This window comes from Anguilla anguilla, chromosome 2 (genome assembly GCF_013347855.1).
Source record: "Anguilla anguilla isolate fAngAng1 chromosome 2, fAngAng1.pri, whole genome shotgun sequence".
Taxonomy (NCBI): Eukaryota; Metazoa; Chordata; class Actinopteri; order Anguilliformes; family Anguillidae; genus Anguilla; species Anguilla anguilla.
Genome location: NC_049202.1, coordinates 27986866 through 28110155, shown reverse-complemented (window position 1 = coordinate 28110155; position 123290 = coordinate 27986866). Strand labels below are relative to the sequence as shown.

General features: G+C 39.5%; 2 protein-coding genes across 3 annotated transcripts; one reads left to right on the top strand and one right to left on the bottom strand.

Moving 5' to 3' along the window:
* Window positions 1-16038: 16038 nt before the first annotated feature.
* jupa (junction plakoglobin a) lies at window positions 16039-80452 on the top strand. Of its 2 annotated transcripts, XM_035407196.1 has the most exons (17): window positions 16066-16219; window positions 24377-24413; window positions 40874-40918; window positions 44335-44499; window positions 46222-46460; window positions 49409-49647; window positions 56293-56494; window positions 57454-57598; window positions 58719-58822; window positions 66821-67159; window positions 68343-68498; window positions 68904-69023; window positions 69793-69943; window positions 70272-70393; window positions 70578-70620; window positions 74433-74571; window positions 78165-80452. In XM_035407196.1, the coding sequence occupies exons 3-16, from the start codon at window positions 40906-40908 to the stop codon at window positions 74558-74560; spliced, it is 2166 nt and encodes a 721-aa protein (XP_035263087.1). In that variant the 5' UTR covers window positions 16066-16219; window positions 24377-24413; window positions 40874-40905; the 3' UTR covers window positions 74561-74571; window positions 78165-80452. The 2 variants fall into 2 exon arrangements, with proteins under 2 accessions (XP_035263086.1, XP_035263087.1); XM_035407195.1 differs by lacking the exon at window positions 24377-24413 and having other exon boundaries at window positions 16039-16219.
* Window positions 80453-98892: 18440 nt separating this feature from the next.
* On the bottom strand, window positions 98893-109518 carry sp6 (Sp6 transcription factor). The gene is made up of 2 exons (XM_035407207.1): window positions 109287-109518; window positions 98893-100972 (listed from the first exon to the last, which is right to left on the bottom strand). The coding sequence occupies exon 2, from the start codon at window positions 100744-100746 to the stop codon at window positions 99844-99846; it is 903 nt and encodes a 300-aa protein (XP_035263098.1). The 5' UTR covers window positions 100747-100972; window positions 109287-109518; the 3' UTR covers window positions 98893-99843.
* Between the last annotated feature and the right edge of the window lie 13772 nt (window positions 109519-123290).

Here is a 123290-nt window from a genome sequence, read left to right as displayed (position 1 = left end):
CCTTGAATACAGCCACAGGTGACAATTAACTCCTAATTATGACAATAGGCCAATCAGAAGCTTCTACAAAGTCATTACATCAATTTCTGTAATCTTCCAGACTGTTAAAGAGACAGTCAACTTGGTGTATGTTAACTTTTGACCCACTGGAATTATGTTATAGTGAATTAAAGCTGAAATAAATCTGTTTCTAATCCATTGTTTTAAAATTACCTCTGATGTGAACAAAGTAGATGCCCTAATTGACTTGCCAAAAGAAATGTAATGGTAACATGAAATGTGCGGAGTTGTGAATATCTTTAGCCTAGGTGTATGTAAACTTTTGGCCTCAACTGTACCTCCATTGTAGTCTAATATTATGATTTACTTGTTTTGCATTGTAATTTTTATGTTGGACAGTAATTTTCATTCTGAAGCTCTTAATCCATTGATTCCATCAGATTATTTTACTTTGATATGAATAAACCATGCAAGAGGCATGTAAGTCTTTATATTTGCATTTGAGAATCAATATTCAAGCTACATTGCGTAAACGTAGTCCAAGTTAACTGAATTGACTGAAATGTATTGTCTAATGGAGTGTAACAACAGCCGTCCCTTGAATGTTTCAGGTTGTGTCACAATGTTCTACAAATGAATATCCAGTATATCTAAATCCAGCAACTGTAATTCTTTATTTTCCTTCCTTCATCAACCTCATATTCGGTGTGCACTTCAGATTTCAATGATGTAAATAGTCTGTTCTTGCCTCATTTTGATGCTGCATATTTTCTTGATTTCTTTGTTGTCTTTCAGTTACAAAGTTAAAGGTTATGAGTCAGCAACTGGTGGACCCTGTGCCAAATTTGGTACTGTGCTAATCATATCTTGCAAGCAGTTTTTATGATTAAAAGCTTTCACATGATACTGAATGTTACTATCATGTGAGAGCTTTTAATTAAAAATAAATAAATAAAAAAACTGGAGACTATTGGCTAGCTAGAAATGATTAGCTCAGGTCCACCAGTTGCTGACTCCTCACATTGATTGGAATATTTTAATATCTATGGTATTGCAGTATAGCCAACAGAATTATTATTCAAATACTTGACAATAGAGGGATAATAATAACAAATCTTGATTTATATAGCACTTATCCAAACTGCTTTACAAAGAAAACATTTAAAACAATGAAAAAAGAAAATAAAACATTAAAAATATTTAAGAGCAAATAAGAAACGAAATATTGATGACCATACTAAAATAAAATCAAATACAGTAGATAAACAAGCAATTATTAAATTTTAATTTAAACATAAGTTTTTAACATATTTTTGAAATGCAAAACAGATTCAGTAGATCTACTGATTAATGGGAGGTTGTTCCAAAGGGTGGGTGCTATAACAGCAAATCCATGATCACCCTTTGCGGCACATCTAGAGCAGGAAACTAGGTGACTTTTTTGGAAGATCTAAGTGCCTTTGAGGGGATGTATGGTGTAAGTCATTTTTAAATATAAGGTGGAGCCAGGCCAGGCAATGCTTTAATGGTAATGAGAAGAATTTTAAAATATATTCCAAATCTTACTGGCAGCCAGTGAAAGGAAGCTAATACAGGGGTAATATGAGACCTGCAATGGCTTCGAGTCAGAAGTCTAGTGGCAACATTTAGAACTAATTTGAGTCTCAACAGTACAGAGACACTTAGGCAGGTAAGTAATGAATTGCAATAATCAAGACATGGAAGTATAAAATCATGAATAATTTTCTTTCCTTGAGAGAATAGTAGCTTTGCTGGAAATAACAGATTTGATTTTAGCTAGGTTTCTTAGCTGGAAGAAGCAAGATTCACAAGATTTTTAACATGGAGTGAGAAAAAAAATGGGTATCAAAAATAGCACCGAGATTTTCAGAGGAGGGTTTTATATAACCTGTCGGTGGACCAACATACTTCCAGATATCACTAGTTAGGTTCTTAAGACCAAAGAACAAAATCTCTGGCTTATCTGAGTTTAGCTGGAGGACAGTAAGGGACATCCAGTTCTTGATGGCAGCCAAACAGCCAGACAGAAGAGGCAGGTTATTTAGTTTGGCTTAACTGATATATATGATGTGCTGTTCGCATAACAGTGGTACGGAATGGAGCTGAACTTACATGTCCGAGGGGAGGTATATCATGAAAACAAGATAAGGCCCAGAATCAATTCCTAAAGGACCCTGTATGAAAGAGTTGCTGAGGACGATACACAGCCACCAATACACACAGTACAACTTTTGTTTGATGAGTAGGATTCAAGGGCCCCACTAGAAATATGAACCCAATGCGTATGCTTATCCAATAAAATGAGACTATCAATGGTAATGAATGCATCACTCAAATCAAGTAGAACTAAAATGTGGATATCACCAGCGTCCATGCGCACAAGTCATTAGTAACTCTAAGCAGAGTAGGTTTTAGTTTTGTGCATCTGGCGGAAAACTTATTGGAATTTATCAAAAATGTCATTGAGTACCTCCCAATGAAGCAGCTGAGCTATAACCTTTAAAAAAAGATCTTAGAAGCAAAATCAGTCTATAATTTGAGAGGACCATGAATCAACGCCAGGTTTCGTTAAAAGAGGCTGGACCATGGCTTGCTTTAAATTAAAAAATAAAATAAAATCAGGAACAGGACCAAAGGTAATGGACTTATTAATAATGACAAGTAAGGTGGGGGCTGTTCATTGTGTTGCTGTTATTTTGATGTGCCCTTCAGAAGCCAATCAAATCAATTCATTGCTTTGCATTACAAAAAGGTCCTGAATTTTGCAGGTTGCTCAAGGGTGACAAACTATATGGAGACAATGTGTTTCACATTGATATGAGGTGAACATGTTACAGACTAGACTTCATTCATGTATCTATTGAGAAAAATGCTTTGGCCAATCAACATAATTGTCAGATCAACATGATTGAAGGAAATGGATATCTGCACACTGTATTACAGCTCCCAATACTTTATTGACTAAAAAGCAACGTTTCAATCCAACAGGGTCTTCATTAGGCGAATGACTCACATGACAGGTAGAAGGGTATATATAGGCAGTAAGCCAATGACACCACACTGACATCACTGTCAGCCAATTAAGTAGGCTATAGCACATTGGCCATTCAATAATATAGTAAAAATAGTGCAAATACATACAAACATTTAATAATCCACGATAGAAAAATATACAGAGATACATAAGACCACACCGGGTGCCACTCCTGTCACCTAATGAAATGGCCGGTGAGTGTATATGTACTGTAATAATATAGTTGCAATGAATTGTGGAATATATCAAATAATATATTCGCTATTTATATATTATAAAAAGTATTGCCATATATTTACGAAAAATATATTATTTAGTAATATATTTGCAGTGATATATTTTTAAATACGTATCGATCGGCATACACAGTGCCTTCGGAAAGTATTCAGACCCCTTCACTTCTTACACATTTTGTTATGTTACAGCCTTAGTCTAAAATTAATTTTTATTCTCATCAATCTTCACACAATACCCCATCATGACAAGCTTAAACAGGTTTTTAGGAATTTTAGCAAATTTATTAAAAATAAAAAACTGAAATATTACATTTACATAAGTATTCAGACCCTTTACTCAGTACTTTGTTGAGGTACCTTTGGCAGCAATTACAGCCTCAAATCTTCTTGGGTATGATGCTACAAGCTTGGCACACAAGTATTTGGGGTATTCCTCTCTGCAGATCCTCTCAAGTCAGGTTGGATGGGGAGCATTGCTGCACAGCTATTTTCAGGTCTCTCCAGGGATGTTCGATCGGGTTCAAGTTCGGGCTCCAGATGGGCCACTCAAGGACATTCACATACTTGTCCCGAAGCCACTCTTGCATTGTCTTGGCTGTGTGCCTAGGGTCGTGAGGTCCTGAGTGCTCTGGTGCAGGTTTTCATCAAGGATCTCTCTATACTTTGCTCCATTCATCTTTCCCTTGATCCTGACTAGTCTCCCAGTCCTACTGCTGAAAAACATCCCCACATCATGATGCTGCCACCAGCATGCTTTACCGTAGGGATGGTATTGGCCAGGTGATGAGCATTGCCTGGTTTCCTCCAGATGTGATACTTGGCATTGTGCCCAAAGAATTCAATCTTGGTTTCATCAGACGAGAGAATCCTGTTTCTCATGGTCTGAAAGTCCTCAAGGCCTTTTGGCAAACTCCAAGCGGGCTGTCATGTGCGATTTACGGAGGAGTGGCTTCCATCTGGCCACTCTACCATAAAGGCTTGATTAGTGGAGTGCTGCAGAGATTATTGTCATTCTGGAAGGTTCTCCCATCTCCACAGAGGAACTCTGGAGCTCTGTCAGAGTGACTATTGGGTTTGTGGTCACCTCCCTGACTAAGGCCTTTCTCCCCCGATTGCTCAGTTTGGCCAGGCAGCCAGCTCTAAGAAGAGTCCTGGTGGTTCCAATCTTCTTCCATTTAAGAATAATGGAGGCCACTGTGTTCTTCGGGACCTTCAATGCTGCAGAATTTCTTTTGTACCCTTCCACAGATCTGTACCTTGACACAATCCTGTCTCGGAGGTCTACGGACAATTCCTTCGACTTCATGGCTTGGTTTTTGCTCTGACATGCACTGTCAACTGTAGGACCTTATATAGACAGGTCTGTACCTTTCCAAATCATGTCCAATCAATTGAATTTACCACAGGTGGACTCCAATCAAGTTGTAGAAACTGTTTCAATGGAAACAGGATGCACCTGAGCTCAATTTTGAGTGTCATAGTAAAGGGTTAGAATACTTACAGTATGTAAATGTGATATTTGTATTTTTTATTTTTAATACATTTGTTAAAATTTCTAAAAACCTGTTTTTGCTTTGTCATTATGGGGTATTGTGTGTAGATTGGTTTTAGAACAATTTTAGGCTGTAATGTAACAAAATGTGGAAAAAGTGAAGGGGTCCGAATGCTTCCGAAGTCGGTATGTTTATCACAACAAGCGTCCAGCAAACAAAATCCATAGCAGTTTTAGTCCCAAAAAAAATTTAACTCGGAGAAACATCGAAAGAACGACCATTGCTTACTTAACACTTTTCCTGAGGAATTAGCATTATTCTCCATGGCATGTATGTTTAGAGTCGGGTCTATGTAAGAACAATTCCTATTTCTCATTTCTCGACTCTGTGAACAAGACAAGCCCACCTAGGTTCTCTGACCAGTACCAGCTAAGCAGTACCTCAGTATAGCCAATGGGACCCACAGTGCGCAAGCGATGACTCAACATGGACACCGTAAATTATCCCCAGTACATAGCCAGCCAGATACAATCTATCACAGTGATTACTAATATGTATTTTAGCCTATGAAATTAGGATTCCATGTATAGCCAATTAGGACAAGACAAGCATTGTTTCTGCTGCGTAAACAAACCATAACTTTTTTTTAGTATGTGCACAGAAAACATTATGCATAGGATACGTTCTTGTGACTTAAACAGTTGTTGTTTCACAATGGCAATTTTGTAAAATGAAACCTAAGCCTAAACAAGACTCATGCATTTGGAGGCATCTGGAGAAATCACTAGTTGATGAGTAGAGGGGTGAGGATCTGAAGATTTCAGACAGTCAAAACAGCATTGACTCAACAGCATAAATTAAGGACATAATTATTGAAGGACTTTATCCCATTTTAGATCAATGAGTATCTAAATAATTCTCAAAATGTTTTTATTTAATTCAGTATGCTCATAAATAAGGAGTTAGCCTGATTTTTTAATAAATGGGGCATGTCAAATTGTGGGATATGTTTGACATGATAGGGTTGGGATATTTGACTCAAACCTCAATCAGTCAACTAGATAACTAATGTAATTGCCTTCTACAATTTTTTTAGCTGTACCATGCATAAGCCATTTGTTACATGGCTTATGATGAGAACCGGGAGCCAAAGACAACTTCACTGCTGAGGATGCTGCAGCATCAGAGCCCCTCCCTCCTGATGTTACTTTCTCCAAACTCTCCCCAGCTACTGAATCTTCCACACCTGCTGCAGCCAGAGGTGGCAGAGGGAGCACAAGGAGAGGAAGGGGGAGGGGTATGGGAGGAAGGGGGGGGGGGGGGGGACAGAGATGATTGCAGCATAGTGCTTCCACAAGCACCTCTAAACAAAAGCACCTCTAAAAAAAAGATGTGATGTACACGAGGCAGACATTGAGCCACCACAACCAGTTTTCAAACCTGCCAGAACACCTGGAGTACAGTTATCCACTACATCTTACAGTCCAAGACAGTTGTTCCAGCTCTTCTTTTCAGCCACTGTGCTGCAAATAATTGTTGCACACTCTAATGCAGTGGTAACCAACCCTGTTCCTGGAGATCGACCATCCTGTAGGCTTTCATTTCACCCCTAATTTGGCACACCTGATTCTACTAATTAGCAGCTCAATGAAATCTCCAGCTGTTGAATGAGGTGTGCTTTGTTAGGGTTGGAGTGAAAACCTACAGGATGGTAGATCTCCAGGAACAGGGTTGGTTACCACTGCTCTAATGCCTATAGAGCCAAGTGCCAGGAGGGAAAAGACAAGCCATGGCATGACATTTCAGTACAAGATTTGTACTAGTACTTGGCCCTTGTAATTTATAACAAAGCTTACATTTTTGAAAGATTACTGGATGAAGCCCCAGCTATACAGTCTGCCACTATCCACACAAATCATGTCATGCAGAAAAGTTCTGTTCATCACCTGTGCTCTTCATCTGAGTGATCCCAGGGTGGATGCTGAGAATGCCAAGAAGAAGGGAGCAGCAACCTTTGACCATCTGTGCAAAATAAAACCAGCCATTTTCATCCTTCACAGAACATTCCCATTGATGAGAGAATGGTGGCATCAAAGGCAAGAATGAGCCTTAAGCAATACATGAAAAATAAACAGTCAAAATGAGGATATAAACAGTGTTCTTGCAGACCCATGATGTGCTTATACATTGGACTTATGTATGAAGGAAAGTCCTCTAATGAACAGGGCAAGGGACTTAGCTGTGACTCAGTCATGGCACTTATTGATGAAAAGGTGTTTAGCACTGGCTACAAGCTTTTTGTGGACAGCTTTTACACCAGCCCCATGCTTTTCAGGGACCTATTCCAGAAAAATATCTGCTTGTGGCACTATTCGGCCTAACAGATTTGGTTTCCCCAAAGACAATGGTCAACAGCTTGCCTTGAAATGTTCCCAGGGGTAATATTCATTAAATCAGGGAAAACAAACTGCTATTTATGAAATGGAAGGACATATGGAAAGAGCTAATGTGTTAATCCATCCACAAAATTTATGGAGGAAACATCATCCAGAGGAGGGTGAAGGGTGATGATGGAATTTGGATGTTCCTTTCCTTGTGTCGTTTCCCTGCTCCTAGCTCCACCAGAGGACACAAGAAAAGGAAGCAAGTAAAAGATGCAAGGATGGAGGAATCGAGGAAATATGTATTAGGCAAATGGAACGTCTTTGCTCTTTCAAGCATCTGTTCGAAGCATGTCAATTACAGACATGGAAGATGGGGAGAGATGGATCCATAGGTCAATACGTCACATGTTCTGAAAAAATACTTCTGCAAAGGATCCACTGGGGTTTCCTTGCTCAAGAATCCTTAGGGAATCTCCTAGATCCTTGCTCCTAGCTCCTTGAAGGAGCATTTATCGGGTTGGAATTTCCTTAAAGATAGTGGACCTCGATTGATTTCTGGGTCAGTTAACCACTTAGTGCAATTCCCCTAGTGGTTGGGACACCGGCGTGCCTAGATTGCTCAACTCAGACATTCATTGCTCCTGCAACCAAAGTGTGAATTGAAAACTGGAACTCTGTATTCTAGTTTCATTAGTAGATGATACACAACAACTATGCTGAATACAGAGTTTTGCAGCGCCACCATTGTTGCGCTGGTCATTAATTTAACTGGAACCCCCTCCCTGCAGTCTCATCTGCAACTACACCCCCCACCCATGACATAATGGACAATAGTGTCTATCTGGGTATTCATAGAAATATTCTTTCACGACTAAAACATCATTTTCCATCATAGGAACAAGATAAGCCCAGAATAGCCCAGATATGCCAATACAGCAGTGAAAACACTGCTCATTGAATAACAAAATAAACAAGACAATTTTTTAAAAATTATACCATTCTACAGTCAATACCTGGGACTAAATATTGAATAAATATACAACCTTACCATTGGTTTTACTCATAGAGATGTCCCTTTTGAGACTGAATGGTCATATATTGTCTTGGATGGTCCATTTGTAAAATATACACATCTGTGAGACCTAGGTACCTTCCAAAATAACTGTGCATAATACCACACGTTGTTTACGGTGTTATCCCTTTTTTTTAGTACTGTCTGGCTTAACTGACAATTCATTTATTCAGTAGGTGATAGTATAAGCTTTCTAACCATGTATAACATGTCTAATTTTGCTTTTGGAATGACATAGATCAGCGTAACCAAATGTTTTCTCATCATCGCATTCACTCATGTATTCACTCTATGGTAGCAGTAAAAGACACTACACCCAATGAAACGTTATCAATGATTTTCGTAATTTTTTGGAAAATATTATTATTGAGGGCTTCTGAGCATAGCTAAGCCCTATGTTTGCTGATAGACCTAGCTGGCATCCTTTTCTGGAGGAAGACAAGAGCAGAGAGCTACAGGAGTGATTTACTGTCTCAGTCTATACTGAACACAGATACCATTTGATTATAGCTATGTAAGTATTGCTGCTCAAAATATTTCAGTTATACAGTATATGTTATTTTTGATATTGAGTGTCTTTAAATAGGTTTGTGGTATTTTATAATGAGGATATTTCACACTGTAATATAAGTGTTTGGTAGTAGCTGAGTAACTTTTGTGTTTCATGCGCCAGATGTGACATGAAAGTTGGAACATTGCCAAAACGTGGTGGACGGTTGAATATTGTTTTCCTGTCATCCCATCCCCATACAACAGTGGTAACCAACCCTGTTCCTGGAGATCTACCATCCTGTAGGTTTTCATCCTAACCCTAACAAAGCACACCTTATTCAACAGCTAGATATCTTGTTGAGCTGCTAATTAGTAGAGTCAGGTGTGCCAAATTAAGGTTGAAAAGAAAACCGACAGGATGGTAGATCTCCAAGAACAGGGTTGGTTACCACTGCCATGCAAGAAAACATTACATACTGCAGAGTACAGAAATACATGCAAGAGTTCATTACTATACATTGTACTGTACTGCATTGTATGACAATGTTTTTGCATTATTTTTTAATCTGATATTCAATGTTTCATCTTAAACCTTCATAAGGGGCTCATTTATATGCTTTATAATGGACAAAAGGCATTTTATCCATTTTGGAGAGATTTTGGATATGTTTCTGGACCCCTAGAAATTTTAGACCACTGTACTGATGGAAAGCTTGTAATTCCAAATGATGGGTTTCTTGAGTCAAAACAGCTGATTTGTAGTGAAATAGGTAATTATGCTGTGATTTACAGCAATGCATAATTTATACATTTTGGATAGATTTGGAGACACTGAGTACACTGCTTAGTTTTTGCTTCATAGATCTTTATTAGTTCTACATACCCCCCCTTAGATTTTATGAAATTGGTCAAGTGGTCAAGGAGATTTTGATCCAGGACATGTAGTTTAATCTGTTCTATATATGGGATTTCTCAGTATTTCATTGCAAACTAAAAAAGAACAAATTCATTTGCCTTGACAATTGCCTTTGGTGCACTTTATTTCTTCCTAAATTATGAATATAAACTAATCTAAGTTAGTATTGTAAATGGTACAAATGTCTTGCTTTCATTTTTCAAGTCTCTGTGGTGTTCACATCTGGTGTTATAAAGCTTTGAATAGGGTACCCCCTAAATGGGAAAGGATTGGCCAGATTTGGCATGTGCGCTAAGGGGTTAAGGACCTAGGAGACAATAACAAGGACAAATAAAATAAGTGATTGGAATGAGCCCCTATAACATATTAAAGGTGATGCTGTAACTGATCACAGTCACAGCATCCCCTTTCTTTAGAGGTATTCCGACAAATTACTCAATATAGCTTTTATAATTTTGCAAGAGACCTTACATAACCTTACATATTGCATATTTTTTCCACTCTATATGTAAACTCAGTGGTTTCTCACAAACATTACTGTCTTGTTTCTGTTACTTCTGTTTTTTACCAGTTCAGCCTGTCAGGTGTTTTACCTGTGCATGTGAATCTTCTCAACACAGGTAAGTTTGTTTGTTCACTTGGAATAATGTTGTCTTGCTATGGAGATGGTTCAGATGATGCAGTGCTGACTGGATCTTCTCCATTTGTCTGTTTATACAGTGTCTCTTGCGTTTCCAGAAGACTCTGACGATTCCTCCTCAGGATTTGCCCATCCTCCCTTTTGACATTGTAAGATCTAGGACTTACCTCCTCTAGAATAGTGGCTTTCTTGTTCCAGGTATTAAAATTTGCAATCTTCACAGTATCATGTCTTGAAATTGAACTCTCTCTTACTTTTTTGTCAGTTATTCAAAAAAAAAAATTTCATCATGAATAATTGACTCTTGCAGAACATCAAGTACACATGTTCTGGCTTTTAATTTCAAATCAGGTCAGAAACTATTGTTTTTCTTTGAACAGTGCTCAGTAAACTGCCTGGCAACCTCATCAAGTTTACCTCTCTCATCTGCTTGTGTAAAAACAAATTTATTGAATGCCTCAGTTGCTTGTGGTCCCATGACTGTAAGTAGCAACGCTATCTTCCTTGCATCCTGTTTGCTATCCTGCCCAATGGCCTGCAGATACAGCATAAATCACAGTTTGAAAGCTCTCCATTTCCAATCCACATTGCCATTCAAATTCACAGCATCTGGTGGCTTTACACTATCAAAGTTAATGTTCACAAATACCACTACTGGTACCATGTGATGTTTGGAACAATCAATGAAGAACAACCCAGTTGAAAGTAACGACTATTTATTTTATTATAGGTTTGATATTATAGGTAGGCTTTAATAAAGTTACATCCTAGTTCAACTGAGTGCTATAAAAAGGTCAGTGGAATCTTGTTTATATCTAATTAGATTACTGCCATCTAGTGGAATGACTGATATGATAACTGCATATCACAACTGCATATGACAGGGTCAAATTACATACAAAATGCATCCAGGGTGCAAGGGTCCTTGATGTTGCCAACATGGGTAAAAATGTCTTAAAATAATGTGGTAAAGTGGAAACGGTCATTGTCCATTGTCCAAATCAGAAACCCTGAAAAGACTTTTTAGGTCCATGGTACACTTAAAGGTCTTGACAAGAAGTATATTGGGACCCCTCCCAGCATACAAAAGAGGCTGTTAAGCATTTAGTAGGCTTTTGTCTCTTTCACGATTGTCTTCATGGTTGGTGTGCAGATCAAAACATCGTTTTTCTATATAACTGAGACTTACAGTATTCTGGGAGAGACCTCATTTCGCCACAGAGATGGCCTGCATTTCAATAGGCAAGGCTCAGTTAATCTGTCAGACAACATTCAGAAAGTCCTTGTAGGATATGTAGTGTTTAGATTTTGGCCTTAGAGAGGGAAACAGAGAATAAGAATGTGGCCTGGCCTCCTCGTCACAAGCATCAAAGCAAATGTGATTGGGGCCATTTAAAATCTACTGATATCCTAATCTTGGCAGACAATCTATGGGTCTCACCTCCTCAGAAGAGACAAACCAGATGACACAGGACATCATATCGGGGGTCAGAGACCCTGCATGCCTACATGCCTAACATTTCCATTTCCCATGTGCTCCAAATGCAATCTTTAGATAGGCCAGTCCTTGTCATAAATTAGTCTGACCCCCCCTTCCCTTCTCTACTGCACCTTAACTCGGCATAACCCAATCAGGGCAAAACATCCTCAAGCCATGCTGGGTAAGGTATTTAAGATTGCCACAGGAAAAAGGCTGGTGTGTTCCATTCGGTTTCGGAGCCTGGAAGTAGAAGAGTTTTCCTCTTTTTATTTGGTGGTGGTTCCTTGGGTGTGTTCTTATCTGGTTTTCTTTTCATCCCGTGGCTCTTAAACTGGGAGTGAGTAACAATTTGGCAAGGCCTGGCTTATCCGTCTCTCTTTCTCTCACTCTTTCTTTTCTGGTATTTCTAGATTAATTGTTTAATGTTTTGTATGTCTTCTGTTTTGTAATTTAGAAGTAGTGTGCCTGCATTCAATAAAGAATGTATGATTTCAATTCATTAATCTAATTGATTGCTTCTTATTAAATTCAATTATTTAGTCTTGAAACCTGATATACAGCTTGTTTTGACTTGTTGGTTGATTCCACCAGTTTTCACTAGACTGACCTATCAATTAATTTGGCAATGTAATTGATAATTCTAATTTTAAACATAATTATAAAATAAAATAAAATAAAATATATTTTACATGTAGGTTAAGTGAGGGGTTCTAGCACACAATATCTCTTGTGTTCAGTATTCAGAGTGCTGGAAATTTTAACAAGGACATTGACTGTTGGAACCCCTGGATTCAGAAAATAAACATATTTTTAATTAATCCTTGTTTGTCCGACATCCTCAATGCCTGGCTATATTCTGATACTTGAAATGAAAACATCAATATTGTTAATTTCAATATCTGTGCCGCCACCCCCTTTTGTGAATGCAGTATGCAGACAATAAGCTTAGGCGTAATAAGTTACGGTGTATCCATGCAAGAACCATTTGTCGTGGAGTTAACAGTAACTTGAAAATGATCACAGAACAAAAGGAACCCCATGTGAAACCTTTTTTATATTCTCTGCTCAACTCGCTGACATCTCAAATATTTTTAATTAATGATTATCCAAGACCATAAACTTGATTTTTTATTCTTAGCGGAGACATGGCTAGGTGCAAGTAGTACTGTCTCAATAATAGAGGCTTCATCCACCTTTGCTCAAGCAATTAGAGAGAATTAGGAGGAGGTGGCTTAGCAAATATTTATTCATATGAGTTTAAATGCACACAAATGGAATTTCCTTCTTTTGAATATCTTACTCTGATTCTAAGTGATGATTCTTCTGTGCTGATGGTGACAATATATCGCCCTCCAAGGCAAAACCATATTGCTGAGCCAACTCATAAGCAAGGCCATACTCTAGATCAGGGGTTTCCAAACTCAGTCCTGGGACCCCCCTGTGTATGCTGGTTTTCGTTCCAACCAGTCCCAATCCCAGAATTTTAACAAGCTGATATTTTTTCTTAATTAGGAGCTTTTCATATCTATGAATGCCATATGGAATAAAATCCCCATGTTCATATTGTGCTTATTGTGCTACATTGCAAACAATCACATAAAAGTGGTAACAAAACTTTTGGACCAATTGAAAGAAAATGCATTTAATTTCCTGAAATTTATTAACACACTGAAGGATTGGCTTGTTATCATTAGCTTTGTCTTTGCATTTTTAATTATCTTCCAGATGGTTTTAGTGGCCAGGTTTTCCTGATTAGGCAGAGCAGAGTGTAGTCAGGCTTGCCTAAGCATGTTCTGTATATTGCTGGATAAAATTACAGCACCTATTCTATTAGGATGCAGACCATCCCTGCGGAATAATCTTGGTTTCTCCCAGAAAAGGTCCCAGTTATCAATAAATGATTTTTTTTTTAATGGGGTATTGTACACGGCAGACCTACTAATTGTTTGTCAGTTGGTAGAGGATCTAGAGGGCTAGCTAACATTAATTTAAAAATGTGCCGTTGCATAGTAGCTATAGTAGCCTAGTTAAAAAGCAGCAACCAATAGTACAGACACAGTGGTGAATTTGACTGTTCTTCAAGAAAATCAATATACCTGCCATTATCTTGCGCCGGTTTCTATACAAGCGGTAACATTACCTACTGGACCAAATAGCAATGCAGATTTTGGTGCTTAATTTCAGATCCGTCGGTACTAACATTATACACTCATTCTGTCGTCTTGTTAGCGAGGTAGCTAAGGTTAAATTAGGTCAAAATGCTAAAAGTGAAACTGTCTAAAGTGTAGGTGTATTTTATATGGATTTCAGAAATATACATTTTTATTTTTTATTTTTATTTAACCTTTATTTAGCCAGGTTCGTCTCACTGAGATTAGAAATCTCTTTTTCAAGAGAGACCTGGCCAAGAAAGCAGCAGTCGATTACAGACACAACAAAATTTCAACATTTAACATACTGTAAAAGCAGACAAACAGCAATGTTCAAAGTTTCACAATCTGGTTACACATGAGTAGTCTGTAGTGCAACTAAGGGTCAAAGCAAAATGAGTTTCTTGCAAAGATTATACACATACAAAAGCAATTGTCAAAAAATTTTAGGCAATTTTTAGTTAGCCAACAAATTGGTTTGCCTGTGTCCAAGGGCAGATTTGAACCCGGGCCTGTCACTTGTACAAAAGTCTCATAGGCAAATGTGCTATCCAGTGAGCTACTAGAGAAGTAAAAGTGCAATGTTTTTATTTTTTGTTTTATTATTTTTACTTATTAAAGTGTGCACTTCTATATATGTCCATGTTGCGTGTATATCCAATGTTTTTATTGGCTGATGTACCTAAATGTCTAGTGGGGAGATGTATTCTTTGTGGGCCTGGAGGATTTGTGATGTGTGGATGTGTGAAGTTTTTTGTGAATTCTGTCTGTTGAAATAAGGTCAGAAGGTGCAGAAGTGTATGTTTTCAAGGGCTGAGAATCAGTAGTCATTGTAGTTATTTTTGTAGGGGGACCCTGAAAAGTGCCCAACTCTTGGTGCTGTATTGGTATGGGCCATGCCGCCCCGCAAAGGCGTAACTTGGTGGGATGGCATACCTGCCATCCTAATACGCATTCATTACGAGACATTATTCACAGATTAAGTAAATGGAACAATACTTAATACAGAATTTTTATTTGTTTATTGTGCTGTAACTTGATTTATTTAAAAAAAAATTAACTGGTTAAAGTGTAACTTGATTTAAACTAAAAATTGATATTTTAAAAAGTGAACATAAATATGATCTCTACATTTTTATCAACGGTTTCGACATTTTCCTTTTAATTTCATGATTGCAGGACAAATATGGTAAATGGTAAATGGACTGCATTTATATAGCGCTTTTATCCAAAGCGCTTTACAATTGATGCCTCTCATTCGCCAGAGCAGTTAGGGATTAGGGGTTAGGTGTCTTGCTCAAGGACACTTTGACACGCCCAGGGCGGGGTTTGAACTGGCAACCCTCCGACTGCCAGACAATCGGTCTTACCTCCTGAGCTATGTCGCCCCTTCATAAATAAATCGGCATATTCAATACTTTCATTGGTATTTGAGGCTAAATATTCTAATTATCTTGGTGTATGAAATTTTATTTACCTTTCTCATATTTTCTATATTGGAAAAAGAGAAATATTTTTATATATTTTCAGCTGACTAAAGATTTCTGACAAACTGACTAGCACAAAATCCAGTTTCAGATCTGGCAGACTCTGCCCTGGATGATTTAAGAAGAAAAAAATCATCCCGTGTGTAAAACGTAGCATTTGGTCTAAGACATTGGCAACTGTAAATTCTCCAAATGTCACAGTAATCTCAAAAGCATGTAATGGCGCCCACCCTGGCCACACTGGAATATGAAAGAGAAAAAATGTCGGACCTATTCCTTTTAAAACTAAGATTTCCTGACGAACCCCGTGACTCACTATGACAGAGCAGTTTCATGACGTCATCCGGGTGTGGTCTGTCTCGATAATATCTTATCCAGGTGTCGTATGCAAAATTAACAATTAGCCAGGGGCAGGAAATCTGAAATCAGACAATATGCACGACTGTCATTGCACGTCTACCACACCACAAATAAACTACAGTAGCCAATAATACAACAGTGATCAAGGAAAGTGAAGGAGATTGACACCACGAGAGCCTATCCAATGTTAAAGGAATGTTTTTCCGAGTCGCGATTGGTATATTTTAAGTAGCTGAAGCATGGAAAATACCTTTATTGTCGATTTAACCAATGACAGCTCAGGGACTAGCGCATGGGCGGAGGTTTTAGTGAACAGACTGTCTCATTCCTTGTTCACCACAATCCGGATTTGAGTCAGAAGTATTAGGCAGGGGAAATATTCAAAACAAAAACGAAAAAGTTTTTGGAACATAGCGTGTCCACCTTGCCAAACCGACTGTTCCTCATTTCAAAGGTAACCTATTTGAATCGTGGCATAGGCCTGTATTAGATGGGTGTCAATTTCTGTTTAAGTGAAACTAATGTGTACTTCATTGTGATATGGTGTCTTGCATTGGCGTATTGTGGAACACTGTTAAGCAACTGTGTCGATTATATGATAAATAGCATTTACCGACGTTATTCTTTTATGGATTTAGCCTCGATCTCTTCGCGTCGTTTTGGCTCAACAAGGATAATTGTTTACTATGTTATTTTACACGAGTTATTTTTTGCGAACTTAGGTTTCAAGTCTGGTTTCAGCTGTCTTTGTGGCTTGTGTAGATCATATAATGCCATTCATGTGTTTTTGCTCACTGCAAAATTAAACTGTAGCTACACAGGCTGTGATGTGAAGGGCTGCTTAAGTGAGGGAAACGTGATACATTTGAGGGTATACAATGACATTATACAAGTAATAGGGTCACCTTATGTGTAAAAACATTGTTGCAAAATAAGTCTGGCTTCTCAAAATGACAATGAAATGTCGGTTGGTCGAATGTGGTTACACCAGGTTATAACTGGATTACACAATGAAGTCGGAACTCGGCTTTTCACGTTCTAAAATTAAATGCGGCGTCAAACAACAGTATGGCTACACGGAAGGTGCAGGTTGCCGAATGTAAAATGGACTTCGCGCAATGGAGAACTACGCAACACCCGTCTCATATAGTCTACCATGTGTGACTTTGGTAAACCACTGTTTTGTGCGTGAATTTAGTGGTAACCTGCTACAATACGAGTTCTGCCTTTTAATATTTCCATATGCATTTCTTGCGCGGTCGATTTAGGCTAAGGGCTTCGCATTTTTCATACAATAGTCAGCTTGTCACAGGAGATGCCACACCTCATTATTGAAACTCGAGCACGTCAACTGTAGTCGAGTCAATAGGGCTGGGTTTCGGTTTGTGGATAAGAATAGTAACTGCGGTTGAAATTTTAAATGTATAATTTCGAATTCATACATTTCTAAGATTGCAAAAACAATTGTTGAATCAAAAACCATTCACAGAGGAATTGCTTTCCTTTGCTGACGATTACATCGCTATGAAACGAGTTACAAAGGGCTATGTGGGCGCTTGTCTACTGTAAACAAGTTTATCTGCTCATGCCCACAATCAGGTCTCACTCAAAAATTAGCTATTTGAAACAAGAACCTAATACACCGTGCCTCTCATCATCGTTATGCCTAAAAGTTGTACAAGTTCCAACTTGTCAGCCACTCTATTGATATTGGTATTAGAGAGGTATGTGTATTTAACTTATCTGTGATACACCAGCAAAATTGTCAAATATATTTTCCCCTATTCGTATAGAGTTTTACATTATAGTGGTTTGGGCTTTGTTGTAACTGCTTTGGTGTCTTAATTAAACTGAGTAAACAACTTACTGAATTGAGATTGAAACTGTTTTGCTCCAGGAAGCAAGCCATTTCAGTGTCTTTGTTAATGATAAAATTCAGATCTGTTATATTGGTGAATACGGTCTGGTGAATTATCTTTGAGATTTTTAGCTCTGATGTATTCCCTATTCTCTGTTTAACAAATGTGGCATAGATGTTGACTAAATCTAATGCTTATATTATCCTAGATACCTTAGAATGCATATGATTTCACAATACATTTCTGCCATTGTTCTAGTTCTATTATTGAACACCACCAGAACCTTAAGGGAGATTAAATACCCATCCACAGACTGTTTGTTCTTTAAATGGAATTTTCAAGTTTTGACCTTAGCATTCAGTTTTTGCATTTGAATTCAGCAATTCTGCTTACAATAGGCCTGTGTTAACATACAAGGTTTGCAGATGCATAGGTATTTTCAAAGGATGAAATATTGTGGCATATTTGTTGAACATACTTTATTATATGCACACATGTTTTACAAACATAAAATGTCAGTTCAGAAATGGAGTAATTTACTGTGTAGGGAAAGCCACTGGACTCAAAATGTCACATTGTGCCAGGCACTTGATTGGCACAGGTCATGTTCTGCTAACTGGCAGTCTGAGTCTTAGACATCAAGTCTGGACAACAACCCCCCCCACCCAAGAAAAAAAAGCAAAGCAGGGAAATATGTCAGAGGTGTTGGGTGTTGCTATATTCAGAGGCTACATGCAGCTACACCTACTCCTTTGTTACCCCATGTTTACCAAGTCTGGTAACCTGGTTTGAGCTCCTCTCAGCCCTTAGGCTAAATTAGGGTGTAATCTCTGCTGTGCCTGAAATTATGAGTAGGGACAGGAGTTTACCTAGAGCTAAAAATGATTTTAAATTTTACCACTAAATCCCTTTGGAATCTCTGGCAATGGAATATCACAATCGCCGGACCAATTACACAATTAGTGTTCAGTTGTTACAGACAGTGTAAAGACAGTTAACATAATACAGTGGTTGAAAGGAATGATTGTTACATGTAAGGAATGTCTTACACAAATATCTTTGAGTGACCAGGTGCCTTTAACAATAGTTACAATACATTTAGGAAAAAATGTGACCACTTGTAACATTTACAAACAAATGCCCAGATTTCTAACATCCCCCCCCCTCCCCTGACTTTGGGGGAAAAAAAACAACTTAAAGTTACATATTATAAGTGCTCTTGCCAATTCTGGCTCCCGAAGAAATCCACTTGTACAGATAAAGAGAATATTGCAGGTTTGTTTTTGAGTGTAAACAGGATATTTACATAAAAAACTGAACTGAGTATATTAATTTTTCAGGCTACTAGAGCAGACACAATGCATGAATATTAGCTGAGTAAGCCCCCCTTAAAAGTTTGATTTCTCACTACACAGTGATGTTGACCAAGGTGAATGCTGTCAAAGAAGCTTAGCTGTCAGACTTGCTCCCTTTCAATGTTAAAATGTTTTATTTTGTGCAATATTGTGCCAGAAATGTCATATGATGCACCAGACACGTATTAAGAACAAGGTTAGCCTATATTGTGCATTTTGCATGACAGAAACGTTTTATTTTCTTTCTGATATTAGCGAGGTGGCTAATTTTATGACTAGCTTACTAAGTATTATTATGCTATAAGTAGTTAACATGCGGGCTGCAACCTAGCTATCGTTATTGCAGGATAATTATTATTTCTGAAGTCGCTTGAAATTGAGTTGCGGCTTGTGGTTTTTTTGTGGGATCATTTTAAAATTGCGTAGTTAAATGTGGTCGTTTGTTTGGGAAAATCCTGTCCTGTATACATTTGCAGGAACAATTTCCACACATTCAAGGATCGATCACTGCCCTACAGGTCATTATTATCATCTGCTATAGTATATGGGGTAATTCGCCACCCATGGATTCCCAGGCATGTACTGTACGGGAAATGTTTTGGACTTCTTTTTGGTAGCGTTGGTTGCTCATTCTAGACTATTTCTCTTGTCGGACCTGTTGCATACTTATCTTGTGAATTTTTGTATTTTTTTGCTGTTGTTGCTGGTACAGAGCTGGAGAAGCTCTTGGAATTTGATTGAAACTACATGATCACAGCCTTGTTATTTAAATTATTTGTGGTAATAATACTTTTACTTATAGTATTCTATAATTCAGTCAGTTTTGTGGTTTGAAGAGATTGTTACTTGTACGGAGCTGGAGAAGGTCCTTCTGTTTACTAGGGGTGTAAGAAAATATTGATACAGTTCAGTATCATGATAGTATCATTTATAATATTATATAGATTTTCAAAAACACTATCGCGGTGCACAAAGAAGTGGCAGTGGCACTAGTCCCTTGTTTAAACCTCCAACCACTTGGTGGCAGGTAGCTTACAGTATTGTAACAGAGCTGCATACAGGTCTGTGGCATAGAGCATACAAAGGAACTGGAGAGGGTAGGAGGGGCAGGTGGTGAAGCCTACCAAGTAACGGAAAACAGCTTGAGGGCAAAAGTGCTTGCTGCCCATTGAATTCAATGTAGAAAAAGTGCATTTAACAACCAAAGAAAACCTCATCGGTCCATTTTTTATGATCATAAATTTCATTATGTGCAGCAGTTTCTGAAACAATGGTTGTTTTGGTCCGATAGTCTTGGGAAAATATTTACTAAAATGTGCATATTTTGTTACATAATATTTTTCAATCTGATTTTCATATGAAAAGTAATGGTCGTCAATTGAGTTTCAAAATACCATTGAAGACGTTTTATTTTTCCTTCAGTTTGATATTACCCATTCACTTTAATGGGAGCTCCAATGTTTTACCGTCAACACGCACAGCACAGGCTTACTTTCGGAACTTCACAAGCTTAGGTTAGCTGAAGGTGTGCCTGCCTGTTTAGTTAAATATGCATGTCTATCGTTTGTGGCTGCACCAGAGAGGAAGAGGCGGAGCGAGAGGTAGAACCATAAACATGCATATTTAACTAGACAGGAAAGCACGCCCTCGGCCCTAAGCTGTTAAACCCTGGAAGTAAACTTGTACTGCGCATGTCTTCATTGCAAAACATTGAGCTCCCCATGAAAGTGAATAGGGAATAAAACTTATCCGATGATATTTTGGAACTCGATTAGCAATCGTTACATTTCATATGAAAAGTAGATTGGGTAAAATGTTTAACTTTTGAGGCAAGTGTACAGTAAATAAATAATTAGTATCTCTGCTCCCCATATAAAGTATATGGAGTGTCGAGGCCTAGAAGTAACACTTCCCAGTATGGCCATACATCCCATTGGCCCAAGTTGTTCAGCTGAAATGGTGCAATTAAAAATCTGCTGTGGCGCCGTATTTTGTTGCACATATGTAGTTTCACGAGAGAGAAGGGAGTGAGCTAGCCAGCTGACTAAAATGCCTTCGTGCGCAGCATACAATTGCACAAATTGTGCTGTTTCAGGGATAAACACCTGACCTTCCATAGGTAAGGTCTGTAAGAATAGGCTATTATGATGCATACAATATAGTTTGCAGCTAAAAGAATTGGCTAATATAATATAATGCCAAGCTGAAACCATGCACCAGTATTAATACTGTAGCAAGCTAGCTAGCTAGCTTAGTAAGCAAGCTTCAACAGTTTTAACAGGAAAAGCTGCTAAATACTGATTCAGAACTTTTGATTCCACATTTTTATCAAATGGCCTCAAGTTCATGTTGGCTAATGTTAGCTTACTGCTATTCCTTTTTGCTAACCCTGCTGCTGCGCCATGACCTAGGTACCGTCAAGGTAGCCTATACCTATTGCCATATGTTCAGTCATCCTCCAGAGCGATAGAAAAATCTTGATCTACAAAGCATGTGGATGGGTGAGAAATGACATGTAGGCATTTGTTTATTGGGGGTGGATCAAATAGGTACCCAGAAATTAAATTTGATCAGGCTGGGCTTTTTATGTGGGATGGTGTCCATTTAAGTGACATAGGTAATGACATTTTCCTGATCAACCTACAGCGTGGAATGAGCTATCTGTTTTATACCTTACTTTTTACAAATTTATTTATTTACATTTTAGTTCAAAATTTTTTCTTTGAAACTAGTTTGGTGTACATAGTAATTGAATCTCCAGGGCAAAAGCATGTTTATGTCATAGCACAGATTAATATTACACTCACTGAGTATACTGTTATAGGCTGATTGTCAAAGGAAAAGCTGTCACATTTGATATTTATGATAAGAATCTCAGCCAGAGGCTGCAAGCATGCAAGGACATCATGTTATGCAAGGTTCTTGTTTTTTCTTATTAAAATTCTAAGAAAGAACCACTGTGGTTCCTGAATCCATATGCCCAAATGTCTCTGTTCACTGGAGCACAATCTTCCTCCTAAAGATTAAGGGCCATATTTATTAAGCATGCACCAAATTCGGCATCGCTGCATGTTTTCAATTTAGTGGAGTATTAATTTGACTGTAAATGAGCACAGCCGCATCGAATGCATTAAAATGCACTGGCGGTATTTTAATTATTTAAGATGTGTCTTGCGCATGGCAAGAAAGCAAATTTGTTGTACTGCTCCATCTCTAGTGAACTTGGGTTTTGGACAGGTGTCAGAATCCATGGATGCAATGGATAAGCACTCTCACTTTTAACATGTCTCATTGAGTTACTAATAGAACTCAAGCCTTAAACCCAAAAATTACTTCCGGAACAGATTTTCTACTTGTTTTTTGGAAGTATTTCCTGCAAAGGCTATCACATTGCTTCGTTCCTTTTGGAGGTGGTAGAGGACTGAATTGCACTTGCAAATCTGAAATGGCTACAATATATGCATTGCGAACTACATGAAGTTATTGGTTGTGTTACATTTATCAATGTAGTGCTATTTGTCTTGTTAGCATCTCTAAAAACCCAACAAATCCTTTGTAAATATGGCCCTAAGTGGCAATCAGGTTTGTAGATTTCACATGAAATTCTTCAATTTTACAAAGGTGGTGAACTGGTCACTTGGGCTTGAGGAGGCTGTAGTTTATTGGTTAGTCTGGGGATTAGCCCCTGCTTCCTCAGCAGTTAATAACTCTGATGTGGAGCAGGGGGCCAGAAGAATGGCTAAATTCCTAAATACCCGTATTCTTCAGCTGTTGTTTTGGCTTGGCCCACAGTGACACGTTCATATTGCCTCCCTGCCAAAATGGAAGTAGTGTTATGGGGTAGTGTTGCTGCACTGGACAGGTATCACCTGCACACCCACAGTGCCCCTGGCCTTCTTTTTTCATTCCCCCTACATGCACCCTTCACTGCTGTGTGTGATGTGATCTATCACAGCACAAGCACGCCCTCTGAGCCAGAGCAGATGTCCTTAGATGTAGTGAGTGGGAATTCACCCCATATTGGCCTCAGAAGTGTTTATGCTTCTCAGAACACAATGCAGTTGGGTAATAATTAATCACAATGTTTATTTCACCCAGCAGGCTAGTGCCAATAACAGTGCTCTGTAAATTGCCTCCATAAGACTAGTTATGAAGGCTTGACATATTGTTTTTGTACCACAGCAAATAATTCCAGTAGAGCAGATATTGTTTTGTAATGTATTAATTTTAATTATGAGCTTAGTTAGGAAGTAAATCACAGGAGCAACATTATACCTTAAAGCGCTATGGCACAAGAACCCATGTTATATCCTGAATACTGGGATGGCTAGAAGGTGTTGTTAGGCATGACGTGAAGTAGAGTGCAGGCAGACTCCCTAGCCATGCCAATATTCATGATACACTGTAGGTTTGAGTGGCATTTCTCTTTTTTATAAAAGAGTGTCTACATATATCTATATATCTTATACAATAATTCACCAAAGAATCACGACAAAACAACTTAACAAGTAATGTTTTTAATGTGTGTGGTGTGTCCTTCCGCTGAATGAATTTGGTTACTAAGCACAATAATTCCTTGTTTGCCCCTATTTTAGCTGGCTACATACAAACTAGGTAACATTAGCTCTTTAAGTAATTAATTGAACGCTGGTGAAACTGAAAGACAATAACTAGAAAACTAAGACAAATTTAATGTTAACACTTATATAGCCTCAAAAAATATCCCCTTTCCTTATTGTGTACATTAATTTGGCCACTGCCAGTTAAGCTGTAGTTACTAATGCAAAGTTACCTCATCAAAAGTCATTAATCCAAAGCAGTCAAACAACATTTTACAGAACTGGTCTTACTGTTTTCGTAGGCTAATGGATCTGTTAAGGTTACAATATTTAAAGTGGTCAAACTTGCATTGATATTAAAATGTGCAAACATTCTATTTACCTATGGTTTATTAGGGATTGTAGCATGGCTGGAATCCTCTCTTGGCCAATGAGCATCCAGGAGCAGAACTATCCGTTTTATAGTATGATTCATGTCATTATCTTTAGCTCAGTGTACTGAGCACTTGTGTACTTTTGTGTGCATTTATATTTTCTCTTACTTTCTTTGTTCTCACTCTTCGGCTCTTGGATTTATGTTCATTCGGTCCTGAACAATTAAAAAAAAATTTTTTTTAACCATAACCGATTTACCATTCATCATGCTTTATTCAAATTTCTATGTAGCCACAACTATGCCAAACAAAACACCTCTTACACATCTCCATTTTTGGCCATATCTGCTGATGATTTCACTTGTCTTATTGCTGTATTTCCGTGACTGCATTGAAAATGAATACCCCCTAATTTGACATGCAGCACCACTTAATTAGATTCCTAATGTGTTTGTTTTTCTCAGACTGGGGCTATTTGATTCCTCCTAGGCCAAAGTAAAGGTAATTAAGCTATAATCATATATCATCAGGGAGCTGATCAGGTTGTGAGCTACTTAGTGAAGTACAACATCATTGTGAAAAGCAGAAATTGCAGTTGCTGTCATTTCGTCTCCGAATCAGGAAACCCTTACCTTACTTAGGGGGTTAGTGCACCCTTTTATTTATTTATTTATTTATTTAATTTATTTCACAAGGACCATGTGTAGATTTTAACAAATTTCACAACGTAAAATATGATGCATCACACCAGAGTTAGCTACAGCTGATTTCCATCTACAGTCCCTTGGCAGGTCATAGTACAATACACAACACACAATCAATACAAATTGAGTTGATATAGTGGATAACAGTATCCAGGCTAAAAATAGATTTCAATAAGATATAAAAGTAAAATAGATTTTACAATGGAAAATACTGGAGGAAACCATTATTGTTATAATGGTGGCAGCTTTGCTGTGCCTTTATCCAAGCTTTAGCTTCATGGGAGAGTGCTTTAAAACTGGTGCCTTAAAATTAGTCTTAATGTCACTAGGGAGAGTATTTCATTGAGTAATGGCAGATTAACCAAATGAAGTGTGACCATATTGAGTTATACAATTTACTCTAGATGAGGATCTAGTGTTTCTGCGACTACTGCCTGAGCAAAGTGTAACTACTCTTGAGTGGTGGTGGTGCTGCCAGATTGTGGGGGATTTAAAACAAAACTATACTAACATAAGAATAAAAACAAAGATCATCTAAACTGAATAAATTAAACTTAAAGTATTTTGCAGTGATGACGTTGCATGGATTTTTTTCTCTAGAATGTTTAGTGCTAGTTTATAGAGAGATTGAATAGGTTTTATTGAATTATCTCCAGATTGGACCTACCGTGGTATACAATAACTCAGATGTGTGAAGACCATAGAAAGCATGTACATCTTGGCTGTTTCAGTATTGAAAGAATTACACATGTGCCAAATATTAGGGCAGTGCAGGTTTATTTGCATTCATTCAGTTTTTTAAGAGGACGTTTTTTTCTATCCATCTGGTAGAATATAGCCTACCTCACATAATATACCTTATGAAAGTGCTCAAACTCACAGTTCTATCTCTATAAACACCAATGTTTTTGCGACAATGATTCCTTGTTTTGTAACCTGTAGGGAGGCAAAACAGGCTTGGGGGGTCCTCACCTTCTATGTGTTTTGGAAATCCACAGATGACCTGAGTCAATGTGAAGTCAGTATCCTTATCACATCAAAGGTCCATCGAACAAAATCCTTGAAAAAAACGTAGGTTTTGTCTCAAAAACATGCCAACTCTCAGGAGGAATCATTATTTTCCATTTTGTTGTTGAATACATGCCCACAATATTGTGTACATAAGTAGTGTTACCATCTCTGGTTTGTATATACTCTCTGAAACAAGATCTACGAGATTATCTGATCAAGCAGTCCCTCAGTATATCCACTGGGACCTGCCATACGCAAGCAGCAACTTGACATGAAGAACATCACGTCTTCCAAGCACACATGCAGCCGATAGCAAGCTATTATAGTAATGGCTAAGAAGCCACCTTTTAGCCAATTACATTACATTTCTAAAGGTGTATAGGTTGTTCAGCTTGCATAAAAGGACATGCATCATTTTTCCCTGCATGCACAAACCATAATTTTTTAGTTTGCACACATTTTTGTCGACTCATCAGCATGGCTAAAGAAACTTGTTGTGGTGTGGGTCAGAAAAATAAGAATCATGAAGTGTAGCTTGGATATGTACGAACATGCATGTATTATTGTTTGTAACATTTCAATTATTTACGTTGTGTCATATTTTCGGTAGTGCTATATATTCACATTGCTTGTCAGAGACATCTCTTAGCCTTCGCTAATAATGCTCAGAACGTTTGTATTGGGGGATAGCTAATATCCCCAGTTGTTAGTATGGAATAGAAATGGCATGGGAAATACTGATTCAAATATGTGTGGCGATATGTGCTAGATTATGGTAAGAATTTCCAGTGGAGTGATAATAATAGTAATGTCGTCCCATTCCCATGCAGCAAACGAATACATACGGCAGATTACTGAAAAACATACGTGTGAATTAGTACATGCTTAGGTAGGCTATGTGTACTACAGTGTGTCACAATGGTTTTTCAATGTGATGTCAATGTTTAATCTTAAACCAAAGGAGTAAATTTATATGCTTTATAATGGACAAAAAGAATTCAATTCATTTTTGAATAAGATTTGGATAGGTTTTTTCGACTCATAGAAATTTTAGATCCATATACTGATTTTCACTTGAAAATTATTTGCATGAGTGAGTTGCATGAGTTAAAACATTTGATTTGTAGTGAAGTACATGATTATGCTATGATTTATAGCAATGCACAATTTAGATATTTTGGGTAAATTTGGAGACACTAAGGGACATCAGGGTACACTGATGTCCCTTACTTACTTTTAGCTTCGTAGATCTTTAGTAGTTCTGTAGAGATGTGGAAAAAAGTGACGGTCAGAGGAGTTACCCTTTTCCATATTCTTGACAGGTGAGTGAGTGTATGTATGGCGTACACCAAGAGAATGATACAGACCTGAATGCTTGACCCCTGTAGTGAGGGGGTCAGGTGGCTCTGTTATGCTGTGGGGGGAATTTTCCTGGCATGGTTTGGGTCCACTTGTCCCCTTTGAGGGAAGCGTCACTGCAAATCAATACAAAGTTATTCTGTATTATTTATCCTATGATGAAACATTTTTATCCTCATGGGAGTAGTCTCTTCCAGGATGACAATGCCTTCATCCACCGGAGAGATCTCTCTGAATCGTTAGATGAGTATGAAAATGATGTGAGTCATGCTATGGCCTTTACTGTAACCTGATCTCAACCAATTTTCGGACTGATGTGTTAGGCAGCGCTCTCCACCACCATCATCAAAACACCAAATGAAGGAATGACTTTTTGAAGAATGGTGTTTCATCCATCCATTAGAGTTCCAGAGCATTGAAGGTGTTCAATTGAAGCTTGTGGCGGCCCAACACTTTGTGATTTTTTCCTTTAATTTGTCACCCGTGTGTGTGTGTGTGTGTGTGTGGGTGTGTTTGCATATGTGTGTGTGTGTGTATATATATATATATATATATCATAATTCCGTTTTAACTTGTAGAATTGACTGTAAGCTACACCATTCTGTGAGTATGTATATACAAACACACACACACACACACACACACTCATCTACCACCTATCTAGTTCTGAGTAAGACCCCCTACATCCTGAATTCTTCATGGCACCTTCATTAACAAAGTTCTAGAAACAATCCTTAGGGATTTTAGTCCATGCTGATGTAGTAGCATCACATTCATTCTGTGAACCTTCCATTCTACTTGATCCCAAAGGTGCTCTATTGGATTGAGATCTGGGGACTGTGCAAGCCAAGGGAGTATATTGAAGTCACTTTTGTGTTTGTGGAACCAACTTGATATGATGTGTACTTTGTGGCATGGTACATTAATCTGCTGGAGGCATCCATTTGAATAAGGGTAGACTGTGACCAAAAAGTCTTAGCCCTTTGGACTTGTAGCACAACAAGTAAAAGCCAGTTAATCACTATAATATATCTTACTGATCTCAATAAGCACGATTGACACCTGGTATATTCCAATTAAGCTAATTAATTTACTGCTTAAAATCTGAATTGTGAGATCCCAATATTTCTGAGTGATGCTAGCTGACATCACCAGTGTGATTATTCAGTCTGAAACCTAAGCCTATTTTAAGAATAGTGTATAGCCATTTGAGTAATAATGAGCTGAAAATTTGACTATTAATACACAATTCCACAATTTGACAGTTGACTGCTCAAGTGCCATGCTTATCAGCAGCACTCAGGGAGGCCAATGGAACAAAGGGCGAAGCACTTACATGTTGTATGCTGGCCTTTCAGTCAGTGTGAAATTACACTGTGCTTGCACTGTGGTTGGGAAGTTGCAAAACTGATGAGGGAGTACTACGTTATGGAATGGGAATGTCATCACCCATTGAGGAATGTCACACCAGGATTAGAGCTTGGGCTACAGAGCATTAATTCTGCCTTTTGTTCTCACATGTGAACTAAAGTAAAGCTGGGACATTGGCTTATTTCTGATGGTTGTTCCCCACAGGGCCCCTCTGCCCCACCCATGCTCTTTTTTCTAAACCTGTAGAGTTCTCACAGAGATTTCTTGAGCTTGTCTGTTTTGCTTATCTTTCCTGCCACTAAAACCATCATAATGATCCCTTTAAAAAGAAAAAAGTTCCATTACAACCTATTCCAGACATGAGAGAGAGAGAGAAAGAGAAAGAGAGAGAGAAAGAAAAATTAGAGATGAGTAAATACCACATTTTACACTCCTGAGGGTCAGGGTGAGAGAGCTTTGCTATCAGTGTTTGACTGATAATGTTGAGGTCAGCTCAGTCAGAACTGGAGCACAACCTCCTTTCCATGTTCCTATATGTATGCATATTTGGATTGATTAATGGCAGTGCTCCAGTTTCTTTCTTCTAATGGGGGGATTGACCATTATGTTGGTTGACTGTAAAAGGCAAACTCTACACCCTGAGTTACTCTACGTTCTTCTGTCACCCATTTTACAGTCACAAAATTTGCTGTAGTTCATGTGAGGGCGAAAGCTGTTGTGCACCTTTACCAAAGTTACAGGCCCTGACAGGTTAGAGCTGAGTAGTACAATAAGAGTAGTCATTTGTGGGTGTGGTGTGTGTATGCGATTAGGACAAGTTCTCACGATGTGAAGTTTAGTCAGCTGTGCAAGTGATGTGACAGGATGACTCTATTGAAGGGTGTGTCACAAGGGTGTAGTTAGTCGCCCAACTGACAACACTCGTTCTTGAACTTTCCTACACCTGGCCCCACCTATGAAAATGCCATTTAAACAAATGTGAGATTTCAGGTTAAAGTACAATGGCAATTAACTTATTTTAGTTTTCTGTATGTGCAATGAACATACTACATTTAGAAATCATTATTAGCTGCGACTGCAGCTCTATAGCTCTGTCTGTCGGTCGGTTGGTTGGTTGGTCGGTTGGTCCACAAAAAGTGCCCCACCCTGTAGCAGCCACAGTTTTCGCCCCAGGAGGCTGAAATTTGGCATGGACGTTGGTCATGACCGAAGGTAGAGCTGAGTAACTTTCAAGGCTGATTAACCAAGAGGGGGCATGGCGATGGGTGTGGCCTATCACAAAAAGGCACATAACTCCCAAATGGATTCACAGATTTGCACAATATTTTGTGGAAAGGTTGGTCATGAACCAAAGAAGAGGTCACGTGTTTGTGTGAAGGTCTGTGCGTGGATGCATGCACACATGGATGCATGTGCGTGTGCAGTCGCAGCTATTGCGGATTCACGCTTGTAAATGTGCATGTATAACTGCATTTTTCTCAAGTTATTTTTGTGATTTCTATCCATCCATCCATCCATTGTCTATATCCACTTATTCCAGGTGAGGGTTGTGAGGGGTGCTGGAGCCTATCCCATTGTGCATTGGGTGAGAGGCAGGAACACACCCTGGTCAGGTTGCCAATCCATCACAGGGCACACACACACCATTCACTCACCTTTCACTCACACCTATGTGTGGTCTCCAGTTAGCCTACCTGCATGTCTTTGGACTGTGGGAGGAAACTCACAACTCCCAGGTCAATAGTGGGCCCAATTGAAATGCTTAATGATTAGCATCCCATTTTAATGAAAAAATGGCTGGGGCTTTTGAAAAGAGAACCATTATATACCTCTAAAAGGCAGCTGAGGAATAACTGCATAAGGGAGAGATGTGACATTTCAATCCTTTAGCCACACACTGATTGCCCATTGGGTAATATCTGAGGTTAGAATAAAATAGGGAAATCCCTCTCCGTACACAGCAGTGGGATGTACTGAGGTTTTTTGGAACAATGAATCTAATGCTATATGAGATCTGGTGCACCATTTTGCCTCTCCAAACTACACCCTGTTCAGGTGATGGGAAGCAAATGTGTCTCAACCTACTGTCTATGGAAGGGTGTATACCTTCTGATATCCAGTCTGATACTGTTATTGCAGAGTCCACTGGTATCATTTATACCTAGCCTCATCTTTGATGTCCAAAGGCAAAAAGCCACCCCTGGAGATGGCCTCAATCGGACATATCCCCATCCACATGCAGCTGTTTCAGGTCTTTTCCCCCTCTTTAAGATGTTTGTATTTACTACTGTAAGTGTATTATTTTGACTTTCACTGGAGTATCTAACACTCCAGTATTTTTTGTTATTTATACACTTCACCATCTCCCATAGTTACAAAGGTGACACTCCCAGCAGAGACATAGTTAAACGTCTGTTTTCTGGAACACTGACTCAGTGGTGACTCAGAGCATACCTCTAACTTGTACATGCACATTCAGCTCAGCATCTAATCCAATATCTCTACTGCCTCTGGCACAGATCGCATGATGTGATTGCTTGGTGGGGTGAGGCTACATTTTTCTTCCTCCATTGGTAGGCGATTTTTTTTTTTTTTTTTGTTTTTTTTTTGAAGTTGCATTTATTTCAGTGTGCACGCACAATTTAAATTTACATCAGACAAACGGTTCATTTGCATGTTTTTTCAACTGATCAAGAGGTGATTTTGCACACGTTTTTACACTTACACATATACATCAACCGACACAGCCAGAGGGTCTGAATGTATTTTTGACTCCCTGTTTTCTCATACTCATGGCCGGGGTTCTTGAATGGCATAGTTGCGGGGAGAAAGGCATATGCTTTTCATGCACAGGGAGGGTGTGAATGGAGTTTGTGAATATGGTGATCATCTGTGCTTTTCTTTTCTTGAATCTGCCCCTGTGTGACACTGAGATGGCAGGTATGCCATCCCGCCAAGTTACGGCTTGGTGGGGCGACCTGCCCCCTACCTGTATAGTACCGAGAGTTTGGCACTTTTCAGGGTTCCTTAGAAATAACCACAATCACCATAGACTCTCAGCCCTTAGAAACATTCATTTCTGCACTTTCTGACTCCATTTCAACAGACTGAATTGACAAACAACTTCACACATCCACACAATAAAGCCCTGGACTCTTAATCTTTCTGGTCTGATTACATCATCAGAAATGAACCAGGCCCATAAAGTCTCCCCTTTGGACATTTAGGTACATCAGCCAATAAAAACATAGGATACACACACAAAATGGACATATATACAAGTGAACACATTGAACAGAACAAAACTTTGCTGCCCGGACGTCAGCTTACCTTGTAGCTAACCGAGTAACGCGTTTCCCTTTTTGGATGAGTGACAGATCCAGGTTCAAACCCCCCTTGGACTCAAGCGAAACTCTAACTCATGACACTGGCTTGCTGGCTAACTAAAACTAAAACATTTAACCCATTGCTTTTACATCTGTAAAACCTCATTTATATTTCTGAAATCCAAATAAAATACACCCACACTTTAGGCAGTTCCGCTTTTGGCATTTGGAGTTTAACATTAGCTACCTTGCGATTTTTAAGTGAAAACAGTTCACATTCACCACTGAGCCTGTACTGATAACTACTTTTTAACTAGGCTACTGTAGCTACCCAGCAAAGCCACATTTCTAAATTACTGTTAACTAGCCCTATAGATCCTCTATTAACATACAAATGATTAGTAGGTCTGTCATGTACAACAGCCCATTAAGAACACTTCCACTCAAAAATATGACATGCATTTTCATTTATTTGTCATTCATGATAAAGGAAAAATGGCTGTGTGTTCCTTACAGAATGTAGGCTATGTGTGTTTATATATTTATACATTTATATATATCCAAGTTACTTGAAACAATTTAGGAATAATTGGGTAGCATTGCTTTGGAATACAGCTTGTTTAGTTTGTGTGAGCTAAGCTAGCCAATTTTGTTTCATGTAACTTGGTGCAATTTTGATATCGATACTTTTAATGGCAGGAATGACTTATAGACAGTGCTTTGCAGGCTGTGTGTGAGTAACTTGGCATTTTTGTACGTTGAAAACATATTTTTCATCAGATACTCTTTTTTATGATAAGCTGTTGATACTTTGGTGATGGTGGTGGTGGTTAGGGATGAGGGTGATGCAAGGATGTTACAAATAAAGACCCTATATGCGTTCCTTGTTGAGTCTTTGCACAAAGAACACAACAGGATTTAGTCTTCCTTTGCTTTCTCTCAGTCATACCTTCGCAGCTCTGATTAGTAGGTGGCAATGCTAAAAAGCCAAGGGCATGCAATGGGCCTGCCCACAGAGCCCTTGAGTGTGCTGCCTTACTGTCATGTTTTTGTCTCTCTTTCATTGCATTTCTCTGCTTATCCAAGGGCTGCATTGTGCTGGCAAATTAATAATTTTTCAAACTGTAGTTCTAATTCTTTGTTTTCCCTTTGTTCAACTTTGGAGCTCGCAAATTTTTCTTTAGCGCTGCCAAATATTTCTCTTTGCTGGAAAAACCCTGGTCATGCGGAAAATTTTCCTCAGCAAGAAATTTGTTGGTATACAGAATTATGAAAGCAGGCCACAGTTAGTCCTACATGACTCCTCTTTAATTATGGACATGTCTCCGAGGAAAATCTGACACACTGGACAAAAATAAATATTCAGTAATGTTATAGTGTTTTTTACCCAGCCCTAGTACACATGTTCCAGAGCTCCACTCCCTGCCCCCTACAGCCCCCTCAAAAAACAATGTTTTAACTTCAGCCCTCTTCCCATCCTTTTTGGGAAAAACGCATAACTGGGAGTGATTGTAAATGGTAAATGGACTGCATTTATATAGCGCTTTTATCCAAAGCGCTTTACAATTGATGCCTCTCATTCGCCAGAGCAGTTAGGGGTTTAGGGGTTAGGTGTCTTGCTCAAGGACACTTCGACATGCCCAGGGCAGGGTTTGAACCGGCAACCCTCCGACTGCCAGACAATCGGTCTTACCTCCTGAGCTATGTCGCCCCTATGATTGTGCTGACATGAAGGTCAAATAATAACGTAGTTTCACTCTGCTCTTGTTTGGTCTTGATAAAATGTGTGTGTGGAGGAAGACGATGATGATTGCTTTGCTAGTGCTTTATTAGCTGAGCAGGGGATGTTCTGTGGCCCACGTATGACAGTGCAGCTGAGGGCACATGCTCATCATCCGGCACAGCAGTTCATGGCTGTTGCCACTACTGGGAGTCTCAGAATGACACACACAAATGTGCACAATACACTAATGCTTTGATTAGTCAAGTCACTTAACTGTAATGGCTTGAGCACATAAACATGTTAGTAGACGTGATTGTACATTAAAAATAAAATAATTCCACACGCTGACCAGCACACACCCTTGAGAGAATGTGTCCTGGAACTGGCACAGCAGAGGCTTATGACTGCGTTGTGAATAGCAGGTAACTGGAATCATTACAGGAGACTATGGGTTCAGCTCCACATCAGAACAGTGGACAGGCTGGAAACGCTTCCTCCTGCGCTTTCTAGCCTTGGTTATTTTGGGCAGACTGGCCCGGCCATCATGGAAGCCCACTTACAGCCACAGTGCCCTGGTGACAATCAAAAACTCTGTTTACATGATGCAGCCTTATAAGAAAGTCATAGTGTGAGCGAAGTTTGTGCCAGTGGGCCTGCATGTAGCTATATCGGAGGCTAGTAGGTTTACTTGAATAAATACACTGAATGTAGACTAGGCATCACAGGCATAGGTGTTATAACTTAGGGAGTGTCAGAACCATTGTTACATATTTTTCTCATTTTCAGACACCTATATCTGTGGCAACTTTCAGTGTTAGTTTTAGGGTCTCTATCACCCCTGTAAATAGCTTACTGTATGCTTATAAACACAAGGAACACGTCTCTGTGATGAAACTGCAATGCATGGCTTCTGTGTAGGAGGGCTCTTATCTGCTGGGAGTCACTGGTGTTTGATAGACGGCATGTAGATAAATGTTTGTATTGTACATACTTGTTGCTATTATGCTGGTAGCTATGTGTTGTATATGTAAAGAGATATTTTTGTGTAGTTATACAAGAGAGTGAGACCACGGTCTGGCTGCATTTGTATGTTTGGGTGTTGAAAAGGGTTTCAGAGTGTTTGTGATGGCAGTGTATAAATAAGGAGGGAAATGACCAATTTCGTGGGAGGTTAGGAATTTAAAGCCCGGGTCTGCAATTAGGGAAAGTTTTGGCAGTATAAGTTGAGAATGGCAACTGAGAAAATAACTAAAGGGTAAATTGCATAACCTATGCTTGCATGAAGGTGTTTTCAGGCTAGGTATAGGCTAGATGCTTTGTTTGTTGTTTTCCTTAGAGATCCTCAGTGTTCCCCTCCATTGTATGTAGGCTAGTTGTAGTTTGTTTTGTTGATGTTTTGATAAGCACAAAGTTTCAGTGCAATTCCAGAGTGTTCAGTGGCTCTTATAGTATATCTACTGCTGGTTTGAATCCACAATCCTGAAGTGCAGGGATTCTATATTGGTGCTGTGAAACATATGGAGTACATCTGCTACCACTAATCCATAAAAATAAGGTACTGTGAACATTTGAAGAATATCTCCAAATGGAACCAGCTGTGCATTTATGTATTTACAGTGCCTTCAGAAAGTATTCAGACCCCTTCACTTTTTCCACATTTTGTTACATTACAGCCTTATTCTAAAATTGATTCAATTAATTTTTAGTCTCATCAATCTACACACTGTATGTACAGTATAGTAATCCTTTTAAATCAGTGTGTCAGAAGTGTCCATTGTTTGATGTTATTTGAATTATTTTATTCTGTCATGGCTGCCTGGCATGGGGTAGAGCAGTCAAGCTTTTTAGCAGAGATTGTGATTAAGTATAAAAATAATTAAGGGTAGCTTGTGTAAAAACAGCAATGTCAAGGCAGTTTATAAAATGGCTTGTGTGAGCAATAGAGGATCATGGAGCAGTGGGGAGCCCTCACATAGTACCCGGATGGAGAAGAGAAATGAAGGGAGAGACTGAACCACAGCTATTGGAAAGGGCAGACTGATATAAAGAAAGGAAAGAGAGGAAGGGATGTTTAGAAAAGAAGCATTCATGTATATATCTTGTGTGTGTGCGTGTGTGTGCGTGCACGCATGTGTAAAAAATGTACATTTTGTACACTGTGCCTTGGACGTCAGCAGTGAAAGTCACAAGAGGGAGGAGAGACAGAGAGAGTTGGAGAACAAAGTCAAAAAAAAGACTGAAATGCTGTAACAGAGAAACAACTGCAGAACAAGAACTGCATAAGTGATAATCATTTTAAAAGGAAGGGAGAATGCATACAGGAAGAATGTTAGTGCCCTTTCAGAGGTCAGGTATGCAGTTCCCCAGTTTCCAGTGGTGGCTTTCAGAGGGATTGGGTTAAAGTGCCGCTCCCACACCCTGCCCCGGAGGGACAGCAGCCAGTGTGTGAGAGGAGGGAGGGGAGAGAAAGGGACAGTTAAACACAACAATAGAATGCTTGATAGTGATTTTGTGTGCCACAAAACCATGTTTTTTGAAATGTCTGGAGAATTAATTTGTTGGAAGCAGCGTGGCGCAGATATTTTTATGTGAAAAGTCAGAGAGAGAGAGAGAGAGAGAGAGAGAGAGAGAGAGGGGGGGGGGGGGGAAGGTAGGCGTACTCAAACCTGCTTAGCCTGCTCTGAATTACACATTCAGCAGAAGGGTGGTGTTCAGGGTCAAAGGTCAATGAGGAAGCAGACTCTGCCCCCTTGTGGCTCCACCCCTGCAAGATATGGCTCCTGTGTCCATGAGCATGCATTGTGAACTCAAATAACTTTTAGCTGGTAAGTTAGGTTTATCAAATTTAGTAGGCTTGTTTGCATGGCTGATCTTTTGCCTCAGTAAACATTTGACATATTAGCCACATGGTGGTGCTTTAGTGCACCAATTTTTTACATTCACCCCAAAAGGAAGTTCACGAGGCTGAGATAGCAAAAATATTCATTTTAGTGGAAGAAGTCTCAGGTTTGAGACATGGTATGTAGTTGGGATGGGTACAAGTAATGGATTGATCGATTACTCATCATATATGAATCTCTTCAACTTTTTTATTTTCTCATAAAGGCGATACATGTACAACTATGCATTAGGAACTTATTTCCATTTACTAATAATATAATGTGTAAAAAAAGAGGAAACACATTAAAATAGAGGATATATCATCTAATATAAACAGAATAAAGCAAATATAGCCTATATTTTAAAACACATGGTTTGATTGTGAGACTTTTTGTTGGTAAGCCATATAAGTGGGATAATGTTCCAGGGGCTGAACATTATGCACTTTGAATGGCCTGCACTGAAGAAATAGCCGGAGGCAAATTAACTACCTACGTCAGTTGTAATGAAAACATGCGTTTCAAAATATGCGATTCCATTGCAATGGAAATTTTAATTTAGTATTGCAGCAAATATCCCATACCCTATGCCACTTAGCAAGAACATGTCTTTCCAATATTAAAATTCAGTTTGGTTTGAAGTCAAAACGGTCTCGCATGTTTGTTATCATGGATAGCTAGGCTAGCCAGCTACTGAATTATATTCAAAACAGAGGCTAAACTATAACCATATTCAAGCTGTAACTACTATAGATACACCACGTTTCCAAAAGTATGTTGACATCTGACATCTCCACCTGGATGGCCAGCCACCATCTGAAGCTCAACCTCAACAAAACTGAGCTGCTCTTCTTCCCGTGCAAGACCTCCTTACTTCGTGAGCTCTCAATCACGGTTGATGGCACCACAGTGACTGCCTCTCACTCTGCCAAGAGCTTGGAGGTGGTCCTGGATGACCAACTGGACCTCAAGGAGCACATCAAGGCAACATCACGGTCCTGCAGATTCCTTCTGTACAACATCAGAAGGATTCGACCATACCTGACGACGCACTCCACCCAGCTGCTCGTCCAGGCTACGGTGACCTCTCGCCTTGATTACTGCAACTCTCTCCTTGCAAGCCTGCCAGCTTGTGCCATACAGCCACTACAGATGATTCAGAATGCCGCTGCCCGACTCATCTACAACCTTCCCAAATTCTCCCACGTCACTCCTCTGCTGCGATCACTCCACTGGCTACCGGTCGCCGCCAGGATCCGGTTCAAAGCCCTGACCCTTGCCTACACTGCTGCCAACAGGACAGCCCCCATCTACTTGCAGGACATGACTCGATTCTATGTGCCTGCTCGACCACTCCGCTCTGCGGCAGCAGGGCGCCTTGTAACCCCTCCCACCCGCCCAAAGGTATCACAGAGCTTCTCCACCCTAGCTCCCCAGTGGTGGAACGAACTCCCCGTCTCTCTCCTCCGAACCTCCCCCTCACTACCCATCTTCCGCCGTGGCCTGAAGACTCATCTCTTCAGACTGTACCTAGACTAACCACCACCACACTGTATATTTCACTCTTTAAAACCCCCCCCCCCCTTTTCATGACACTTGTTGCCCCATCCCAGCACTTTTTGGTAATTTGTATTTGTCCTAATACTGTAGCTTATTCTTCTGCCTAGTTGGCTTTGCAGAGGTTAGGTCAGAATAGTGTTCACTGTGTGAACTGTGTTCTTGGCTAGAAATAGCTGTACAAAATAAGTATTATACCTTACTGAACCTGTGTTTAGCAGTTGTCTATGACCATGAAATGGACTTTTTGTACGTCGCTTTGGATAAAAGCGTCTGCCAAATTAATGTAATGTAATGTAACATCTGAACATCACACCCATATGTACTTGTTGAACATCTCATTCCAAAACCATGGGCATTCATTTGCTGTTGTAACAGCCTCCACTCTTCTGGGATGGTTTTCAAATAGATTTTGGAACATGGCTGTGGGGATTCGCTTCCATTCAGCATTAGTGAGGTTGGGCACTGATGTTGGGTGCAAGGCCTGTTTTGCAGTCGACATTCCAATTTATTCCTGTGGTGTTTGAAGGGGTAGAGCTCAGGGCTCTGTGCAGGCCAGTCAAGTTCCCACCAAACTCAGCGAAGCATTTCTTCATAGACCTTGCTTTGTGCACTGGAGCATTGTCATGCTGAAACAGGAAAGGGCCTTCCCCTAATTATTCGAGTTGGCAGTATATATTCTGCCTAACCCAGTTTCAGAACCCATAGCTCCAGAACTGACTCAAAAAACACATTGATATGCAAAATTTACATTTATTAAAGAACACCGTGTACAATCTGTTTTACGCCACGTTTGGCATTGTGCATGGTGATCTTAGGCTTGTGTATGGGTGCTTGACCATGGAAACCCAATTCATGATGCTCTTGACGAACAGTTCTTGTGCTGACGTTGTTTCTGTAGGTTGTTTGGAACTCTGTAGTGTGTGTTGCAACCGAGGACAGATGACTTTCCTCGTGCTACACGCTTCAGCACTTGTCAGTCCCATTCTGTGAGCTAGTGTGGCCTACCACTTCACAGCTGAACTGCTGTTGCTCCTATACATTTTCACTTCACAGTAACAGCATCTACAGTTGACTGGGGGAGCTCTAGCAGGCAGAGATTTGATGAACTGACTTGCTGGAAAGATGGCATCTTATGACAGAGCCGCGTTGAAAGTCACTGAGCTTTTCAGTGCAACCCATTCTTCTGTACAACCCATGTTTGTCAATGGAGATAGCGTGGCTGTGTGCTTGATTTTATGCACCTTTTAGCAATAGGTGTGGCTGAAATAGCTGAAACTACTATTTAGAAGGGGTGTCCACATACTTTTGGAAATGTAGTGTATATAGCTATAACTACAATATCAAGCTATTCTTTATACAGTTATTCATACAGTCATTCATCAAGCTGACACTGTTGCAAGTACGATATTGTAACTGTTGGCTTGCTCAGTAACAAATTTCCACTTTATTTGTCGAGTCAGACAAATTAATATAGAACGGTGATTGAACTTTTGCTGGCACTACTTCATATCCGGGCATATATGGAAAAATAATACACACATCCCAGCCAATCAGAATTGAGTATTCAGCCAAGCTGTTGTATATTGGTTTTGTGGGCGTGCAACATTTGTGAATTGAGAATAAAATTCTTTGGATCATATCTGACACTGTGTTTATTGGCACAATAGGCTAGGCATCAAGGTCCAGATTTACTATGGATTTGCGGCACTTTTATAGCCGCTAACTAGACAAATAGCATTTTTCCATGTTTACTAAGGTGCCACAACATGCTTCACAGTTGGGATGGTGTTCTTCGGATTAAAAGCCTCACCCTTTTCCCTCCATACATAGCACTGATCTTGATGGCCAAACAGTTCAATTTTTGCTTCATTTGGCCAGAGAACATGACCTCCAAAAGGCTAGGTCTTCATCTTAATGATCACCTGCAAAATTCATTCTGGATTTTTAACGATTTTATGAACTGTTAGGCCGTAATGATCAGCGCTATGTATGGAGGAAAAAGGGTGAGACTTTTAGCCTGAAGAACACCAGCCCAGCTGTGAAGCATGGGGGTGGCAGCATCATGTTGTGGGGGTATTTTGCTGGAAAAGGGACTGGTGCATTTCAGAAAATAGATGACATCTTGAGGAAGAAGGATTGTCTAGAATACTGAAGCAACACCTCAAGACATCAGCTAGAAAGTTAAAACTTGGTCTAGTCTTCCAGCAGGACAATGATCCTAAGCATACCTCCAAAGTTAATGGCTTAAAGACAACAAAGTGAAAGTATTGCAGTGGCCATCAAAAAGCCCTGACCTGAACCCCACAGAATATCTGTGGACTGAACTGAAAAAGTGTGTCTGAGCAAGGAGGCCCACAAACCTGACTGAGTTACACCAGTTCTGCCAGGAGGAATGGGCAAAAATTCCGGCAAAGTATTATGAGAAGCTTGTGGAAGGCTACCCCAAGTGTTTGATTCAAGTTAAGCAATTAAAAGTCAATGCCACCAAATACTAACAAAGTGTATGTAAACTTTTGACCCACTGAAAATTTGATATAGTACATAAAAGCTGAAATAAATCTGTCTCTTAGCTATTATTTTGAGATTACCTCTTATGGAAATAAATTAGATACCCTAATTGACTTAACACAGGAAATGTATTGTAACATGAAGTGTGTGGAGTTGTGAAAAATTGAGTTTGAATGTTTTTAGCCTAGGTGTATGTAAACTTTTGGCCTCAACTGTATGTAGTAGTATTTGTTATGTGTTACAGAGATACTTTATCATCATTTGACCTCTCCCCCACTCTCCCCCACTCTGCCTTTATGCCTAGTTATATACCCGCATTATTTTGAGAAGTGGTAAAGAAACCTTTTAAAAATGCCTTTGCTTCACCTTTAATATCAGCAGCTTATTTCCCCCTTGCCCTTGTATTATGCCACTTTGAATGTCCCATCTATTCCAAGGACGAACATTACTCCCAATACAGTGGGATTTGACAGGCTGTTGCTGCCTGTGGAGTATAATTTCTCTATTCTGTTTCTTTTAGGTTGTCTTGACTGGAGGCTTGGGTTGAGACCAATGGCCATGCAGAGTAAGTATTTATTATTGTGCTTATTAGTAGTACTGAAACCTTTTGCCCATATTGTTATAAGATAGGAACATGTTACATGGCCTGAAAAATGTGATTTCAGACTTTTTAAACACCTGTTTGGTTCCTGCACCTAACACATGTGCATTAAATGGGGTCTTTTGTGTTGATGCCTACCATTCCTTGTATGTGTATTATCATACCTAAAATGCTACAGGTGCAGAGCATTTCAATTGGACAGTGAGTGTAATGAGCCCACAGAAGCAGAGGTCACAATTATATATCATGTCATATATCATGTATTCTGAAATATGGGATATAATTTAAAATCATTATTACAGTAATCATATGTTATAATGGCCACTTTATTAGGTACACATGCTTTATGCAAATAGCCTGCTCCTCCAAACAGTGAATCATGTGGGTGCCGCTAAATATTTAGTTAATCACAAAAAAAGGTGAAATTGATCAGCCCTAACACTAACATCAACCTGCTCTCCATCATACTGTATCAGCACAGCTATTTGACAAACCTATAGCCCTGTATATGTCTACTGTACATTAAACAACATGCACTCACCCCTGAGCAGATACCTGAATATTAAAACCTTCTCTCAAATAATATAATTCCTACTCTTAAAGTAGTGCTCTACACTGTTTTGGCAATTTTGGATATTAATGCCAGAGGCAATATACCTACAGATTTAGCACTTTTATAAAACATGCTTCATTTCCAACATGCACAGTTTGTGGATCACTATTTCAACAGAGCTTATTTACAAACTGTGTCGGTACATAGCATACAATTGTGGGAACAACTAGTGGGATTAATTGATAGATCGTTGATTAGAGTGTATATGAATCTAATACTCAACTCATAACTCCAGGTCACATAGTTACTACATCCTTAGGTCATAATCATAATAATACTAGTCCTATGGCTCAGTTGGTAGAGCATTATGCTAACAACGTAAATGTACTAGTGTTCTATCAGGGGACTACATATACTGAAAAATATATGCATTCATATACTGTACGTCACTGTGGATAAAAGTGTCTGCTAAGAAGTAAATACTATATACAGTGATTTAGGGTTTCATTTGATGGATTTGACTCTGCAGTAGAGGTTCTGCCTGCAAGAGGGAAATTCTTGTGGGGTTCTAACAGTAGGGGGCAACAGAGTGTAATTTTTCCTCATGAGGACAGCTTCCATCATTCTGCATTGTACTTGATGTCAGGCCACATTGCATTTCAGGGTCATTCGCTTTCTTTAGTTAAATGCTTACGTCTGTGTGTGATTTGGAGATAACATTCGTATTTGGGAATAGTAAAGCCCTGGCTAATATTGGGCTGGTACCAGCATAGCCGCCATTCAAATATGTTTACGGTTTAGGTTTACGGTAACTCTCTTGTCATTTTATAACAGTTTGCAATGTAAAACCCGTGTAAGACCTTAATGGGAAGGTCAAACTTGTTTTGGTGATTTTTCAGAACATATTTTGACGGTTTATTTTTCATGTCATAAATTCTACTGTTTAATCAAATAACAACATATAATTAGCTAACTTCTCAGCTTTTTCTTTAATATGATTTAAAAAATGAGCTGCATCCCTTTTCCTGTGTAATCACTCTAGGTGCAGAGGGAGGCACGTTCTACCCGCGATGTAATCACAGGCGTTCCATGTACAAATATATAACAAAATTGGCATCTGGGCTCACTTTAACAGGTTATTTAACAAGGAAATGTATAAAATTAGAGTAGATAAAGCAATTATATAGTTTCAAAAATGTACAGACAGTTCAACAATATTACTTTTTTACTTTATTATCATAATTATTATGATAATTTGACTTTGTTTATGAGTATTTGTGCCTGCATTTAACATGTACTCTCCCCTAATCATGATTTAAATGTTCATGTTAATTTGTTATCAAACCAACCGCATGCTAACGAATCTGATTCACTAGGCTACATGTGTTACAGTAGCCCTGTGTAGGTTAACACGTGTAGTGAAAATACCCAAACAGCGTTTTACTCAACAAGTCTATCCCCAATATACCGCGTGGGGATAGACTTGCTGTCTGGTTGCTCATTAATGTCTGAGTAAGCAATACAAGTCAAACCTATGTTTACTTGAAACCAGGAGATAAATGATTGAAATCGTATGTGTTTTGGTTTAATGAGTACAAACATTGAAGAACGAACAAAAATTACTACCTATTCGTAAATGCACTTAAGTGGGTGATACAAACTGTTAAAAAAATCTTTTAAATAACTCAAGCAGAGTTTAATGGAGACACCCCAAACTGGCAGGTCAGTTAGAGGACTGCACCGATATAAATGCATTTTCACGCCTGTGCTTAAAATGTTGGGCATTACACTTGTGCGCCTGTTCTTCCTTAACCTAAATGTATACATAGCATCTAAAAATACAGCAAAAAGCACAAAAGGCACAGTGCAATTTAGCAATTAATCACCCTGTCTGTTTTGAGGTTGCGCACGGTATCAAGGATGATTAAACTAAAAAAACGACTTCACACTTGTCTCACAAAAGAGTTTACTCGGCTATTGTCATCAGCCGTGTTTTGGTCTGTAGCCGTCTTGGCAGGGTTCTGCAATTTCAACCATCAAAGGACTACGGGTGATAACTATAATTCGGTGCGTCAGAGATTTTTTTTGTTAGCCTTATTGTGTTTGTGATATAGCCACGCTGCTCGCTGCTGTGGTCATAGCCTAGGTGCTAGATTTCTACAACAAAGTGCAATATGCCGATACAGATGTTGGGTCACAGCGATATTGATGAAATACTCGGGTCATAGGAGCCCCCTAAAATGTTTCTATAACCCCTGTCCAAATACCCAAGCTTCGCCACTGACTTATAGTGTTTTGAGAGTAGGCAACATATTTTATTAAGTGTCGCATCCCATAACAATACGAGTAAATGCATACAGTATATTCGTTTTACGTATATATATATATATATATATATATAGTATGTACATTAATGGGCCTTTTTAATTTGAGTGAAATCTTATGTACCTTAAGTTTTTTTGAAACCACAGGTAGCCTAATACCTTTAGTCTGTAGTGGAAGTAAAATAGGCACTAAGGTTGCAAAAATATGGCAAAGACGAAGGAGTTAGTCTTAGATGTGTGGGGTCAAGTATTGGCGTTTGTCAACATGAGGACCAGAGTTGTCCCAATAAATGTCAAGCTGTTCTGGAGGCAAAAGAGGGTCCCATCTGTTACTAGATTGGTGTACTGAATAAAGTGGCCTTCGAATGTATAATCTAAATATTCTTGAATACTTAAATTATGAACTACTAATACAACTGGTATGTCAACACACTAGACATCAAATGTTTAACACATCTTATGGGTGGGAATTTTATGACCTAAGCTGCCGTCCCTCTCCCCAGTGAGTGAGACCGAGGGCACCGTGAAGGTGACGGGGTGGCAGCAGACTTACTATGCTGAAGACTCAGGGATCCAATCAGGCGCCACCACTGTGCGGGATGATGATGGGTCCGAGTACAGCAGCAAGAAGTATACTGTCACGACCACAGTCATCGAAAACCCTGCAGGTATTTCACACACCCACTTATATGCACATATGCCAACATGTTTATACACATACAGTACAGTGTCTTCTAAATGTATGCCAATAAGTATGTTAATGTTTGAGTGGAATTTGTCAGTTTTTTTACTTCAGGCATTTGGATTTGAACATAAGACAGTACAGACAATCAGCTTTTATTTTATTGTACATTGCCATTTATATCTTACGTTTTTAAGTTTGTCTGAGTCTTTAGGAACACTTTAAGTGGTCATCCATGACAACCCATTTCACTGGGGAATAAATATGAAGTGAAGAACATGCATGTATTGAAATTGTCACACCCCTACTTGCTATGTGTCCTCTCACCACATCAAACATTATAGAAGAATCAGTGCTGTTACATAGCAAGAGAGGGTGCATAAAGCCCGGGGCGACATAGCTCAGGAGGTAAGAGCGGTTGTCTGGCAGTCGGAGGGTTGCCGGTTTGATCCCCCGCCCCGGGCATGTCGTAGTGTCCCTGAGCAAGACACCTAACCCCTAATTGCTCCCACTGAGTTGATTGGTACCTTGCATGGCAGCCTTTCACCATTGGTGTGTGAATGGGTGAACAAGAGGCATCAGTTGTAAAGCGCTTTGAATAAAAGCGCTATATAAATGCAGTTCATTTACCATTTACCATAAAGTGTTAAATGCTGGGGTTCTAATAATTGTAACATCTTTTTGTAGAATAAAAATATCATGTCAGATTTCTTTCCTCAATTTTCTGGTCAATTTGCAACCTGCCTGTGATAACCACATCAGTTGTGCAAGCAGTGGCAGCTTACAGATCTGCTAATCCTTGCCCTCCTGACATGGATGTTATGGAAAATGTTCACTTTGACCCAAAACCTCAAATTGTGAGCAGAAGAAGTGAACAGTAATGGCATTAGTATTTCATGTCTCATCTTTTCGCACCCTACTGTGGCTCAACAAGGTCTGGCCCATAATCAATCAATACAAAACATTTTGAGATGGCTGCTTTCATTATGCAAATAAAATCTTCTAAGTTATCCAAATATGCACTTCACCTCACTGAACTCCACAGCTGCCTTTACGTCAGGAAGTTGCTGGGATGTCTCTCAGATATGAACCCCCATTGGATAAGCCACACCTAAATATTGTGATGCAAAGATGAATGTAGAGTTGTACAGCTTGCTCATTATACAGACTTCACACTTCTCTTGCTTTATTGCCTTCAGTTTTGGAAGCTTAAGTTCACCCTGGTTGCTTTGATTGCTTCTGTTTGATCACTCTCTCTAAACAACAACACAGACAGAAGCTGCCAACACGAAGGCATGACCCTGTAAAACAGACAGAGAAATAAATCAGTGTGGGCAAAACAGACACCTGCAGGGCAAGCATAGCAGGGGAGACAAGATGGCACTGCCGCTACTGCTGTAGAAGGAGTACCTGCTGTGAGGTTATTATGGCAGGAGAGCATGCAGAAACACTCATCTGCTGCTCCATGAAAAAACCCCAAAGATTTTTCTTCAATAGTTCAATTTAAATTATGTCTGAAGAATGGATTCAGGCTAATTTTCATAAGAATAGCATTTAGTATTAGTATGTTTACTTTTAAACACAAAACATGGAGTTCATGGAAAAACCCTGCATTTGAAATTAATAGTAAAAACTGTCAGTGATGGTTTTATTGTGTCACACCATAGGGTGAACATTCAGACTGAACATTTCAACATTCCATCCACAGATACCACGACACGAGCCCAGAGGGTTCGGGCAGCCATGTTTCCAGAGACGGTGGTCGAGGGGACATCCATCCTGTCTACTCAGACAGATCCGGGGCAGCAGACTAATGTGCAGCGCCTGGCCGAGCCATCCCAGCTGCTGAAAACTGCCATCATCCACCTCATCAACTACCAGGATGATGCTGAGTTGGCCACCCGTGCTGTCCCCGAACTCACCAAGCTACTTAATGATGATGACCAGGTCCGGTGTGCACTCTGGAACACACAGGCACCTGTACAAAGACACACATAAGTCTGTAGATACTTGCACACTGATATGTATGAAACCATCCACATACACACAGACGTACTGTCATACCAACATTTAAACACAAACATTATGTAACAGATGACATGACTTCTCATAGCTTTCTGGAGGCCTGCATACACTGGCATTTCCTCAGATTCCCAGAGACACAGCCTTTCCAAACCCCATAATATGCACTCACTTGCTGATGAGGGCCCACGTTAAATGCAAATCTCAGGAGTTAGAGACTAAACATATGTACATGTAAATTTAGAACTGTCTAGTACAGATTTGATGTGTTTGCTCTTTTTTTAAAACTAGTTTGCCAGGCTTAGCTTTCTAAAGAGCTGTGCACCCCAGTTATTGTACTCTTGTACAGGGCCACAGTAAAACTTTTCCACCAAGCATACATGAAGTGTGCAACAGATTGGCCGTCATTGTGCACTCCTGGAATGCAGTATTCCTGCTCAGATCATAAATTAAAGCAAACCGAGCGAGCCAGTACTAAAGCTGCATTTCATCTTAAAGTACCTCCAGTATACCCAGGCGACTGAATCAAGATGTTTTTCAAAATTAAGTTGCTTATCACATCACATAATTGAAGGAATTCATACTTTCCATACTTCCGAATCAAGAGCAAACCTGTATAAGACTATATGCTGTGCACTGGGGGCAGTAAGCCAAACACAAGTGTCATTGCTAGTTTCAGATCGACACTGCTGTCATTTCCCCATCCAGTGCCCACATTGTTTAAATACCAAATGAACTTGAGTCCATGTGGGCAGGTTGGTCTTAAGATAAGGTGTGGTCAGGCACATTGTTGTCATATCTATTTTAATGCAGCTCAAAGCGTTTATGCTAAGACCAGTAAAAACCTGGTCTTAAGTCATGTCCCAGTTGTTTCATTGTTATTTTAAGGGTGCAATATTAAGATAGTAATGTGCCTACATGCACAATGCACATACTGTACACACAGGGGAAAGCACAAACATGCATAAAAATATCAAGATTACATTCTGAAAGATTACCATTGTGTATCAAAAATACACTATAAAAATACTACAGAAAAATACAGCTTGTTTCAATGGTTAGTCATAATATAGATCCAAATTAGATATCCACAGTAATGACAAATAAATTTGGCAAATTATTTAATCAATCATGGCAATAAACATCAGTATTTAAAAAATTTGAGGTTGAGAATGCATCCTGCCACTCCACATCTCCACTGAGTTCCTCCCAAATGGTCCCACCTACAAATAAACAATCATGTGACTAAACAAGCACTCATCAGACGTACGCAAATGGTAAATGCATTCTCCCCAAATGTATTTAGCCAGTATTATTCAGATTCAGATCTTTTTTTCCCCACACCTCTTTGATACGATTTGCTCAGAAGTCAGCACCAAGTTTCTCAATTAGACATACACTACCGGTCAAAAGTTTTAGAACACCCCCATTTTTCCAGTTTTATTGAAATTTAAGCAGTTGAAGTCCAGTGAATGACCTGAAATGGCACAAAGGTAAGTGGTAAACTGCCAGAAGTTTAGGTTACCAAAAACTCTGGTCATTATATCTAAAATATGATATACATCTATTACATATATATATATCTATTACAAACTATCTAAAATTTTGTTAAATTACTTTTGTGCTACAAAAGCTTAACAAAACATCGCTTGTTGAACTCTTCGGTTGTTAAATATTGGTGCACACATATTTTCTTGAATTGTGCAGCCACATGGTCAGTACTTGATTGGACAAAGGATTGGAGACAATGGCCAAGGATCACGTCCTTTCCCTCAGTGAAGGGGAATGCCACCGTAAATTGTTCTTATCCCGCCAAACTGCAACAAACATATGTCATTTCCTGGCAGATGAGTTGGAGACAAATACCTGCTGTCCCTATGCATTCCCCGATGTTGTGAAAGTCACAGCTGCACTATATGTTTTTTGCGAGTGGGTCGCTCCGACATACCCTAAGTTAAATTGGAAGCATATGCCAGTCTGCCATAAGTTCAACCATACATGCAGTTACCTCAAGTCTAGACCAGTATGCTATCATACGGCTGATAGTACTTAGTTGAGTTATAAAACTAATTGATTGTATTATTTCATTCATATTGAACTACAGTTCAGTGGTCAAGGATCACCGTTTAGGGATCACCCTCAGTTACCCTGTTAGTGGCACAGCACTCTGAATACTGAACCCAGAATAACTGAAGATCACCGTTTATCAACCTCAACACTTAAAATTATTTAGAGGGAAGTCACCCTTGCCACTTCTGAATTCAGATGTCTCTGTTTGACTTTGTTGGTGGATCATTCCATCAGTATGAGAGAGGAAACGCGTACAAAAATATAAGCTTTAATGACAAATAATTCTGAAAATTAAGCAGTTTGGTTGTAATGTGGGATAGGATACTGGCACAGTATAGCACAATAGAACACTGTACATATAATGTAGCATGTAGTGACGAGGCGGACGTTAAAGTATTAGTATTATAGTTCGTAAGTGATACACTATCGCAACAAGGTTGCTGGGTACCGCTACACAGGAACTCACTATGAACTAATACAATTCTATGCATGTAGCCTATGATTAGTAGCTGACAGACAACAATCAGTTACACTCGACTCATAACACAAAGGTCTTTAACCATACAATTAGATTTACAGTCAAAGGATTTTTGATGCGTGTATGGTGTATGTGGGTATCGTCCTCTGTTGAGTTTCGTAGAGTAGGCATATTGTAATCCCAATTAATCCCCACATTAATTCAGTTTTTTTTTAATTAGTATTTTTCCAGGTTGGTTAAGCTGGTGCTGGTGCAGTTTCTCAGTGGGTAGAAGAGCATGTTTACCTACTGATCCTACCTCCCCATCTTGTTCCTTTATATATAGGTTGTGGTAAACAAGGCAGCCATGATTGTGAACCAGCTGACAAGGAAAGATGCTTCCCGGAGGGTGCTGATGCAGTCCCCGCAGATGGTGGCAGCGGTGGTGCGCACTATGCAGAATACCAATGACATGGAGACTGCCCGCTGCACTGCCAGTATCCTGCACAACCTGTCGCACCAGCGGGAGGGCCTGCTGGCCATCTTTAAGTCTGGTGGCATCCCTGCACTGGTCCGCATGCTCAGGTAAGACTCGGGCAATGAGTGCTAGAATAACATATAACATAGTAGCATAAACAAATTCTCTCACTGCTGAACTTTCAGTCCAAGACCTTCAACTGAGCATGTGTATGGAAGTTCCACTACTAATATACAGTTGAGGCCAAAGGTTTACATACTGTACGCCTAGACTAAAGATTTTCAAACTCAGTTTTTCACAGCTATGCACATTACATGTTACCATACATTTCTTTTGGCAAGTCAATTAGAGCATCTACTTTGTTCACATCAGAGGAAATTTTAAAACAATCGATTAAAGACAGATGTGTTTCAGCTTCAATTCACTATATCAGAATTCCAGTGGGTCAAAAGTTTACATACACTTTGTTAGTATTTGGTGGCATTGCTTTTTAATTGCTTAACTTGAATCAAATGATTGGGGTAGCCTTCCACAAGCATCTCACAATACTTTGCCAGAATTTTTGCCCATTCCTCCTGACAGAACTGGTGTAACTCAGTCTGGTTTGTGAGCCTCCTTGCTCGGACATGCTTTTTCAGTTCAGTCCACAAATTTCCTATGGGATTCAGGTCAGGGCTTTGTGACGGCCACTTCAATACTTTCACTTTGTTGTCTTTAAGCCATTTTGTTACAACTTTGAAGGTATGCTTAAGATAATTGTCCTGCTGGAAGACCCAGTTGCGACCAAGTTTTAACTTTCTAGCTGATGTCTTGAGGTGTTGTTTCAGTATTTCTAGATAATCCTCTTTCCTCATGATTCCATCTATTTTCTGAAGTGCACCAGTCCCTTTTCCAGTAAAACACCTCAACAATATGATGCTGCCACTCCCAAGCTCCACAGTTGGGATGGTGTTCTTCACCCTTTTCCTTCCATGCATAGGGCTGATCATTATGTCCAAACAGTTAAATTTTTGTTTCATCTGACCAGAGAACACTCCTCCAAAAGGCTAAGTCTTTATCCTGGTGATCACCTGCAAACTTCATTCTGGCTCTTTAATGATTTTATGAACTATTTTGGCCATAATGATCAGCGCTAAGTATGGAGGAAAAAGGGTGAAGCTTTTAATCCAAAGAACACGATAATGAAAGACTGGCAGACAAAGCTTAAATTCTTCTTTATCACAAGTTTACATACTAAATATGCATATACTGTTTCACATGCAAAAGTCATATATCTACAACCATTTTCCTAAGTTGTTAAGTGGGTTGGCAGGTATGCGACATGCCCCATACCTATACAGCACCGAGAGTTTGGCACTTTTCAGGTTTTCCTACAGAAATAACCACAATGACTACGGACTCTCAGCCGTTAAAACATTAATTTCCGTACCTTCTGACCTCATGGCAACAGAGAGAAGTCATAAACAACTTCACACAATAAAGCCCCAAATTTAGGGGATTAAGCATTTTTCCCTTCTTCTTTTTCCTGCCCTTTTCATCGTCACAAATGTTCCAGGCTCACAAACAGTGCATCTATTTGTCACAACTCTTTGCTGGTTTTGGCGGTCAGATTGTTAGGTCAGCTGCCTAGCTTGATGAAGAGAACAAAGAGGAGTTCTAGCTACGACTAAGCATATCAAAATGCCTTATAAACCTTATAAACACAAAAAGTGAGTCTCTGAAGAGAAAATAGAAAATGGACCAGGAGAAAAGGGTAGCCTAGATGTTGCCAGAGTTGGATGGATTTTTAATAAAGCAATCACCAAACCTTTGACTCAACTGCATCAAAAAGTCTGTCTCACCAAGGGTATATCAAGAACCTTCCTTTCTCAACTGCTGTCATTCAGGCCATGTTTTAAAATTGAGATTGTCAACCCACACCACAGTCTCCTAACATACAAAATGAATGAATGGTCTGGGTTGACTTCTTTTCATTAGAAAACATAATTGGTCTACTTCCTTCATAACTTGGCTATCCGCTAATTGGAAATACACATTGTTATCATCTCTGATTTAATGATGTAATGCTCTGAATTTGTCGGGCACGGCTTCGTTTTTTAAATATTATGACCTTGTTATAATGACAGATAAAAATCCCGCTGATCACGTACAGTGTAGGGATTGCAATGCTGTTTTGACCTACGATAGCAAGAAGAGTGATCCCACTGAACTTAGAGATATTTGTCCAAGAAATAGCAGAAACTTTGCTGGCAGGGAAGATACTAGTGAGATATGTAGGCTAAAGCAAATGGGTCTGTTAAGCCAGTTGACAAAAACTGGAGGTGTAAGACGAGTGGTTTATTAGAATTTACTGCTCTGCTGATGGGCCACTGTACCTTCTTAAGCTGTGTAGCTACTGTTTACTATCCTTTATGTAAATAAAAAAAGCCAATTGCAGTATGATAATTATAACTCAAGAGCATAATAGCTGAGCAAAGCATTATAAAACCACGTCTGTGAGCGATTTCGGTTTTGGGTTGGGTTTGGTTTTCAAATTTGGCAGTACCATTCGGGCTTAGTCGGGACGGGTCTCAAGGTCTTGGGTATGGGCCAGGATCATATCAGTTAGATCAGTAGGTTAATAGTATTACACACTGATCCTGTGAAGTAGTTAGTTACTTGGATCTGACATATTTAAGACTGGGATTGCTGTTCAATATGAGGCTTAGGGAAGACCCACAGGGTCGTGATGCGGTTGCAGAACATTATCTCCAAAGCTATATACAGTACAGACATGGTTTAAAGCTTGAAATAAAGAGCACATTTGTACCAAAATGACCAAATCCCCTGATACTATGGGGGGCTCACTCTGTAAACAAACAGGACATATTTATTCTTAAAAACAGCAAAGAAATCCAAAAATCATTTAGCATTTTCTTTATTTAGTAGTGATTACATGTACTTCTGATTCTTGTATTTTTCCAAAGGTGGGCCTAAGTGCCCCCAAAATATATCAAACGTTCAAATGGTACCAAACATCTCCATATTGGAATGTTGGGCCTCATTTATCAACCTTTCCGTAACACTGTGTGTGAATTTATGTGTGAGTGGAAAATAACCAAAAAATTCTACTGGATTTATCAAACACTCATACACAGCTTTTTCATATCCACGTGCGTATGTTGATAAATACCAATAAATTGCAAATGAAAAGCGCATTCACAGAACTTGTGATTAGCATAAATTGACACCCCTAAAATGCCATGTGAGGAGCTTGGAATTCTATTGTAGGCGATTTATAGAGGTGGCTGAGAAAAAATAAAATTTAAAAAACTTATCTGAAGCAGAGATTGAAGTGCTGTTAATGGAAGTACAAGCCAAATCATATTTTATTCATTAGTGTACGCAGCACAGTGGCAGGGCTGGGAAAGACTAAAGCCTGGCAAGCTACAGTATAGGGGAGAGTCGCCATAAATGTAAGACTTGATAACTTTAACACAGTCAATAACTTAATATACAGTGTGCTTTGTACATATACAGGTTTGTACATGTGCAATTCAGTCCTCTGCTACCTCCCAAAGGGAAAAAGGAACGGAGCAATGTGATAACCTTTGCAGGAATTATTTCCAAAAAATGTGTTTTTGAGCAAGCTAAGTAAAAAACTGTGTGGCATTCTGTCCGCTGGATAAGCGGACTGGTCTCGGTCACACTGGCTGGTGGAGAGAGCACATGCACCTGGGTTGTGCTAACTAATCAGCCCAGATGCTTAAAGGTGTGTTCCTCTCCACAGTTCAGGGCCAAGACCAGGAGCTTACTGAGAGTGTGTTTCTTTATTTAGTTTCTTTGTTTAGTTTTTGTTTACAGTACATGTTTAACAGGGCACAAAGGTAGGAGGAGCTGGAGATGCGGGCCAGCTAGGGGCGGTGCACTGGAAACTGCTTTACGGCCTGTTGGTCGGCCTGAGAAAGGGATTGGTCTTTGTCACGCCGGCTGGTAGAGAAAATCTAATTATAAAAGTACAATATGCAAAACAAGCTTTACAACTGTGTTTTTTTAAATTTAAGTACACAATACAAACAGTTCAGAGCACTCATGAAATTAGTTTGGATCCTAACAAACTGCCATAAGAAAACTTAATAAATTCCAAATTGTTTGCATAAATGCATTTATGAATGATTTCGGGTCAAATTCAGTCAGCTCACATTTGATAAATGAAGCCCATTGTGCGTATCTTTTTTCCCAGCCATATTCTACTTCCAGAAGCTAATCTTATTGAGGGTGGTATCTCTGGAACCGCACAAATATTTTTTATTTATCCATTCTCTCTTTTGGGCTTAGCCCTTTATTTCAGTCAAAGGGTGTCCTTTTGGAGAGCTCTATATACAAAATGTGTTCATAATGGTTACTTATCACACACAATGAATTCACTTGGAAACAATCAAACCATTTGGTTTTACCTTGCTGTGCCTGCTGACCTGTGCTCAGCTTTCAGGCTGTATAATGGCATCCAGAAGTGATCTGTCAATTTTCTTTCCGTTTTTGACCCTGGGCTCTTGTTCCCTGCAGTTGCACTGCTCCATATTTTAAATTAAACATCCAACGCTTACAACAGACATGACAGAGGTCTGAAGTGTCAAATATTTTTGTAGGTACTTGAGAATGTCCAATTCCCACACTGCAGATTTGGGATAGTGTAGACAACTGTGGTTGTGGTTGTCCTCCAAAACACTTTGTGTCACCAGCTGCTTCTTTTCTGTCTGCAGCCTACAGCTAAGATTGCACAGACTGGAGTCAGAGGAAGACCTTCCATATGTAGCTTTAACTCTTTGAGCCACATCTTAATTTTTTAGAGATTAAACAGGTTTATGTAATAGAAGCCCCCCATTTTGTTCACATGACATGTCCCCATCAGGAAATTGAAGGAAGTGAAGCTTTGGCCTGGATATGATATACATTAGTTGGTAAGCACTATTATTTGAGAAAAAAATAATTTTTCTATCACTCAAGTATATCTCCAAATCCAAAAGTCTCAGTTCATATCATCTTGCATTACAAGAATAGGTTGTATAGAGTAACCACATCATAGAGGCATGCCAATAGGACATACAATTGCTTTATCCATCCATCCATTATATGTAGCTGCTTATTCCTGGTCAGGATCGCAGGAGTTGCTGGTTGCTGGATCTCAGCATGCACCCTGGACAGTTTGCCAGTTAATTGCAGGGCACACTCACCATTCACTTACATACTCATACCTAGGAGCAATTTAGACTCTCCAGTTAACCTCACCTGCATGTCTTTGGACTGTGGGAGGAAACCAGAGTACCCAGAGGAAACCCACGTGGACACGGGGAAAACATGCTAAGTGCACACAGAAATGCCCCGGCCGGGCCCCACCCTTACAATTGCTTTATAATGTACAAAAATATAGGGAGATTACCTGGTAGAAATATGCTCCAGGAACAGAAATGGTTAAATAAAACTTATGTTTTGATGGGACTGTAACCAATTAAAATAATAAATAATTGTTAAAAATTAATTCTTATATAAAAAAGTCGCTGCATAAAAAAAAATTAATGATACATTGTGAAAAAGCAAATTCTTTGATGGAGATTAAAGGGAGTGCTTTATGATGCGTCATCCAGGTTCAAGTTAGTTAACATGCAGTCTATGGACGCCCATTTGAACTTTGATCACTAGATAGTGATGAAACGAATACAAAACCAACTGAACCCTCCCTTATCCTGGGTGAGGCAACTGCCAATTGTGCATTACCCTATGGAACTATCAGTTACAGTGAGCACTGGTATGGCCTGGATTCAATCACAGAATTTGTAGCTCATTCCTGCAGCAGAGCGTGATGCCTTAACTGAATGAGTCACCCATCAGCCCTTTCCTTTTCTTTATTAAACCACAAAAGTGTTTATTGTGACTCCAGTAAGCTATTGTGACATCCACAAATAGCAAAAACTGAACTGTCTGAAGCAGGGGTCATCACCGTGTTGGCTTGTGACGGACTTTTTGGTCAAAATGCAATTTTTACCACAGACATACAAAACTTGAAGTGGTCAAGTTTTAATTAATTAATTTATTCGTCTCGGAAAACATTAGATTGTCAATATTTTGACAAGAAAATGATTGCAATGTATATTATCATGGGAAAAAAATAAACTTTTTTTCCCCAATCAATTTTTTTTTTGCCACGGACACAGACAGGTCTTGCCACGGACACGTTTGTCCTTGTACGGACACGTTGATGACCCCTAGTCTGAAAGTAAAGCCAAATAGCCCTTTAAATCAATATGAAATCTGTGAAATATTTACTCTGGCATGATTTGTGAGGATATAAATCTATATATAGCAATTTGGTGAAGAAATTATATGTAGTAACTGTGTTATTACCTTAAACAATTTGGTCTACATTTTTTATTTCAGCAATGTCATATCAATAAAGCATCATTAATAATGCTTAATAATGTCCACTTGACAATATCCATTCTCCTTATCTTGTTGAAAATACATTTATTGTGATTTTCTAATGAATCAAAAATATATGAATGAATTCATCAGTAACCCATTTATAATATGCATAATGCAGCTTACATAAGTCCTCCTAACTGAGACCATCAGCATGACAGATCTAAAGCAGTTTACTGAAATGAAAGCACTATTAATTAAGCTATGCTCCTGCATTGCATGAAGTGAGTGAAGCACTAATTACACAGAAATATTGGCAGAGCAGTATGAATATGTAACCCCATTGTTTCTCTCAGCTCCCCCATGGAGTCAGTGTTGTTCTACGCCATCACTACTCTCCACAACCTGCTGTTACACCAGGAGGGAGCAAAGATGGCAGTGCGACTGGCAGATGGCCTTCAGAGGATGGTGCCCCTGCTGAAGAAAAGCAATCCTAAGTTCCTGGCCATCACCACTGACTGCCTGCAGTTGCTGTCCTATGGCAACCAAGAGAGCAAGGTAGGCATAATTTAATGTGCTGAATTTAATATGGTAATTTCCTGTTAAGTGTGCATGCATAATGATACCTAGTATTATATAAACCTTCCAGTGTAAAATCTAAGTCAGTTAATCTCAAAAACTATGTTTTAAGGGAAATTTTTGTGTACGACAAAAGTATCAAAACACACGAAATTAAATTGATCAGCCCAGATGCCAATTTCAGCCTGCTCTCCATCAACGTGTATCCGCACAGAGCTTCTGGAGTTATGAGTTGAAAATTAGACTATTGTCCTTAAGAGATCCAAGCAGTATGCACTCCACACTGTATGATATACACTCAAATTCAAATATCAATTAATTTCACTGGTTCAAAAAAGTATACTCCATACCAACAGTTTGTGAACAAGCTCTACTGAAAGAGTGATATGATTTGTGGTTCCAAGTACAACACATGGGCATGTTGGAATTGAAGCGTGATTTATTAAAGTGCGAAATCTGTAAGCCTAAATTAACTTGGTCCTGTGTTTTTTCATCTTACCATCTGCAGAGAATCTGGTCATTCAAAGTATATGTGTCACATCAAAACGTCAAATCATTTATAATGGAAATAATCAGCAATTCAGCTGTTTTTCCAACAAAATTTTTTAAATGACTACACTATATGCTTGAACAATTGTCTGCAGGTGCAGGTGTAACTTGGCGGGATGTCTGCAGGTGTAACTTGGCGGGATGGCACACCTGTCATCCCAATACAGGACTGTAGCAGTTGTCAAAGCTCTGTACTGATGCACCTTGATAGGTAGCAGGCTGATGTCAGCATTCTGGCTGATCAATTTAATTTCCAGCCTTTTGAGGCTCTTGGCAAATGTAAACATTTCCCTTAAAACATTGTTTATTGTTATCAATAATGTATTTCTTGCTTTGGAAATAATGAAAAAATGTATAGGGAGGAAAAAAAAGGTCTGTTCCCCCCTCAGCTGATCATCCTTGCCAATGGTGGTCCAGAGGGACTGGTGCACATCATGAGGAACTACAACTATGAGAAGCTTCTCTGGACTACAAGCCGTGTCCTGAAGGTGCTCTCCGTCTGCCCTAGCAACAAGCCTGCAATTGTGGAGGCTGGTAGGTGAAATGGCCGACTCCCAGATCTACAATGTAGTATAATAGTTAGGGATCTATGCTTCTTACTCAGATGTTGCAGGTTTAATATTTATAATAATTAGTCAACATCCAGCTTTACAAATGGATTGTGTAAAATGTAAAATGCAAAATGTAAGCCTTCTGATTTGCTGTGGAAAACTGTCTACTAAATGCCTAAACATGAATCTAGATTGTCATAACTTTGAGCGGTTCAGGTGTCACTCAAAGACTGAAAAGTGTCACCTTAAATAACCACCAGGAATAATGAGTACCACGATGATTTAATGGAAAGTAAACAAACTCATGTTGTGATATGTAATAGAGGCCTGATTTATGTAGCCTGCTTTTCTTGTCGCACCTGCCCACACCCGCCAAGACTTTGTCCCAGGCCCGCGAAAGCCCACATACATATTGTTAGATATGGACAAATAAAACTTGAGATGTGTGCCATGACTGTTGATGACATTTGGTTAATTGATAGGATATGATATCAATGCACTTCACTCGTATTTGTTCCTAATGGCAACTGCCCGCTGATTTTTTTTTTCATTTCAAGCACTTGTTTCTTTGCATTTTCTTATTTTATTTAAATTGTTCCCTACTGCCGCACATAACATATATTAAATTAATGTTTTCTTTTTTTTAAACGCTCTGATTTCTGCCCTTTTGACAGTTTTCTGTGATTTTCAACAACTTTGCCATGACTGCTCTGTGACTTTAGCCAATAATGTCCATGAAAAACACCTAGCCGTACTGATAATATAATAGCGACAAATAACATTTCCTCGATTAATTAAAAAATTTTGTGCGATTCATACATCATGCCTGCATAATACCAGCAGGTTCAGACATGCCCGTCTGTAGCTATGAAAATGCTGCCCACACTACCTACCTCTGCGGCAGGACCTCCGGCCCAAGACCTTTAATATGCAATACAATATATGAGAGATGTTTTGTCCAAAGTAGTCAAACATGGAAAAGCATCTTGATTTTGATGTCGGTTAAATGTGAGGCCATTCTTAACAGCCTTATCCCAGTAAACTTGGCCCTCCTATGGGAGTTTCAAGGTGATTACAAAAACGTGAGCATGCACTTTTCTCAGGTGGAATGCAGGCTCTGGGGAAGCACCTGACTGGATCCAGCCAGCGCCTCATGCAGAACTGCTTGTGGACCCTACGCAACCTATCTGATGCTGCCACCAAGCAGGTGAGTGCCTATGCCTGCACACCATCCCCTGCCAATGAGATTCAAGCAAATGTACACATTTTAAAGCTGTTAAAGACTGAAATATTCAAGACTAGAAAAGCTTGCTTTATCTATCCCCACTGTATAAAAAGCAAAAAATAGCATAGACAAATACATTTTTGAGGTGAAGAGTGTCATCATACATGCAACATTCTAGAAAAAAACTATTAAATAATGTAGTTCCATGTTTTTTTGTAATATTTGGGACTTATATAGCATCTCATGAAAAACCAAGGCCAATTGACAATTTACAAAACCTTGGGTAGTATTGCTTTGGAATACAGCTTCTTTAATTTCTGTGAGGCAAGATAGCCTATATTATTTGTAGTACAGTAACTCGGCGTCATTTTGATATCAATACTTTTAATGGCAGGACTAGATTTAGCCAGTTTGAATGAATGACTTATAGACAGTGCTTTGTATGTGTGAGTAACTTGCCATTTTTGTACGTTGAAAACGTGCTTTTCATGAGGTATCATTTATTTTTGCACTGTGTTTGTAATTAGTAAGTGAAAGTAATAATTAATAAATGAAGGCTATGACAGACATGCATATGTGGCACTTACAGAATGACGACACAAGTCTTCCAGTGCCACCTATTTTAATGAAAAGAAGCAGTTCTTTTTCACTGCAAACAAAACAAAAAACTTTTAGCTGACCACATACGCAGACACTCGCTTTCAGCTCACTTAGCTTGCTAGTATTTCAGTAAAGTTTGGTACCTAGCACGTTACAATACTGTTCTGTATTGCACTCTTTTCCTCTAACAGAAATGATTAATGTCATGAAAAGTAAGAAGCCCCATTTTTACAATGCATAAATAAGCCTTATAGCATGGTTCCTGAAGAACCCCCAGCTAACTAACCATGTGAACAGCAATATAGCCTGTGGCTAGTACACAATGTAGTTATCTAACTAACCAGTGTAGGCAACATTATCTTACAACATTCTCGTGTATAAGCATGCAAAAGTCAATAGGAATTCGTAGGCATAGCAAAACTATTGAAAATCTATACTTCATACGGTCTTACCTGCAAATAAAACATAAAAGCTTTTAGCTGACCACATACGCAGACACTCGCTCTCAGCTCGCTTTCTCAGTCAGTTCAGTTGAGCTCTCAGTCAGTTGCGAGCAAACCTGAACTGGTCATTCACTCAGGCACGTGCACAGATAGACCTCAAGGGGGGCTTGAGCCCCTGCCCTTTTGCCCTTTCACTCGACAAGTGCCCTTTTGGTCGGTGGCATTTATAATTTGTCTTGTATATAAAATACAATTTATAAATACCACCAACATATATATATATATATATATGCACGGGTCCGCAGTTTTAGCGTCATGCGTAAATCGCAACCCCTCAGCTGCAGTACCGGGCGCTGCTATTTTGTCTTGATCGACACAGTTGCCCACTTGTTATGGATGCACACTGCTGTACATCCGTAGATAACAGGTAACAATAATGTGAATTTCCTACTGTGTACTCTTTTACACTAAAAGATGTCATAAAACAACATCGCAGTTGAAACAACAACATTTACGATGCTCAAAATAGAATAAACCGGTTTATATCGGATTTTCCAACTTTAGACTAGGTTAAGTTATCCTATAGGCTACTAGCCCACAAGCAAGCTAGTCTAGCTAATTATGGTTAATGATAATTAATGACAGCCCCTTTGTCAAGGAAGACAACTTACAAATAGGCAATGTTTGAAGCATGTCGCTAAGATTAGTGATGTTGTAAGTGTCCCCTTTTCTTTAGTAATGCCAAGGACAGTAGGCTAGTCCGTTTGTTTAGCCAGTTGTTTCAAATGGGTGGTAGTGGCACGCTGCTAATTTTAAAAATGCAACAAAAACAAACAAAAAAAAATGCAGTAGCCTGCTTTTGCATGTTATTGATTACTCAGAACTTAAAAAGGGAAATAGTATTTGACGTCACCAGTATTATGGGCAAATACACCTAAATGAAAGGCAAAATACACTGGGAAATTGGAGATTTATATTTATAGACGTAACATATTAACAAATTAGTCTGTTTAGTGTGTGTGTGTGTGTGTGTGTGTATGTGTGTGTGCTTGCGCGCCTGTGTGTGTGAGTGAATCGTGCCGTATTAGCATGTTTGTGGTCATGCTGTGTGGTTTATCCTCTCTTGTGATGCACAAAACGTGTTACTAAATCATGCTGCTGTAACTCTACTGTATTTCGCAAATATACTCAGAATAACAAAATGACACAAGACATGAAAATAGATGGAAGTTATGAAATCCTCAAATCAGGCATTTCAGAGTGGCACAGCTTATCTAATCTTATTTAAAGTTACACTTGTAGTTTTTTGCCTTAAAATATTATAAAATTAATTTTGACTGCACAAAGTAATGGCTAAATGATATTTAATCACGTTCTCATGATATCTGTAGGTGGCTTGCAATGCAACGTCTCCGTCACCATTCAATTTTAGCCTAATCTTTTTGTGCTCAGAACAGTCAGAACAGTGCACTTTCATTAGTTATTCAGTGCTTTCATTTTGAAAAAACAGAAGTTTATAAAAATATAAACAAAGACAAAAAAGAACATTGGTATACTTTTTAATATAAGTTGTATTCATAGTGAGCCAAATAGGTAAAACTGCTTCCAGGTCACTATGCATGTCAGTAAATTTTATACTATGCCGCTGTTTTGGTCCGGTTAATGGTGAACATGCAAGTAATTAATTTTGCTCATCTGCTGGTTGCAGTGCAATGCCAAGAAAAGAGAGATTAAGGAAATGTGTTTATAATATTGCATGTGCTTTGTGACAGTGTTTTGTGTTTAGTTATCCCTGTTGAAGACTAAACTGTATGTGATGTCTGTGTGAGATGCTGTTGTAGTGTTATGGGGGATATTATCTGTAGAGCATGAACATGTCTGGATAAGTTTATTGGGTCCAAAAATTGATGACATATTACTTTAAGGAAATATGTTTCAGAAGACCCAAAACAGGGCCCATATTATGAACATAGTTTGTGATTATGAACGTGGTGTCGTGTGGCAATATCAGGATGAAAATAGTGGGGATGGTGCATGGGGGGGTGGAGGTTGCCCTTTTTTTTCAATTGAGCCCCTGCCCCCCAAAATGTCTGTGCACGGCCCTGCGTTCACTGACTGGCTATCGTTCGCAGACTATCAGTTCAGTGATTCGTTCACTGAACGTACTAGGGATGTGACGGTACACTGAACTGATGGTATGGTTCGTATACACGGCTTTGTTCCTCTTGCTGGTAGAGAATGCAAGGAGCGAGGAGCCTCTGGGGAGAAGAGTGGGTACGGTATGGAATAATGGATAATAAATGGATAATAATCGAACATCACTCTGAACATATACCAGTTTCTCTTTCTCTCCCCCCTGTCGACCGCATCGGGTGACACCAACCCTACTGACGCCACTGACTCCGGTCAAGCACTGAACGATTCGGTGAACGAATCTTTTGACCGACTCTTTATAATTAACTGATTCTAATGATTCAGCAAGTATTCCAGCAAAGCTTGCTACCAAGATGTCGTGTGCCTGCGAGTCTCACACTGACTGGCGGCCACTGCCATATACTGGCGTCAGCCGGTATCGCACTAGCTAACAGAGAGACAAAATGAATCTTGCAGTAATATGTGTCTCATGAAAAACACGTTTTCAACATACAAGAATGCCAAGTTGCTCACACACCAGGTAGCTAACGTTAAACACAGTGAAAATACAGAAAGCGGAACTGTCCCAGAAAGATTTTACAGATAAAATGTTGTCTTTTTAGTTAGCCAACAATCCAGTGTAATGAGTTAGAGATTTGCTTCAGTTGGAGGGGGGATTGAACCTTCGTGAAAAAAATTCTTCCTAATGTCTGTATGGAATTGACCGTTTGCTAATTTCCAGTTATGTCCCCTTGTTCTACTAACAGAATCTCTTGTAGTTCACTTTGTTGATCCCTTTTATAAATTTAAAAGCCTCAATCAAATCACCCCTGAGTTTCCTTTTACTAAGCTTTAAGAGGTTAAGCATCTTAAGTCTTTCCTCATAGCTTTTATCTTTTGTGCCAGGAATCAATTTGATTGCTCTTCTTTGAACTTTTTCCAGAGCCTCTATATCTTTCTTGTGGTACGTGTAGTACGGTCCACAGAACTGCACAAAATACTCAAACCCCTTTGCGCAATGCCCCTAGTGGTCGACATGCTTGCGTGCCTAGATTGCTCAACTCAGATATTCATTGCTCCTGCAACCAAACTATGAGTTGTCAGAAACTCTGTTTCTAGTTTCATTAGGAAACGATACACAACAACTATGCTGAATATGGAGTTTTGCAGTGCCACCATTGTCACGCTGGTCATTCATTTAACAAGAAACCCCTCCCTGCAGTCTCATCTGAAACTACACCCCCCACCCATGACACTGGAAACTGGACAATAGCGTCTATCTGGGGATTCATGAAAATATTTTTTCACACACTGAACACTGAAATAAACAAGAGATGTGGAGACACTGAGTCCACTGCTTACTTTTTTATTCATAGATCTTTAGTAGTTTTGCGTATCCACCCTTAGATTTGATGCACTTGTGGTCAAGAAGTCTTTGATCCAGGACATGTATAGTTTAACCTGCTGTATGTTTGCAATCTCTCAGTATTTAATTGAAAAATAGAGAAAATTCTTTTTTGATTTTTTGCCTAGACAATTGCATTTATGGCACTTTATTTCTTCCTAAATTATGAATATAAACTACTTTAAGTTAGTATTGTAAATGGTACAAATGTCTTGCTTCATTTAAGCCATCTTTTAAGTCTCTGTGATGCTCACATCTGGAGTTATAAAGCTTTAAATAGGGTACCTCCTAAATTGGCAAGGATTGGCAATATTTGGCATGTGCGCAAAGGGGTTACACATTAAAAACCATATCCCCACCTTTTTTGCCGCCGGCGACAAGGTAGACCTCAGGGTTTACAAAACTGTCTACGAACTAAAAGAAAGGCTCACATTCTGTCTGATCCCAGGAGTACTGATTTCTTACCTTAATTATATATAAAATATATATATGCAGTGAGCACCATAATTCATTGGACAGTGACACATTTTCGTTATTTTGATTCTGTACTCTAGCACTTTGAGTTTGAAAGGATACAATGTAAATGAGGTTGAAGTAAGTGCAGACTGTCAGCTTTAATTTGAGGGTATTTTCATACATATCGGACGAACCGTTTAGAAATTATAGAACCTTTTGTACATAGTCCCCCCCATTTTCGGGCATCAAAAAATATTGGACAGTTTAACATAATGTAGAATAAAGTAATCATTTTTAATATTTGGTCGCATATCCTTTGCATGCAATGACTGCTTGAAGTCTGCGACGCATAGACATCACCAGACGCTGGGTATCTTCCCTGGTGATGCTCTGCCAGGCCTGTACTGCAGCCATCTTCAGTTCCTGCTTGGTTCGGGGACTTTTTGCCTTCAGTCTCCTCTTCAGCATGTAAAATGCATGTTCAATTGGATTCAGATCCGGTGATTGACTCGGCCAGTCAAGGATTTTCCACTTTTTGGCCGTCAAAATCCCCTTTGTTGCTCTAGCACTATGTTTCGGGTCATTGTCTTGTTGCATGATGAAGTGCTGTCCAATGAGTTTGGATTCATTTGGTTTTATCTGAGCGGATAAAATATTTCTGTAGACTTCAGAATTCATTGTTCTACTTCTGTCTGCAATCACATCATTGATGAAGACAAGTGAGCCCGTTCCACTGGCAGCCATACAGGCCCAAGCCATAACACCCCCTCCACCATGTTTCACGGATGAGGTGGTATGCTTTGGATCATGGGCATTTCCTTTTTTTCTCCACACTTTCCTCTTTCCATCACTCTGGTACATGTTAATCTTTGTCTCATCTGTCCACAAGACTTTGTTCCAGAACTCTTGGGGCTCTTTTAGTTGCTTTTTAGCAAACTGTAATCTCGCCTTTCTGTTCTTCAGGCTTATCAGTGGTTTGCATCTTGTAGTGTACCCTCCGTAGTCCTGCTGGTGTAGTCTTATACGTATGGTAGACTTTGACACATCTACGCCTGCATCCAGGAGAGTGTTTTTGATCTTTTGGACTGTTGTCAGGGGGGTTTTCTTCACCATAGAGAGTATTCTCCGGTCATCCACTACAGTGGTATTCCTCGGTCTACCGGGTCTTTTGACATAATTGAGTTCACCAGTTGTTTTTTTCTTGTTAATGATGAACCAAACAGTTGGCTTGGGCATGCCCAGGGTTCTTGCAATGTTCCTGATTGATTGATTTTAATTTCTGAGCCTTATGACGGCTAGCTTAATTTGCATCGACACTGCTGTCTTCCTCATGTTGTCACACCCCAACAACAATCTCCAAAGGCAATTGCAAAGTCTAGAATCAAGACTAGACATTAACAGCTCTCTTCTGCATTTACTAACGACACAAATGAATACACCTGCCTAACGAAACACATCTGTGAAGCCAATTCAACAAATACTTGTAATACCTTAAAATGGGGGGACCATGTACAAAAGGTGCTGTCATTTCTAATCAGTTCATCCGATATGGATGAAAATACCCTCAAATTAAAGCTGACAGTCTGCACTTCAACCTCATTGTCATTGTATCCTTTCAAACTCAAAGTGCTAGAGTACAGAACCAAAATAACAAAAAATGTCCAATGAATTATGGTTCTCACTGTATATATATATATATATATATATATATATATATATATATACACACACACAGGTATATATATGTATATATTATTAAGGGTTCAGGTCGATCTACAGTACAATTTCTGTAGGGTTATAGGTAAATTAAACCTCTCTCCTAGTGAGCATTATGGTGAAATTAAATATTAAGCGTTTTGAGATCTTTTTGGGAGAGACCGCTTTGGCTATTATATTGGTGAGCTACCTTGAGACCAGATCAGGCAACAGATAACAAATTTACAAAGTCAGCTGGGTTTACATGGAGCCTAATCGGTTTAAAAGCCCAAGCAGAATTAAAATGCTCCATATAAACACCTCAATCAGAATAAACAGGACCAAACCAATTGAAATTTCAGTCGGTTGCAGAGGGGTAGTTTAAACCTTTTCATAAACCGATCAAAAGAGTAAATGGACTGCATTTATATAGCGCTTTTATCCAAAGCGCTTTACAATGGATGCCTCTCATTCGCCAGAGCAGTTAGGGGTTAGGGGTTAGGTGTCTTGCTCAAGGACACTTCGACATGCCCAGGGCGGGGTTTGAACCGGCAACCCTCCGACTGCCAGACAATCGGTCTTACCTCCTGAGCTATGTCGCCCCTGGTACCAGAAAAATGGTACCATGTAAATGATGAAACGGATTATTTTCTGGCTGCGTTCTTTTTGCGCATGCCCACCGTCTTAACGTAAATGCGTCGTGGCGTACGTTTCTCTCCACTGATCAACACATACGCATTCATCACTTTTGCGCATGTCACACAGCTGTTCTGATTAAATGCATCGGTGCATGTAAACACCAGACCGTATTAGATCACATCCTGTGTAAACAGTTGACCCAAAATCTTCAATCGGAATGATTTCAATCAGAATGAAAAAAAGTGTGCATGTAACCGCAGCTAGTGACACCCTGGCCTTCGTTTTATTTTGGTATAACCTGACCAGAATGTCCAGCATAGTGCCTGTTGATGTACTGACAAATTGTTAAGTTACAAAATCTAATGACAGTGTTATTTCCAAATTACTTTCAGAAAAATGGTGATGTTGCAATCACCTTTTTAAAAACCTTTCAAAAAAAACTTTCACATGTCTTTGGGAAAAAAGCATCTTAATAAAACAATGAAATGCTCTATTTTAGAAAATTGTCATTCTCAGTTTTATACCTTCTCGCTGCCTGTGCTCTGCCCCACAACTTCTAACATACTTTTATGTCCTCCCTTTACCACTCTTTGTCTTTCCCTGCCGTAGGATGGCCTGGATGGGCTGCTGCAGATGCTTGTTAGCCAGTTGGGCTCGGATGATGTCAACATGCTGACTTGCGCCACAGGCATCCTGTCCAATCTGACCTGCAACAACAGCCGTAATAAAACCTTGGTGACACAGAGCAATGGGGTTGAGGCACTGATCCATGCTGTTCTGCGGGCCGGTGAGAAGGAGGATGTTGCTGAGCCAGCTGTCTGTGCCCTGCGCCACCTCACTAGCCGTCACCCCGATGCTGAGCTGGCGCAGAATGCTGTGCGCCACCACTATGGCATCCCAGCCATAGTCAAGCTGCTCAACCAACCATACTACTGGCCTGTCATCAAGGTGAGAAAAGGACTACAGGAAGCCAAGAGGCTCTTTGAAAGGCAAATTGCACAAGATGCAAAAAGTAATCCGAAACATTTCTTTCAATACTGTATTAGGAATGTGTAGAAGTAATAATCTGAAATGTCTTTGTTTAAATGATAGAAGTATAAAAAATACATTTTTGGAACTCGAGGCTGCTCTGAATAGGGGGGGTTGTGACATAGTTGGGATTACAGAGACATGGCTTGGGGATGAGGATGGGGATAAATGTAATATAGAAGGGTACAAACTCATTAGGAAGGATAGATCCAGTAAGAGAGGTGGGAGTGTAACTCTCTATGTAAAAGAAAATTTTAATGTGCAGAAAATTCCAGAAATTGACCAGCTTGTGCCTTGTGAGGATATCTGGGTAAAGCTCATAGGGAAACATGGAAAGGGCCTTACAGTAGGAGTGTGTTACCGACCGCCTGCTTCGGACAGTAGTGTGAACTCAACGCTCTTTGGAAAAAAAAGCTTGCCAGAAATTGTGGAACTATTATTATGGGTGACTTCAATTACCCTGCTATTAACTGGGAAATGATGACAGGACAAGGAAAATGTGACAGAATTTGTAGCATAGAGATAATTGAGCCACTAGGGACTAGCAATCATTCTGCAGTTAGATTTGATGTATTATGACAAATTAACGAGGCCTCCTCTATGGCCGGAATTTTTAATTTTAGACAAGCCAATTTCAACAAGATGCGAGAAAATTAAAGTACCACAACTTCCGTTTTCAACAGATGAGGGGCTTAAATGCAAGATTTATTTTTGGTTCAACACAACCCAAGTTAAAAGGAAAACAGTTGCAATAAGGACACGCTGCAGTTTTTTCTCTCATTCAAAAGTTAGTTTTCACAAGATTTTTTTTTTTACAGTTCGAATAGCATTAGAATATTGAACCATCATTTGACAACTCTAAAGACAACATGCTGTGGTTTGCTTCTTGAAACAATATCCAAAATCAGTTAAACTGTGATATACTATGTATGATTAGTTCCAGTAGATACGTCATTACATTTCTATACCATTCTGTAAATGGTGATAAGCACATAAATTTTAAAGAGTGTTTGGTTCCAAGAAGCGTACAAATTAATGCTATGATATGGAACTAAATGTCATTGTTCTGATATCTCCTGGTCCCCCCCACCCCTACCTCCAGGCTACAGTTGGATTGATCCGTAACCTGGCACTGTGCCCAGATAATCAGGGCCCCCTGAGGGATGCAGGCGCCATCCCCCGACTGGTCAATTTGCTGCTGAAAGCCCATCAGGATGCCCAGAGGCACGCGACTTCCAGCACCCAACAGACTTACCAGGTTATTCAACCCTTGTCTCCATAACAAATTAGTGTCAGAGGAATAAGAGTCCAATGAAAAATGTATTACATTCATGAATAAGTACTGCAAAATAACCAGCAGTGCTCTGACACGTAGTCATTTTAGAAGCGATTTTGTGTATAAAACACATAGGTTAGTGGTATTGTTTACATACCATGTAATTTCATGGTATGATGCAAGTCAAAGAGGAATAGTAATGAGGATGGGCATTTTTAGTCCGAAAGTCCTTACATTTCCATTCAGAAACACTTGACTTAAACAATCAAGACTCCAGATGGACTGAAAACCATTGGAAATAAACCCTTCCTAATGCCTCTATAACTCCCATTTCAGTCTCGGCACATGCTCATAACTGGACTATCCTGCTCTGACCCTCTCTCACAGGATGGTGTAAGGATGGAGGAGATAGTGGAGGGCTGCACTGGTGCCCTGCACATCATGGCCCGGGACCCTATTAACAGGAGCGAAATTGCCAACATGCAGACCATCCCTCTCTTTGTGCAGGTAACAACAGCATTGCTGGTTTGCACAGCCATGTCATAATAAGGAAGTGTCAGTTATGTCCTGACTTTTAAATGGAAAGAAACATGAGCAACTTCAGGTGCTTGTGTGTCTGTTTCAGTTTCTGTCTTTAATTATAGTTTTGATGAACAGGGACTCAGTGTTCTTCATTTGAGACACCAAGTGAATCAGGGCTCAGGCCTTATGGGTTGGGAGGGTGGAGGCGGCGAGTGTGTTCAATACAATTTCTTCTAGAAATTTTATTGAAACTGCAAAAATGTGTACAGCACAACCTAAAACTCAAATACATTGGCCTATTCTGTTGATAAAAAGCAACTAATTATAGGCTCTGGCCTCCAGCTTTTAACAATATAAAATTTTTAATGTACGCTTATTGTGTTATTTTCCTGTGACTCTCAATCTGCTTTAGTTGTAGAAAGGCCTTAAAATTTATTTTGTAGCCTTTACTTTAAATGACAATAGTTATTTTGTTGCTAATTTTATTATTTAGTGTGTCGATCACCACTCATTGTATTGACAAACAACTTGAAATCTGTGTGTAAGAACACTCATTGCTGATGTTGATGTATGGCTAGAAGAAAGTTCCACAATGTGATGATATCATATTTTTAAATTATTGTTCATCTGTTGGGACACAGGACAAATTGGTTATAAATCAGGACTCAAATTAATTAGGATTTCTCATCATCCTCATTCTGTGTCTACTAACTCTAGTATCAATAAAGATCTGACTCTACCCCCCTCTTTCCAGCTCCTCTACTCTCCTATTGAGAATGTGAAGCGTGTGTCTGCGGGTGTCCTATGTGAGCTGGCTCTTGACAAGCACTCTGCTGAGTTAATCGACGCTGAGGGTGCCTCTGCACCACTGATGGAGCTACTGCACTCTAGCAACGAAGGCATTGGTGAGGAGACATGAACAAGAGGAATGGAAGAAAGAGAGGGGAGGGGTAATAGGATAAGATTAGAGGGAATGAGGGACAAATGAAGGTGGAAAAAGGTAGAAGGGAAACTGAATGAGAGTGACTTACTGGATAGTAGCAGTTCAAATGGTAAATAGGCTAAGAGTAGAATACATGAGTGAATAATTATAGAGGAGTGAGTGAGGGTGACAAAAGAGTATGGGAGTGTGAGGTTCAGCAGACTGGTGATTTAGTGATTTAGACCATTCCCCTTACTGCACAAGCTTTATTTTCTGAATAAAAGACTGGAAGTATCTTTTCTCCCCCACAGCTACGTATGCTGCGGCTGTCCTGTTCCGCATCTCTGAGGATAAAAATTCAGACTACAGGAAGCGTGTGTCAGTAGAGCTGACACATTCCCTCTTCAAGCATGACCCAGTTGCCTGGGAGTTGGTGAGCGTTCTTTAATGTCCCCTTTGAAGATTTACTTCTGCACTGTACTTATGATCATCCTTTGCATGACTGATATTCTCACAGTATATACAAGGATTCCAACAATATTTTTTATAAATTTTGTCATGAACCGTGGTCTTGTAGAGCTATAGGAGGTTCACTTTTGCTGAATTGCTTTCTCCAGGCCCACAACACCATATCCATGGAGCCTGAATACCTGCAGGATGGTACGTATCACCCCAGTGATCTCTACAAATGCATCTTCCAAAGCACAGAGGCACATAACGCCATGCTTTATTTTGCTGAATTTTCTTACTCCACTATTGTGGCAAACACGCCTGCCACAGGCCACCGAAGTGGCTTTTCTTGGGGCCCCCCAGCACAGAGACACAGGGAGATGATGTTAAAACAGTCCACATTTATTCCACGAGGGTTTGGCAAGATGGTAACGCCAAATGAGCAGATGTAAAAACCCTGTCATGACAGAGAGCTCCTGATGTGGGTGGGGATGGCAGATTTAACCTGTGTGCAGTGATTACCTCACTACGCACAGGTGCAGCCACTCCTGTTCCTGGGTCCAATTAGCCTGGCCAATTATCTAATTCTTAACCAATTATCCAATTGGCCAGGTCTAATTAGCTTGACCCAGGGCAGGTGTGGCTGCTTAAACCAGCCATCCCCACACCACAACTATGTTTATACCAGTGGAATTATTCCGTTTCTTCACTGGCAAACTGTGCTTGTAGAAACCTGAGCACTGAAATGCACTGATGAATGGCAGAGCAAACATGTGGGCTAATGTACTCATCTAGATAACTGGACCATGAAAAGACCAATGAACAATTCTAGCACAGGGCTGCTCTATTGCTGGAAATTTACCATCCTGTAGGTTTTGACTCCAGTCCTAACAAAGCACACCTCATTCAACAGCTAGAGATCTAATTAGTAGAATCAGCTGTGCCAAATGAGAGTTGAAATGAAAACCTACAGGATAGTAGATCTCCAGGAAGAGGGTTGGGTAGCCCTGCTCTAGCACATCATTAATATATCCTTTAACAGAGTGTAATGCAGCTCAGAATATTGAGATATTCTGTTATCAAGAAATGTGGAGAAGAAAGTCAGGAGACATATAGGGTGAGGAATGCTTCTCCATTATCTGGGTAAAGTGCACTGTCATTGCATTTTCATCAGGCAGTATTTATCGAATGACAGCAAGGAATGTGTAAGGGCACTCAAATCATCAAATTAGCATTTTACCAATATCATGTGAACTTCTATCTCATAATGGCCACACATGTACACATATTCACACAGGGGGGGGGGGGGCTGGTTGTGGGGGCTTTTGTATAATGGCTTTGGACCATATCCATAGAACTGATTGACACCTGTCACCTGTACTCTGAACAACTTACACTGTCCTCACTGGGACAGGATTTGATTTCTTGATGCTTAAGTGTATCAGTTTCCTATGATCATATGTGTCATTTCCAATGCTATTAACTGCTCAGCAGTTGGTCTGCATCTGTGTTTCTCCCCCTCTCTCTCATTCCCTTCACTGTTTTCCCTTTTCTTTGTGCCTGCTTGTGCACAATGTTCTGTCTTTCACTGTCCATACTTCACAGCTACAAATACATATTGAACAGTTCTGTTTCCCTCAATCTATTCTTGGCTCGAAATTGAATCGAATAAAGAAAAATGTAAGCATGATTTTATAGGTGCAATAGGCAATTTAAAACCCCAAATACGGTTGATGGAAAACTGCAATCCCAACCCAAAGCATGACATCGCCTCACTAGTTGCTTTTGTTGGGAAATCTTTGTCCCTGTGAGTGGCCGCCAGGCTCTCACAACCTTTGTGTCTGTGCGCGGTGCTTGTTTAGCGCTGAACGTAGTTTTATGGGAAGCTGGCTACTGTAGCATCCAAAATGTCAAGCGATTTGTCTTACATTGGACAACTAATTAATACTATATTTATACAGCAACTTTCCAATATATTATTGCAAAGCAACGGCACAACACAACAGCTAGGCTAGCTATCACTGCTTAGGCTAATGTTGCAGAATGGGTTGGAAAATTCAACATCCACTACTATGCTAGCTAGCTTATTTTCTCCATTCTGCACAACACAACTGCTATTTCAAGTCTGAGTAGGGCTACACTAGAACTAGCTAGCATCAGCAAACAGCTATGTTTACATACATGTACTATGCAGCTCTAAAGTAATAATTTAGGAAAATACAGCAAATGTGCAAATTACGTTAGCCTGTCAGGGGTCTATCTGACTAATGGGATCATAGTGGGGTTGCCACCTGTCCAGGGTTTTCCAGGATCTTTCTGGATTTTGATCATCTGTTCTAGGAAAAATGAATTCCAAAAAGTTCCAAATGGAAAAAGGAATCCGAGCATTTTCAGGCATCTTTGCATCTTTGGCATTGTTCCAAATAGAATTTTACCCAATCATTTCTAGATAAAGAATGCATTCCATTGGTTTAGATCAGTGGTTCTCAACCTTGGTCCACTGTGTATGCTGGTTTTCGTTCCAACCACAACTGCAATCTCAGAATTTTAACAAGCTGTTCATTTTTCTTAATTAGGTGTTTTTCATGTTAAGAGGAATTATTTACCCTCTTAAGCCACATTATGTCAGAAATTGCTATGCATGGCATGAATAATGAAATCCCATTGTGTTATTGTGTTGCTTTTTAAGTGATTGCAAACAACCACTTAAAAAGAGGTAACATTTTTAACGGATCAAATGAACAAGGGGAATTAATAGGCTCCAATTAGGTTGCTGAACACACGTGCTTAAGTGCATAATATTTCCCTTAAACTAATCACAATACAGGTTTGACTCCTTATCATTTTCTTTGTTTTTTGAATTCTTCGTTATCTATCAAATGATTAGATTTAGTGGCCAGGTGTCCACACTTTCCCCAATTAGGGACCTAATGATTTGCCTCAGTCTTTATTTTGATTAGTTAAAAAGTTTTTTTAACTTCTTTACGTAATCGTCAACAATATAGCACAATATGAATATGGGACTTTAATTCTTTATGGCATTCATAGCTATTTCTGACACAAGGTGGCATAAGTGGGCAAATAATCCCTCTGACATGAGAAGCACCTGATTAAGGAAAAATAATAGCTTGTTACAATTCCGGGATTGCAATTGTGGTTGGAATGAAAACCAGCATACAAAGTGGGCCCCCAGGACCGAGGTTGACAACCACTGGTTTAGATGATATCTTTTTACATTGTCATTTTGTCACTGTTTGATAAACGCAGCAAAACTTTTATTAGAAGTCCAAGCAATGAAGCTGCTGGAACCCTGTTGTTTTTGTTGTTAAAAAATAAAAACATTTTTCATTGTGTGCATATTTTGCCACCTCTCTCCCAAAAAGCGAACAAGCTTAATTTAAATGCCTATACCTCTTCAACAGTTGAAATCAGGCTGAAATTTTATATGCTGTATCTCTGTGAAAGCCCTATTTTTCTATTGAACAAAAGATCACTTGAAAAACATGGTCACCATCAGTCAATCGGTCATCAACAGCCATTTAACAGGCTGAACATCATGAAACTTGGTGAGAAACTTGACCTCTTGACTTCGTAAAAAAGAAGTCAGCCATTTCTTCACTGCAACCAGCTGTGCAGTTTCCTATGAGAGAAAGTTTGGTGTGCTATTGGCTCAGGATTTTTGTTGGAGGTGGTAAACCCAATATCTGATGTCACAGACAGACATAGGCACAAAATGTCATGGACCATAAGAAATTTGAAATTTGTCAAATTCAGTCAAGTATTTTGAGAAAAAACAACACTTCTACTCTGCATCTCTCTGCAAGCTCTGTGGATGTCTTATTTTTTAAATAAAAAAAATAAATTATTTTAAAAATTGCATATGTTAAAAAGTTAGATAGTACTTAGTACTACTAAAAAGTAGTACAAGGATCATGGGTGAGGTAAGTAATTCAGAATTGCATTGCTGTGAGATACAATAACATTTCCTGTATTTGACCACTGTCTGTTTCTGCCCGTCACAGATCTTGATGTTGCCTATCCTCCCTATGGCTATGCGGAGGGTATGCCCATGAATGGTGGTCCAATGGAGGCAGATATGCATGAAGACTACCCTGAAATGGGTTATGACCAGCGTAGACAGCATTACTAGCAAAACAAATGGTCAGTATTGTAAGCACACACAGGCATAGGGCGAATTCTTGCAGTAAAACTCACACACACATACATATAGGAAAACTCTCTTAGAAAGATCTCTTTCTTACAGATTTCTTGATGACTTTTGGCTGGCAGTAACATATATCTTAAGTTATTTAAATTAGTTAAAAACAACAATGCACAAGGTGCATAAGTCTTTCAGAATGTCAGCTTATATATAGGGCCACCAGTCCTACATATAAGCTGACACTCTGTTACATGTGCAAACAGAAATTACCTGGTACACTGCGACTGATTTAGACTGATAGACTAACAATTTAAAAAACATCAATTAACCTTTAAGGAGTAATTTTGGTAATTGAAAGCAATGGAGTTCTAGAAGACTGACAACCTACTTCAAAGCATTATCATCTCAGATCAACCCAGAGGGGTGGGATCATCTATCAGTAGGGGTAAAGACATCTTTAAGCAGTGACTGGATATCGTTCAGGATTTAGTAGATGCATTTATAATGCAAATATTTCGCTGTAAAATGTAGAGCATCCCAATTACATGAATTTATAAAAAAGCATGTAATAGACATCAGGGCAATTCCACCAGCTAGACAGCTTTAACAGATGTATGTGCTGCAGATCGCTATTTTACATAAAATCTAAATGAAAAACTGATCAAGACAACTTACAGAATATCTGGTCATGGTCAAATCAACAGATAAGACCAATAATTATGTTTTACATTTTTCATGTGTTCTTCAGGGAACAAATGTACCTTGCTGCTGTAAATTACTCCTTACAGATTTTAAATGAATAGTGCGTATTGGCTCAGCAGATGCCAACAGAAAAGCCAATGAATTGTACATTCAAAGAAGTTGCGGACAAACCCCAAATGTATTACATGTCTGATTAAATTTCAAAAGAAACCACATTTCTGTCAGTCAGCTTTCAAGTTTCTGACTTGACATGACTACCTTCCCATTAAACGCAATTCCAGGTTTCACCAAGGTGTAGCTCTGAGCTTGGCAATGAAAATGATTTGGATTAGAATAAAATAGGACTGCAATAGGAATTACTACTAAAATAGGAATGCAATGTTACTGGCTAAATTCTGGAATAAAGCTGAGGAAATAGTTCTTACTTAAAAAGACAAAATGATACAAAATGATGAACCAATGCTGTCCATCCAGACAGATGTAACTTCATATGTACATGTTTCTCATGTCAATCAATGACAAAATAGACAATTAAACAATTAAATATAGTCAATTGAAGTACAAAGGTTAGAACCTTGAATTTTCCTTTTAACTGTGAACAACTTTCACAATTTTTCACTTTTAGTTTATTTATCTTTTAAAAAAAAATATGACTACTTATTTTGTTATTACTAATATTAGATATTGAGTTATTTCTGTAAAAGTTGAATGTTACATCACTACCTTCAAGGATTTCCCACCACTTCCAACAAAAAAAATAGCAACAGGAAGCAGTTGGGTAGTTAGAGCCCTGTAATTTTAAATGTTATCATACAGTATGCTGTGAGGTTGGACACTGCATGCATAGCATGTCATTCTGATTGTTTTTTTAGTTGAACAGAGATTATGCTATAGTTTATAATCTGCCTATAATCTGCTTCTTAATTGTGGAAAATGTGGAGACCTGGCCCCTAAAACTAGGCCAACCATTTGGTAGATAAAGAAGTATTTTTAATTTCCCAGTACCTTTCAGAATAGTCTGCCATATCGTACTTAACAGAAGAGAAATGCTTTTCTTCTGAGGTAACTGGATTATGAGCCAAATAGATTCAGGAAAAACTAACTTACTTGAGCACTTGGATAGGAAATATCAGCTTTAGTGAGCCATATAAATGAAAATTGTGGCAAATGTGTAAAGTAACATTTAGATAAGAAGGTCCAACTCTCTTGATGCACTATATTAGTTTTATTCTTCTCTTATCAAACAGTCAAAAATTGGATTTGTTCTTTGTGTAACTTAAAAAAACAGCTTTCAGCCAACATAACCAAACAAATACGCGGATGAAGCATTGTCTTGCTATTTAGCTATATTCCTATTGACATAGGTAAAGATAATATTTGTCAGCTAACATTACTTAGTAGCATCAAATTTCAGTATGTGTTCAAAGTATAGCCAAACTGCAGTGTCGACCACTAGCTAAACTATGATCGTAGCAGAGTTTGCAATGCAAACATAATTTAAACATTAATCTATCATTATGGAGGTCTTATTGTCTCAAAAGTAAATAAATGTAGCTGATCAAAAATTAATACAACGGATCCACAAATAAGTGTAGTTGATGAACAAATAAATGCAGCTGATCCACAAATAAATGTAGCTGATCCACAAATAAATGTAACTGATCTACGAATAAATGTAGCCGATCCACAAATAAATATAGCCAATTCACAGATAAATGCAGCTGATTCACAGTAGTGCATTGCCTGTTGCTTGCTTTATTTGTGTATTTTTGAGACAATCCTCACTGCACGATTTGCAAAAAATATATATATTTTTTTTTCCCTCCCACTGAGTCTAGTCCAGCCAATCAGAGTTGTGGACATCCTTTCGCTAACACCCACATTACTCCGACCAGTCACAGCACATATACACTTCAGGATTGTGTTGTGTTGCACCAAGACAACCACTCGGTTGGGAAGATTGCTGTAATGGCTCTCTTTGATCAACGAATGAAGACTTCAAACCTTGAACCAAACCCCATATATCACACATTCTCTGACGCACTGTAAAATCTTTAGGCGATGTTCTCAATTTACATGTCTGTGTTTGATAAACAAAATATTGGGAGAAATATAAAACTATGGACATCTCAATTCCTATTTACCCCTATCATGTGCACAAAATGGAGTGATTGAATGCTCTTTGTTCATTTGCCTTATCGGAGACTGCTACTACTTCCAGTTCAGTGAGGGGACAAATTAAGAAAAAATAGTGGCTTGATAAAATTCTGGGATTGCAATTTCTGTTGCAATGAGAACCTGCATGCACAGTGGTCCCTCAGGACCCAGTTTCAGAACTGCTGAATTAGCATAGACACAAACCCACTTCTGCACTCCTTCCAGTCACTTATTTTATCCATTCTCGTTTCTTCGGTCCTCGTGACCCAGAAATCAATGTAAGTGAATGCAGCCCATAGACTTAAATGTATTTTATGAGTCAAAAATGACATACTTGCTTGTTGTGAGGTCTGATATCTTTGATAAGCATGCAATATTGAACATTTTGTTTGAACAGTTAAATGGAGTTAAACTTGAACTTCTTGAACCCTTAAATTATTAACATCCCCTCTGCAACACTTTGAAATTCTGCTGCATGTCCATGCGTAAGGTGTCAATTGTAAACATCTCTGTTTGACATTGTCTGTGCTTAATTAGTGTAAATTAGTATATCAAGATGGATACTTGGGGTTTTTGCAATCTGGGTAATTGTTTGTGGCTTGTGTGGCAAGAAAGGTATCGACCTCTAGTTGGTGGGGGGCTCGGTTACATGCAAGAAAGCAAGCAGAAACAAACTTGTGGCCAAAATTGGTGGTAAGTTGGGAATTACATTTTGATGAATATTCTTTTACAGTTGGAAAGAATGAAGAGGGAGAGAGCTGGTGGAAGGCTTAAGAGAAGACATGGATCACATCATGTAAAAAAAATAAGTTAGGTAGAGGGGATGGGGACTGTTAAACAATTGACAAATACATATATACAAGTACTTATTTTTTTCAACCATGTTTCCTTATAAAAAACATTGAAATAAAAAAGCTTTACCTTTTTAATATGCTTTGTTTTACAAATACTTTATTCCTTAACTACTTTTTTAACTTGCTTCATTTTTAGTTTTTTTAGTGCCCTTAAAAAATGTTTAAAATATTGTTAAAAAAATGTAAGAAAAAAACTTTATTTTTTATATAATGTGTGATATTTCATATTTCAGAGTGGGTTTTGTTCATTTTCATTACAGGAAATTTTTGCTAGCAGTAAAAGGTGGTGGTGCAAAAAGGGCATGAGGTGTGGTTACAATCACAGATCCACTGCCCTCTCTATGTGGGCAGCACTGTCCAGTTAATGCAGAGTGGGTGTGAATTCCCCCAATAGACCTGGGCCTGTATTCACAAAACATCTTTAGAATAAAAGTAACTCCTAACTTGCCAATTTAGGAGAAACTAAAAAATAATTGCCATGCCAGTCCTAACTTAGGACTCCTAAGCTTTTGATCTAAGAGTAATGCACAGAGCGTTTTAGCACTGAACCAGCACCCAAAATCGAAAAATTAGGGGTAGTCCAGAGGACTCCTAAATCACTAAGACCAAAACAGTCCTAAAAATGGCTGCTGTGGGCAATCCACCCCGTTATGGGGTCAGTGTTTTATAAATATTTAATTACATTGAACGTTTATAAAGGTATCTACTGAATTGGGAGTGTATTCTGATTATAGTCGAGTGGACAGAAATGGAAAAGCCACATTAATATGGTAGAATATATGTTCCGGTGCTTCTTTCTTTGCTTTTTAAGTGACCCTGACTCTAAATTTTCCTTTAATAATATCCTTCCTTTCATGAACAACTTGGGCAAGAAGTAAATGCTATTCTTGTATCCAGTTCGGTTTTCGCTTTCATTTGTAGGTAGGGCAGTGTAGCATCACACTTGTTGCTGTCAGCCATGGTTATTCTAGCACACTAATTAGCAGGTTGTTTAAATGCATATCCGCAAATTATTTTACAAGCTGCCAGACATGTAAGAGACTGACAATTAGCCGAATGTATATTTGACTAGTCAGTATATTTTTGATTTCATGTTAAATCAGAAACACTTGGCCTACGTTTATATTTAAAAATCCATTTTAATATGGCAATATGATTTGTACCTCCCGCTACAGAATATATTTAATGTATTTGCCGACACAGACACATCCAGTTTCATGAAAGAACTTGCTATGCCTTTATCAACCAATCTACGTGGGCATAGCAAGTTCTTTCATGAAACTGGATGTCACCAATAGCATGGTCAACCCTGCCCTTTCTCTTAGTTTAGGAGTTTCCCCCTTTCCTTTGAAAAAGTTGGTCTCAGCAGCTTTGTGAATTCATCTTAGCTTGGAACTTTAAGTGCCACTTAGGAGAACTCTAGGAGAAGATGTTTTGTGAATACATCCCCTGGTCTCCGGAATCGCCCTCTAAACCCAGCCCTTCAATCTCATAGTTTGGTTTAATTGCACAAACCTGGCTGATATTGTTTGCATTCTTGAAAAACCAAAAAACGGTTTAGCTCGCTGACTCAGATAAGTCAACCCCTGGTGAACACACTGGACAAATGTAACCAATCTCACTACTCTTTGTGCTGTGATGTATGCAATCCTGGTTTAGAATGTTTGAATATTCATAACTATTGTTTTAACGAAAATGATGATGATGATGCATATTGTTATAAAATTGTGTTTTTGAGCATTAAGGGGATATGTCTTTTTAGGGGACAGGTTTGGGGGATCTATGCCAAAGAGATTTATTTTGTGACAATAATCATGTAGCTTTTTGCTTTTATTTTTTGTTTAATTGGTGGAAGTTTGGAAAACAATGACACTAAAGTTCTTAATGTTTGCTTTTGGTCTCCCTCACTGGCAGTGTCATTTTTAACTGTTGTCTAGGCTATATGCTTCACTGCCTCTATACTTGCAATACAATCATTTTTGCATAATTCACACAAATCACACAATTCTGATTTTCAACAATGTGCAATCCTAGACCTGTTGTTCATTGGCCCACATCAATGATTAACATATCTCCAATCAATTCTATAACATTAAATTTGTGTTTTTACAGAGAATTTTTAGTTTGTAACTTTTTTCAAAAATTAATAAAAATTATATTAACTACACAAGATGCTTGTGTTTTATTTTTTAAAAGCAGGTTATTGGAATGTACTAAATACTACAGCACCAAGGGACTGAAAGGTAGATTGCATTTCTGTTGTTTCTTTTATGTTTATGTAATTTATATTTCTTTTACTATGAGCCAAGTGTGAATTGTTTCAAAAGTCTAGCGCTGTACCAGTTTTTTTGAGAGAAAAACAGACTTGTTTCTTTAGCATGTATCCTTTTTAAATTCAATTCAATTTTATTTGTATTGCGCTTTTTACAGAGAACTGTCACAAAGACACTTTACAGAGTAACAAGGCAAGAGACTTAACCCCCAAAATAGAAAGTACATAAGGTAAAAAAAAAACTCCCAGTGGGGAGAAAACTGTCAAATGGCAGCGAGAAAAAACTCCCCAATGGAAAGAAAGCTCGAGAGGAACCCAGCTACAGAGGGGTTGCCATCCTCCACTGGCCAGCCTGGTGTAAAGTAGCAGACAGCAAATAAAATGGGTTGATCAGGTTACAAGATGAATAATAGAATCATTAAATGTTCATTTTTCCTCTCTTCTTTCTCTTCTGCTAAATACACGGAATGTACTGTGTCACTGATTAGACTGCTTCTACAATAGCATACAGCCTTGAAAATAATGTATGCTTTTGCAGGGAATCTCACTTCTGAGTTCCACAGTTTGAGGAGGCTATGAAAACAAAGTTGTTGCCATATGTAAGAAGAAATTATATATCCAATAACTTAGGCATACTATGCAGGATTTTTTATTTGAAAATATTATAAAATAAATATACTAAGGCATATGTATGATGCACTGGCAATCTCACTCTTTACACACTTTAGCCAAATTCGTGCTGCTTTTCCCTGTATTTGTTATTCTAAAATGTATTCCAGACGTTTCTGGGCAAGGTGCTCTTTTCTATGTGGCGAGGGGCCGGTGTGGCTACAAAGGCTGTGGTTTGGGATCAGTTTCCAACAAAGTGGTTGTTGCTAGTCAGCTACTGCACCGGCTGATGCAAATAAGTTTGACTGTTAGACCTGTAAGTAATGTTAGTTTTAGCTAGTTAGTCTACCTTATGCTGCGAGATGCCTGAGGTTGGGTAGCTTTTGTATCAAATTCTGTTTTTCAATCAAGATGTCTTCCCCACTGTGGGAACTGCTGTTATTGTTTATAGTTGCAACTTATTTCAATCATGGGAAATTAATGCAATACAGCTTCACTAACAAAGCTAACAAAGTTGCTAACAACTTTAAAAAGGCTGTGGATACCTTCATGACGAATTCATTCACTTTTCTAGTATATTAGCTGGCTATGATAGACCTACGGTCTGCTAATGTTACTTGGTAAATGGTAAATGGACTGCATTTATATAGCGCTTTTATCCAAAGCGCTTTACAATTGATGCCTCTCATTCGCCAGAGCAGTTAGGGGTTAGGTGTCTTGCTCAAGGACACTTCGACATGCCCAGGGCGGGGTTTGAACCGGCAACCCTCCGACTGCCAGACAAATCGGTCTTACCTCCTGAGCTATGTCGCCCCTATATATTTATTCCACTTGCTATATATATATATATATATACTTATTCCACTCGCTATTCCGTGTTTATATCCCAATTCTAATTAAATTTCCAGAGGGTATTTCAGGAAGCAGGATTACTGAGTTAGCTGGATAACTGCATGGAGTAAAACCAAGAACAGCTCTTTTTCGGTCCATGTTCCAGATTTGGGAGGGTTCTGAATTTTACTCAGTGCAGTTATTCAGCTAACTACTTTTGCTTTGTAAAACATAAACAAACAACCAGGGGAAAAAGTACTAAAGTTATATACAGAATTTACAAAAAGAACTGCTGTTAACCTCAGACTCAGACTGTGGCAAATTAACAGAGCAAAACTTACAGAAAACAAATAGAGCTAACTAGGACTAAAACAACTGAAGAATAACAAGAGACAAAACAGAAAAGGACATTCAGTGCTAGCCAGACTAGTAACAAAATACAGGGGGCACATCAATATTATATTTAAAATTTCACATTAGTATCAAGGGTCTCAGTTACATTAGTTCAGTTATATTATTTTAAATTTCTTTATACAAAAATCAAACAAATAATTAACACAAATAATAGGCCCAAAAAATTATCTGGTCTCATCCAATCTCCGTGTACTTAGTACTTTCCCTTCCATCAGTTTGCACTTTGCTGGAGGGATCAGGAAGTAAGGCAGCTCAGGAGCAGGGCAGACCGGTAAGGAAGCAAATAAAGAAACAAACAAAAATACAAACAAATGGCCATGATAAAAGAAGTGAAAATTACAAACAATGTGAACTAAGATGCGTGCACTCAACCTAGAGAACAAATTATGTCATAAAGCTAATAGAGGTATGTGTATTGTTACAAATGCATTCCCCACTGTAATCTAAAATTAATGTGTGAGAAACGTCTTTAATGTAAAATGATGTGTGTAGCAGTTTTTTGCTAGAAAGAAAATAAATAATTGGTGTTGGCTTCGAACCTTGTCCTGAGAATGGGGCTTACCTGCGACCTCCCCTGGCTGGTCCGATGTCGCCCCCTCAGGCGGACAGCTCATGCTGGTTAGGGTTTGTGGTGTTCAGTTTTGTTTCTCTTTTTTATATTTTGTATTTTTTATAAAATCAAGCCAGTCCCAAGTTCCTGTGCAAATGCGGTGTGGGGTTGTGCCAGTGCCATAATACCAGAACCCAAAAACAAAATAATCCCAAAAGGTGGCTACAGGTCCTTCGGTGGCTATGCGGCACGGTTACAGGTATGAAGATTTATCCACAGAAAAGGAAACGGCCGTTTCCCTCTTCATCCCAGAGCTCGTCTTGACTCTGGAACTCCTCTAAACGGGGCAAACTCACAACTCACTCACAAACGCCACCACCAAAACATCTTTCAGCAGCAAATATGCAATAATTGGGCTAAACTATTTGCATAAGCACATCATTATACCTGCTTTCCACTCACACCCGTCATGTGCATTTCCCTGAGCTTTTATAGAAATCACATGGGTGTGACCCCACCCCCAGGACCACCTGGTTCACATCACTTGACGCCAGCCACCAAGGAATAGACAAGCAGTGTTGGGCTGAATGGCCTGTTCTCGTCTTACATTACGTTATGTTATGTTAATTATAAAACAAAATGGAAAGATTACATGAAAGATTGTGTGTGTGTACGAATGTGTCTTATGTACTTGCAACAGTATGTTAAATGAAACAAACTGTTATGTCATTATATGGCTTATGTATGTGTTTTTAATGCAAAAATCCAAAATAATGCATATAGAAAATAACAGGAAAGGTGTGTGGGTCCGACTGTAGTACAGGTTATCACTAATGTACGGCTGTCATTGATGCAGCCGTCACACAGTTCTTTATATTTTTCTTTGAGGTAGCCCAAAAAATTTAGTGAGACGTTCTTCATTGTCTTCTGTGGTAGGGTCGACAACATATAGAGCTTCCAGCAGAGATTTGAAATGATTATGTGATGCCCTCACCCAAAAACCCTGCAGTGAATCAGACCCCAGTAATGCTTTATGTCTGGGAGATGCAAGCATCCCATGTAAATGAGAAGCCCCGTTAAATTGTAAAACTTGTCCAGAGTCACCTCAGTCAATGGCCTTGGTAGTTCCCACCCCTGAAGTTTAGTAAAACCGCAAATCTCTGCAACTACAGCCTGCATTAAAAACAACATGAAGAAATCAATTTCATGCAACATTGTATTTGTAGCCAACCGCACACACTATTATATATACTATCGAATACAAGCACAAAATGAACATATATACAAGTGCGCCAGTTTAAAACTGTACAACTTTGCAGCTCTGACGTCTGCTTCCCTCGTCGCTCACTGGGTAGTGCCTTTGCCTTTTAGAACTGTTTACAGGACTAGTAGGGTCAATCCCCCCCCACCAACTGAAGCAAATCTCTAAGTCATTACACTGGCTTGCTGGCTAACTAAAAATACAACATTTAAACTATTGCTTTTGCATTTGTATCTTTCCAGGACAGTTCTGCTTTCAGAATTTTCACAGTGTTTAGCGTTAGCTACCTTGTGTGTGAGTAAAACTTCACATTCTTGTACGTTGAAAACGTGTTTTTCATGAGATTGGTACATATTACTGCAATAATCTTTTTGTCTCTCTGTTAGCTAGTGTGATACCAGCTGACGCCAGTCGATGGCAGTGGCCACCAGTCAGTGTGAGATTTGCAGGCACACAACATCTTGGTAGCGAGCTTTGCTGGAATAGCAGCAACAAGCTAAGCAAGCTGAGAGCGAGTGTCTGCGTATGTGGTCAGCTTGCAGGTAAGACCGTATGAAGCACAAATTTTCAATAGTTTTAGTATGCGTACAAATTCCTGTTGCCTTTTACATTATAAATGTGCTTATTCACAAGAATCTTGTAAGATAACGTTGGCTAAACTGGTTAGTAATATAACTAGCTTGTGTATTAGCCACAGGCTAAATTGTTGCTCACACAAGTTACTCACACATACAAAGCACTGTCTTTTAGTCATTCATTCAAACTGGCAAAATCTAGGCCTGCCATTAAATGTATTGATGTCAAAATGATGCCAAGTTACTGTGCTACAAACAATATAGGCTATCTTGCCTCACAGAAATGAAAAAAACTGTATACCAAAGCAATGCTACCCAATGTTTCCTAAATTGTTTCATAACCAAGTGACTTGAAACAATTTAGGAAACATTACGTAGCATTGCATTGGAATACAGCTTATTTAATTTTGGTGAGGCATAGCCTATATTGTTTGTAGTACAATAACTTGGCGTCATTTTTATATCAATGCTTTAAATGGCAGGTCTAGATTTAGCCAGTTTGAATGAATGACTTATAGACAGATCTTTGTATGTATGACTAACTTGGCATTTTTAGCTGCGACCGCAGCTCTATAGGTCTGTAGGTCGGTCGGTCGGTTGGTTGGTTCACAAAAGCGTCCCACCCCGTAGCGGCCACAGTTTCCGCCCCAGGAGGCTGAAATTTGGCATGGAGGTTGGTCATGACTGAAGATAGAGCTGAGTAACTTTCAGGCCGATTGACCAAGAGGGGGCATGGCGATGGGTGTGGCCTATCACAAAAAGGCGCATAACTGCCGAATGAATTTACAGATTTGCACAAGATTTTGTGGAAAGTTTGGTCATGAGCCAAAGAAGAGGTCACGTGTTTGTGTGAGGGTGTGTGCGTGGATGCATGCACACATCGATGTATGCGCATGTGCGGTCGCAGCTATTACGGATTCGCGCTTGTTGTATGTTGAAAACGTGTTTCTCATGAGATAGATTACCTACCTCAAGCAAAGTGTCTATAAGTGTCTATAAGTTGACTTTGCATTAAAAACATACATCTATACACAAAATAAAATGGGCATCTCAGGATCTAAGTTATAACCAGGTGAAATATATATTTTTGAAATATTGTCAGCTTCACAGTAACACTTTGGGGTCCAGCAAACAAACAAGCCATGCCAGTGTGTTAGTAATTAGTCTCTGTGTCTTTTTCTGTTTCTCAGGAAAAAGAGCTGAATACTTCTAAAATTCTACAGCAACATGCTGACAGGTATAAGCAATACAGTCTCATTGAAGATACGGCAAAAGTCTGTGACCAATGTGTACAAATTACAACAAAAAAAATAGAACAGGAGCAGTTAATTCCTCAAGCTGAAATCACAGCCAAGAATGCTGCGGAGGATATGGTGCAGTTCCCAGAAACTGAGGTTTCTGGGGACGCTTCTTCAGATTATTTTGTTATAAATGATAATCCAAATGATGATTATCTGGAGGAGGTTATGGATCATCATTATGTAAATGATGATGATGAGGAGGAGGAGGTGGTTAACATAACATAACATAGTATAATGATGAGAACAGGCCATTCAGCCCAACAATGCTTGCCACTTAATTAGTGCTCTGATTACCTACAGACTAGATAGTATCTAACACTGTATCAAGCCTAGTCTTGAAAATCCACGGAGTTTCTGCCTGTAATACATGAAATGGCAGGCTATTCCACACATTGACTACTCTCTGCTTGAAAAAATTCTTCCTAATATCTGTATGGAATTTACCTTTTGTTAATTTCCATTTATGTCCCCTCGTTCTACTAACAGAATTCAACCTGAAGAATCTCTTGCAGGTCACTTTGTTGATCCCCTTTATGAATTTAAAAGATTCAATCAAATCACCCTCCAGGGGTCTTATTTCACAAACTTGTGGAGGTTAAGCATCATAAGTCTTTCCTCATAGCTTTTATCTTTCATACCAGGAGTCAATTTTTTAGCTCTTCTTTGAATTTCTTCCAGAGCCTCTATATCTTTCTTGTAGTACAATCGCCATAACTGCACAGAATACTCTAGGAGTGGTCGGTCTAACAAATGTATTGTATAAGAGAAGTATAACTTCCTTGGATTTATACTCAATACTCTTGGCTATATCCCAGCATCCTGTTGGCCTTTTTTACTGCTACTGCACAGTGCCTAAAACCAGAAAGGCTTTGATCAACCATTACTCCCAAGTCTTTTTAAAGCTGAGCATATTCCAATTTTGTACCTCCCATAAAGTAATCCTACCTAATGTTTTTATTTACCACATGCAGAACTTTACATTTGGCTATATAAAATTTAATTTGCCAGGTTTCCACCCACTTCTGGATTTTATTTAAATCTTCTTGGATTACTTTAGTAGCTTCCAAACTATTAGCTGGGTCTCCCAGTTTTTTATCATCTGCAAATTTGACTAATGTATTTTCTATGTCCCTGTCGAGGTCATTGATATAAATGAGGAAGAGCAGTGGTCCCAGCACCGATCCTTGTGGGACTCCACTTCTAACAGCTCCCTGCTCAGATAATATCCCTCCTACCACTACTCTTTGTGCTCTACCTGTAGCCAGTTCCGAATCCAATTTGAAATACATCCACTAATTCCTATTGTCTTCATTTCACTTCATTTCAACAAGTCTCATGTGGTACCTTATCAAATGCCTTTTTGGAAATCTAAGTAGATAATATCATACGCCTTGCTATAATCGAAACACTTGGTAGTTTCTTCAAAGAATACCAGAAGGTTTGTCAGACATGACCTTCCCTTACAAAAACCATGCTGGCTATCCCTTAGGATGTTGCTATTTTCAAGAAATACTTCCAACTTGTCTCTAATGTTAGATTCCAGTATTGTACATATTATGCAAGTTAAACTGACAGGCCTGTAATTTCCTGGATCAGTACGGTACCCTTTCTTATATATTGGTATTATAATACCATGCTTCCAGTCCTCCACGCATAAATACTTTGATGTAAATTGATTAAATTTGGCAGCTATATTGGCACTCACATCCCATGCCCAGCCCTGAAGTATTGCCCTAATTGAATTACATGGTAGTGCTACAGGTGCTACAGTCACAATCATTTTTTTAAAATTCAGTCTACAGTCCATACAGGTAAGCTAATTGGAGACTCTAAATTGCCCATAGGTATGAGTGTGTGAGTGAATGGTGAGTGAATGATGTGTGTGCCCTGTGATAGATTGGCGGCCTGTCCAGGGTGTATTCCTGTCTCTCTCCCAATGCAAGCTGGGATATGCTCCATCACCCCCGTGATCCTGCCTAGGATGAGTGGGTATAGATAATGGATGGATGGATGAAAAATAACTGTTGTCTTAATGGTAAATGGACTGCATTTATATAGCGCTTTTATCCAAAGCGCTTTACAATTGATGCCTCTCATTCGCCAGAGCAGTTAGGGGTTAGGGGTTAGGTGTCTTGCTCAAGGACACTTCGACATGCCCAGGGTGGGGTTTGAACCGGCAACCCTCCGACTGCCAGACAATCGGTCTTACCTCCTGAGCTATGTCTTAGACATTTTAAACTTACTGTAGTGATAAATTTCCTTATCTGTAACTTGTAGATAACTCATTTGTTGCCATCTTCTTGGATTGCAACCATTTTGGAAATGCAATTAGTCATTTTCCTTCATCCCCAGTTTTGGCCTAACCACATGAGTGAGACCTACAGTTAAGCCCAAAATTATTCATACGCATGCCAAATTTTGATTTATAGTGAATTTTATTTGACAAATAGGTTTCTTCTGGCTGGAAATGACATAAGATGACAAAAGACGGTAAGACATTGTGTTAGATACATTAATGAAAAATGCTACCTATTTCTATGTTTTCTTTTACATTTTTACAAAAAATTCCATGTCCAAAATTATTCATACCCCTTGAAATTGTCACAAATTTTTAGAGGAAATGCAAGCTTCTATACCATTTCAAATGGTCCTGGTAATTTCTACCATGTTCTAGAGCATTCTGATCAACTATAAATTGAGCACAGCTGATGCAGTTGTTCTCTAGTCAGTTTCTAGTCAATTGCAAGTCATGGCTAAAACCAAAGAGCTTAGTGAGGACCTCCGGTTGCGCGTTGTGGCTGCTCACAAGAAGGGGAAAGGCTACAAAGCCATATCCAAGTGTTTTCAAGTGCCAGTGACCACAGTGCAAAGCATCATCAAAAAGTACAAGGAGTTCCACACTGTGAAAAATCTCAAAGGGCGTGGTAGGAAGCCAAAAGTGACCCCTGCGCTGGCAAGAATGGTAGTGCAAGAGGCTAAGAAGAATCCAAGGATCACCACCAAGGCCATCCTGAAGAATCTGAGCAATTCTGGTACCAACATCTCAAGGCAGACACTCCAGCGGACACTGCACAAGGCTGGCCTCCATGGACGCCGACCAAGAAGGACTCCACTTCTCCAAGACAGGCACACAAAAGCTCGCCTAACTTTTGCAAAAGCTTACCTGGACAAATAATTCTGTGGTCGGACAAGAAGAAAATGGAGTTGTTTGGACACAGGGTCGTGGCTTTCATTTGGCGAAAGAATGGAGAAGCATTCAACCCCAAGAACACCACCCCCACGGTCAAGCATGGTGGTGGGAATGTAATGCTTTGGGGGTGTTTTTCAGCCAATGGGCCAGGCAACCTTGTCAAAGTAAACGGCATCATGAGAAAAGAGGACTACAATTATGATTCTGGAGGAAAACATCAGGCAGTCTGCAGAAGAACTTGGCCTTGGGCAGCACTGGACCATCCAACAAGACAATGATCCGAAACATACAGCCAAAGTGGTAAAGAAATGGTTTACAGAAAACAATATCAACGTTTTGGAGTGGCCCAGCCAGAGTCAAGACCTGGATCCCATCGAGAATCTGTGGAGGGAACTAAAGACCAGAGTGATGGCAAGGAAGCCTTCCAACCTCAAGGACCTGGAGCTCTTTGCAAAAGAGGAGTGGTCCAAAGTCCCAGTGGAGGTGTGCAAAAAGCTTGTTGCCAATTATATGAATCGTTTGATTGCTGTGATGGCAAATAAAGGCTTTGCCATTGATTAATGAGAAAGGGTGTGAATAAATTTGGACATGGAATGTTTTGTCAAAATGTAAAAAAAACATAAAAATAGGTAATATTTTTCATTAATGTCTCTAACATAATGTCTTACCGTCTTTTGTCACCTTCTGTCATTTCCAGCCAGAAGAAACCTATTAGTTTGGCATACCTCCCTTTGGCCACTGCATGACTTTGGGACCAATTGCCGTATGCTTGGACCTTGTGTATTGCTGCTTGCAGCTATATTTACTCCTGTTCCCAATTGTCTTTCAATGTGTGACATATCTGGGTTGTTTATCCATCATAATATTTCCAACCCTCCGGGGCTTACGGTCACACCGGTGTTACAACATTTGAGTGGTCCCTGAAGCATACGGTCACACTGGTGCAATTAGAAGAACCGTCTTTTAATGAATGACGCAACAAGTTAAACCTCATTCTTTATGACTAAAATGTAACAGGGGAAATGGTGCGGTTAAACCGCACTCCTGCCCCCTACCACTAACCAGGTTTCTGCTGGACCCACCACTCACACAGCACAACGACACAAAGTAAAGAACAAACTCACTGGGACACAAAATCGGACAGAGGATCTCACCAGTCTGCAGTTACCACTCCCTCCTCTCAAGTCTACAATCCCGCTGGGCGGTTTCTGGCCCTTACCCCCCCAGGCCCGTTCCCCCGCAGCACACTCACTCCCCACACACCACTTAAAAGCCTTGCACCACTCTGGCTCTGCCAACTCAGCCGCGCCGACCCACTCTGCAGTCACCGCCGCTCTCCGTTTGTCAGCCCTGGAGGTGATACCGACTCTATCCCGCCTTGCTCGCAGCTACTGCCAGGTCCGGATCTCCGCAGCCGCCCGCTCACAAATTAGCCGCTTGTTCCGCCGCACACAAAACACTGAACATCGCACTCACACAACAAATGAAAATAACCAAACCAACTGAAAATAACACAAAAAATCACGCCGTCCAAACACTCATGAGCCTGGAGGCAGGCAGCCACCCTCCCAGTTCGCCTCTCGTCCAAAACTAAACAAAAGAAAACTACCGTTTCACCCCAGGTGCGCTCATTTATACGCCTCGGGAGCTCAGCCCCAATGCAATCCTCATGCAGCCCATAATCATTAGCCAGTTCCCCAATCAAGTACCTAATCATTCATCTCATCATCCAATAAATCAATTAACCGTCCTCCTATGGCCCCTAATCATCCCGTTTTCCTACACAGAGATCATCTGCCCTTCCTTTCCCTACGGGAGACAGCAAAATATATGACAAAAACACTTATTTTCCTCAATAAAACACCAAGTAAACTCTTTTCAACACCGGTCTTTATGCCCCAAATGGGAGAATTTATTTGTTTATGCAGGCGTTCACACTTGTTCAGAAGTAGCAGCAGTTTAGCGTTGGAAATAATGTACTAGCTAGGCTATACAGTTAGCTAACATTAGACTGCTAACCCAGCTGCCAAAATGAGCTAACTACAGGCTGGCAGAAAGCAGAATATCTAATGACAATTTAACAGTGATTGCAATTTACAACATATCACAGGTAAACCCACCATGATCAAAATAATTGACTAAATACTCTGCAAAAGTGGAAAACAATCCAACAATAAAATCGTTTGGTACTGCCAACTCGTTTTTCCGCATTAAAACAAAGATTATAAGTTACATGAAGATGCTCCACATGCTCCCAAAAGAACCCCTTTTTAAATTCCCTATCAAGTCTTCTTGAAGATTGTTCAAAGCAAGTCAGTAATTAGTTACGTTATCATCTTTGGTTGGACCAGATGATGTTATACTGCTGCGCCCATGTTACTAGTTTCATTAAAGTATATTATGATCCAGACAACATTCACAAAAGGAATTAGCATACACCATAGGTCCATTATAATGAACCAGAGTACATAATTTGTAACAAGTATTTTTAAACAAGCAAATAATATTTCAAATAAATAAATTTTTACCACACGAACCATTAGCAGACATTGATTTTTTTATTGATACAAATGAAATGGACAGTGCATCTAATTAACAAGACAGTCCCCTTGTGCCTGACACAACCTGAGAGCCATCTAGTGTTGCATTCATTGTATATTTATATATTGAGCTGAACTGTCGGATACCCAATGCAGGCAACACTGAAGATAAAGTTAGGCTTTAAAAAAAATAAAAACAGAAGCTGCCAAACCAAGCAGGAGGCTGAGGCATCTGGACATAGCCCCTCCCATCCTTCAAACCTTTTGCATCTGCCATATACAGAGCATCCTTACCTTTTCTTTTCTGGCTTGGTATGAGGGGCTCTCAGAAACCAACAAGGCCAAGCTGCGGAGGGTGCTCACCTTGGGGTCCAAGCTCTGTGGGGAGCAGTGCTCAACCCTCCAGCGGCTCTATGACTAGAGGGCGGGGAAGAAAGCAGGTAAGATCGCAAGGGACTCAACTCATAACCTCAGCACCTGCTTTCAGATCTTGCCCTCTGGTAGGAGATATGCCGCCCCTATATTCAAAATAAACAGAGGCAGGGCCAGTTTCATGCCCTCTGCTATTAGGCTCCTTAACAAACATAACCCCCCGGAACTCCCCTTTCCACCCTGCGCCTGGAAGAACTGGACCTGTTGTGCTAACACCCCCCATGCACGCACACGCGTGCACACACACACACACACACACACACACACACATTCCCAGAATTAGTAGAATGAGTATCTATCTATCTGTCTATCTGTCTATCTGTCTATCTGTCTATCTGTCTGTCTGTCTGTCTATACACAGTGCACAGCCATGTGGTCAAGTCATAATGGGTGAAGGTGGTAGTTTGGCCATTTCCCCATTAATGGGTATTGTTATTATTATTATTATTATTATTATTATCTGTGCTCATGTCAAGGGCAACTTCAACCATGCAAAGGCTAATGTGATGCAGTGGTGGACTCAGGATGTTTGAAGGGCAGGGGCGAAAAAATATAAAGAAAAAATATAAAATACTGCACGACATTGGGCCCCACCAGCGCGCAAAAAGTTATGATGCATTGTGGTTTTTCACTTGGAAGGGCATCTAAGAGGGCACTTCATGAGTTTTTTTCATCAGAAAGGCACCTGTAGGGAACATCAAGTTTATCCCATTGTAAGAGCACCTATATGGCACCACATCACATTTTCTCCACCGGAGGGGCATCCATTAGGAAACTTCCCCACATTCTCACGCATGTAGGGACACCCTTTATAGCACTGCATCACATTTTATCCACTGGAGGGCCATTTCTCCATTAGAGGGGCACCTAATTTGGCACTTCATGATGTTTTCTCACCTGTAGAGTACCCTATACAGCACTGCATCCCATTTTCTCTACTGGAAAGGGCACCCTTTGGGACACTGTCATGTTGGGGCGGCATAGAGGGCACTTCATAACGGCACCCTCTTCCATTGGAAGGGCACCCATAGGGAACGTCAAATTTAGACCATTGTAAGGGCACCTTATAGGGCACTGCATCACGTTTTCTTCACTAGAAGGGCACTCATTAAGACACTTTCGAATTTTCTTGCTCTAGAGGGCACATCATCATAATTTATTGCATGAAGGGGCACCCTAGAGGGCACTCAATCATTTTTTTCCCATGTGAAAGGATGAGTACATTAGAATTGAAATTGTTCCTAGCGTTTTAATAATATTTCTAATTATAGCCTGTGTGGCAAAAATTTGTTTTGAACAGCAAAACATTATTTGTCATTCATATCATCCTGCTAATCCCGCTATTTCAACCTGCTTCTGTTAAAATAAAAAAAGGTTCATAAAAAAATTGAGAACAACAGACGTTTGTCTCATTATTGTGAGCAAGCAAATTACAGCAAAAATAATAATTTTTTTTATCAGCATGTGAATTAGTGTAAAACCCAGAGTTTGAAATGTCCTGCATTTTGAAGGTGCAGTATTCCATGGGCTAGCATGACCACTACAATGCTTTGGCGTGTCATAAGAATAAGCCTTGTATTGACATCTACCTGGCTTACCCATTGTGCAACGTGCGTGTGTGGATATGCTATAGCGGTTACGCTCGTTTGTGCGTACATGCGTGCTTGAGTGGGGATGGGGGGTTGTTAGTGTGCATTGTGTACATTGACATTGATGGCATTCATGACACCATGAACATTTAATAAATGATGAGTGTCCTGTATGTCTGGAGCATAAATACACATTTAGAGCTTTGTGACTGTCTATGAAATAATAAAAGCTATTAAAAGCTATTATAAACATTGGAGAAGCTGTCACTGTGCAAAATTTATTTGACCAATGCATTCAAAAATAACATGTTGACCTGATCAAGATTCTTAGTTGCAAACAGAGCTAGGAAATTAATGTCAGTTGTATTTTTCTTCATTTATTTTTTAAATGGATATTCATGCTATATTAGTTGAAGCTAAATATTAGCTAAATTCTTGTTGAGTTGAGAGATGGCATGTGCCTAGACATGCTAGGTATTGCTACTTTTATACAGGTAAATTATTTCGAAGTCAACGTATACAGGGGGTAATTGCAGCATGTTTGCTTATAAGAACAGGAGATGCAACTACCAAAACAGAGAACCAGCCAACTTGTTCACATCTGAATTACCGTTCTTTGTAAGAGGGCTTGTAGTGCCTCCCAGAGTTTGATTTATGGCATTGCATTGTATTTTTGCACCACATAACTTGAACACCAGGTATCTGCTGTTGTCCTCTCTGTAGCACCCAAAGATGATTACCTTTGGGTCAGTCATGATGCCCGCTTTTGTGTCAGTGGAATACACAGCACAGTTTATTTGTTGAGGACTGTCCAAATAACAATTTAGTCAATTCACAGTGTGGTCTATAGTTAGATGCAAAAGTTATCATTGCATTAGTAGTCACCATAGCATGCATGTCTGCTAGGCTATTTATATAAAACATGTGTGAATGAAATTAAAAGCACGTAATTACACACTCAAAAATGACAATGAACACAGATATTTTTAATGGGTGTTTAATATTTCCCTTAGGCCTATAATGCATAATCCATCACTCAAGCTTGATTGGACAAAATGCACCACGTGACCAGCAAAGAGTTGCACCCAAATAGGTACAGCACACAGAAAGCCTGCTGGTCCAATCAGATGGCTTGAATCTAATTTTACCCCAACTGATCTTGTAGCTTCTTTTTTAAAATACAAGTCCAAGTCATCACGTCATTTCCCTCTCTGCCAAGTCGACTTGCAAGTAGTGGAATTTGCCTACGAACTCTGCCTACTAAACTGTAAATTAAGAAAAATAATATTAAATTTTGAGTATAGTGAAGCTACCCTTTATGAATTGTATAAATTATGATTGATATGTGAATTTCATCTTCTCGTCTTTGTAGTTAAAAAATGACCATAAGATGTCTGACTGAAAATAATGCCCATATTTGAAACATTTAACAACACAATTTAATTTCTTCTAATCACATATGCAGAGTGATTTAAAATTCTGAAATATTTTATTATATGATCATTATTATTATTAAATGTGTACTTTTAATGTACTTTAATCAATTTATGGGGTTCGCAGTCATCTACATGATAATCAATGCATCAAAATGAGACGGAATGTTAGAGAAGATCAGGGGACAATGTATTTGAGTTGTATAGTGTATGTGTGCACATGTCTATTTATGTGTGTGCATGTACAGTGCCATGAGAAAGTATTTGCCCCCTTCCTGATTCCCTCTATTTTTGCAAATTTGTCACACTGAATGGTTTCAGATCTTCAGAACAAATGTAATATTAGACAAACGGAAACTGAATAAACACAAAACACATTTTTAAAATTATTTCATGAAAAAAATTCACATACATGTGAAAATGTAATTGCCCTCATAGCAACTCTTATAAACCAATTAACCAAATTTATTTGAAAATTAGATTAATCTTGACTGCAGACAGCCCTGTTGAATCTAATCCTCACTCATATTAAACCTTACCATCAGAGTGAGGTAGTCACCACATCTATAAGCACACAAAGTAAACAGCAGAAAAGATCAGGGAAATGGTTATTGAAATATATCAGTCCAGAATTGGCTATTTCTAAGGCTCTAGGGCTCCACCAAACCACAGTCAGAGCTATTATCTCCAAATGGAGAACACTTGGAACAGTGGTAAATCATCCCAGGAGTGGTCAGCCCACCAAAATTTATCCAAAGGTGCAGCAGGTGGTCACAAAAGATCCCAGAAGAACATCAGACCTCTCTAGCTTCAGCTAAGGTCAGTGTTCCACAATGGGGAGAATAGCAATGCAGAAGCCACTGCTAACCAAACGAAACATCAATGCTTGTCTCACATTTGCAATAAAGCACCTGGATGATCTCCAAGCCTTTTGAGATAATATTCTAATGAGACAAAAGTGGAACTTTTTGGACAACAGGGGTCCTATTATGTCCGGCGTAAAGCAAATACAGCAGTTCACAATGAGAACATCATACCAGCAGTCAAACATGGCGGTGGTGAGATGGTGTGGGGATGCTTTGCTGCCTTGGGCCCTGGACAACTTGCCATTATTGAAGGAACCGCAAATTAAGCTCTACCAGAAAATTTGTAAGGAGAATGACCATCTGTCCATGAGAGAAGCTGAAGCATAATTGGGTTATGCAGCAAGACAATGGTCCAAAACACAAAAGGAAGTCCATATCTGAATGACTAAAAAGAAACAAAAATAAAAGTTTTGGAGTGGTCTAGTCAAAGTCCTGACTTGAACCCAACAGTGGTGCTGTGGTAGGACCTGAATAATTTGTGCTTGAAAAAAAAAATCAATTTGTCTGAATTAAAGCAGTTCTGCAAAGGAGAGTGCACTGAAATTCCACCAGAGTGATGTGAAAGACTGATATCAAATTATATAAAGGTGTTTGGTTGCAGTTATTGCTACTGAAGGTGGTGTAACAAGTTAATACACTCTCAGAAATAAAGGTACACAAGGGTACAGATTCTGGAGTACAAAACCGTTCCTGTAAAGGTACTAGTGACAAGTGATTGTACTTTTCTAGGTACTGAATGATACCTTTTTTTCTGGTTAAGGTACAGTTCTATACCTTCAAGCGGTACTGCCACAGTGATAAGCAATTGTACCTTTCTAGGTACTGAACTGTACATTTTTTCTGAGTGTAGGTTTAAGTGGGCAATTACTTTTTCACATGGCTCATGGGTGTTTGTTAGTGTTAAAAAAATTTTTTTATGTGTTTTTTGTTTACTCCCTTTTCCTGATGTTACATTTTGTCTAAGAATCTGAAACCATTCAGTGTGACAAATATGCGACAATAGAGGAAATCAGGAAGGGTTCAAATACTTTTTACTGGATTTGTATATGCTATGAGCTTTGAAATACAGTAAGAATGTTTTTTTTCTTTCTAAGTAGGTTCATACGTGTACTAGGTAGTATAGCAATTCATTAATTTGAAAATATTTGGGGTGACGTCTCCCTGTCTCCCCTCAAACCTCTGCGTATACAGATATGGTGCTGGGAGCTACAGTTGTGACATTCAAATCAATGTTGTCAAAGGTGATCTTTATTTCAATGTTATGATTATTATGGAATCGTTACTAAAATATAAACAATTTCTTTGAATAACTCCAAAGAAAACATACAAATGAATTTTATCACAGAAAGAATGGCACATTTCGGGTGATAATAGAGAAGTGGATGACACAGTTTTTATTTGACCAAATTCTGAAAGTAACGAGTTGTTTTTGATGTCTTACATATCTGTGCCTCACCACAATTTAAGGTTAATTCCTTTGCTTCATCGTCCTTTGTCAGTTGGGGTGGGGGTGTATATTACCACATGCTTCCTCACACAAAGCCAGCAGAATGCTTATTTTTTATGAGGTGCCAATTCACTCCTGTTGAAGAGTAAGTGGCCAGGGGCCTGTCAAGCCTCATATGTTTTCACACTGTAATCCACAGGCTGAGCCATCCCAGCCACCATACTGGAGGACTGCAAGACTGGTGATGACAAATCTCCAAATCAAATTATATCAAACCAAAAGAGTTGCTTTTGAGTAAGTTAATACTATCCTGCTGACACTGAAAGCACCCCTCCACGCCAAAGATGACACAATGGCTGAATGTATGTCACCCTGCAGGACTCCCATTCTGTAGCATCACTGCATTTAACATGTCAAAACATGATGTCCTACTTAGGAGCCTTCCCGGGGTAAATTTAACAACTATTTGAGAATTTAATATAGCAATTAATCAATTAATCAGTAATTCAGCAATAAGTCCATTAAATAGCTGGTGGAGCAACTGACCTAGTCTACTCATTCATTGTTTGAAACATTTCCAGATTGTGGCTGTATAATATGTACACGTTTTTCTAAAAGAATGGTTGTAAATAATTCCCTAATAAGGTTTTATATTTACAGTTTGATATGTCCATGTGCATAATTTATTCACACATAAATGTGTTTAAAAGTAGAGCCATATATGCACAGTGTAACAACTATGATTCATCTCGCTCTCTGTAAATATATAGATACTTACATACATACACGCACACTCACATAATATAAATGGGAAGACTCTGATAGAAGAACCTGAAAGTAAAACCTCAGTTATGGAATGCTGATGCTAAAGCAAAATCTCCTGAAAAGGAGATTTTACTTTTTGACATACCAATGTGGAAATAAAATAATGAATGTTCCAATGAGATTCCTATTAACACTATTTTCATTTATACCAAGGTGTTTGCTTCAAAATGAGAATAAATTTTAATAGCATAAATAAGGCTACACTATTGTAAGTAATAACTTCAAGTAATTTACTGAAAGAGTTTTCGGTAGTTAGACGCACCACTAAGTTAGACGCTCTTCAGCTGCAATTTTAATTTTAATTTTCAGTTTCATCATTAAGAAGTTCTAAGGAACTTTGACTCTCATTGCATTCAAATATCTTGAGTTTTACTACTGTGTGTGTGTGTGTGTGTGTGTGTGTACACATGCAAATACTAAGGTCTCTAAAAAAATCATGTGGTCAAACACCACATGTGAGCACTCAACATATGAACCATAGAAATAATCCCTCTTATAAGACAAGAGTGGGGAAAAAGGAAACCTATGCTATTACAAGTCATTTTTTGTTTTCACATGAAAATTGCTGTTCACAATTTTCAAAGTCAGTGAAGTGTGAAAATGTGAAGATGCAAATGACTTATCCCATGTGGTTATTTTCATTCGCATGTGAAAAAAGCCAATCAAACATGAAAATGTTCAGTTCACATGTGACATTTTCTTTTCACATTTTATTTCACAAATTTCATGTGATTTTTTCATAAGGGGAGATAGGGTGAAGAACTGAGTTGGAAATAAAAAAAAAATTGATCAAGTGCCTGAGAAGTACCGATTCTCTGAAAAAGGAAAGTGTCAATAGACTCTGAGATGTTATTTGGTCTGCTTGAGGTGTAAAAGTTCATGTTATGTCTGTGGATGAAAAAGTGTTTCTATTTCTATCTATTTCAAACTCAACAGCTAGAAAGCAGAGTAGCTGTATTAGCAATATAAGCAGTAAGCTATGATCATGGCTCAGTCACCACTAACGCTTTTCACTAAATGTAAATTGTAAATCATATATTAGAAAAAAATGCACCTTCAGAAAAACAACAGAGCATTCACTTATTTCAGTTCCTTCCAGCATTCAGTTTACTCCCATGTCTGTTAGGGGAGTTAATTCATTTTCTAACTACAACAAGTTAGTATGCACTATTCTTGTCATGAAGCACCTGTCTTAACTGCAGGGCCTATGAACTAGTGAGATTGTGGGTCAGTAAATTTGTAAATTACCCAAGTGGGCAAGCTCAGATGCTGAAGTCATAACTAAAGACATGAACTGTTCATAATCACTACATGCTAGGCTATCTCTCTCTACTTTTAAATCATGTTGTGTCTTGTCTCACTCAGAGGGTGTAGTAATCTACATCACTTTGCCTGGACAGTAACTAATGCAGATGGCACACCCTTAGTTGGGTTGTGCACCCATTGTGGGTTCATTGGGCTCTGGCTCACATTTGGGCTTAAGGGGGGCTTCCATGGTACCGGGAGCAGCAGTGTTGAGGGTCAGGGTCTGGGGGGTTTCATAGCATTTCCCCACTCTACCTGCTCCACTCTCACTCTTCTCCTCCTCACCACGAGCTGGCTCGTGGGTGCGCATGTGCTTTGCCAGGTGGTCACTGCGCATGAAGACTCTGTTACACACAGTGCAGCTGAACTTCTTTGCACCAGTGTGTGTTTGCAGGTGGCGTTGCAGTTCATCAGACCGAGTAAAGCGCTTGCCACAGAACAGCCAGTTGCAAACAAAGGGCCGATCACCACTATGCCAACGAAGATGGGCCTTTAGGTGGGAGGTCTTGGCATATGCCTTGCCACAGCCAGGGATGTGGCAGTTGTGCAAGTGTTTCTTTTTGGTGCCATCAGGACAGTGGCCCAGCCGCTCAGCATCTACACAGTTGGGGCAACGACACACAGCTTGGCCTGAGCCCCTAGAGGCAGAGCGACGGTGTGCCTTGGGGCGAGTGGCTGTGGTGCTCTCCACAGGCTCTTCCAGAGAAAGTGGTTGCGGCTGCAACTCTGGAACCCCTGGGTCCATCTTATAGCTATCCTGTGGAAAGAGTTGCATGGGGTGTGAGGCTGAGGCCATTTGGGATGGGGGTTGGCTGCACAACTGGGGCTCAGAGGTATAGGGTCCCAGAGCAGACTGTATAGCACTTCCCTGTCCCACACCTTGAAGACTCCCTGTCCCCCCCTGTAGGTCCATCCAACTCCCTGTACCTGCATGAATATCCCACCAAGATGGCATGTTCATATCCTCACTACTGCCTCCAGGTGGTGCTGGCCGAAACCATGGCTCATAAGGGTGGGCCATGGGATCAATAGGTGAATGCTGTATGTACAGCTGCTGCTAGAGGCAGGAACAGGTCTGGCGTGTGCAAAGAGCTTCTTGTTGATGCAGTTATTTGGAGAGGCACATTTCCATGGATAGCACCTGATAAGTAGTCTGATGGAGCTGATCAGTGACAAGTGTGACTGTCCACTGTAGGTTCACTGGGATGTAGACCTTTCTGCAGCCCCCAGAATGCAATAGCTGATCCCTAAGACACACAAGAAAAAAGTGATATTGTATCTCCTTGTACTCCTTTCAGCTAAAACTGGACATCAGAAATTATCACGGAGCACAGATAGTCCTAAGAGTAGTGAAATAAACGTGAGCATTGTTAAGCATCAAAACAGCAGATAAAAATGGATTTATAAAGTAATTCATTGTTTTGCTTAAACATAAATTATGCTAACCATGAGGATAAAATGCACACATAACTATAAAATCACAAAAACATGCAAACACTCAAATTCAAATCTCACAACCACACAGATTCTAAGCCATGCCACCAAGCATAGCTGTTTCCTTGGGCACTGAAGTTCTCACGCTGCTGTGGGATGAATGAAACATGTTGAGGCGGAAACCTGCTAGACACCTCCAGTGCCAGGTACTTCCCATGTGGGGGAGGGGTATAGAAAAGAAAACAACTCTGCTAGTTGTGTGATAAAAAGAGTACGGACAGGTAGTAACAGAGCTGGATGGAAGAAGGGAAGGAGAAATATTAATGTTACAGACACAGCCTTGCATCCAGGAAATAAAAATCTAGAGATACACTATATGGCCTAAAGTATGTGGGCACGTGACATCCAACATTTCATCCAAAATTATGGGCATTAATATGGCGTGATTCCGCCCTTTGCTGCTATAACAACCTCCACTTTTCTAGGAAGGTGGAGGTTGTTATAGCAGATGATGTTGGAGCATTGCTGCAGGGATTTGCTTCCATTCAGCCAGAACCGCATTAGTGAGGTCGGGCACTGATTTGGCGAATAGGCCTAGCTCACAGTTGACTTTCCAGCTAAAACAGGAAAGGACCTTCCCCAAACTGTTTTTGTGTAGATTGCGATTGTGTGCTGTAGCATTAAAATTTGCCCTCGCTGGCACTAAGAACAGATTTTTTTTTAAACTCGATGTTCTCATTTCCTCTATTTAACAGTTTAGAAATTCTCAAATATGGTTATGCACAAGCCTAATATAACTAAAATTAACATTGTGGAATTGTAGGGAAACAAGTGATTTTGTAGGTTCAGGGTCAGGGTTTATAGTTATAATACATTTCAAAGCACTTTCATTTCCATTGTATAGCTCAGTCAGTTGTTGAAAATGTATGTCTACATTGCAAAATCAATGAGGCAAAAGAAAATACATTTTTACAATTACAAATTCAAAATGCATTGCTTGTTTATGATCTTATTGATGCCATGTTTAAAGAGGGTAATGGCGTGAATTACAATACTATTTATTCACTACACTCCTGTTTTTTACTGCAATATTGCAGCATTTTTTCATGGCGGCTTGATGCGTATTCATTAACATTATGTGACGTGATACATTGATGGATTGCTAAATCAAAAGGCACTGGATGGACTGACCCTGAAAAATAGTTCTGGTTTTTATGTTCACAGGATACAGCAAAGTTATCTTTGCTATTGTTTGCCAACATATTAGTTTTCATATGTAATAGCTAGATGGACAGGAAAGTCTTTCACATCCATCATACTGGAGAGATGGGGGTTACCTCATGCTCATGAATGTATTCATATTCAACTCAATTTCTTAATTTCAAGCAAAACAACAACTGCTAAAACCTCATCCCTGGACACAAGAACAGTCAACATTCTGTAGCTAGAGATTTAGTAGCCTCACTTTACTCGAACTGTAATCTTGTTGAGGCAGGGTTTAATTTGGAGCTAGCTGAAATTCTTTAAAAAAAAAAAAACATCTAAAATCTCATATGTAGTCCCTAGCATTTGCTTAATTTCTGTTTTTGTTCTATATAATTTATATTGTATATTATTTTTTATGCCCTATGTTTTTACCGATTTATCTACATTTTTCTTACATTTTACCATTGTAAAGCACTTTACAACTGTATGTTTTGAAAGGTGCTATAGATTTAATTATTTACTCACTAAAGTTGGAAGATTCTCCTGTGCTGCTTTTCTAAAAAATGCACAAAATAAAACAGGGGAGGGAAACTTTTTTGGAGTCAGTGTATGCAGATTTTACTCACCTGGTTACCTTACTTAACTAATCAACAACACCTTGTCATGGATTAGACCCCTGTAAAACATTTCATATAAGGACACAAGAACAGCTTTTTCAGCTTTCATTCATGAGGCCATCAAGAAATGTAATTAAAAGTGAGATTTCACTTTAAAGTTTAGCTGATGAAATAAATGCAGAAGTAAGCATGACAGCTAGAAACAGACACGGCCTTCCTAGCCCAACCGTGTACTAAAAGGTTAAATGAGTTCAACCATTGAATTCTGAGAAGAAGAAAAAAATTACAGTTCATTTCATTACTGTCCTACATGCCCAGAGTCTGACAATAGTTTGGGGAGGTGCTTCTGGAAAAAAAAAAAAATTTAGTTGTGAGGAGATACGGCAGTTCCCAAATAGACTTAAAAACATGTAACAAAAATCAGGGCAGCCAAATATAGATTAGTCTAAATAAGGATTAGAGTCACATAACTTGCTGGCCGTATTTCAGTTAGTGAATATTTGTTTTATGGGCCATATCAGTTTGTCCTGATACATTATTCAGACATATTTCAGATTTTGAAAACAGGTACATAATATTTTATGCATGCTAAAATATCCAGTGTTATATGTGAGATATCCAATTTTCCTGGTATGCTATCCCAAGCATACCAGTGCCCATAGGCGCCGATTACATGGGTGCTCGGGGGCTTGAGCAACCATGGAGCTGACGAGAAAAACGACACCGTTAATACAATAAAATAAAAAAGTCTAAATCTGCAAATTTGACCTTTTTCGCTCATCGTGTATTGTGCTGGGGGTGCCTGAGTTATTATATAGCAAGTAAACGTTAGGCTGCTTCCATGGTTACCGCGCACGCTGCTTTTGATGAAGTAGGCACGTAACCTATGTAGCCTACCTCTGTTTGTTCTAGTGTGCGCTGGTTAGCTCTGTGATCGATTGCCAGAACTACTGCTAAAAACGTGCAAAGAAAATGGACAAGTTTGTAATTAAACTTCAAACAAAGACCACAAAAACTACGGATGGAACATCAGTGTCAAGTGATACAGGCTCAGCTTCTAATTTTTTATATTGATTAGTGTCCTTTTTTGTGCACTGTGTGTTCATTCTGAACGCAGATTCATGCAGAAACGACAACTGTAATAACGATATTTATTGTTTACGTTTGGGTAGGTATTAATTTTTTGAGGGCACCCTCTGAAAAAAACTAAATCCGGCGCCTATGCCAGTGCCAGCTGTAGCTAGTAGATTCACAAAATGACATATAATTACTGACAGCATCACCCAGGATTATGAGATTTGGTGTGATAACAATTTGCGCTAAACCTTTTTGGAGGAAAGCATGTGTATTTTGCATAGTCCTGATAGTGGTGATATACAAGTGAGAATTCCAAATTGGCAGAAAAAATGAGGATGGATAAATAAATAAATAAATAAATCAGATTTGGGGCCACATCACAACCACAGCATATTGGATGAGCCACAACGTATTTTTCTTGACACAGAGTATTCAATGCATAGTTTACATAAGCTATTCTAGAGTTACTCATATTGGAAAAGAGAGGCTTCAAATGGTTACCAGTAAAATGATGGGCCTAAGTGGGCAGAATGATGTGTTTACATTATCATCCTAAAAAAAATCTTAATTACTATTTTAATAATAAAACTGAAATATTATAAATCATAATGTACATGAGGGTTGTCATTCTGCAGATAATCCACGATTTTTTAACTTTCCATTTGTCCTCCCAGTTTGGAATGCCTGAATGTAGCTGGACATATATCCATAAAGTCACTGCAATATGCTATGTCACTTTTGGAGAATATATAAACAGTTGATCCATTTTTCCTCTACTCTGCAATATCACAACTGATATAACAGTAGTTTGAACAGGTACATGTCACAGGTTATCAATCAGCAATAGCAACGGGGTAAGAGTTTGGAACTCTTATTTTATTCATCCATATTTGGAACTCCCTCCCACTATCCCTTAGAATATCCACATCATGAGCACTTTTAAACATCTGTTAAAAGACTCACAGATTGTCTGTGCTGGGCCTAAGACCATGTTTGTTCTTTTAAACATTGTTTTTATTCCTGTGATTTAAAAAATAATAATAAATTTTATTTTTTTAAAGTCACCCAGCAAAATACAGACATCCCCCCTGGTTGGCGCTACAGTAAAGTATACATTCCCTGTTGGACTTTTGGGTCACACTGGCACAGATTACATTTTATAGAATTTGATCTTTTCTTGACAAACCTCTAAGAATTAAGGTTAAGGGTACAACAGCATGGTCAAAATTGGGATATTAATTCATGGCCTTCATGAACCCTTATTACATGACTCCCAAAAAAGTTGCAGTGGTCAGCATGAGACTTGAGAATGATGCTGGGTTCGGCTAATGAATGGAGTCAGAATGGAGATCAGTTAGCAGAAATATTACTTCAACTTTGGCAAAAAGACTCCTATATTTGGTGTGAAATGATGCAAAATGCACTTAACAAATTTTCAAAAGTCTAAAAAGACCTGAAGGGGTGCTGAAGCAGTGAGTCTCATTTCAAGAAAGTGATACAGGAGATGGGAAATGTAGCAGAGAATAGAGTGTGAGTGAAATAAAGAGAATATGTGCTTTCTGGAGATTGGAGGGGACAAATTTAAGAATCAAGTTTTTAAACAAAATTATGTAAAAGTTTTTTTCCCCTCCAAAGCAGGAATACTACATGTAAATGGAATGTACAGCAGGTCTCGAGGGTGCAGGAATTTACCACTGGCCAAGAATTTTGCTCCACAATACTTACATCAGGTGAGATGGAACAGTACTGATTTAGTTAAGCCAATTAAACTGGTTGATAAATAGACGGCCAGATTTTTGGAGATTGGAATTTGACAAGGATCTTCCAAAAAAAAACAGCCATCTGATACTGTCACAGCTAAATACGAACTAATCCACACCTCAGCTTCATCATATGGCAGGAGAAGGCAACAGAGTGGTATGTCTCTTAACCAGTCAGCATAAGAGAAATCTTCCAGGAAGAGAATAATTATTCTTTTATTGTGGAGAGTTTGAGTTCCTTCACTTTTCACCCTCTGGGCTGATGTTTGCAAGAAAGAACAAAGAAAGGGATAAATATATTTCTTTTTTTGTTGTTTCCAATATAAGGTTTCAATCAGTTGTTCTTTAGATATGCCACCCACAAAAATTGTATTGTCTCTCCCTGAACCATCATACTTTATTTTACTCTTCTTGTTGCTTAAAGGAACATGCTGTATTATGACTGATATATTATATTATTTAAAAGTTATTTTCAGCTCCCACATTTATTAGAACATAAGTATCAATGTAAGCACTGGCGATTTCACTAAAAGTGATCCACTGAACTTTCCAAGAATGTCTGTAGCGGTAATGAAATCAAAAAAGGATTTGTTTGGCACTTGGAAACAAGAGGTGAGGAGCAAAAGGTCACACTGATTCATTGCAAGAGTCCCTGGAGCGACCTTGCCTTCTCTGTAATTACCAGGGAATGCATGGCAGACATATGCTAAGACAGCCCTCTCCACTCTGCTCTGACACTGGCATAAATGCATAGCAGAATCTTCCCTCATTCACAGAACATCCTCACTGCAGCCCCTCTCAAAACTCCTGAAAGAAACAGGTGGTGCCATCACCTGGGGCAACTGGGGTCTATGCTGAGGGAAGTATGGAAGGACAACAGTTTCTGATAGTAAACATTGTTCACTTGTGGCACAGTGGAGCCCTGAATTGTGTGGGTTTTAATTGGCAGTGTAGAGTGGAATGTGTAAGTGTTCAACCAGAACTTGTCTGCATTTCTTTTTCCAGAAATAGAGACAGGTTGCACTGATTGGATGAGTCACATTTATGTGTTCACAATGGAAAATGACAACATGTTTTGTTTTTATATCTCACAAATCATAAAATGCTCCCTATAAATTAACCTAAGTGACTGCCATAAATTAGACATAAACAAATGCTAGACAGATACATTGCCTTACATATTTCATTTTAGAACAGATAACGAGATTGTTGAGCAAAACCTTGTCCCGTAATTAAAATAGTTCTCAATAAGCCTGCAAAGAAAGAAAGACATTTAACAGAAAAGGTCAGAATCAGGTTCTATGAACAATCTGATTATATTCAGTTGATTACTTCAGTTAAGCTCGCAGGGTTGAATTTTTCTAGCTTTGGTAGCACAAATTTGTCAAAACTGTTACCCCACAAACCATCTCTATGCAAATAAAAAAGTATTTTGGTTCTATTGGGGAATTAGATATACAAAGGTTGTAAATTACGAGGCTTATACATACCAAATGCATTATTTTGAAAACAACATTCATACTTTCAATAATTTATGATTATATCTCAGAACACTCAATTTAACTGACTGAATATTTAATATTGAAGGGCTATGTTGAGAATATATCTAACACAAATTTAGTGTTACCAAGTATAGTATTTAAAAATGTAAAAATGTTTTGGAATAATAAAATTAATGTTCAGTTTTTCCCTCCCTCTTTTTAAAATTTAATGTAGTAGCTCATCAGTCTACTGTCCCTGCTACAAATATTGACAGAATATGCCTTTTTAAAACATCATCATAGCTCTATTTTCCCCAGAACCTTCAATGAAGAAAACAGAGGCTGTATATGAGTTAGGAAACAATTCCCATAACAACTACTATATTTTACTGCTTATTACCTGCTTGATAATCTGCTGTGTAAAATCTACAAATATATATCAGTGTACTTGGCAGTGTAAGTGGTTTTCAGTTCCCTGTACTTAGTGCTCTCAAAAATATCTGATTTACTACATGCTGTAACAGAACCTCTCCCTTGAACTCAAGACACTTCAACCATAACAGCACTAAAATGCCCACTGCCTCACTCACTGATGCACTACACGAGTCCACTTTTATTTTACTTTGCTGGCTGCATCACTCAGCATGTTGAAATGACCAAGTAATCCCAGTAAGAACTTTATCAGTGCAATCAAATAAATTTTGCAAGTGTGGCCTGTTTTTGCATGATTCATGTGTGAGTCAAGGTAGCACAGATGGCACAAACACCATAGTCCCAATTATTGTCTATGTGCCAGCACACATTACATAAAATCCCATAATGGGGCACAGCCTGCACCGACAGACAGAAAGAATATCAGTGCAAACTTACAGAAATTACTATGTGTTTTACAGTGAAACATACTGTAAAATCATATTTATTTAAAAGTTTTTGTAAAAAAAAGTATTCTAGTGTCAGGTTACTATGCCATATTTCTCAAGCACTGTACATCTGTAAAGTAAAATGTATGCTTCTAACAATTGTTTCCATTAGCAGCAAATAAGCTTTTAAGAGTGTAGAGATACCTGTACAAGCTCTACAATCATGAAAGAAGTATATATATAGCAAAATGACTCAGTTTTATCATAAAACATGACAGAAATGTCAGAGCAACTATCTTTCATTCAAAGATTAAAAGTCACTTTGTCGGTGGACATGGCTTTGACAGTGAATTTGCCCAAATTTAAAAAAAAAAAGAATCATACAGTCCTGGAGTTCTGAGTTTAGTTTGGTACTAATAATTAGTTTAGAAGCTCTGCAGCTGTCTGCCTGAAATGTAAGATTGCAGACGTGAAACTAACTAAATAGCGAAGTGTAGCGTGCTGTAGGTGTACATTGTACACAGCACAGTGTCAACTTCATTTACTCCGTTTATTTATTGTACTGAAGGCTTTACAGCGTTCACGTATGCATGGTTTGTTTCCCCACAGGAAAGGTTAAGGCAATGCTGTGGTATAAAGGAATAAGACAAAGAATTGAATGATATTTCACATACTGTGAAATGCTACAGTATATTTAACATAGTTATGCACAGTTCTTACTCAATAATGCCGGCCTGCGAAAGTGCATATTTATTAAAATAACACTTTAAAACGATTCAAACACCGATTCTTGCTTCTTGCTTTTCATTCGATGCATTTATTTTCAGCAGTTACATTAGAAATATAGCGTTTTATGTTTACGGTATATATTCTATTTGTTTATTTTTGCCTGTGTGCCGTTAACAGTGAAATCACTCTATATGCGTCTATAGGCACTTCATTTTCATGTGTTTTGAATCATCGAGCCTTTTCATCGTTTCGACGGTATCAGCGTTATCGTATTTTATTTTTTAGGGAAACGTTCAAAATTGCGTTGCAGGCTAGTCTTTGCTCAAACGGTGAAAATAAATCTAAGCAATAGACCTGGCCTTCGCGATATTTAGGACGAAAACAGATTTAGTTTTACCTGGCTTACTTCACTCCAACTTTACCTGAGACGCTTTCTTGAATCCGGGAAAATGGTCTTATTCGGTGAATCAAGGATGAAAGGTGAAAACTGAGATTAGGAATGAGAATAGAAAGGAATTAAAATGAGATACCAGACTAAACTTTTTAAGTCAGCTTAGATGGAAAAAGCAAGTATCCTTCGAAAGTCCCGAAGTTCCTCTGCACACACAGTCCAGGTTACAGGTAGGGAACTCGAGATCTCGGATTTACGAGTCATTCGGTGTTGTGAACAAGTTCATAACCGGCCAGTACTGTACCTCCCCCAGAGCTCCACCTTTTTATTCAGAGTCAAGGTGTATAGTTGCATTTTTATTGTATTATTGGGATGTTTCATTCCACACTAGTAGCCTATAATGTTGCCGTCACGTTTTTTAGTAACTCAGTGGCTATCTCCTGTTCATATATTCAAAATCACCTACCAGCATGGTTCTTTTTAATGGTGTCTTCAATCCTAGCTTTGTCTTTGGGTGATGACAAAATAATATTTATTGGCCACATTTGCAAATTTTGAAAATTATTTTACTGAACTTGATTGCTGAGAAAGAGCACTTGTAAAACAAGTAAAGTGAATGTGAATTTTCTGTTTTGGTTGTCTTTAAACATTAAGGTTGCAGTGCATTCTGTTAATGTACTATTCATTCGTTTGTTTTTACCTTTACTTTGCTTAGAATTACAAGTAAAATTCCATTGCATTTAGGAAAGATTACAACATGGCATTTTATGTTCTGTCTTAAAGGGGGCTAAAATTTGACAGCCCATTCAAACAGCTATATCTGAGGATCACATTCACATATAGACATGTAGGAACTGTTACCATTAAATAGCAGCTTAGGTTAGTTTACTAGAAATTCTGAGATGAAAACCATTTGTCAATTACACTAATAGCCACACAAATTTCAAAGAACCTTATGGGTGGTAGATCCTTTTCTTATAGGGCTCCACAATGGAATAACCATTCAAAACTTGTAAGGGAATAGGTTCTCAATATTTAAGTCTAGATTAAAAGCACACCTTTACAGTCAAGCCTATAATCAGTTATAGTCTAGACAGAACTAGACAGTGCAGCAACGGTGTACTGTGGGGCAATAAACATTCCTTACTGTCGACCATTAGCAGCTGTGATCTTTTTTTGTGATCATTCTGTAAGGCATGTTGTGGCAAATTCTTTTTAAAATTCACCAAATAAATACATTGTGATTGGCTCTGGGATGAAATGGCAATAAATTCAGAAATGTGCTCCATATTTATATATGTATACAGCAGTCCCTTGCCAACAGCCTAATGGTCTGGTATCAAATTGAAACCATGGCAGAGTTAGCTGAGGCAGCAATGCAGAGCATTGCACAGGAAGAAGATATTACACTACACTGTCAGCATGACAGTGTCTCATCATTCACCAGCAACCCCTGCTGGTCAATTAGATACCTGCAAGTTTAACTGTTGCGCAGCAAATGAAGTGTCTCCCTCTGTTCATCTGTGTGAGTCTGTTAGGTAGTGTGAAACCTTGAGGCTCAATTCAACCCTCGATAAAGAATGGCTTAGTCGCAGATGATCAGATCAGTGCAATGATGTTTATTTTGCGCCCCATACAAAAAAACAAAAAGTGCAAAAATTGGATCCATTGACAAAGTAAGCATTTACAAATGAAACTGAAAAAATTATAAATGAAAAAAACAAAACACAGGGACAGCAATAGTAGTGCTGCCCTGAGCCCCAACAAAACCAGACTGTCCCCTCAGTAGGTAAGAGGTACCTTTTTACCCTTAAAGCCCTGCCCCCTGAACGATACCATTACAAGAATATTCCATTAACTACAAGTTGTTAGTTTTAGCAACCATACTGAAAATAAATAATTGCATTATATTCCACATTAGAAAATACATTACAATCTCTTTCGGCTGTTAATTGTATCTTCCACTCTACAACGCATGCACAGGGTGCGAAACTAGATAGTATATCTCTCCTTGCTTCTACGCCAAACCAGGAACTGCAGTGGAGAGACAACAGGGTAAATGGTAAATGGACTGCATTTATATAGCGCTTTACAATTGATGCCTCTCATTCGCCAGAGCAGTTAGGGGTTAGGTGTCTTGCTCAAGGACACTTTGATACGCCCAGGCCGGGGTTTGAACCGGCAACCCTCCGACTGCCAGACAATCACTCTTACCTCCTGAGCCATGTCGCCCCAGAGAGTACGAGAGCAGCAAAAACAATCTACAATCACTCTGTAACTTTTAACACTTTTAGAACATGTCAATAAATGCAGCCTTCTGGGTTTTTAACCAGTATTTTGTGTCTGTCATCCTTGTGTTTATCAAACACTGAGGGGAGATTGTTAAATGAAATGTTTGTTACCTTTAACACTAGTGTGGTGCGTGCACTCACCGCAACGAGCGAAAATGGGAGGGGCAGAGAGAGAGAGAGAGTGTGTGTGTGTGTTTGTGTGTACAGTGAGCACCATAATTCATTGGACAGTGACACATTTTTTGTTATTTTGGTTCTGTACTCTACCATTTTGAGTTTGGAAGGATACAATGACAACAAGGTTGAAGTGCAGATTGTCAGCTTTAAATTGAGGGTATTTTCATCCATATCGGATGAATCGTTTAGAAATGACAGCACCTTTTGTACATGGTCCCCCTATTTTAAGGTACTACAAGTATTTGTTGAATTGGCTTCACAGATGTGTTTCGTTAGGCAGGTGTATTAATTTGTGTGGTTATTGAATGCAGAAGAGAGCTGTCGATGTCTAGTCTTGATTCTAGACTTTACAATTGACTTTGGAGATTGTTGTTGGGGTGTGACAACATGAGGAAGACAGCAGTGTCGATGCAAATTAAGCTAGCCGTCATAAGGCTCAGAAATGAAAATCAATCAATCAGGAACATTGCAAAAACCCTGGGCATGCCCAAGTCAACTGTTTGGTTCATCATTAACAAGAAAAAAACAACTGGTGAACTCAATTATGTCAAAAGACCCAGTAGTCCGAGGAAGACCACTGTAGTGGATGACCGGAGAATACTCACTATGGTGAAGAAGACCCCCCTGACAACAGCCCAACAGATCAAAAACACTCCTGGATGCAGGCGTAGATGTGTCAAAGTCTACCATACGTAGAAGACTACACCAGCAGGACTACAAAGGGTACACTACAAGATGCAAACCACTGATAAGCCTGAAGAACAGAAAGGCGAGATTACAGTTTGCTAAAAAGCACCTAAAAGAGCCCCAAGAGTTCTGGAACAAAGTTTTGTGGACAGATGAGACAAAGATTAACATGCACCAGAGTGACGGAAAGAGGAAAGTATGGAGAAAAAAAGGAAACGCCCATTATCCAAAGCATACCACCTCATCCGTGAAACATGGTGGAGGGAGTGTTATGGCTTGGGCCTGTATGGCTGCCAGTGGAACGGGCTCACTTGTCTTCATCGATGATGTGACTGCAGACAGAAGTAGAACAATGAATTCTGAAGTCTACAGGAATATTTTATCTGCTCCGATAAAACCAAATGCCTCCAAACTCATTGGACAGCACTTCATCATGCAACAAGATAATGACTCCAAACATAGTGCTAGAGCAACGAAGGGGTTTTTGACGGCCAAAAAGTGGAAAATCCTTGACTGGCCGAGTCAATCACCGAATCTGAATTCAATTGAACATATATTTTACATGCTGAAGAGGAGACTGAAGGCAAAAAGTCCCCGAAACAAGCAGGAACTGAAGATGGCTGCAGTACAGGCCTGGCAGAGCATCACCAGGGAAGATATCCAGCGTCTGGTGATGTCTATGCATTGCAGACTTCAAGCAGTCATTGCATGCAAAGGATATGCGACCAAATATTAAAAATGATTACTTTATTCTACATTATGTTAAACTGTCCAATATTTTTTGATGCCCGAAAATGGGCGGGACAATGTACAAAAGGTTCTATAATTTCTAAACAGGTCATCCGATATGTATGAAAAGACCCTCAAATTAAAGCTGACAATCTGTACTTCAACCTCATTGTCATTGTATCCTTTCAAACTCAAAGTGGTAGAGTACAGAACCAAAATAACAAAAAATGTGTCACTGTCCAATGAATTATGGTGCTCACTGTATATGAGAGTGCCTTTTACCAGTTTGTGACGGTTTCGTCACATTACCACCCTCCTCTGCTGTGGCAACAACGTCAGGCAGCCGAGACAGGTAATCTGCTGTCATATTCTCCTTGCCTGCCTTATGTCGCACAAAGAATTTGAATGGCTGGAGTTCCAGGTACCACCGGGTTACTCTTGAGTTATGATCTTTCATGATCTGGATCCAGGTCAGTGCTCGGTGGTCAGTGTGCAGGTCAAACTCTCGGCCCAGTAGATAGTATCTCAAACTTTTAGGTGCCCATTCAATAGCCAAGCATTCCTTCTCAATAGTTGAATACCTTGTCTCTCTGGGAAGAAGTTTTCGACTGAGGTAGAGAACCTGGCGCTCTTCACCTGGGTCTCCCTGGACCAGTACCGCACCGATTCCTACGCCTGAAGCATCCACCTGGACCAGGAACCTCTTCTCAAATTCTGGACTCTGGAGTACTGGGTAGGAACACATGTGCCTCTTGAGAGCTTGGAAAGCCCTCTCACACTCCTCTGTCCACTTGATGGGGTTTCTGAAAAGTTTACCTGTGAGGTTGGTGAGGGGTGTGGCAAGAGTGGAGAACTGGGGAATGAATCTTCGGTACCACCCAATCAGCCTAAGGAAGGTTTTCACCTGTTTTTTGGTCTGAGGTCGAGGGCTGTTCAGGATGGCTTCCACCTTATCTACCTGAGGCCTCACTTCTCCCCGTCCAAGCTGGTACCCCAGGTATTTGGTCTCCTGCTTTGCCCACTCACACTTCTTAAGGTTGAGGGTGAGTGCCGCAGCATGGATTTTCCCCAGGACCCTCCGCACATGCTCCAGGTGCCTACTTTCAGGTGTTGCTGTAGATTACCACATCGTTCAAATAGGCGGCACTGTAGATCTCACAGCCTTGGAGGACCCGGTCCATCAGTCGCTGGAAGGTCGCCAGTACATGACAGTGAACTGGAAGAGGCTAAGTGGTGTACAGAAAGCAGTGAAAGGCTTGGATGCTTCCTCCAGCGGGACTTGCCAGTGCCCCTTACAGAGGTCTAAGGTGGTGATGAAGGTTGTTGACCAGTCCTTTCCACCACCTCTTTGATTCGGGGCAAGGGGTAAGCATCAAAACATGAAACCGCATTTAGCTTCCAGGAGTCAATGCAGATGCGCAGAGATCCACCCTTCTTTGGGACAATCACAATGGGGCTTCTCCATTCACTGTCCAATGGCTCAATCACCCCCATCTTGAGCATAGTCTTGATCTCTTCCCTCAAAGCTCCCACAAGTCGCTCTGGCACTCGATAACAGCGCTGGCAGATCGGCCCCTGCTCAGCCTTGAGCTGAATTATGTGCTGTAAGACACTGGTCTTGCCAGGTTCCTGGTGGAAGAGCTGAGGAAAGTCATCAAAGACGAGCTGCAACTCCACTGGCCGTTTCCCATCTAGGTGGGAAAGATCCACCTTACCTGGACTCTTCCAGGCCTCCACGACCCCCTCAGAGTCATCCTCCTCAGCCCCTTGGCAGACAAGTAGGGATGCATTCTTCACTGGACTCACTTTCTCCTTCCAGGGCTTAAGCAGGTTCACATGGTAAGTTCGCTTCTCCTTCCCCTTCTCAGGATGCTCAACCTCATAGATCACAGGTCACACTTTCCTTACCATGGTGAATGACCCTTGCCACTTGGCAAGGAGCTTACTGGTGGATGAAGGCAGGAGTAGCAGGACCTTCTGCCCTGACTCGAATTCCCGCTGGCATGCATGTTTGTTGTACCAGGTTTTCTGTGCCTTCTGGGCCTGCTGGAGGTTGATGTTTGCCTCCTCCCGGTATTTCTCCAGCCGGTCTCTCATTTGCAGGACATACTGAAGGACTCCTTTCTCCTTAGGAGCAGCCACAGGCACCTCCCAGCGCCGCTTCAGCAGATCCAGTGGACCCTGCACTGGCCAGCCATAGAGGAGCTTGAATGGAGAGAAACCCATACTGGCCTGAGGCACTTCCCTGTAGGCAGAGAGTAGAAAAGGTAGCCACTTGTCCCAATCTTCCCCCGTGTCTGACACAGCATTCTTTTGATTGTTTGATTGAACCTCGCTGTGATCCCATCCGTCTCTGGGTGGTAGGGTGTGGTCTTCAGGGCTCAACCGGGAGGTAAAATTGGTTCCTTGATCCATTAGAATCTCCTCCGGGATGCCTTGACAAGAGAAAAGCTGGACAGGAGCACTGTTCAGTTTGGGAGTTGTGATGCAACGCAGAGGAAATGCTTCAGGGTAAGGGGTTGCATAATCACAGACCACAAGGATGTACTGGTAACCTGCACTGCTCTTTTCCAATGGTCCAACAATGTCCATTGCAATGCGTTTTAATGGGGTGGTATTCTCAGGCATTGGCTGCAATGGGGCTCGGTCTGACCGTCGGACAGCACTGGTTTTCTGACACACTGGACATGTGTTGCAATGTGTCTGCACGTCAGTGTACATGGATGGCTAATAGAAACGAGAACCTAACCGGAGATAGGTTTTGCCCCAAATGCCCTGCCTATGGGATAGTGTGTGCAAGGTGGAGAATCAGTGATCGGCAGCTAGAGGGAACAATTAACTGTCTACGGTCTGGATTTGACTCAAGGTAGAGTATGTGGTTGTGAATGCTGTACACTGAACCTCCAATAGACACAGTGTGGTTTTCCTGAGCTAAAGCATTGTCATACAAAGGCTTCACAGTAGGATCTGACTGTTGAAGGGGAGCAATGTCATGAGGCACACCTCCTTTCAACCTGTAAACCAGATAGCTCAACAGACATGGGTGAGCCTGCATGCTTCTCCAAACGCCGCTGTCGTGACTTTTTGGGCCCTTTGTTTCCACCCTCACAAAGACTGTCACAGAAGTTTGGTAGAGGCTGTAAGCCCCTCTGAGCTTGACTACGGGTAAGCATAAAACAGGACACATGAACATCAGGTTTTTGCATGGACTCTATGCAAGACTGCTCCCTCCCCAATAGCTCACAAAGGACAGGTAAATCCCTCCCCAAAACCATCTCAACCGGTAGATTTTCCATTACCCCAACATTAAGGAGACACTGCTGATCCTCAACTTCAACTGTGAGCTCTGTTTCGAGTTCAGGCTTACAGTCTCCATGGACACACTGGACAAGTGTGACCATAGTCTATACACCCACCAGGGACATGGCATTTCTTGATCAATGACATGGAACTACCAGAGTCAAGCATTGCAGAGATTGGTTTACCATTCACTTTCACAAGGACCATTACAGACTCTCCCTCTCTCTGGTTCCCATTATCATCCTCCCCATTATCAACATCCCCCTCTCTAGGCACACAACACACCCCAGACAACTTGGATTTTTTCAAAGGACATACTGCTGCTTTGTGCCCTTGCTGCTGACAATGAAAGCATACAAAACCTTTAAAGTTAGGTTGCATTACAGTTTGTTCCTTGCCTTCTGTCTTCGCAAACCCCATCCTCTGAATTACCTGCAGTGTCCCTGGAGTGGATTGTGTCCTTGAAACATGGTGCAGATCGTGTAGGCGCCCCCTTCCTGGCATTTAGATACTGCAGGGCCAACCTTGCTGCAGTGAGCCCGTCCTCAGGCTCATGCTCACGGACCCAGGTTCTGATGTCTGGTGGGAGGACCTGCAGCAGCTGCTCTAGGATTACTGCCTTACCAATCTCCTCTTTCATCCGCTGTTCAATCAATCAATCAATTTTTATTTGTATAGCGCTTTTAACAAAGGAGCTTTGTTACAAAGCAGCTTTACAGAGAATCGGCCCCCAAAGAGTAAGCCTATGGCAACAGTGGCAAGGAAATCTCCCTGAATGGAAGCAGGAAGAAACCTTGAGCAGAACTGGTCTCAGAGGGGGAACCCATCTGCCACGGTTTGTTATGGAAAATCAATAGTGGCAGGAGGCGGGAGTGCCCAGCTGGTCTAGCTGGTCTAGGGCTGGAGCTCCAGGCCAGGGGGGGTGCTCAGCAAACTTGGGCTAGAGCTCCGGGTAGGTGCCCAGAGCCGAGGAAAACGAGAAAAAAAACATTGTTAGGGGGTTCAAAAGGTAGATTAGCAAGCAGAGCAGAAGAGACAGCGGTGCCTGCGTGTGATAAGGAAAACCCTGGCAGAATAAGGCTATAGTAGCATAGCTAAGGGAAACAGAGGCAGGGGCCAACGCAACCATGAGGGCAGGCTTGAGACAGTCATCAACAGACCATGACCGGTTCAGCTTAACACAGCACTACCAATGATGATCCAGTGACAGCACTAACCGCTCAGTCCACCAGAGACTCTATAGCTATGCCCGCCACCCACTCCTGCCCCTCAAATATAGGAGAGACTAAAAAGGACAGACTGTTCTGGCTATAAACAACGTCAAGAGAGACCCCTTAGATGATGATAGGTTTCTGTTCAATCAACAATCACTCTGTAACTTTAAACACTTTAACACTTCAATAAATGCAACCTTCTGGGTTTTTAACCAGTATTTTGTGTCTGTCATCCTAATGTTTATCAAATACTGAGGGGAGATTGTTAAATGAGATGTTTGTTACCTTTAACGCTAGTGTGGTGCGTGCACTCGCCGCAACAAGCGAAACGGGAGGGGCAGAGAGGGAGAGAGAGTGTGTGTGTGTGTGTGTATATGAGAGTGCCTTTTACCGGGTGCTCTCCACAGCCTGTGACGGTTTCGTCACAGAGTCCAATATACAAACTATGGTGTGATAATAAGTGGCAGCTTCTTACATCACATACTTCAGAAAGAATGTTCCCATAGTCACAGTCATGCACACAAATATAACCACCAGCACTCCAAGTACTGTCAAAAACAGAGAAAAAAGGCAAAATATACAGACAGCTAGTTTATCAAATAAAAGGAAATTAATTAAACAGGACACAATTAAACTGACAATAGAGCCAGTTACTCTTCAAATGCATTATGCTGTGTTTGGGAAAAACACTTTTTTTCTTGATTTGGCTCTGGACTCCACAATTTTATATTTGTAATCACACAATTCACACATGGTTAAAGATTATCAGCTTTTATTAAAGGATACTTTTTTGCACCATGTAGAAATGAAAACACTTCTTATACATAGCCCCCCATTTCAGGGCACCATACTGGCTGGGACATGTTAATGTTATGTAACTGAAAGTAGTCATGTTTAGGGCTTTGTTGCATAACTTGCATGCAATGACTGCTTGAAGTCTGTGACCCATGTGCATTACCAATTGCTAAATATCTTCTCTGGTGATGCTCTGCCAGGCCTGTACTGCAGCCATCTTCAGCTCCTGCTTGTATCGGGAGCTAGTTGCCTTAAGTTTTCTCTTCGGCATATGAAACACATGTTCAATTGGATTCTGATTGGGTAACTGACTTAGCCAGTCAATAAATTTCCAGGTTTTTGGCTTTGAAAAACTCCTTTGTTGCTTTAGCAGTATGTTTGGGATTACTGTCTTGCTGTAAAATGGAGCACCATCCAATGAGTTTAGAGGCATTTGCTTGAACTTGAGCAGATGTTCCTGTACACTTCGGAATACATTCTGCTGCTGCTGTCAGCATTTACATCATCAATAAAGACAAGTGAGCCAGTACTTGGCAGCCATACATGCCCAAAACATAACACCCCCACCACAATGTTTCACAGATGAGGTAGTATTCTTTGGGCAGTTCCTTTTGGCCTCCACACCTTGCTCTTGCCATCACTCTGATACAAGTGAATCTTGGTCTCATCTGTCTATAAGACCTTTTTGTCCAGAACTGTGCAGGCTCTTTTATGTACTCCTTAGCAAACTGTAAGCTGCCCATCCTGTTTTTGGAGTTAACTAGCAGTTTGCATCTTGAGTGTAGGCTCTGTAGTTCTGTTCATGATGTCTTCTGTGGACAGTTGTCACTGACACATCTACATCCGCCTACTGAAGAGTGTTTCTGATCTGTTGGATGGGTGTTTCGGGGTTTTTCTTCATTATGGCGAGAATTCTTCCATTATCAGCTTCGGAGAGCTTACTTGGCCTACCGGGCCCTTTGAAATTACTGAACTCAGCAGTGCTGTTTTTTCATAGTGAAGCAGAATAAAAGTATTGCTTTTCCTCAAAAATCTTATATTGACTATGAATTTGTAATCATATTATGGTCACATAAGCCCATTGTGGTTATGTCTGTCTAAGATTTCAGATACTGGGGTTATTGCCTCCAGCAATGTTCCTGAGTCAGTAGCTCCCTAATCTTTTTCTCACAAATAAAATATGCAGCCGGTTTCCAGTTGGAACTACAGTGAAGAAATGGCTCAGTTTGTTGCTAAGTGCATGGCTCCACCAGATAGCCTGCTAGGTCTAACCACCTGGAAAATGATTTCCAAGCTGCATAAACAATGAAAAATGTTAATGCTAACTGTCAAATTATTGTCCTATCATGGCTAAGGTTTGTCTACATATATATCGAAGGACACCGCACACAGCTAGACCAGAAAAGACAAATTATGTCACTAGCATTTGTGTAGCTATTGTATTGCTATAATATTTTTCTAGATAAATATAATAATAAGTTGCTAGAAAAATATTTTATTCATTATGTGTCCAACATAAGACTCATCACTTGACATTTTGGATTTTACAAGAGCCAACTACCTATTATAATACATTCACTGCTTTACCACCACCGTGCACAAAGACACAAATTGTGAGAGATCCTCACAACCATTTGTGTGGGTGTTTTGATCAAAAACAACTAGCAAGGCAGTGTCATGCTTTGGGTTGGGATTGTATTTCTTCCTTGTGGACATTAGATGAGGTTTTAAATAATGTTTTAACCATTTCAAGAAGAAATGCCTCTCGCTGCTACAATGGGTTTTACTGTTGTGAAATGATGTTGAAGATACTGTGTTTCTGTTTTTTTTTTCCAGTGTCATGATTGATTCTGTTTTCACATCACCTTTTTTTAAATTCTGAATGCTAGGTACAGAGCTGTGCAAATGAACTTTAGTTTATTCTATATTGTGAACAAGCTTTATGTATTATCTATGTACAGATGTAAAATAGTAAAAACCTTTTCCATAGTTACGTGGTCACAAATTATGTATGAATCATTTATTCAATAGAAAACTGGTTTCAAAAACCTCCCAGTAAATTAATTCAACAAATAAACAAGAATGTTACACCGCCCTCCATAACTGAGTTAGCTCTGTACTCCACAATGTTAGATATTTTTTAGATTTGTTCAAACAATTCACATGTGATTCAAGTGCAGATTCTCAGCTTTTCTTCTGGCCTTCGTCCAGCAGCCAAGCATGAAGGATGTAGATCCTGGAATTTGGGTGCCAGGACAGACCCCAAGCATATGACAGCATGTGAAACCTGGTCTCAAAAACAATTTCTATCTATTCTAAAGAATTACATCCCAAATGGCCAACTCCTCATATCACATGACCTAACTAGTTCCTCTGAATCAATAAAGGTAAGCCAATGCCGATATTGAAATTCAATCATACATTTATAGAAAACCTTTATTTTGTTATTGCATTCACATTGCAATATGATGATTCATCCTCTAGCTTTTTTTTATCTAATCTGTCCCAATTGTCTTGTATTACTTTGAAACCTATCCAGCAGTCAAGTACCTTTTTAGCTATGTAGCTAGCCAGCTATAGGTCAATTTAGATCAGTGAGGCTTCAGTATTATGATTAATCTGATGAAAAACACATTTTCAACATACAAAAATGCCAAGTTACTCACACGTACAAAGTCATTGATTCATATCTAGGCCTCACATTAAAAGTATTGATATCAAAATTGTGCCAAGTTACATGAAACAATGTTGGCTACCTTTGCTCACACATTAAACAAGCTGTATTCCAAAGCAATGCTACCCAATGTTGCCTAAATTGCTTCAAGTAACTTGGCCCTGAGTTTTTAAATCTTACCTTCTGAAGACAATGTCGTAATTCAAACTTTGTGTCACATCAAAGTGTCTAATTACAAAAAATACATACATTGAATGAATGTATGAAACTGCCAGGAAATACACAAAGAAAGGATATGTTTATACTCTGTTGTCAAATTCATTTTGCAAAATGTACAAAGTCTGCAACTTAACCTTTTAGCGCAAAGACCCTAGCGGTCAGCACACTGGCGTGCCCAGATTGCTGAACTCGGACATTCAGTGCTACTGCAACCAAAGTATGAGTTAAAAACAGAAACGCTTTGTTTTTGTTTCATTAGTAGACGATACACAACAACTATGCCGAATACAGAGTTTCGAAACACCACCATTGTCGCTCTGGTTGTTCATTTAACAAGCACCCCCTCCCTGCAGTTTCATCTGCAACTACACCCCCCACCCATGACATAATGGACAACAACAACAATAATAATAATAATAATAATAATAATAATAATAATAATAATAATAATAATAATAATAAATAATAATAATAATAATACCTTTAATTTGTAATGTTTTTTTCATTAGAAATAAATCTTGAAGTGCTACAGAGTAAAATACTGTCTATCTGGGCATCTTTCACCACTCAAAAATCGTATTCCGTCATAGCAACAAGATAAACCTGACAATAGCCCTAAGATATGCCAATACAGCAGTGAAAACGCTGCTCACTGAATAATGAAACAAACGAGACAAAGTTTTCAAAAATGACACTGGGTACACTGGTTACTTTTTGATTCATAGATCTTTAGCAGTTCTGCGTATCCACCCTTCGATTTGACGATTTGTATATTTGCAATCTCTCAGTATTTCATTGCAAACTAAAAGAGAGCAAATTGATTTTAGATTTTTTGCCTAGACTATTGCATTTGTGCAACTTTAGTTTATATTCATAATTTAGGAAGAAATAAGCTAATATTGTAAATGGTACAAATGTCTTGCTTCATTTAAACCATTTTTCAAGTCTCTGTGATGCTCACATCTGGAGTTATAAAGCTTTAAATGGGGTACCCCCTAATATGGGTACCCCCAGATTTGGCATGTGTGCTAAGGGGTTAAAATACATACTGATTGTAAAATACATACTGTACATACATACATACATACATACATACACACACTTCCGGTCAAAAGTTTTATAACACCTCCATTTTTCTAATTTTTATTAAAATTCATGCAGTTGTCTCAATGTACTCTGAAATTAAAGCATAGAACAAATAAACAATTGGAGATAAAAATAAATAAATCATGGAATCATTCTGTTTAACACAATTTATTCTAATTGTTTGACTCATAAAAGTAGCCGCCTTTTGCAGATATAACAGCTGAACACACTCGTGGCATTAGTTCTACAATGAAAATCAGATATTTTTCGGAAAGATCTTCCCAACACTGTTGCAGAATGTGTTGCACTTGTAGGTTGCTTTGCTTTCATCCTTCTGTCCAGTTCAACCCAAACCAGCTTGATGGGGTTTAAGTCCGGAGACTGTACTGACCATTCCATGATTTGAAGCCTACATCTTTTTTTTCTTGTAAGATAGTTCTGACATAGCCTGGAGGTATGTTCTGGGTCATTATCTTGCTGTAGGATGAATCCCTGACCAACTAGCTGATTGAGCTACAGCCCACTCCCCAAAGCACACCACTACAATCAAATCCGTGCTCCAAATGACCAGTTTCTTTAATTACCACATACACACATCCATTACACAGATCCCTGAGATGAGGGACAAAACCTGATTATGGAGACTTTGGGCTCAATTTTCCAGCTGGTGCATGCCATTTTGCAAGCCCTAGCAGTGGTGAAAGGGCATCATGAATTTTGACGTGAATTAGTAATTCTGTGACCTGCACCGAAGTGGGAGGGGAGCCACTGCTGGTGGTGTGTCAGTCAATATCACGTAGCACATTGCAATTTTGGTGAAACTTAATGGACATTTTGG

Excerpts from the sequence above, each read along its gene's own strand:
- sp6 (XM_035407207.1), bottom strand. The coding sequence starts at position 100,746 with ATGGCCCACCCTTATGAGCCATGGTTTCGGCCAGCACCACCTGGAGGC.
- jupa (XM_035407195.1), top strand. Across the intron at positions 49,648-56,292 it reads GCACTGGTCCGCATGCTCAG|CTCCCCCATGGAGTCAGTGT; the intron begins GTAAGACTCGGG and ends TGTTTCTCTCAG. Across the intron at positions 58,823-66,820 it reads CTGATGCTGCCACCAAGCAG|GATGGCCTGGATGGGCTGCT; the intron begins GTGAGTGCCTAT and ends TCCCTGCCGTAG.